Genomic DNA, 102,546 nt, shown 5'->3' with positions numbered 1-102,546 from the left:
TCTGTTTTGCATGCTGGGCTTATGTGTAACAATTTACTTTTTTTAATGGTTTCATAATTAAAACAAATGCTACATCAGGCCTCTGGTTACCACAGTTGTAGTAGTTTATCTTCGTTATTTTTCGCCATGCAAAACAATAAACTTTACGCAAAATTACCTGTGGCCACACAAAACCAACCTATCTTTTTGCATAAAGGGCCTCAACGATTCATAAATTATATCTTTTTAGGCTACATAGCCCACATGACCAATCTTTAAATACACACTGTTCTGTTAGGCTTTCTACAAAGACTTCAGGATTCCATTTTTCAGGCAAGTGGAATTTTAAAATTCAATGAAAACTGCCTATCCTAAATGAATTACTTGTGCAACATAATGTGTTTGCGATTACAGAGTATTTACACCCTACACCTTATTAACCTGCCAATGTCACCTATTTTACCCTACAACTAAAAGGAAAACAACATTTTCCCCGCCCCTTATGCTTCCAAAAGCAAAAAATAGTTACTGTCATGTTGGGTTTTTTTTTTTTTCCTTTCTTCAGCTTCAAATGCAAATTCGTCATTGGGGCTCACCTCTGGTAACTGCAGTATTTCCTGCCTCGGGCTTTGCAATAGAAGCCTGACAAAATAGCGTTTGCTTAGGCAATAATTTAGGGTTTACCTTATTTGTGATTGCTATTGTGACTACTATAGCTAAAAGGTATAATTTTATGGTCTTCTTTAAATTTTATGCATTTGAATGTTTTTTACACTAATTTTTCCCAGTAAAGTCCACTATCAAACAAACAAATAAAAATAGTAGTTACTGAAAGGTCACAAGCAGCCTCAATGTTCTGATTAAGTTCTAACATAGAGCAAGCAACTTTATTTAGGCAATTGCAGGAGATTAATCCACCAAAACCAAACAAAACCCATTTCCCTTCACTATCCAGAACTGAAAAATGAAAGCATCTAACAGATATATGACAAAGGTTGAGATTTAGCTGTTGTTTTGGAAAAAAACACAAAAATGGCTGCTATCATTAATACTTCTCACAGGAAGAGGGGCGGCGCCTGGGGGGCCTCAGCAGGTTTAGCATTAGACTCCATTATTTCAGCCCAGGTCATGACCTCAGTTTGTGAGATCAAACCCCCTCCAGACACTGAGCCTTGTGTTGGGCTCCACGCTGACAGGGCAGAGCCTGCTTGGGATTCTCTCTCCCTCTCCCTCTGCCCCTCCCCAACTCCTGCATGCGCACACCCTCTTTGCTCTCTCAAAGTAAATAAACAAACTTAAAATACTTCTTACAGGAACAAAATTTGAAACTCTTCCTTGTTCATAAGGAAAAAAGTATTGTCCCGTAACTAACTTTGACCCCTATTAGCAAGAGGAAAAATCAAAACCATCCTAAAACATATAGAGGTTTTAATTTATTTAGGAGTGTAAGTAGTGTTTTTTTTTTTTTAACATTTACTTATTCATTTTGAGAGACAGCGACACAGCAAGAGAGTGCACACACGAGTGGGGGCCAGGGGCAGAGAAAGAGAGAGAGGGAGAGAGAATCCGAAGCAGGCTCCGGATCAGCGCAGAGCCCCACGCGGGGCTCGATCTCACAAACTGTGGGATCATGACATGAGCCGAAATCAAGAGCCAGACACTCAACTGACTGAGCCACCCAGGCACCACAGTAGTGATTTAAAGAAAAAGACTTCTGCTGAAAGCAGCTAGCAGGAAGGCCACAGCTACCAAACTAGTTTCTCTCACAGAAAGCAGCTATTTTTTAAGTGTTTGTGAAAATTTCTTAAAGCATTCTTATCATTCTAGAGTCTTTAGTTTTAAGCATATTATTTGTTGTCACATCAAAGTCTTTGGGCAGAAAAACAAAATCACCAATAAAAGGAAGAGGAGAGCTTAAAAAAAAACAGCACTGGTCAGTCCAACAAATACAGTATTCAGAATCAGTACAAAGCAACAAAGTCCTCGTCAATGAGAGTGTAACATCCACAGCACTTAACAGAAATACAGATCTAAGAATTCCATGGTCTCAGAGATCTACCACTCCTTAAGTAGATGACTTATGCATAAATAAGTCTTAGATCAATCTGGTTTTCTTAACTCTCTCGTCATATTAAAAACAGAGTTATCAACTCAAGTGATTGACTCATTTTAATTTTTAATAAAAATGCCAGAAAGTACAAGCTATATTAAAGCAATCTGTGGAGGTTATGGCTCCATTACAATTACCAGACCACTGTATAGACAATTACCGCTTGGGAACATGGGAGTTACTTTTTAAAAAATAACCTCTTTTCACATGCACTTTTATCTGTTAAAAAGCTGCATTTGGTATTTGGGAATGGCCTGAACTCATATGGATCAAAGGTATTGGAATAAAATTGGTAATGAGGCTGGATACTTGGGGTACAAATTCAGGTGTGTTTACTAACAAAGTCTATTTACCTTCTTATGAGACTCAAACAGACTTTAAAACAATTCCAAAAAGATGTCCCAAAACTTTTTGGATGGAAGTAGGGCTGTTATAATACCAAGATAACTTCTCAAGGTGGCTACTCCAAGTAAGAATCCTCTTTTGAGTAATTCTTCGGTCTCACTTCACTGAGTGGAAACTTCAACTACATGGTCGCGGATATCCCGTTCGATGCTTGGTCTTTACAAACATAATCACACCTCATACGTATGAACAAAACAATTCCTGCACACCACACTTTATCAGCAATGGGCATCTTATAACATGGAAACATCACATAATAGAGTACCTTTTCTTCAAAATGATCACATATTAATTTGTTTCACCTAAAGCATACTACCATTAAAAATGCCATAATTGAGCAATGCAGAAGCCAGCTTCTGGATCTTTAAAAATCACTTTAATATTAATGGAGGTGATTAATACTTATATGTCACAGACTTATTAGTGTGCAAAATGTTTCAAGTCAGTATTTATTAAACAATAAGTATACCAAAGGGTACTTCTAAATAACTTCCAAAAAGTTATTACCTTAAAGTTTAAACAAAGCAGTTACCTTCCACATAAATTCCATGATAAAATAATTTAAACACACGATTGATTCAGCAAGTCTTTAAAAATTGCTTTGGAAACTGTACAAGGAAGCATTTTTCTTTGTCCTGTGTCACTTCTTTCTTTTTCCCTTCCTACTTCTGTCCCCCTCAGTTTATAATATTTCGGATGTAAACTCAGGAATTCAAAATGAACGGTGTAATTTTGCTTCACAGAAATTATGACCTACACCTTATAGAGAAACAAGGCAAAAACTGAATAGAACTGTACTTCTTTCCAAAAAAAAAAAAAAAATACAATTAAGATGTATAACAAGATTATCTTTGGAAACTAGTTATTTCCCCTCTACTAAAAACAGCAAAATGTTCCACATTATTTTTTCTTTCCCAAGTACACAGTTAATTAGCATACATTCCAACAGTGTGCATGAAAAAATTTCTAAGCCTAAAATATTTAAATGATTTCTTCGTGTTTTGGCTAATTCAGTGGCCAAGAAAACATGTTTAGTCATGATGTTTAGATGGAGTCAAAAAACGAAAAGCCAGCAAAAATCTGTCATTATGTCAGCTATCAGTCCCCTTCTCCCAAACAGGTAGGGGAAAAAAAAAAAAAAAGTACTGCTTCAAGTGCACAAGATTCCAGTAAACTTCCAACATCTCAGCTGACCTAGGAATGGAGCAAGCCATCTGTAAAGCCTGGAGTGGTCCAAATAGCACAGATAACTTCAGTAACAGCTGGAAACAGATGCTGGCCCCAAATCAGGCAGAAATCCCATCTTCAGTGTCAAGGAATGAAACGGGAGTCCAAGCTTCTAAAACACGTACCGACAAGTCCAGGAACGCGGACGGATATAATCCAGAAATGTGGGCTTTGATGGGGAAAAAACAAGGGAAGAGTGGCTTATTTGCAGGCACTGTGAGCACGAGGTGTCAGGGTAGATAGGGGTGTTAATGCTACACATCGCACAGTTTTACAATGCCTCCCAGCACTTCCACAACCTCTAAGCTGTAAGCAGCTCACTAATTCAAAAGATTTTTATCTGCAACACAGATTATACCAATTTACAAGTTTTACGCAAAGCTTCTGACCAAATTCCAAGCAGGCACTACCTCTTTTCTGTATCTTGCATTTTATCTTAGCACAGGCCTACTTTTTGGTGGTCTAAAATCTAAATGGTGGTAGGGTGAGGATGCTAAAATATATACACAAATTACTATAATATGAGGTTTGAAATGACTAAATGAGAACAGATGAAGCACCGTGAAAGGTCAGAAATGGGAAAAGACTGGAGCAAGAATCTGAAAAAGCTGGAAGATATTGCATCCAAACCGGATTTGAAAAGAAAATCTGACAGGTGGATTTGGAGTGCAGAGAGTACCATAAGCAGAGACAGCCCAAAGCAGCTAGTTCAGATGTAAAAAGGGGGTTAACAGGAAATAAGGAGGGAGCATTGGGGCAGCATAACAAAAACAAGGCCGTAGGAGAAGCTTTGGGAGAGAAGCTGATTAACTGGACTCTAGGCAACTTCAGTCATAGGTCCCCGTGAGAGATACTCAAGTAGATAGATCAAGGAGGCACCATTAAATATTCGGGAGTTCTCCATACGCAACTAGAAGTGAAGGCTCTAAAAATGAGAATCGTACATAATCACAAACAACAACAACAAAATCAAGGGAAAAGGGATCCTAGGCATATGAGTGTAGCCGGACTTTTTCACAAACAGTTCACTATTCTGGGATGACGTGGTGGCCAGAGGGGCACACGTGCCATTGCGAAGACTCTGCAGAACACCACATTTTCAGGACACAGGAAGAAAATCAGAAAACACTACAGAAAAAGCAGTCAAAGGGGGAGAAAAAAAGAGAGAACCGAAAACTAGGAGTGCTCAGTGTAAACAAAACCAGAGAAAAGAAAAATTTCAAAGACTGTGCAGTAAGATCAAATAGTAAGCTAACCCTTTTACCTCCCTCCCCTTAACATTAATCTGGCATCATCTCCACTACTCTTCTCCTTAATATTGCCCACGAACCCTCACAACCAGGGGGTGAAAACATTGCTTTTCCGCTCCAGCCTGAATGAGGACTCACATTTTTCAGAGGACAGTGCTGACGTGCATACCACTCTTGGGAATAAAAGCACAGGATGACTCCGTTGCCCGCGAAAAGGGAAGTCCACACCATAACATTCCAAAATGGCCTTTTCCGACTGTCATTGACAATGAAGTTGAAAGCCACTGAAGTCAGAAAGATGATAAAAAATGTAACAATCTGTCAGGAAATAAGTGGCTTCAGATATATGCTCTGATCATCATCACAATGAGCATCAACTGTGGGTATTCAGGTTTGTTTATTTATTTATACAGGTATACAGGTCTTATAAGTGAAAATGAAACTTCAGAGTTAAAATTTATCAGTGATTAATTGGAAATCAAATAATATTCAGGACAGGTGAAAATATATTTCATGGACTCATTCATATTTAACCTTGTCCCTCCACCCACCCACCCAAAAAAGGGTCCGTGTTTTTTCAGGGAGAGAACACTGAATTGTTTAAAGTTTTCATGACCTCCCAAATTACTGTTGTCATTAGTCTTCAAGGCTCTTTATGTCCATTTCTCTACTTCAAATTTAAGCACCCTGCAACAGCGTGTGTTTAAATTACTCAAAATCAATGTTGTAAGCATCTCACAAACACTGCCTCGAAATGGTATTAACTAACATCTGGTTTTCTAGACTGCCTTATAGATTTTTTGTTTTTTAATTAATTTATTTAAATTTAAGTTAGTTAACATACAGTGTAGTACTGGTTTCAGGAGAAGAGCCCAATGATTTATCACTTACATATAACATGCAGTGCTCATCCCAACAAGTGCTCTCCTTAATGCCCATCACCCATTTAGGCCATCTCTCCACCCAACACCCTCCACAGCAACCCTCTTTCTTCTCTGTAGTTAAGAGTTTCTTACGGTTTGCCTCTCTCTCTGTTTTTATCTTATTTTTCCTTCCCCTCCTCTATGTCCATGTTGTGTTTCTTAAATTCCACAAGTGAAATCAATGACATTATCTTCCTATGACAGACTTTTTGCCTAGAATACACTCTAGTTCCACTCATGTTGTTGCAAATGGCAAGATTTCATTCTTTTTGATCGCTAAGTAATATTCCATTGTATATGTAAACCATGTCTTCTTTATCCATCTATCAGTCAATGGACATTTGGGCTTTTTCCATAATTGGCTACTGTTAATAGCGCTACTATAAACACTGGAGTGTATGTGCCCCCTTTGAATCACCATTTTTGTATCCTTTGGATAAATACATAGTAGCACAATTGCTGGCTGGTAGGGTAGTTCTATTTTTAATTTTTTGAGGAACCTCCATACTGTTTTCCAGAGTAGCTGCACCAGTTTGCATTCCCACCAACACTACAAAAGGGTTCCCCTTTCTCTGCATCCTCACCAACATCTGCTGTTTCCTGAGTTATTAATTTTAGCCATTCTGACAGGTGTAAGGTGGTATCTTACTGTGGTTTTGATTTGTATTTCTCTGATGAGGAGTGATGTTGAACATCTTTTCATGTGTCTGTTAGCCATCTGGATGTCTTCTTTAGAAAAGTGTCTATTCATGTCTTTTGCCCATTTCTTCATCGGATTATTTCTTTTCTAGGTGTTGAGTTTGATAAGCTCTTTATAGATTTTGGATAGTAACCCTTTATCTGACACATCATTTGCAAATATCCTCTCCCATTTCATCAGTTGACTCTGGGGTTGCTGATTGTTTCCTTCACTGTGCAGAAGCTTTTTATCTTGATGAGATCCCAATAGTTCATTTTTGCTTTTGTTTTCTTGCCTCCAGAGAAATGTCTAGTAAGAAGCTGCTGAGGCTGAGGTCAAAGAGGTTACTGCCTGATTTCTCCTCTAGGATTTTGATGGTTTCCTGTCTCACATTTACATCTTTCATCCATTTTGAATTTAATTTTGTATATGGTATAAGAAAGTGATCCAGTTTCATTCTTCTGCATGTCACTGTCCAGTTTTCCCAGCACCATTTGCTGAAGAGACCATCTTTTTTCCATTGGACACTCTTTCCTGCTTTGTCGAACCATAGATTTGTGGGTCCATTTCTGGGTCCCTATTTTATTCCATTGATCTATGTGTTTGTTTCTGTGCTAGTACCATACTGTTTTGATGATCACAGCTTTACAATAAAGCTTGAAGGCCTAAATTTTGATGCCTCCAGCTTTGGTTTTCTTTTACAACATTAGATTATTCAGGGTCTTTTCTGGTTCTGTACAAATTTTACAACTGTTTGTACTAGCTCTGTGAAGAGTGCTGGTGTTACTTTGATAGTGATTACATTGAATGTACATTGCTTTGGGTGGTACAGCCATTTTAACAGTATTTATTCATCCAATCCATGAGCGTGGAATGTTTTTCCATTTCTTTGTGTCTTCCTTAATTTCTTCCATAAGCTTTCTATAGTTTTCAGCATACAGATCATTTATCTCTTGGGTTATTTATCTCTAGGTATCTTATGGTTTTTGGCACAAATGTAAATGGGATAGACTCCTTGATTTCTCTTTCTGCTGCTTTATTATTTGGGTATAGAAATGCAACCAATTTCTCTACGCTTATTTTATATCCGGCAACTTTGCTGAATTCATATATCAGTTCTAACGGTTTTTTGGTGGGGTGTTTCAGGTTTTCCATGTAGAGTATCACGTCATCTGCAAAATGTAAAAGATTGACTTCTTCGTTGCCAATCTGGATGCCTTTTATCTTTTTGTTATCTGATTGCTGACGCTAGGACTTCCAGTACATAACAGTGGTGAGAGTGGACATCGCTGTTGTGTTCCTGATCTTAGGGGAAAGCTCTGTTTTTCCCCATAGAAGATGATATTGGCTGTGGGATCTTCATAAATGGTCTTTAAGATGTTGAGGTAAGTTCCTTCTATCCTTACTTTCTTGGGGGTTTTCATCAAGAAGAGATGCTGTACTTTGTCAAATACTTTTTCTGCATCTATGGAGATGATCATATGGTTCTTATCCTTTCTTCTATTAATGTGGTATATCATATTGATTGATTTGCAAATATGGAACCAGCCTGCAGCCCAGGAATAAATCCCACTTGATCATGGTGAATAATACTTTTAATGTACTGTTGAATTTGATTTGCTTATATCTTGACGAAAATTTTTGCATCCACGTTCATCAGGGATACTGGCCTTTTTATTCCCATTTTTAGTGGGGTCTTTACCTGGCTTTGGAATAAAAGTAATGCTGGCTTCATCGAATGAGTTTGGAAGCTTTCCCTCCATTTCTATTTTTTGAAACAGTGTGAGAAGAATAGTTATTAACTCTGCTTTAAGTTTTATTAAATATATTAACTCTGCTTTAAGAGTTCCCCTGGGAAGCCATCTGGCCAAGGACTCCTATTTGTTGGGAGAGTTTTGATAAATGATTCAATTTCTTTGTTGGTTACAGGCCTGCTCAAATTTTCTATTTCTTCCTGTTTCAGTTTTGGTAGTGTGTGGGTTTCTAGGAATTTGTCCATTTCTTCCAGATTGCCCAGTGTGTTGGTATATAATTTTTCATAGTATTCTTTTATAATTGCTTGTATTCCTGTGCTGTTGGTTGTGATTTTTCCTCTGTCATTCATGATTTTACCTATTTGGGTCCTTTCTCATTCTTTTTGGTAAGTCTGGCTAGGGGGTTATCAATTTTGTTTATTCTTTCAAAGAACCAGCATTTAGTTTCATTGATCTGTTACTCTGTTTTTCTGTATCATTTATTTCTGCTCTAGTCTTTATTATGTCCCCCCTTCTGCTGGCTTTAGGCTTTATTTGCTGCTCCTTTTCCAGCTCCTTTTGGTATAAGGTTAGGTTGTGTACTTGTGACCTTCCCTGCCTCTTGAGATAGGCCTGAATTGCCATGTACTTTCCTCTTCTGACTGCTTTGCTGTAACCCAAAGGGTTTGGACTGCCATGTTTTCATTTTAAACAGCTTCCATGTTTTTTTGTTTTTTTCTTATTTCTTAATTTCCTGGTTAACTCATTCTTTAACTTCCATGTATTTGAAAGTTTTCCAAATTTTTTCTTGTGGTTTACTTGCATGGTATGATATAGATTCTTTTCTACCTGTTGAGAGCTGATTTGTGACCCAGTATGTGATCTATTCCAGAAAATGTTCCATGTGCACTCAAGAAGAATGTATGTTCTGCTGCTTTAGGATGAAATGTTCTGAATATATCTGTTAAGTCCAACCCATCCAGTGAGTCACTCAAAGCCACTGTTGATTTTCTGTCCATTGTTAGATCATCTGTCCACTGCTATTAGTGGGATATTAATGTCCCCTACTATAATGGCATTATTATCAATGAGTTTATGTTGTTATTAATTGATTTATATATTTGGGTGCTCCCACATTGTAAGTGTTGCTACAGTTGTTAGATTTTCTTGATGGATAGACCCACTATGATATAATGCCCTTCTTCATCTTGTTACAGTCTATGCTTTAAAACAGTTTGATAGAAGTATGGCTCTTCCGGCTTTCTTTTGGCCTCCATTAGCATAACAGATGGTTTGCCATCCCCTCACTTTCAATCTGCAGGTGTCTTTAGGTCTAAAATGCTCTCTTGTAGGCAGAATACAGATGGATCTTGTTTTTTAATTCATTCTGATACCCTATGTCTTTTGGTTGGAGCATTTAGTCCATTTACATTCCAAGTAATTATTGAAAGATAGGAGTTCAGTGCTATTGTGTTATGTGTACAGTCCGGTGTTTCTGGTGACATTCTCTGGTCCTTTGTAGTCTTTGTTGCTTTGGTCTTTTTTTCCTCCACTCAGACCCCCTTTAAATTTCTTGCAGGGTGGTTTAGTGGTCATGAACTCCTTAGTTTTTGTCTGGGAAAGCTTTTCTTTTTAAGTTTACTTATTTTATTTTTTTAATTTTTTTTTCCAACGTTTTTTTAATTTATTTTGGGACAGAGAGAGACAGAGCATGAACGGGGGAGGGGCAGAGAGAGAGGGAGACACAGAATCGGAAACAGGCTCCAGGCTCCGAGCCATCAGCCCAGAGCCTGACGCGGGGCTCGAACTCACAGACCGCGAGATCGTGACCTGGCTGAAGTCGGACGCTTAACCGACTGCGCCACCCAGGTGCCCCTAAGTTTACTTATTTTTAATGAGAGAGGGGTAGGGAGGGGCAGAGAGTGAGAGACAGTCCCAGTCAGGATCCGTACCGTCAACACAGAGCCCAATGCATGGCTTGAAGTCGGACGCTTAACTGAGCCAGCCACCCAGGTGTCCTGGTCTGGGAAACTCTTCATCTCTCCTATTCTGAATGACAGTCTTGCTGGATAAAGCATTCCTGGCTGCGTATTTTTCCCATTCAGCACATTGAATATTTCCTGCGAATCACTTCTGGTCTGCCAAGTTTCAGTGAACAGGTCTACTACTAACCTTAGGTGCCTAGCCTTGTAGGTTAAGGACCTTTTGTCCCTAGCTGCTTTCAGAATTCTCTCTTTATCTTTGTATTATGCAAGTTTTGCTATATGTCATGGTGTTGGCCTGTTTGTGTTGACTTTGGTGGGAGTTCTCTTGCCTCTTGGACTTGGATGCCTGTTTCCTTCCCCAGATCAGGGAAGTTCTCAGCTATAATTTGTTCAAATAAACCTTCTGTCCCTCTTTCCCACTCTTCTTCTGGGACTTTATGATACAGATATTGTTTCGTTTCATGGGATCATTGGGTTTTCTAAGTCTTCCCTTGTGATCTAACACTTTCCTTTCCCTTTTCCAGCTTCCTTATTTTCTACAATTTTACCTTCTATATCACCTATTCTCTCCTCTGCTTCTTCAATCCTCGTTTTCACTGTATCCAGTTTGTTTTGCATCTTAGTTATAGGATCTTTTATTTCAGCCTGACTAGTTCTTAGGTCTTTGATCTCTGCAGCAAGAGTTCTCTGGTGTCTTCCAGGCTTTTTTCAAGACTAGCTAGTAGTCTTACGACTCTTGTTTTCAATTCTTGTTCAGATATATTGTTTTTGTCTATTTTGAGTAAGTCCCTACCCATGATCTCTTCTTGACCTTTCCTTTGGGGAGAATTCCTCTGTCTTGTCACTTTGGCTAAGTTTCTGTCTTCTGCGTGTTTTAAAATCTTGTTACATTTCCTAGACCTGAGAGTAATGCTGTTAAAAAGGGGCTGTACACTGTCTGGGGCCTGGCACTCGAGGAAGTGTTTCTGGTATATGCTGTGTGCACTCTGCTGTTGCATTCTGGCTGCTCTTTCCCACTGGTCAGTCCTCTGCAGAGCTCCTCCTTGTCTGCAGTGAGGGAGTGTTTGGACCTTTAACTAGCTGTGTTTTGATTTGTTTGTTGGAGTAACCCTGGAAAACAGGAGGAGAGAGGGAAAGCCTGATCCTCCCACCACCACCAAAATGAAAAAAAGAAAAGGAAACAAAAGGGAACAATAACAACAAAAAAACTCTCAAACAGAGAATCAAAAAACTATACGGCTGATTCCAAACAAAAAGGAAAAAAAAAAAGAAAAAGAAGAAAAAATAAAAAAGCCCCTTCCAAAAAAAAGAGAAAAGAAAATGAAAACAAACAAACAAGAAACTATAAACCTGGTTCCAAAAGAAAAAAAGAAAAAAGAATTGCAGGTGTCATTGTCAAGCACTCAATTTTCAGTGCACTTGGTGCATGCTGGGTGCTGGCTGTGCTGGTGTGGAGGAGAGGCCAGTTGCGGTTGAGTTGGGTCAGCCAGTCTTGCTCCAGTAAATAAGCAGTTGCCAGGCAACAGGTGTAAGGAAGTCCTGCCTCCACTGGGGGCAGCTGTGTTGTTCTCTGAAGTCCCACAGTGTTGATGTTGGGGGGGGAAATGGTGCCATCCCAATCTCTCAACCCCGGACCGGGGATCTCATACCTCCTGGTATTCAGGCAGTCCTCACTCAATAGCGAGGGCAGTCAGCTTGCCCTGTGCTACAACTATCCTGCACCTTCTCCTGGCAGACAGCTGGGATCCAAAACCCAGCATCTAAAAGGACCCAGCATCATACAGATCCGCTCCCCTCCTCTAGGGTAGAGCCTCTCTACCTTCATGATGAAAGGCCTTTGGCTGGCACCTACTGGGTCTTTTGTCCTTGGGGAGGCAAGAAACCCTCTTCCAAGAGTACTCCAGGAAGGAGAATGTTCCCTCCCAATGCGCCCCAGAGATCTCCACACCACTCTATACACTCCAGGACCAACTCCCTCCTCCCCAGGAGCGCACGCCAACAGCTCCAATCCAGAGAAGGTTGCGCACTTCCAAAACCTCAAGAGTTTGAGCTCGGAATGCAGTTTGCAAACAAACAAACACACAAACAGAACTAGACACTCGGTGCTTCTCGCTCCCCAGTCCATGGTCCAGAGAAGTTTTCCTCTTGTGCTAACTCAGTGCCACACTTTCTAAAACCCTCTCTCTTTCTCTCTCTCCCTTTTGTCTCTTCACAGAAAGGGTTCCCTCCCTTCCATGGCATTGCCATTTTCCTCTCCCCTAATTCACTTCCACTCGCCTAGTATCTGCCAAGCTCTCTTCCTCCAACTGTGGAGATTCTTCCGCCACTCCGCAGATCAATTTCCTGGGTGTTTCAAGTGATCCGACCTCAATACTAGCTATGTTTGAGGGATGAGGAAAGCCTAGGGATCCCCCTACTTCTCCACCATCTTAACTCCTTGCCTCTATGCTGCCTTGTATTTTCTCAATTTCTCTTTTACCTTGATACTCGGTACTCACAGCGTGCCAAGATACTTACTTCCAAAGAACATGAAGAGCACGAAAAGCACTGGATAGAAAAAGTTCAAGCAAACAGCCAAGGCATATTCATGCACTACAGCAGACACAGCAAAGACAGCTAACATGGCAGCCCATTTGAATCTCTTCGTGAAAAACTAGGATAAAAGGAGAATAGGAAAAAGTCATTTTTTAAAAAGTAATAAGCATGAACTATATACAGCTGACCCTTGATTTTCTTATAACATTTTCTTTTCTCTAGCCTACTTTATTGTAAGAATATAGTATGTAATAATACGTGTAACATGCAAAACATGTGTTAACCAACTATTTGTTATCAGTAAGGCTTCCAGCCAATAGTAGGTGATTAGTAGTTAAGTTTTGGGGGACTCAAAAAATTATATGCGAATTTTTGACTGTGTGGGAGGGTCTGCACTCTTAACCCTTGTGTTGTTCAAGAGTTAACTGTATATAAGACTTAAAATTATCACATGCTAAAGGCACCTATTTAATTATGTTTGTATTTGATTTTTCCAATCTACTCTTTGGATTAAATGAAATGTAGTGAAATAATTACAAAAAATATCTAATGCTTAAGAATCCTTATTTTAGTAAAATGAGGCATTGTCAAAGCCATTAATGTCAAAGGATCTGGGCATATTTTCAAAAACTTATTTGTAACTTCTATTTGTAATTCACTACCACAGACCACAGTTTTCATATATAGATGGACACATCACATCCAATCTCAACCTTTAGAGTAACACTGTACGACAGATAGGACAGGCATCCTCCCCATTTTCACAGGTAACTAAATTATGATTTATTTGGAAGGAAGCGACATGCCTTGTCCATATGTGAAACTATATTTACAAATGAAAGAACACTCGACTATAGCGCTATTTGCACATCATGCTATTGCTTAACCCAACAGTCACTTACTTAACAACTAAAATCTGCAATCCAGAGATACCAGCATTAATCAATCACGAGATTCAAGATTACACTTCATCAGTCTAAATAGATTCCATTCTAAAGAAGGTCTCAAAGACACATATCACCAACTGGAGATACACCAAACATAAATGTTTCCCTTTTTTCACAAAGAAACAAAAACAAAACCAAAAACCAAGAAGCTAGATTATTTGTTGGCAATCAGATTCAAAGAAATGATCCATTACTGGTAGATGATTTCAACGTCTCCAAATGCCTCCATGCGTTCTTACTGTAACCATGTAAAGTAAAACCCAAAGCAAAACCATGGTATTAGATCTAGTAATTGTACATACTAGTCTCTAAGGAGTAGTGTTCAAAGCATAAGGTTTCTTGGACATATAGACCTAAATGGCCCACAGCAAACTGAAGGCAACTAAGTATAACTTCTTCCAGCGGCACAATACTAATACCTTCTGGAAAAGAATCTCCATTTTTTGAACATCAACTAACTCTTGCTGCTTACCCAAAGAAAGTCCTTGTAAGCATAGTAATATAGCCAGTCATGAACTACCACATTCCAGGTCCTGTAATAGTTAGAGTATGATGTAGAGTTCCACCAATCCTGAGGGAAAAAAAAGCAAAGGTTCAGAACTACATACACACACACACACACACATACACAGAGAACCAAAGTAAAACACCCTGAACGTTCCTAAAGAGCACACGCACACAACATAATATCCAGTGTGTTATAATTTGTTAGTCCATACGCTGATGTCAGAAAAAACTTAAAAGGCATTTTGGTTATTAGTGTTCAATAAGACATGAATTCTGGTTCTGAAGTCCCTAAGCTCATTTTGTCTCATTATGAAAGAAGTTACGATGGAAGATACAGAATATACAGAATTATTAAATCTAAGGTTCATCTAAACAGCAAATCCCCTTACCTTGCTAAAACACAAGGAGAGAATTCTAAGGTCATGTAGACTTAGTGTGCAAACCTGAAGAAACGTCCACTGGTACCACAAGTGACAAAATTTACGTTGCACAAGGGAGTGAGACAATGGTTACCTGCAAGTCCCGGTGCGCCTTCATACATATCTTGCTCCCTACTTTCAGATCAAACCAATGGAATCAGAAAGCTACAATTTACAACCCACACTCCCAGTTTCTTTCAGAAAGGAGTGCAAGGCTTTGGGTGTTGCCAGATGAACCACGAAGAAACGAAACTCCAGAGGGCTTTAGGCAGGGTCACAGAACACTGTGAGCAACCCCGCTCCTGTGTGAAGCTTAATTCCAACTTTGCAAGTATAAGAATACTATCTTAAGCATAATTGAGGCCTTTCAAAATAAAGGAGGGAAAAGTGATTTCCTTTATGAACTATGACACAATCCTACACAATTTGCTAAGAAGATCGCTCCTCCGGCACCAGAGAGCCAATTTCGGATGAAGGGATCAGCAAAGTCTCATGATACCCTCTGGACACTTGCTTTCCCACTTCATCACCCACACAGGTACCAGCAGAAACTTTACACTTTATTAAGGGAGCAGATATTAGAGGTAGAAGATGTGGCTGTGAGGCTGTGCTAACTGCATCAGTATCAGAATTTCGGACTTAATGTTGGTAAAACTTATGGAAAAAAAATTGCACAACGTTTATGTTAGAAAGCTAGTAGCCAACAATGTTCAAATACTTAACAATGAAGATGGAAGTACTTAAGAAAAATGGGAAAAGAAAGAGAAGTGCAAGTATACATTACCCTATAAAACATCCTGTCACCGAAGCATAACATCTCAGCAAAGGCATTGAGCCAGCAGTGCAAAAAGGCAAAAAACATAAGGAACAGTATCAGCACACCTAAAAATAAGATGAACAATATTAAGAGTCTTTCCAAATAGTTCATATACCTAGCAGTTAATTTTTTTAATGTTTATTTATTTTTGAAAGAGTGCATGCACAAATGAGAGAGGGGCAGAGAGAGGGGGGGACAGAGGATCTGAAGCAGACTCCGCGTTCACAGCAGAGTCCAACGTGGGGCTCAAACTCACGAACCACAGGATCATGACCTGAGCCAAAGTCGGACGCTTAATGGACTGACCCACCGTGGCACCCCCCAGCAATTAATTTTATGTCACCATTTGATTAGTCGTAATTTTTCTGTAAAATAAAAGTTACTGTTCCAGCTTACCCATTCAAGTGATGACAGAATGTTCTTTTGAAAGTGATTTTAATTTTAGAGAGCAATAACTACCTTCCAAATGGGTTTCAAGATAAAAAGAAAAAAAAACAGGCTAGGTCATTTGTTAAGTTTATCTGATTTGAGAGAGAAGGAATGCTAGTTGGGGAGGGGAGGGGGAGGGCGGGGAGAGACAGAGAATCCCAAGCAGGCTCCACACTGTCAGTGCAGAGCCTGATGCGGGGCTCAAACTCACACAAACCAAGAGATCGTGACATGAGCCAATGTCAGACGCTTCACCAACTGAGCGACCCAGGTACCCCATGACCCAGCCTGTTTTTAACAGAAATGCCTAGATGAAACCTGCTTTAGACTCTGTGTCTCCCTCTCTCTCTGCCCCTCTCCTGCTCACACTCTCTCTCTCTCTCTCTCTCAAAAATAAAAATTAAAAAAATTTTAAAAGAAAAAAAGAAATGCCTAGATGTACGGCTTAACTTGGTACCCAAGGCCTTTTAAAATCTGGCCCTCATGCATTCCTCTAAACCAACTGCTTAAAACTGTGGGAGATTTGGGGGCACCTGGGTAGCTCAGTGGGTTGAGCATCCGACTTCAGCTCAGGTCATGATCTCACGGTTCACGAGTTCGAGCCCTGCATCGGGCTCTGTGCTGACAGCTCAGAGCCTGGAGCGTTCTTTGGTTCTGTATCTCCCTCTCTTTCTACTCCTCCCCTGCTCACACTCTGTCTCTCTCAAAAATAAATAAAGATAAAACAAAAACAAAAACAAAAACGGAGGGAGATTTTGCTCCTCAGAGAACATCTGACAATTCTGGACACATGTCATTGTCACGACTCAAGGGATACGGGCTGTACTACTGGTATCCAATTAGAGAGGTGGGGATGCTGCTAAATATCCTACAATACACAAGATAGCCTCCCCAAACGGAGTTATCCAGCAAAATGTCCATAGTGACCAAGTTAACCGATCTGACTCTACTCGCACTGCTGTAAACATTGCCCATGACTGGACTCCTGCCGTCCTAAAATCCTCCATATGCCTCTGCTTCCATCCCACCACCTAAAAGCACATTTCCACCAGTTCTGCCAAACATCTAGCTGTTTTTCAAAACTCAGCATCAAATGTCATGTCCGACGTGATGCGAAGTTCATCAGCGCCTTGTTCATCCCAGTTAATGTATATTACGTTGTAACATATATTATACATTACATTGTAAAATATCCGTTTATATGCCTACCCTTTCATTCACCTGTTTATTAAAAAAATATCAAAACATATTTATGGAGCATCTATTATGTATTAGACAATATCGGAAAGACTGTGATTGGCTGACGGGCTGTAAGACACAATCCTTGATCTCAAGGAATTTGCAGCCTAGTGAGGAAGATATGCATTTAATACATATTCTATTAGAGGGACAGATAAAATAATTTATCGGAGTAAATCTCGGGGGACAATCATAAAGGATTACCTAGGAGCATGGGAGAGGGAAAGGAAGAAGGAAGGTAATAAAAGACATAACCAACATTTAAGAGGTAGAGAAAAAAGAAAGTAAAGGAAACTGTAAATATAATTAAAATGCAAGCTTCCAGAGAGTAGAGTATGTGTGTCCAGTTCACTACTAGGTCCACAGCACCTGGCACATAATAGGTACTCCTACATCTCTAAAAAAAGAACTAAGTGGAATGAATGAAGTCAGGAGATAGAGGTATGGCCAGAAAGACAGGAGAGTAAGAACAGGCGGCGAGAGGTTTCCAAACGTGGTCGACAGCATCCAACAAATGCTTCCTGGAGAGGAAACAGGATAAAGGCTAAACCATCTACCGGATTTAGAATCAGGAGGTTACCAGTGATTTCAATAAAGGCCATGTCTGCGGCCTGGATGGAGTCGGAGGAAGATTACAGTGAAGTGGACAGTGAACGGGAAGATCAGGTATAAATATGGACTATCCACAGTCACAGAAAGCAAAACTTGAGTGGAAGTCAGAAGACAAATGGGAAGACTGGGCTGAAACTGGAAGTATACTTACTTAGGAGACAGAAAGAGGGTGACATGGGTACAGATGTACAGATGAGTTCATAGCAAAAAGCAGGTAAATCAAAAAAGTGCATATTCAATAGCCCTCTTTTTCCTGCATCAATAGCCACATTAACTAGTACCCATGTTACCTGGCAAGATGGAATTAAATACACATAGGACCAGAACGCGAGCGCTGAAGGGCTCCTGTTTGATATTCCGAAACAAGGGGGTGCAGAGCCTTTCAAAGATGTAGTACATATAAAAAAGGCAACCAAAAACCTGGAAAATAAAAGGACATACTAATCATGGCTTGATAAGGAAAGACGGGGATTTTTTTCCTTCAAGAGAAGAGAAATGTGACCCTCAGACTGATGTTTCCATCTATGTTCCATTTAGTGCTACTACATAAAGTTGCCAACCTACAATCCTTCACAGATATTACTCAAGCCTAGTTTCTATCACACCTTCTCTCAAGCCTTTACCAAATTACATACCAAACCCTTGGAACCTGCTTATCCTGCTACATAAAACCCAGAACAGAAGAACTTACTTCATAAATGGGTATTTGGTTGAGACAAGATTTTAAAATGGAAACTTCTGGGATTTATGATTCTCATCATTCAAACTATACCCACACATATATTTCCCAAAATAAAAAACCATAAGGGGAGGGAGAAATAAATGTAAAGGCTTACTAAAGTTACCAAATGAAATGACTTAATTAAAATAAATTCTTTTACTGAAAGAAATGACTTTTGATGTTGACAAAACAAATACCATTTACTGTACTGGTAACATTTTAAAAGACTTCAAAAAGCGTTCTAGAGTCCCCAGATGACAAGAATTTACCAACAGCTTCAACAGAGTAAATTAGTATTATAAATTTGCATCCCCATCTCCCACCAATCAACAAACCTCAGGTGGTTAAAGACAAAATTCACCTGTAAAAACTGCATAGCGACATAACCCCATCTTACAGTGGGAGTCCTAAAAAGGAAGAAACAAAGTAAGTTTTCTAAAGAAAGCTAATGAACACAGAACTTCATTTCTGGCATAGGAAATGCCTGTATGATTCTGTCCAGAATTACTGCAATCGAATCGGATTGCCAGAATCACCATTTGGGGCTTTCCCATGCCAGCATGAGAATTAAAACTCATCCTATACTCTTTATAACCCTATATGAACTGGCCCCTGCCTACTATCCCACCTCACTCAGGCTACACTTCTGGTGCTCAACACTCTTCGAACCTCACGCTACCATTACCTGGGATAGTTGTCACGGTAGATGAGGGTAGGAGCAAACAGGAAGTACAGATACTGGTTGACTGTGGGTACTGGAACAATCTCTGGAAAAGGAAAACTGTGGTTAGATCAGACACTCTTCAACTTCTCCTGGCAAAACTAAAAGGGAGAAGAAAGCACACAATAGGGAAGAATAAAATGACTTCTCTTAGCCCACGTCACTTCTTCCTGATCTCCCCAGATGAAGACTTCTTATTCTTATACGGATTCAATATTACCGATCTGTCTAAACTAAGTTATTCCTGTGACTGAGAAATACCTTCTAGAGTTTGAAGCAGCAATTCAAAGGGAAGCACACGTGGGTGTAATGAGTCTATTAACATCCTATAAAAATAAGACCAAGTGTAAGAGGCTGGTGATCAATGTTTTTCAATTGTAGGTACGAAGGCAAAATGGGAACAATCAGGAAACAGTAAGACAGTCTTCCAAATCAGTATGGATCCTACATATCTGAAATCGAACATAACGTCTACAGAATGTAATAAGCCATCCCACTAAATACCAAAGGTTGAAATATTCTATTGAATAATCCTTGACCTAATGAAATTACATACTTGATTTCTCCTTAGCTGAATTTAGTACCCGAGGCACATTCTCTCTGACAAATGAATAGGCCTTCATTATGAAACGAATCTACAAAAGGAGGGGGGGAAAAGATGAATTTTCTACCATCGTCTTGTCTCCATAAGCAACCCCAGAACATCACTAGATTGTAATCATATAAAGAACTTCCTAATTTTGCATACACCAACTCAAGTTCACTTTTATGGAATAAAACAAATGAAAAACAAACTCTAAGGAAGGACATGTTATTACTCAAATTATTTTGCATCTAACAGCATTATCTATTACAACCGTATTACGGTAAGAAACAAAAAACCTATTCAAACAAAGTTTCCTGAAATAGTCCTTCCCATTAGTCACACAGAACATTACAGATAGCCAATGTAAGTCAGAAAATTCTAAAGGGTGTATGAACAAAATAAATCCTTTATTCAGATGGGAACCGTTTATATGACAGAACAATGAATCGGACACCTCAAAGATAGAGTTTTTAATTACAAAAATATTTTATACTTTAAATGATTTCTACACATGTTCAAGAACAAAATTTGAATTCACCCAGCACAGTTCAATATAATTACCAAGAATCAGAGGATGCTGAAACTAGTATGAATTTTAAGATAGGAGATGATCTAGTTTACCACTTTAATTTTATACACAATAGCACAAAGAACCAGATAGAAAGATGTATCCAACTAATACAACTAAAAATAACAGAACATCAGTATTATTTTAACTAAGTTAAAATAACTAAGTTGCACTGCACTGGGCAACATTCAAAACCTTACCTGTTCAAGTATGACAATGCTCCGGGAAGCTGGTGGGAGCGTGTAAGCTAATGCAACATATGTTGGTCCCAAACCTAGAACTCCTATCAGGAAGACCATGAAAAGGAAGCCATGGATGAGACAATGGACCACTGGATGAGAACTCCGGCTGTAGCCTCTGGCCCAGTGTTGAAAGAGGAAATAGGGAATTGAAAGTGTACTCAAGAACATGGTGCACCACGTCCACATGGCAATAGGAAATTTGCCAAAAGCGTAAGACATGAGATTGAACTCGAGCACCAGCCTAGGGAGAAGAAGCACAGAGAAAGAACACAAATTTTTAATGTGCGTTGACTCACAGAATCCCAAACTTTCAGACCTAAAACTCTGAACCTTAGGAAACACGACAACATTAATCTACTCTAGTTGTGGAGGTAAGGGCTGTGCTAGAGACAGAACTGCTCCAAAGCCTCTGCTTCACAATGTATCCCAACAACAAATTTTCTAAAAGCCCTAACATAATATAGTTTTTGAACATAAGGTACCCAAGATAACCTAAAAGAATAAAACTTTAAACTTCTTGTGATTAGATTCTAACATTCATAAATTTTCAGTTCTAAGATATTATAAAGTTAATATCTAAAGTATTGAAATAGCAATCACTGTTACGTCCAAAAGATGATTTTTAAGAATAGGAATAACTCAAAACTCTACTAATATACTATTAAACCATTATGTCAAAATGTGACTTTCTGATAATGCACATAATTCAATGTATGATTACCACCCTATCATTTTTAAAGTTACAATTTCATTCTTACATTAAAAAGAAATGTTTTTCAAGCATAATTCCAATAAGCTACTTATTTTTAGTAACAACCTGAAATGCATACCATCGTAGAAAATTGATAAACTGTATATACAAAATTTTCCCATTTAGGAAAATTATTTAGAAACTGCTAAAATGTACTAAAAAAGACCATTTGAAAAATAAAACTAATGAAACTTCCAATATTCCATTTAGTTGTGCTCTTGAGAGAGAGGAATCTCATCCTCCAGTGAGCTGCTCTGGGATTTCCTGAAGCAAACTTAACCAAATCACCAAAATTTACCAAAATTTAAACGTCACAAAAGCTCCCAACACCCCATGCAGGAACTAGCCAAACATTCGTTTTCTTGCCTTACCTTCCTTCATCAATGTAATCTACTACGAGTGTGCTGAGGATAAAGAGAATGAGCAGGGCAATAAACATGTGATATATTGTTCTGATGTGGTCCACCTCAAACAGCTCGCTGTAAATGCAGTTCAAACCAATAAATTAATTATCTATATTTAATTTTAAAACACCACATATTAAACACTTAAGGCAGTTCGGCAGGGGTTTAATCTACCCTTGACTAGTAATCATGAGCAAACATCTCCAGTAGTAATCACAGAATATTAAATCTGAAGCAGAGATAGGTAAAAACTTAATGTAAAAGCTTAGCATAAAGTTCTTTCTAATAAAATGATACTGCCTTCTAGAAATAGCATGGATGTCAAACATTTAAAACAAATGATGGGCATTCTTGAAAACCTGCCAGAAGTGGCTGTTTTGTAAGTAGGCAAAAGGCAATGAAAACAGGAAAACACAAAAACTATTCCAAAGATTACAAGGTTTTTTTTTTTTTAAATCTTATTCTTACATTCCACTCCCTACACTTAACTTACATTAGGTGATATCTATTTCCAACATGTTAAGATTCACATACATGTGGGGAGCCTGGGTGGCTCAGTCTGTTGAGCGTCCAACTTTGGCTCAGGTTGTGATCTCACCATTTGTGAGTTCGAGCCCCACATGTGGCTCGCTGCTGTCATGCAGAGACTGCTTTGGATCCTCTGTCCCCCTCTCTCACTGCCCCTTCCCTGCTTGTACTCTCTCTCTCTCTCAAACATTTTTAAAAAACATTAAAAAAATTCATATGTATGCATTTCTATAACGATGATAATCAACCACTACCCTACATATCTATAAACTTAACCATTTACAAATGCTTTTATTTTCTATCCTCATTGATCTTTTCATTTAAGATAGGGCTACTTTTAAAATACAGCAATGACTTTCTAGATGACACCTTCTTAAATAGGTATTTTTTATATTTGACTAAAACAAGTTTGTTTAGCTTTGTTTTTGCAAAGATGTGTGCTCATCATCTAAATAACTTTTCGATGATATTTTAGATTGCCCTGGATTAGGAATCTTCAAATTCTAATAAAAACCCACCTGAGCCATAAAATATTTATTTCTTTGGTTACAAAAATGTTTTATAAGGGCACCTGGGTGGCTCAGTCGGTTGGGCGTCAGACCTCGGCTCAGGTCATGATCTCACAGTCTGTGAGTTTGAGCCCCGCGTCAGGCTCTGTGCTGACAGCTCAGAGCCTGGAGCCTGCTTCAGATTCTGTGTCTCCCTCTCTCTCTGCCCCTCCCCAACTCGCACTCTGTCTCTCTCTCAAAAATAAATAAACTTAAAGAAAAATGTTTTATAATTATCGGATACTTGAATTTTATTTTTTTATATAGCACAATTCTATCATTAAAACCTTCATTACAATGTTCAAAATCATTTATTTTCCCTTTTATGTGAAAAGCCTGCATTTCCCCCCAGACACAGATTTTAAAAGATAAATTTCTTCAAACAACAGTGTGGCAAATACTGAAACTGTATTCTATATAACATAACAGGTCCAGAAAACTGGCCTTCTTGGGGTGCCTAGATGGCTCAGTTGGTTAAGCGTCCGACTTCGGCTCAGCTCATGACGTCACAGTTCGTGAGCTCAAGCCCTGCATGGGGCTCTCTCTGCTGTTAGCACAGAGCCTGCTTCAGATCCTCTGTACCCCTCTTTTCTTCTCATCAAAATTAAGTAATACAGATCAAGTTGGCTCACAGAAAGCAAATTTTGGTAAGTAGAAGATGGTTATTTTTTTCTGTTTTGAGAGAAAGAGAGAGCGTGCATGGGATGTGGTGTATGTGGGGGGGGCGCAGAGGGAGAGGGAGAGAATCTCACGCAGGCTCCACGCCCAGCTCAGAGGCCAATGCAGGGCTCAATCCCACAACTCCAAGACCATAACCTGAGCTGAAATCAAGAGTCAGATGCTTTAACCAACTGAGCCACAGGCACCCTGAAGATGTATTGGTTTTAAAAAGCACATTAAGACACTCAGGTAATTTTTCACCAGCCCAACTATTTCAGATGACCTGTACTAATGCAGGTGAAATTATAGTAGTCTGTTAATAAATAAATGACTGAGTAAATAAATAAATGATCTACTCAGGAAATACTATAAAAGAAACAATCATTACCTACCCAAAGTACACCTTTAATTTGCAGTTCACAAATGAGGTCGCCATGATTAATATACACTGCTTGATTTTTTTTTTTCCCATAAAATTCACACAATCAGGATTCTAAACTAAGTAAATCTGAGAAAACTATCAAGTCTCTCGGCTGGCCAGCCAAAGACATGAAAAATATACATAATATACCAAGAAGGCAGCAACACCAGAACTCTCATAATGGGGTTTACCTAATCAGAAAACTTTTGTTCTAGCTTTTTCAGTAATAGGTTCTCTGCATCACAACTTCAAGGAATTTATCAGAGGACAGTTAACCATTGTTACCGCTAACTCCTCCTTTAAAACTAGACATAGAACCAGAAGATCACAGAGGAGGAAAAGAGACAGCAAGTATACAAGAAGTATCAAAACCAATGATTTATATCAATACAGAACAAACTCACTAAACATGTGTAGATTAAGCAGTGATTTTAATAATCAGAACACTTTTAATTCAAACTAAGAATTTAATAAAAGCAACTAAAAATACTCACTCTAAGAGAGACCGCCTTACAACAAAAATCTTTCCATGTTCTGGAGGTGCTCTGAGATCTCTGGAAAGAACAAAAAATTAAATTAAAATATAAATACAGCAAGTTATTTTAAGAAATGTAAACCTATAGATAAGAGAAACTATAGCATATAACATTAATAAAGCAGCTTCTCACTATGACCCAGGCACCATGTTAAGGGTTTTATGCATGTTGTATCATTTAATGTTGAACAATGCTGTGAGCTATATACAGGCCTATCTGGTTAGGAAAGAAGAGATGTCACTAGAGCAGGGTTCAAAGGCTCTCCATAGCCCAGCCCCTATGGAAATGCATGCCTGCCATCACACAGACAGCCACTCTCTTCTCCTAACAGGCCTCTAGCCCTGCTCCAGTTCACACGCTGTTACTGGCCTGTCCTCCAAAACTGCACTGAAATTCATGATGCCAGGGCACCTGGGTGGCTTATTGGCTAAGCATCTGACTCTTGATTTCGGCTCCGGTCATGATCTCACATTTTGTGATTTTGAGCCCCACTTTGGGCGACCGCAGGCCCCACTTCAGGTGAGCATGAGCCCCACTTTGGGTAAAAACAAAACAAAAAAACAGAAGCCCCACTTTGGGTGAGCCCAGCTTCTCTCTCTCTGCCCCTTGCTCACTTGCACCCTCTCTCCCTTGAAAAAAAAAAAAAAAGGCATGGTCTTAAATGAGGTACATGTTTGTTATAATCCTCATATTAAGATGAAGAAACCCACCCTTCAAGTGGTTCCTTTGCCCAAGACAACACAGAGCTAATAAAAAGTGGTATTAGCATGTGAATCCAGGCATTTTTCCTGCAGTCCATATTCTGACTACTGAGCATGATCAGAGTACATGTTTGCACTAAAAGAAACTAATATTCATACTTACTTAGCTCTATGGTTTTTATCTCCTTCAAGAACAGAAAAGCTCGTGATGGCACACCCACCACTGTCTAATGATGTTGATTTCTCAATGAGATTGTTCACAAAATCATCAAAGTGACTGCCAACTTCCTTCATAAAAAATGGCTTCAATTCCTAAATTTTAAAACAAATTAAAAAAAAAAAAAAAGAACACATTAGGAACTAGCACATGCTTGCAGGTTATTAACATTTTTCCAAAGGATTCTCTTAAACAGACCTAGATCAAAAGAAATCCATGTTTCCAGACTCATTCTATGAAGCCAGCATTACTCTGATTCCCAAACCAGACAGAGACCCAGCAAAAAAAGACAACTACAGGCCAATATCCCTGATGAACATGGATGCAAAAATTCTCAACAAGATACTAGCAAATCAAATTCAACAACATATAAAAAGAATTATTCACCATGATCAAACAGAATTCATTCCTGGACTACAGGGCTGGTTCAGTATTCACGAATCAATTAATGTGATACATCACATTAATAAAAGAAAGGATAAGAACCACATGATCCTGTCAATAGATGCAGAAAAAACATTTGACAAAATACAGCATCCTGTCTGAATAAGAACCCTCAAGAAAGTCGGGATAGAAGGAACATACTTAAACATCATAAAAACCATACATGAAAAGCCCACAGCTAATACCATCCTCAATGGGGAAAAACTGAGAGCTTTCCCCCTGAGATCACGAACACGACAGGGATGTCCATTCTCACCACTGGTGTTGAACATACTGTTGAAGTTCTAGCATCAGCAATCAGACAACAAAAGGAAATCAAAGGCATCAAAATTGGCAAAGATGAAGTCAAGCTTTCACTTTTTGCAGATGACATACATGATATTATACATGGAAAACCTGACAGACTCCACCAAAAGTCTGCTAGAACTGATACATGAATTCAGCAAAGTTGCAGGATACAAAATTAATGTACAGAAATCAGTTGCTTTTTTATACACCAATAATGAAGCAACAGAAAGACAAAGAAACTGATCCCATTCACAACTGCACCAAGAATCATAAAATACCTAGGAATAAACCTAACCAAAGATGTAAAAGATCTCTATGCTGAAAACTATAGAAAGCTTATGAAGGAAATTAAAGAAGTAAAAGAAATGGGAAAACATTCCGTGCTTATGGATTGGAAAAATAAATATTGTTAAAATGTCAATGCCACCCAAAGCAATCTACACATTCAGGGCAATCCGAATCAAAATCGCACCAGCATTCTTCTCGAAGCTAGAACAAGCAATCCTAAAATTTGTATGGAACTACAAAAGACTCCGAATAGCCAAAGTAACATTGAAGACCAAAGCGGGAGGCATCGCAATCCCAGACTTTAGCCTCTACTACAAAGCTGTAATCATCAAGACAGCATGGTATTGGCACAAAAACACATAGACCAATGGAATAGAACAGAGACTCCAGGATTGGACCCACAAATGTATGGCCAACTAATCTTTCACAAAGCAGGAAAGAATATCCAATGGAAAAAAGACAGCCTCTTTAGCAAATGGTGCTGGGAGAACTGGACAGCAACATGCAGAAGAATGAAACTAGACCACTTTCTTACACCATGCACAAAAATAAACTCAAAATGGATGAAAGACCTGAATGTGAGACAGGAAACCATCAAAACCCTAGAGGAGAAAGCAGGAAAAAACCTCTCTGACCTCAGCCGCAGCAATTTCTTACTTGACACATATCCAAATGCAAGGGAATTAAAAGCAAAAATGAACAATTGGGACCTCATCAAGATAAAAAGCTTCTGCACTGCAAAGGAAATAATCAACAAAACTAAAAGGCAACCGATGGAATGGGAAAAGATATTTGCAAATGACATATCCGATAAAGTGCCAGTATCCAAAATCTATGAAGAGCTCACCAAACTCCACACCTGAAACACAAATAATCCAGGGAAGAAATGGGCAGAAGACATGAATAGACACTTCTCTAAAGAAGACATCCAGATGGCCAACAGGCACATGAAAAGATGCTCAACGTCACTCCTCATCAGGGAAATACAAATCAAAACCACACTGAGATATCACCTCACGCCAGTCAGAGTGGCTAAAACGAACAAATCAGGAGACTACAGATGCTGGAGAGGATGTGGGGAAACGGGAACCCTCTTGCACTGTTGGTGGGAATGCAAACTGGTGCAGCCGCTGTGGAAAACAGTGTGGAGGTTCCTCAAAAAATTAAAAATAGACCTACCCTATGACCCAGCAATAGCACTGCTACAAATTTACCCGAGGGATACTGGAGTGCTGATGCATAGGGGCACTTGCACCCCAATGTTTATAGCAGCATTTTCAACAATAGCCAAATTATGGAAAGAGCCTAAATGTCCATCAACTGACAAATGGATAAAGAAATTGTGGTTTATGTATACAACAGAATACTGTTTGGCAACGAGAAAGAATGAAATCTGGCCCTTTGTAGCAACGTGGATGGAACGGGAGAGTATTATGCTAAGTGAAATAAGTCAGGCAGAGGAAGACAGATACCGTACGTTCTCACTCCTATGAGGATCCTGAGAAACTTAACAGAAGACCGTGGGGGAGGGGAAGGGAGGGGGATAAAAAGTTATAGGGAGGGAAGGAGGCAAACCCTAAGAGACTCTTAAATACTGGAAACAAACTGAGGGTTGATGGGGGGTGGGGGAGAGGGGAAAGTAGGTGATGGGCATTGAGGAGGGCACCTGTTGGGATGAGCAGTGGGTGTTGTATGGAAACCAATTTGACAATAAATTATTAAAAAGAAAAAGAAAAGAAAAGAAATCCATGTTCAGTGAGCTCACAGAAGTAAAAACAGAAAACTGATTTCCACAGCCAAGCTGCAGATGCAGAAATGGCTATTGAAAAAGCAACATGCTAATTATGTCTTTTAAAAATTTAACCCTTTTATGCATCAATCAAAATATCAAAGTAATCCCCTACTAAACGAACTTCTACAAAAGATGTATAAAAACAAAATAACAGAAATGATTAAAATGACAATCTATTTCTCTTCCAATTTTTATGTGGAAAATAACAAAAAGTAAAAAGTCAGTATTATGGCATCATTATATAATTTAAGTCCCTTTTCCTCTCAAGCCACCCCTACACCCACAAAGACCCACTGTTTGTATTTTAGGTCATGTCATTTCCACAGGATATCAACATTTATACGATAATATTTGTTACTACCTCCCCAACTATATATTTACCTAACCGTAACACACACACACTTTCATAACATAAAATTGTTATATATTTTGCTCTCAAACTATTTTTACCATCTTAAAACTTACATATCCACAGTTTTTAAAAAGTATGAACCAAAAACATATTCTTCAGGTTATAACGGGCCACCTATTATAAGTATTCAAATTGTAAATCTGAGCATTTTTAAATTGATAGGACTCATACACATAAAGGAAAAAGTCTTACAATTGTTTCAAGAAATAAATGCTCATTCCCCTAACTAAACTGTTTAGGTTGAGCCTAAAATATCACAAGTAGCATTTGTCTAGGTTGTGTTATACTAAGAGCTTGACTAAGTCTTTAAAAGTAAGCCTAAAAATATCAATGTATCTAATGGAAGCACATGAAGGTCTTTCAAATTGAGACAGGGAAACTAAAGGGATCCCATGAAATACTGCTTTTCTGTTCCTTTTCCTACTTCTATTCTTGCTAGGACTCCTACCCCGGCCTTACATACACCTTACAGATCAGATAATGTAAGTCCTCCCTATAAAGGTCAAGGAGTTAGTGATTTCTTTGGAGTCTTGCAGCACAAGAGATAACACCTAAAAGTGACCAGGTGGGGTGGTCATGACGGATTTTCCAAGACCCCTGGGCTCCAGGGCATAAGTGACTTAGAAAGGACACCTAAATGTGTGTCTTTGTTCCGAATGCCTGAGAAGACATGTCACCAGACCACAATCCTCAATAAAAAACCTGGACTCCAAGGAAAGACAAGTCTCACTCCTCTTTCCAAGTTTCCCAGACACTCCTTTATCTTCACTCTTGGTGTTCAATAAACTCTGTTCTCACTTCCTCTCAGTGGGGGTTGGATTTCCATCTTGCACAAAGCCAAGGACCCTCCTGGCTGGTCCTGTGGGACACCCCCTCTCTCTGGGTCCTCAGACCCAGTCCATCTGCATCAAAACTGCTCCCGCAATTCCCAAATGCCTTTTGGGTCCTGAGCAGTGAGATTACAATAAAATCCCAGCTGCCGCAAGACAGCAGACAGAGATGGAAAATACAAGATATACACATATAAACAATACACAGTGGACCACCTAAGTGTCACCTGAGCAACATACAGGATATCAGCAAAGAAAGCAAGTAGGAGATGACTGGAAGTGTCTTTTTTGAACTGGGAGCTGAGCTGAAACCTCAAAAATAAAATAAAATAAAATAAAAAAAGGAAAAGTGCCAGAAGGAGACGATGTGATGAAATGGAGAGAGATAGGAAAGTATGAGCCAAAACAGCAGAAGTGAACCACACAGGCTGCTTTTAAGAACAAAATATTATTAAGGACCTATGTTCCCTGGAAGAAAGAATAAAAAGCTTTATAGAATTATTTTTTCATATGAAGGTTACCTCCTAGTATTTTATTTTAGTTCTTTTGCCTGTTCCATTTCAATTATATGTCCATCCTCATATTTTGAAATTTTGCAATAGAATGCTTCCCCAACAAACAAAACAAAATAAAAAAAAAGTGGCAAACAAAAAAGGTGCGTTCTCATTTAATCTCTAGAGTTGGACTGATTAATAAAGATTTTTTTTTCCAGCTCGTATGAAAATGTTGTCCCATGCAGTTCCAGGCACTAGAGATACAATGAACAAAACCAAGTCCCTGTCTTCATGGAGCTTAAAATTCCAACGAGGGTAGACAAGACATAACAGAATGCAGGCCAGGTGTTTGGGAAAGAAATAATGCAAAGGTACTGGGGACAGTGGGGGGTGGGGGGGGAGGCAGGGGAAGGTGTTTTTCACAGAGGTCAAGGAAATTTCGCCTCGAAGACAGTAGTACACTGGAGAAGATGTGAAGGAGGTAAGAGGACAAGTTAGTGAGTATCTGTGGGAAAAGTATCAGGAAGAAAAAAGGATCATTGCAAAAAACCCTGAGGCGGGAACACCCTGAGCTAATGTGAGAAATATTAAGGAAGCAGGATGTCACAGCTGAAGAGGAGTGATAAGAGTTGAGGTCAGAAAGGAGGGGTGGGGCTGGCTCAGATGGTCGAGCACGTGACTCTTGATCTCAGGGTCATGAGTTCAAGCCCAACGGAGGACGCAGAGCCTACCTGAAACAAGAAAAGGAGGAGAGGGAGGCAGGACGAGGGGCTACCCAGCATAAGGTCTTAACACTCTGCTCCCTATTCAAATCAGACCACTGACATTTTGCTCAGCATTAAAAAAAGAAACCTGCGGGGCGCCTGGGAGGCTCAGTAGTTACAGTTCCTACAGTTCCGTGCTGGATTCTTGATTTCAGCTCAGGTTCTCAGGGTTCTCGTGGTTCGTGGGAATGAGCCCCAGGCCGGGCTCTGCAAGGACTTTCCTTAGAGAGGCAAACCTGCAGCAGGGTATGCAGACGCCTGCTACAATGTGGCTGTCCACTGAGTCCGCAGGTCATCCTTGCGCAGGGGCCATGCTGATGTCCGCATCGTGCCAATTTTAGTATATGTGCTGCCAAAGCGAGCACACGGGCTGTCCATTTAAATTCAGGATGCTGTGTGGCCCTTGCCAGAACAGCTCCTTTGTTTAAGTAGGCTCTACACCCAATGCGGGGCTTGAACTCACAACCGTTGAGATCGAGAGGTGCATGCTCAAACAAAATAAATAAACTTCGAAAAAAAATAAATAAAGAAACTTAAAAAGTCAGGCGGGGGGCACCTGGGTGCTTCAGTGAGTTAAGCATCCAACTCTTGGGTTTCAGCTCAGGTCATGATCTCACAGTTCATGGATGAGTTCGAGCCTCACTAGTGAGGAGCCTGCTTGGGATTCTCTCTCCCTCAAATATAAATAAATAAACTTTTTTAAAAAATTAAAGAAAAAAAAAAGCCTGGAATCTTGAAATGTGGCAAAGAGAGTCAAGCTGTTCCTTTTAGCTAGGATTCCTCATATTCTGGGACCAGTCCCCTTCCCAATTAAGTATTGGCTTAAGTAGACCGGAAGCAAGAAAAAAAAAATCATAATGTTACATAAATGTCAGTAAGAATCGTTAAAATCAGGTCCTAACCCACCCAACTCAAGGTGAATAGGGTACAGAGCCAGCTTCTTTTGTCACAAGCTCTTGGCCTTACACACTACACCCCCCCAGACAAGCCTTTGCCTTACACTCCAAAGAACTTGCAGCCTCTGGTCCTGTAGTGAGCAAAGTACAATCTCCCAACCCTCACCCTCTTCATCAACTGTACCCTCTTCTTTTCCCCTTCCTTCTATCCCTTTTTTCTCCATACTCCAAAACTCCTACCTTTTCTTCTTTTCCAGTCGCTCCACAAATAAGAGCGTCCCCTTGCTCTCCCAACCCACTATCCAATCCCCAGAACCAAACCCAGTTGGAGGACAAAGAGCACTTTACTCAGCACCTAGGGTGATAAATAAGACAGACACAGCCCTGCTCTCACTGAGCTCACCATCCAAAGAGGAACGACATAAATTATTAATGGTGCAGGGAATACCACAAAGTGGCATTGAGAGTGACGAGAAACAGAGAAGAGACAAGGTAAAAGAATTAAATCAGTCATCCCAATAGCGTGAGGGCCAGTAGAAGATGGTGACAGATGTCAAGACTCCTTGTAACTTGCTTTCACAATCCCCTCCCCCCCACATATGACCTCAACCGCTCATACCCTGGACAGGACAGAACACTTCTTGGGGATGCTGAGCTAAAAAGGTACCTTTTTTTTTTTTAAATGTTTATTTATTTTTGAGAGACAGTGAGCACGCGAGCAGGGGAGGGCAGAGAGAGAGGGAGACACAGAATCCGAAACAGGCTCCAGGCTCTGAGCTGTCAGCACAAAGCCCGGCGCGGGGCTCAAACACGTGAGCCGTGAGATCATGACCTGAGCCGAAGTCGGGTGCTTAACCGACTGAGCCACCCAGGTGCCCCCAAAAGGTACTATTTTAATATGATTAACTTACGTCTCCTTTTCCTGAGGTAGAATTTGTATGCAGGTAGGAAAAAGATATCTTTAGTGTTGAGTAATAAAATAGAAAAATACAAGCTTTCAGCTAGGCAGACCTGGGTTCAAATTCTACCTCTACCATTTGAGTGTGGCCTCAGGCAAGCTATTTCACTTTTACCACAGTTACTCATGTGCAAAACTCAGACAAAAAACATCTAACTTGCTAAACTGTGGTGTGAAAAAAAAAAAAAAGTCCCAAAACAAAAGCCCCTGCAAAAAATGCCCAGCACAGGATCTGACATAGTTATCACCCTACAGACAGACATCTGCTGCTCCAACCCAGTCAGAGCTAACCAGTGAAGGACAAACAAACAGACAAACAAAACCAATGTAAAATAAAAATCGTGCTGTAATGATTTATCATTTTTTATTTAAATTCCAATTAGCTCACATACAGAGTAATATTCGTTTTAGGTATACAATATAGTGTTTCAGCGTTACCCGGTGCTCGGCACATCAAGCGCCCTCCTTAATTCCCCGTGGCCTACTTACACCGAACCCACCCCCCCCTCCCCTCTGGTAACCAACAGTTTGTTCCCTAAGGTTGAGTCCATTTCTTGGTTGGCCTCTCCCTCTCTCTTTTTCTCCCCCTTGGCTCATTTGTTTTGTTTCTAAAATTCCACATGAGTGCAATGTCTCTCTGACTTATTCACTTGGCATCATACCCTCTAGCCGTATCCACGTCATTGCACTGTAACTATTAAAAGGTTCAAATCTACCACATTCCTATACACAGCACCGTATCCACAAGATGCCTAATATTCATTACTTAATGCCCAGATTTGTCCTTTTTCTGAGGTATCAAAGTTAACAGAAGCTGGGGCCACCCAGACACAAGGAAGAACTCTGTTGTGGACACGGAGTTTCCTCAGCCTCCTCATTTCATGGATCCAAATACTGATGAAAATAGTGACTGCTTGTTACTGTCACTCCCCTTATAAGAGCAAATATAGAAAAATACAGTACAAACAGTGCTCCACTTCTGCCTTTGGAGTTCTTCCAGAACATGAGACTGTCACTAATTACAGAACTTCACAATGTGATCACTAGAAATCTGAATAGCTGGTATCAGCAACCTGAAAGGGAGGTTGGGGTGTTACAGGCTTCCTAACTTGCTTATGTTCTCAATTTCATCTCTATTAATATTAATTTCACCTAGCCCATGGCCCATGATTGTCCCAGCACGATGACAGACAGACGGAAGGATGACCAAAGGAAGGAGGCAGGCAGTTAATGAGAAACTAGAAAAGCAGCGTGCTTAATCTATTTAAACAGAATCACTGTATTTTAAGAGCCCCAAGAAACTTCATTTTTTAAAAACGATTTTTGAGTGTAGTTCACACACGATGTTACATTAGTTTCAGGTGGTACAACACAGTGACTCGACAACTCTATACGTGATGCTGTGCCCACAAAGGCAGCTACTATCTGTCACCATACAACACTTTTACAATATACCACTGACTATATTCCCTAACCTGTGCCTTTAATTCCCATGACTTCCTCATTCCATTAACTGAAGCCAGTATCTCCCACTCCCTTTCATCCATTTTGCCCATCCCCCCACCAGACCCCCTCTGAAAGAAACCTCATTTTTAAAAATAAGCAGCTGAACTGGACAACCTCTAAGATTCTAAGAATGGGGAACAACCATCATGAAGCAAAGATCCTATGGTCCAAACACTTAGTGAAGGCGCGCATGCGCGATCAGAGATGAGGCTGAAGAAGCAAAGGGGCCAGACTGTGACAGACCTTCAGGCCATTGTAAGAACTGTTCGTTTTATCATAAAGGCAACAGGAAACCAATGATGTTTTGGTTTTTTTTAATGTCTATATATTTTGAGAGTGCACGTGGGGGGGGGGGGGGCACAGAGAGAAGGGGAGAGAGAAGCCCAAGCAGGATCTGGGCTCAGCACCGAGCTGGACGGGCAGGGCACAATCTCACAACCGTGAGATCATGACCCGAGCAGAAATCAAGCCTTGGGTGCTTAACCAGGTGACCCACAATGAGGTTTTAAACACGTTTTATAAGCATGTTTCGATTTGCATTTTAGAGAGATAATTCTTCTAAAAAGCCTTCCAAGTACAGGTTACCCTGAACTGAGTTTTAAAACGAGACAAGTGCAGGGTCATTTATGGATAGATAAAATCACCCCTTCAAAGGCACAGAGGCATGGAAAAAATAAAAAAGTAAACAGAGAAAGAAATACAAAGTACAAATACATACTGAGGACGGTGTGTAAAAAATTACACCCTGACTCCAAGGTCACATTGCTAGTCCGTGAACTTACGTCTCTGACTCAATGCCCAGTTTTGCACAGAGAACTTTTAACCTCACAGTGGCATGGAACCAGAAACCTGACCTTTCTGAACAAAACAGATAAGACAATAGAATAGGTAATATAATGTTTGGGTCTTAAACTAAATTAACTCCTCAAGAGAGGTTTCTCCTAACAGTTCACACTAAAGCTACTGTACCTTATTCGTTTCCTTCATAGCACTTAATATCATCTAACATTATATACATTTCTATTTTTTGGTGTCTTAATGTCTGCCTCCCCCGCCTGACTTTAAACAGTATGTCTTCTTGTTAACCACTGTACATCTAGCTCTCAGCAAAGCAACTTGCAAGACTGTTTACGTGTTAAGTGTATTTCCAAACAGCTTTGGAAACCAAGCCCTAGCACTGAAACTCCTACTCATACCACTGCTGACTACTCAAGGTCTATTACAAAGCAGAAAGTACTTGTCTAGAAGAATTCCCTCACCCTGATTTCTTACTAAAAGCCAGGAGGGAAAAGGGACTAAAAATCACTACTGTTGCTATTGTTAGTAATGGCTGGGACTTAATGTCTGTGATACTGTGTTAGGGGCCTTTATATATTATTAGTCTTAAAACAATCTTCGTAAAATTGGCAACATAATTCCTACTTTACACAGGAGAGATCTAAGCTCGAACAAATCAAGTAATGTGACTTGGTCACAGACCTTGGTGGTCACAAGTAATGTGACCCAAGGTCACAGACCTTGTAAACTAGAGAACCAGGATTAGAACCCCCAGTCTAGATGACCTTAGACATCATATGACATTATATCAGTTTCTACCATACTGGAGCTAAAATTTTTTCTTTATGATTAGCACCATAAACCAAAAAAGCAAAAACCTAAAAAAAAGGGAACAATGTACATGTAGCCTGAAAATAGTAGGTAATTTAATAAATTAGTCCTATCACAAAATTTCATGAAATTTGCATTTCATTTCAACACACTAACGTAAAAGAGGTTTACAGTCATAGTGTATTATAATAAATTCCTCCTCCATATTTAAAAAGAAACACTTGTTTGCAAGTTAAGTCTTGAGTGTAACTACTGCATAATCCTTAAAACAAGAAGCCAAAGGTTCAAGATAACCCAGTGGCTAATGAAATTAGAGCTCTAAATTATAATCCTTTTTATTTAAAATAAAATTCATCCTGAGCTGTCTCCCAACTTAAGTCAGACCATGATATTCCTGATATCTTATTTTTATCAATCTAAACTGAGGTGAAACACATTTATTTATCTTCATCTGCTTAAGCAGTTCCCTCATCTTATCCAAATGATGTATGTTGCTATTTCTCATCATCTTTACCAACTTCCTAAGCCATTGTTAAACGCTAGAAAACCAGAAAGTGTCATAACCAATGATACATTCATACAAGTGACTATCATGAAATCATTTTATATCACATTGTCAAAGAACATTTTAACACACAAAAAAAACCCACAAAATGTTTAAAAATATATAACTGAACATATAAATTATTGCTTATTTTGCCGATGTATCTATGATGTACACGCCTACATGTGTCTACACTGTCTGCATGGATCTGTGTGTATGATGGAAGAAAGAAAACAAAATATTGGGGGGTAGAGCAGAACCAGAATGTTCGGTGATATGCAGAACATTACCATCTGACTAGTTTCGATGCTTTGGATTCTCACTAATGTAAAATAAGGAGTAACTCCCACCTATAAGGTTTTCAATAAAGCTCTAAAATTATGTAACTTCTTACCACAAGTAGCAACTTACACTGACACCACTTTATAGCTTTCAAAGAGCATTTTTAAAGTATCTGATTGAGGGGCGCCTGGGTGGCGCAGTCGGTTAAGCGTCCAACTTCAGCCAGGTCGCGATCTCGCGGTCCGTGAGTTCGAGCCCCGCGTCCGGCTCTGGGCTGATGGCTCGGAGCCTGGAGCCTGTTTCCGATTCTGTGTCTCCCTCTCTCTCTGCCCCTACCCCGTTCATGCTCTGTCTCTCTCTGTCCCCAAAATAAAATAAAAAACGTTGAAAAAAAAATTAAAAAAAAAAAAGTATCTGATTGAGTTGTTGTTCCTCTGTTAACCTATTCTATACAGAGCGTTCTGAGCCAGCATGAGGACAGAAAACATGACTTCTTCAGAATCCCAGCACCTAACATATTGCCTGACAAAAGAACTGACTAGTTGGTAATTCAAGGAGCTAGATTACTGAACATTCCCTGAGAGGGCAATATAACAGGCACCTATCTGCATTTTATAACCGACGAAATCCTAAGAACAATAAACTGATTTTCCCAAGGTTCATCAAAGGAGACTAGAGACTGACTCATCTACGCATTTAGGCAAAATGAGAAAGGGAAATATCAGAAGGCTACAGTCACACAGCCAAAAGATTTGACCAGAAGGTCAAGGGAAGGAAAGTAGAATGGACAGTTGTAATAGAGGCTGTTAGGTGTCAACCTACTTTTCTTCCTAACTCGATCCTGCTCCGTGAAACTTAGATGAAACGGCTCGAATCACTTGGACAACAAAAAAGAGGATCACAGCCTACAATGGTACAGCACAGAGGTAGAAGGGACCAGGGTCCTGGAGGGCCACAGAGTCACCATAACCGTCCTAGACTTCCCACCTCTACATCATTTACATGAGAGGGCAATACACATCTATCTTGTTTAAGCCACAATTATTTGTGTTTCTCTTGTGTTTATCTTGTGTGAGCACAACCTAACCTCAAAGTATACAATAATCAAAGAATTTCTAGGCCGAAAAGACTCAGACTTACTTATGTCTCCAGCAGTCTTGCCAATATATCAAATGGACTGGCACTCTCCAAAAACTTTTTTGGAAGAGGTTCCTTGGATGAGCAATAAACCATGAAAGGAAGTCCTCATTTGCAGACATGCCATCCCAGCCTTACTCATGACAGTTTGCTCATTTATAATAGTTAGGCAATAGCATAAGGTATTGATGTGTAAAATAGTATTGGAAATGCTACAACAGAAGGAAATGAAATATGTTGCAATATGTGTTTTTAAGAAATAGAAACAGGAAGTAATTTTTCATCCCCTCACATGAGACCTAGCATTCCCTCTACAACGCTGTCTACATTAATAAAAGCTCCACGATAATCAGCGGCATCAAGGCACTCCCTTTTTAACTCTTCTCATCCTCTTTTCTCTGGAAACTGTCCTCAAGGGTAAAGACAGAAACTGAGTGTCTAGGCCAGGGCTGTACCATACGGCCCTGCCCTTCTGGCCAAAATCCCAATTCTCCCTCTCGAAGATCTACAACTCTGAGCTTAAAAAGAGGGACAAGGTTATTAACTGAAAAATTAACTGAATAATAAGGTTATTAACTGAAAAATTCAGAAATATCTGAACTCTTGCTACTAAAGCCCTTTTCCATTTTCAAAAGCTAAAGTGTTCAACTTCTAGGATTCCCAGAGATACATTAATATCTTTCAAATGTATTTTCTTTTCCTTAAATAAGCCAAAGTAGGTTTCTTTTACTTGCAACCAAAGAAATAATTTGATAGTTTCACTAACACAATGTTAAAACGAAGCTAATTTATTAACATAAGTTGGTTGGGACTTCATCACTTGAGTTTCTCTTGGACTAGTCCAAGCGCTTTTAAGTCTGATTACAACACAATTCTGAGCATTTCAAAAGGTCACGACTTGGGGTTACACAATGTTGTATGATCCCACCAGCACCGGATTTTTTTTTTTTTTTTTTTGTAATTAAGTACTTAAAAATTTCTGATGACAGCACTTGGACCTAGATGTGACCTTAAGAGATTCAATCAGTTCAACCACTAGTTTCATCATCTCTTATTCCTCTTCCCTTCAGACTGAAGAGCTTGCTCAGTACTTGACAACCCTTTGCACACCTTTCTTTAACATGAGCTCTTCCATCTTTCAGAGAGCTCTTTGTCGGTCATATTTAGCAAATGAGCATACAGTACACCCAGTTAAATGTGAACCTGACACAAAGGGCTTTTTTGGCCTAATTATGTCTCAAATATTGCATGATGACTAAAAAATTATTTGTTGTTTATCTGGAATAAACAAACAACAAATAAATGTAAGCCTACTGTACTTTATCTGACAACTCCAGTTCTGTGGAGCTGAAAAGAGTCGCCCCATAAAATCTACAGACTACCCATTCCCTTCACACCACAAAAACAGTGAATTAGGAACAAAAGTTTAAGTGAGCGACACAATGACACAGACTATTGGAGCTGAAGGGGGCCCTGGAGGTAGCTAGCCCCATGTCCTCACCTTAAAGATTAGGGGAAGATGGTCCAATGTAGTTGAGTGACCAAATGGGTTAGAGCAGGACTCCAAATTACAAATAACTACAAAGATTCTTGATTTTCGTTTGTTTTAAAAATTATTTCTAAAAACCCAAAAGAGAAAAGAAGTCCATTTTATGGCTCCAAACAATATTCACATACCTGTCACCTCAATGGTCATCTCACATTAGTAAATATGAAGTCACAAAACAAAACAACAAAATATAAGCAGTTAAGAAATCGCTCTTGTATAAAAAAAAAAAAAAAGAAAAGAAATCGCTCTTGTAAGTGGGATAATTTAATGAAATTATGTACGTAAAACGTAAAACACCTAGTACAAGTTGTGGCCCATAACAAGACATCTAAATGTAGTTCCCTTCTCCTCCCTGCCTGTTTACTCAGTAATACTAAAGTATCACAATAGCTTCCTATCTTTTGTCTCCAAACTCTATACATCATCTTCAACTTCAGATCAGCACTGCATTCCTAATACATCTCCCTCAAAAGCATTCCAATTAATAAACAATGTCTATCTCTTTAGATATCAAATTGCCAATAAAAACATTCCTAAGTCAAATCACCAAAAGTTCACCAAAAGAATTTTAGTGATTTCATTTAGAAAGCACTGTGTAATAAAGGCAGAGTACAGACTCAGGGTACACACTAGGTGTAAAGTATAAAGTATAAAGGAGGGAGGACATCGGTTCAAGCTGGTACTTAGAAAACTGTGGAAGCGGGAACAGGAACTACAACTTCAAGGACAGACAGTATTCTGACTGGTGAAACAGGAAGTTAAAGAAAGTTTCAAGTGGAAGGAGCTTTCCGAACAGGGCATGAAGGCAGAGAAGCAAATGCTTTACAATCTAGCTTTACAATTTTGCAACTGTATTTTTCTTTCTATCGTGCCCCAACAGGGGCGCAGATGCTGATCAAGTGTCATTTCTGATAGACGGCGTGAGCCTCTTACCTCCACGCTTGTGCTCGAGCTACGTCCTCCCCAACAACAGGGAGCGAATCTTGCTCCACTATGTCACCAGCACTGGTACAACACAGAGTAATAAATACTAGATTAACCAATATCCACCTTCCCTTTCCCCTCAGTTTCTTTTCCATTCTTTCACTCATTTCTTTCTCTCCTTCAGATCCTCCTAACTGACCAAACTAAAAACGTAATACTTTTATTCACTGATTAATATGTAAAGCGGATAAGTAGGATATTCTCTTCATAACAAAACTTGCAACTTAAATCCTTGAAACCTCCCCCCTCTGCCCACCATGTGGCTTTCCCCTGACCTCTGCTTCCCACTCCATACTCCCTCCCTTTACTCTTTGGATTTGAGATTCTGCATTCAAAAAGAATTCCTCTCCCACTTCAGATTTTTTTTTTAAATAAACAGTAAGACAGCCGGTTCACTTATTTGAAAATTTCCCTCACAAACAGAACAGATAAGGGCTTTGTGTTCTTGCTGGGCGGTGGAGAAGGAACAAGAGGAACAGAAGGGGAATTAGAAAAGTAACAGAACATAAACCCAGGTGTGTCCAGCCAGTCTAGAGGAATAAGGGTCAGAAATACTCTAGTCTGCCACAAAAACAAAATTTCTTTTATCACTATATTTGCAAGAATAAGCCCTTAAAAACAGCACATGCGCCCTTAAAGATTTTTCTTTTGCTAGCCAAAATTATAAGTTATCCCTTAGATAAGTGAAGGTTACCTAATAATCAACTCTTTAAACAGTCACTCACAACGGAACAAATTATTAAATGGAAAAGACATGCACCAGAAATGATCTTGATCACTGCAGTCATGAAGGCTTATACAGGTAACCCAATAAAATCAGAAAAAAATAAATAAAAACTTAACACACTGTTAGCTCGAAGTCTAGACTCACGGTTTCAAGCATAGTAAATACACCACTGAATACTACTTTATAAAAAATACAATGAGTCAGGGCCGCCTGGGTGGCTTGAGTTAGTTAAGTGCCCGACTTAGGCTCAGGTCATGATCTCACAGATCGTGAATTTGAGCCCTGTGTTGGGCTGTGCCAACAGCTGAGAGCCTAAACCCTGCTTTGGATTCTCCCTCTCTCTCTCTGCACCCCCACTCGCTCGCTCGCTCTCTCAAAAAATGAGTAAACAGGGGCGCCTGGGTGGCGCAGTCGGTTAAGCGTCTGACTTCAGCCAGGTCACGATCTCGCGGTCCGGGAGTTCGAGCCCCGCGTCAGGCTCTGGGCTGATGGCTCAGAGCCTGGAGCCTGTTTCCGATTCTGTGTCTCCCTCTCTCTCTGCCCCTCCCCCGTTCATGCTCTGTCTCTCTCTGTCCCAAAAATAAATAAACATTGAAAAAAAAAATTAAAAAAAATGAGTAAACAAACAAAAAATACAGTGAGTCATTACACTGTAGAAATCACAAACACACTGAACGGATGAGTGGGGGTAGAGAGAGGTCTGTTAATGTTAAGCAAATAGGTACTTGTACTAAAACTTCCAGTGCCAGCCAGCATCATCCCTGGACTGAAAAAATGCTGTACTTCCAAAAGATTAGACAAAAGGAAAAGCTTTCTGTCCCGGACTAGAGAACAACTGGAAAACGAGCACTTATAATTACAAGACACTAATACCAAAGCGGATGTAAACAATCTTGCACATAGTGTTTCATGAAATATGATTACAAAAATATCTAAATTTAAATTATCCTATATAAAGGCACATATGCACACTAAATTAATAAATAAAAACAGGCCTATTTCATCATTAATGGATGTGTACACACTCAAGGTGACCCAATAAGGTTTGTAAGTGATCTTCTCATTGGAAAAAAGACTGCCTTGGATTTGAAGTCACATTACATTTAGGCACATACAGTATTAGTTCAGAGTAAAAAAAAAAAAAAAAATCTTCTTTGTCTTCTAGCATTTCCTGAGGGCACCTCTGAATTCTGAACTGTAGAACAGTCTGCCTCACTTGAAATGGCTCCATGTTGTTTTTGACTTGGTATTTCTTCTTTATCCCTAACAAGGAATCTTACTGGAGACTTAATCCTTACTATGAACCACAATAGATCCTTTCATAAAATACCTCCACAGATATTCACACATTCAACTATATCGTGGTTCACAAAAATCAAGTTCTGCTGGCAAAAGCCCCGAAGTGAGAGTGATGGACAGGATGGAAGAGAAAAAAGCAATCTGGTTTTTAAATGTAGGATGCAAAGTGGCAGACCTTATCTTCCTGTTCCACAGCAGGATAGTGTCAACTGATAAGAAAGGTAAATTAATCCTTAAGCAAGTGAGCATTAAAAACTTTAGGAAACAGAGCTCCCTACCCTAACTCTACATGGTTTCTAAACCATGGAGCTACTTACCTCTGCCTCTGCTGTCAACCGTAGCTTCTTTGCCATCAACTGTTTTATGTCAATCCTACCTAAAGAAAGAAAAAAAGGTAACTTTTAAGTTGATGGATACAGCTAACCAGCACAATTTCTTTTCTTTTTTTTAAAGTTTATTTATTCATTTTGGGGAGGGGAGGTAGGGAGAGGGAGAACCCCAAGCAGACTCCATACTGTCAGTGCAGAGCCCAACACAGGGCTCAAACTCTCGAACCATGAAATCATGATCTGGGCCAAAGTGAGACTCTTAACTGACTGAGCCTCCCAGGTGCCCCTAACCAGCACTATTTAAATCATGAAGTTGAAAATCAAGCAGAAGAGGATGACTATGTAAATTACGGTAAAACCACAAAACATGACACCTCTTAAAAAATGAAGCATGGGGGCGCCTGGGTGGCACAGTCGGTTAAGCGTCCGACTTCAGCCGGGTCACGATCTCTCGGTCCGTGAGTTCGAGCCCCGCGTCGGGCTCTGGGCTGATGGCTCAGAGCCTGGAGCCTGTTTCCGATTCTGTGTCTCCCTCTCTCTCTGCCCCTCCCCCGTTCATGCTCTGTCTCTCTCTGTCTCAAAAATTAAAAAAAAAAAAAAAAAGTTAAAAAAAAAAATGAAGCATGGGCACTATCAGCAGAAGGAAATTTATACATAATTTATACAGAAGAAGACAGGTGCCTGAGTGGCTTAGTCAGTTGAGCATCCAACTCTTGATTTCAGCTCAGGTCATGATCCCAGGGTCATGGGATCGAGCCCTGCATCAGGATCTGCGCTGACAGCGGAGCCTGCTTAAGAGTCTCCCTCTCTCCCTCTCCCTCTCTGGACCTGGGTGACTTAGTCAGTTAAGTGTCCGACTTCAGCTGAGGTCATGATCTTTCAGTTTGAGTTCTAGCCCCGCATCAGGCTGTGTGCTGACAGCTCAGAGCCTGGAGCCTGCTTCGGATTCTGTGTCTCCCTCTCTCTCTCTGCCCCTCCCCCACTCATGCTCTGTCTCTTTCTTTCTCTCTCTCTCTCTCTCTCTCTCTCTCTCTCAAAAATAAACATTAAGGGGCACCTGGGTGGCTCAGTCGGTTAAGCGTCCGACTTCGACTCAGGTCACGATCTCGCGGTCCGTGAGTTCGAGCCCCGCATCGGGCTCTGGGCTGACGGCTCAGAGCCTGGAGCCTGCTTCCGATTCTGTGTCTCCCTCTCTCTCTGCCCCTCCCCCGTTCATGCTCTGTCTCTCTCTGTCTCAAAAATAAATAAACGTTAAAAAAAATTTTTTTAAGTAAAAAAAAATAAACATTAAAAAAATTTTTTTTAAAGGTTCTCTCTCTCCCTCTGCCCCTCCCTCGTGTTTCTCAAAAAAAAAAAAAAAAGGTTAAAGGAAAAAAAACAACTACTGTATGTACATACAACGTTCACAACATTAATCATATGATGCTATAAGAGCCAATACTGACAGTATGAGAAATTAGACTCTGTGAATGGATCTTGCAACTGTAACTACTAAAATGCACATGCAACCATAGAAAAATTAGATACATTGGACTTCATCAAAAATTTTTAAAATTTTTTTTGCTGCAAAGGACAACATGAGAAAAGCAGAAAGACAACACACAAAATAAGACAAAAAAAATCTGCCAATCTGATCAGGAACTCGTATGTATAGAGCACTCTAAAGTATATATATTGGAGCACCTGGCTGGCTCATTCGGTTAAGTGCCGACTCGTTATTTCAGCTTAGGCCATGATCTCATGGGTTCGTGAGACTGAGCCCCACGTCAGACTGTGCTGACAGTGCAAAGCCTGCTTCAGATTCTCTCTCGCCCTCTCTCTCTGCCCTCTCCTACTTGCTCGCTCTCTCTCAAAAATAAACATTTAAAAAAATAAAATATATAAAGAACTCTTACAACTCAATAATAAAAAGACAAGTGATCCAATTTAAACATGGGCAAAGTATCTGAACAAACATTGCTCCCTGAAAGATACACAAATAGCCAACATCACATGAAAAGATGCTCCACATCACTGGCCACCAAGGAAATGCAAATCAAAACATGAAGAAATACCACTTCATACCCACCAGGGGGCTATAATCAAAAATAGCAAGTGCTGGCCATTGTATACCATAAGCTTACACAATGTTAATGCGTCAGTTTTATCTCAATAATGCTGGTGGGGAGAAAAGAGCTGTACATGTAGGAAATTCTGAGAACAGTATTACTTAAGGACTGGATGTGACAGCTCTTCTAGGATACAATTAGAGAAGTGTCTACAAACACCTGTAACAGGGCGCCTGGGTGGCTCGGTAGGTTAAACGTCCAAACTCTTGGTCTCAGCTCAGGTCACAATCTGATGCCCAGCCAAAAACTGGTATATGAATGTTTACAGAAGCATTATTTATATTAACAGAAAGTGAAACAACTCAAATATCCATTAACTGATTAACAGAATGTGGTCGAGCCACAGAATGGGATATCACCCAGCAATAACAGGAGAAACACTCATACACACTTCAATATGGATGAAACTTGAAAACATGCTGAATGAAAGTCAGTCACAAAAGATTTACACGTTGTAGGACTCCATTAGATGAAATCCAACATAGACAATTCTACAGAGACAGAAGGTTTGTGGTTGTCCAGGGGTCAGGGGCAGGAGGGTGAGGAATAGGGAATGCCTGCATAACGCGCACACGGTTGTTTTGGGGTTTCTTTTTTGGGGGGGGGGCGGGGAGAAAATAATCTAAAATTCATTTCATTCTAATCTCCTTATTCTGAAAGATTCCTTTCTGTATATTAAGTCGCATTAATGTAGCTCCCTAATGTTTAATTTAACTGAGGTTATCAGTCTATTATTAATCTAACCTGAGCACCTTCTTCATGATTTTCAAGAAAAGTTGATTTTCAAGGTCTTAAAATATTTGTTTTTTATGAGAACCTGTTGTTCTTTATGACTCCCATACCCACCGTACATTGTGATTTATGACTGTCATGGACTCAAAGACAGTTCCTTAACTTCACAGTGAATCACAGTACTACTATAATTTAAGCAAGCAGGCGGACTGTCTGCTCTTTTATTCTTTCTATTTTATTTTAAAGTTCATTTATTTGAGAAAGAGACATTGTGAGCAGGGGAGGGGCAGAGAGAGAGGGAGAGAATGAGAATCCCAAGCAGGCTCTGTGCTACTAGCTACAGAGTCCAACGTGGGGCTCAAACTCACAACCTCATGAGATCGTGACCTGAGACGAAAACCAAGACTCACTCACTTAACCGCCTGAGCCACCCAGGCACCTGTCTGCCCTTTTAATAAAATAAGGGTAGAGTTCATTTTGAATGAAATTTGCCTCCATTCATGAGTCTGTCTTTACACACAGTATCTTGCATAATAGCTTAGCCAAGTTTTAGCTTTTGATATCTTTATTAAACATTTAAGTTTTCTTGGTAAAATTTCTAACTTGTATCCTTCCTATCTACAGAAAGAAAATAAAATTACTTAAATAAAAAAATTTTTTAAAGTTTTTCTTTGGCAAAAGATTCACAGCTTAAAGCAACACTTTTAACATAACTTGAAAAATTAAATGTCAATGCAGAAGCTAATGTCTACTCTACTGAACTTGGTGCCCATTAACAGTTGCATATACTGCTCATTTTGCTTACTAAAATAATGTTATTGGAACCTCTTGTTAACGTTAGATTTTCCTTTGAATGAGAGTTTTACTGAAATTCACTTAAGTTCAACATAGACTTAGTGATCTTGAAATGGTACCTTTTTCATTTTTGTATTTTTTTCAAAGCATACCTTCAGATATTATAGTATCTTCTTCCAGAAAAGGAATTTTGTAATCTGATACTAAATGCTATTTCATCTTTTTAAAAATTTTTTAATGTTTATTAATATTTTTTGAGAGAGACAGAAAGAGACAGAGCGAGACAGACCATGAGTGGGGAGACGCAGAGAAAGAAGAAGACACAGAATCCGAACCAGGCTCCAGGCTCCGAGCTATCAGCACAGAGCCTGATACGGGGCTCAAACTCACAAACCATGAGATCATGACCTGAGCCAAAGTCGGACACTCAACAGACAGAGCCACCCAGGCGCTCCTATTTTATCTTTTTAATTGAAATGTCAAGGTGTCTACTCTACCATAGGAACCAATAATATCAGACATCATCATGTGTAGAGAGATTTTCCACACAAATAAATGGATAGAACAGAACAGAATGTGAGCTGAAACATATGAAGACCACCACTTCTCTTTGCTGTCTTTGTAAAAACCTATAATGTAACTTTGTATCATTTTAGTAGTATCTTTTAATGAGAATTTACATTTTCTTATCTATTTTCCTTGGCAAAATTTACCTGAGTATTTTTGTTTCAGAATCAACAATTGCTACAGTATATTCTACTTAAAAGAAGGAGTGAAGGGCATTCTAAGTTATAAGTAATTTCCTAGAAATACTTTGCAGGTTAAAAAAGAAAACCACAGGCCAAAAATGGGAGTCACATATGCCAGGCCAAGTCATTAGGTTAGGAACCTAACCTAATTAAAGTTTCTACCACTTCCTGAAATGCAGTTTTACCCAATCAGGAATTCTCTGGTCAGTATCAGTGAGGTCATCAGTCACATGGGCTTCTACATCCCACCCCCTCCCAAAGGAAGAGAAGGTAATCCACCCAATAAGACTCCTGCCCTTTCTTTTACTAATCGTCCTGCCCAGTTTCTGCCTATAAAATCTTTCCAGTTTGTACAGCTCCTCTGAGCTCCCCCCTACTTGCCTGACGGGTTGATGTCCGATTCATGAATCAATTAATAAAGCCAATTAGATCCTCAAATTCACCCAGTTGAATTTTTGTTCTTTAACACCAGAATGAATGTTGGGGGCAAATTTGGGCTAATTTTTTTTTCTTTAATGTTTATTTTTGAGAGAGAGCGTGCATGGGGCTGAGAGAGAGAGGGAGACACAAAATCTGAAGCAGGCTCCAGACTCCGAGCTGTCAGCACAGAGCCCAAAACAGGGCTTGAACCCACGAACCATGAGAATGTGACCTGAGCCGATGCTTAACTGACTGAGCCACCCAGGCACCCCATATTTGGGCTAATTTAAATTTAATAGCTCTCTCTCCCTATTCTAAAAGTAATCTTCATTACAGGAAATTAAAATCCCAAATGCTCTCTCCCAAAAGAGCTCTAACAAAACTACCCTATGTCCTATAGTGTTCAAGTAACTAATATTAGGACTTTGGTAGATACCATTTGTCCTTCTACTTTGGCAAATATACATACTATAAAAGTGGAAGCATGCATAGTTTTAGAACTTGCTTTTTTCACTTAATATATTGTGAATATCTTTCCATGTCACTACATATGCCTCTGTATCATTTTTATTTGCCTATTATTCTGTTTTTATGGCTGAAACTTACTATATTTAATCCCCCATTGGAAATTTAGATTATTTATACCCTTTCACAATACTTCACTTGGAAAAAAGGCATGGAGAATGAGAAGGTCCAAAATGCACCCCATCAAAGGTCTATAATGGGAGACAAAAAAGTAATGGCTGAGAACTTTCCAGAATTGTGGAAGGAGACCAATCCTCAAATGAAATAAGGTCAAAGAATCCCAAGCAGGATAAATAAAAATCTACACTTACATAGAGACTCCAGAATTGGACCCACAAACGCATGGCCAACTAATCTTTGACAAAGCAGGAAAAGAATATCCAATGGAAAAAAGACAGTCTCTTTAGCAAATGGTGCTGGGAGAACTGGACAGCAACATGCAGAAGAATGAAACTAGACCACTTTCTTACACCATGCACAAAAATAAACTCAAAATGGATGAAAGACCTGAATGTGAGACAGGAAACCATCAAAACCCTAGAGGAGAAAGCAGGAAAAGACCTCTCTGACCTCAGCCGTAGCAATTTCTTACTTGACACATCCCCAAAGGCAAGGGAATTAAAAGCAAAAATGAGCTATTGGGATTTCATCAAGATAAAAAGCTTCTGCACTGCAAAGGAAATAATCAACAAAACTAAAAGGCAACCGATGGAATGGGAAAAGATATTTGCAAATGACATATCCGATAAAGTGCCAGTATCCAAAATCTATGAAGAGCTCACCAAACTCCACACCTGAAACACAAATAATCCAGGGAAGAAATGGGCAGAAGACATGAATAGACACTTCCCCAAAGAAGACATCCAGATGGCCAACAGGCACATGAAAAGATGCTCAACATCACTCCTCATCAGGGAAATACAAATCAAAACCACACTGAGATATCACCTCACGCCAGTCAGAGTGGCTAAAATGAACAAATCAGGAGATTACAGATGCTGGAGAGGATGTGGGGAAACGGGAACCCTCTTGCACTGTTGGTAGGAATGCAAACTGGTGCAGCCGCTGTGGAAAACAGTGTGGAGGTTCCTCAAAAAATTAAAAATAGATCTACCCTATGACCCAACAATAGCACTGCTAGGAATTTACCCAAGGGACACAGGAGTGCTGATGCATAGGGGCACTTGTACCCCAATGTTTATAGCAGCATTTTCAACAATAGCCAAATTATGGAAAGAGCCTAAATGTCCATCAACTGACGAATGGATAAAGAAATTATGGTTTATATATACAATGGAATACTACGTGGCAATGAGAAAGAATGAAATCTGGCCCTTTGTAGCAACGTGGATGGAACTGGAGAGTATTATGCTAAGTGAAATAAGTCAAGCAGAGAAAGATAGATACCATATGTTTTCACTCTTATGTGGATCCTGAGAAAGTTAACAAAAACCATGGGTGAGAGGAAGCGGAAAAAAAAAGTTAGAGAGGGAAGGAGGCAAACCATAAGAGACTCTTAAAAAATGAAAAAAAGGGGCGCCTGGGTGGCGCAGTCGGTTAAGCGTCCGACTTCAGCCAGGTCACGATCTCGCGGTCCATGAGTTCGAGCCCCGCGTCAGGCTCTGGGCTGATGGCTCGGAGCCTGGTGCCTGTTTCCGATTCTGTGTCTCCCTCTCTCTCTGCCCCTCCCCCGTTCATGCTCTGCCTCTCTCTGTCCCAAAAATAAATAAACGTTGAAAAAAAAAATGAAAAAAAAAAAATGAAAAAAAAAACGAGCATTGATGGGGGGTGGGAGGGAAGGGAAAGTGGGTGATGGGCACTGAGGAGGGCACCTGTTGGGATGAGCACTGGGTGTTGTACGGAAACCAACGTGACAACAAATTTCATATTAAAAAAATAATAAAATAAAATAAAATAAAATAAATTACATGCTCAAAAAAAAAAGATATATCCTAGTGAAACTGTAACACACAGGTTTATTTTAAAAAACACCTCTCGGGGCGCCTGGGTGGCGCAGTCGGTTAAGCGTCCGACTTCAGCCAGGTCACGATCTTGCGGTCCGGGAGTTCGAGCCCCGCGTCAGGCTCTGGGCTGATGGCTCAGAGCCTGGAGCCTGTTTCCGATTCTGTGTCTCCCTCTCTCTCTGCCCCTCGCCCGTTCGTGCTCTGTCTCTCTCTGTCCCAAAAATAAATATTGAAAAAAAAATTAAAAAAAAAAAAAAAAAACACCTCTCAAAAGCAGCCAGAAAGCAAGTACCACCTATGAAAGAATTGCAGTTATGCCTGACTTACCAATGCCAACAACAGAAGCCACCAGACAGTGGATCAGTATCTTCAACCTTTGACAGTGGTGGAGTTTGTAACTGGGAAGGAGGCTAGAGATCATGTCATGAAGAGCCTGGGTGTATTTTAACAAGGGCTATGAGGAAACTAAGAATTTTAAGCAGGAAAATAACTGATTTGATATGGGAAAGTCCACTCTGGCAGAATGAAAAGGACCACAGAAGAGAGAAATGCAATAAATTCAGACAAGAAATGAGGTCATAAACCAAAACAAATGGCAATGAGGGTAGGTAGGAGAAGATAAATTTTGAAGACAGTCACAAACTTTAACTAAATAGGCAAGAAATATGACTAAGACAAATATTAATTTGATTTTTCTGTCAATTATAACACTTTTATTTAGTTCTCTACCATCTACGATCGGACCATGGTGTCATAAATAATCTATTTCATAAATAAATGAATACTGAAGCTTCTTCCCTTCAACTAATTCAATTACCATGGGAGAATGGGGAGAGAATCATTGTAAAAGATTAATTCTCACTACCTGTACATCACTTCCAAAAGGCATCTGTTTATCCATAAATAACATAACCACCATTACAAACTGGTTTTGACTAGTTGGGAACTGGAAAATAGGGAGTATTTTTGCTCACAGCTAGACTAGCCTCTGAAAGCCTCCCTCAATGACATTAAAGCTACACAGTGGAATGGGGTGCCTGGGTGGCGCAGTCGGTTAAGCGTCCGACTTCAGCTAGGTCACGATCTCGTGGTCCGGGAGTTCGAGCCCCGCATCAGGCTCTGGGCTGATGGCTCGGAGCCTGGAGCCTGTTTCCGATTCTGTGTCTCCCTCTCTCTCTGCCCCTCCCCTGTTCATGCTCTGTCTCTCTCTGTCCCAAAAATAAATTTTAAAAAAGTTGAAAAAAAAAAAAAAGCTACACAGTGGAAGAAAAATATATTAAAAAGCCAATTCTACTCATGTTCCTTCACCTTAAAATTAACTTCACACATATTCAGAAGATTTACTTTCTTACTACCAAAAAATTAAAAAATTAAATGTCAAAAAAGCCAGAAGAATAATGCCCTTAAAGCTAACATGCAATGATTTCTTAAAAATTTTTTAACATTTTTTACTTATTTTTGAGAGAGACAAAGTACGAATGGCGGACAGGCAGAGAGAGGGAGTCACAGAATCCACAAGCAGGCTCCAGGCTCTGAGCTGTCAGCACAGAGCCCAACACGGGGGCTCAAACTCACGAACTATGAGAACATGACCGGGGCCAAAGTCAGATGGTTAACTGAGCCACACAGGTGCCCTTCTAACATGCAATGATTTAAAGTACAGACTTCCAACCATATAACTCAACTCAAGGTTTCTAGGTTTCTAAAACATTGATCATGCAATTTCTGTAAGATCTTCCTAGGTCTACTGATATCACTAACTTGTAACATTAATATCCTTGAAAACTGAGCATTAACTGATAACATCTAATTAACAGACCCAAGGATAAATCCCTTAAAAAAAAAAAAAACCAACAAACAAACTACTCTACATTTTGTTTTCTCCTAGCACTCTCATCTCCAACAAATAAACCAGGTTTGCAACATTTACCTTTGTGAACACTACTTAACCCTTGTGAAGTCTATATTTATTTAATGGGAATATTTAAAATTTATTCTCTGAAATATCAAAAATCTTATTTTAACCAGTTGTGATGAAGAACTTTCTAAAATTATCACATGCCACCTTATCATATACCACCTTAAAAAAAAAAACCCAACTGTATCCTACATACTTTTTATGTCCAGTAAAAGCGATCATTTATTGTACTATGCTATCAATACCTACAGTAAAACTGAAATGAGAGCAATCAGGACTACACCAAACAACTCCAAGGAGCTGTGCCTTTCGATGGGGCGGTCTCTTCATGGCTTTGTGTCAAATCCGCTTCCTCTAACAATCCTATGTTTACACTGCTATGCCAAATCCATTGCCAAGGTTACCCAGAAGGAAAAGACACATAACCAAGCTCGTTAAATAGGTAACTCATTTATTCATTCAATTATATATTCAACTCATTAAGTAAAAACCCAGTGAGTACCCAATATATAAAGGGTAGTACACACATATCCTAAACCCTTCCTTTAGAATCTCAGGAGAAATGTGCGAATGTAGGTAATTTCAACATACAGATGACTGTGGGGTGGAGCGAGCTTTTGCAGAGGAAGTCAATATTTGAGCTGAGTCCCAGATGATAAAGAAAAATCATAGTGAACAGGTGCTAGACAGATTATTATAGAGGAAAGAGTGAGCATAAAGACTTATAAAAACTTGGGTTTTTTTGGGACTTGAACCTGGGTCAAATGTCTCTCTGGGTGCCATGCTTGCTTTGCTTTATAAAACTGATTTTAATAAGCTTTTTGCCTAAGGGTAGCTTTTTATCTACTTACTTGCTAAATGACCAACTTTCCAGATGAGTGCTGTCCAACAGAAATATAATGTGAACCACATACGTAACTTTAACTTTTCTAGGAGCCACAACAGGTATAAGTGAGTCCTTGAAATGTGGTATTTCATAATTACAGTGTTATCTCAATTCAGACTAGTCACATTTCCAGTGCTAAACTAGACGATACTGAAATGTAGGTCTACTAGCTCCCATACTGAACAGTATGGTTCTTTTTCAAGTTTATTTGTTTTGAGAGAGACAGAGGAAGAGGGGCAGAAAAAGAGAGAATCTCAAGCAGGCTCTGTGCTGTTCCTACAAGGAACCCCACAAACCGTGAGATCGTGACCTAAGCCAAAATCCAGAGTCAAGACACTTAACCTAATGAGCCACTCAGGTGTCCCATGAACGGTGTAGCTCTAAATGAGGGGTCAGCACATCTTTTTCTGCAATGGGCCAGAGAGCAAGTATTTCAGGCTTTGCGGGCCATATGGTCCATTCACTCCACACACAAACATGGCTGTGTTTGCCAACTCCTGTTCTAGATGGCTAATTTACTGTAAATCTGGCTGACAAAACTGATAGGTATGTACACGACTTTTTGTTAAGTTAACCTAACTATGGCGAATGCTGTTGGCTGCTTCCCCAATAAGGGCATGTGTTTCATTCCCTTTGCCAGACTGATTTAAGACTGGGCATGAGTATCTGTCAGAGCAAGGACAGCATAAAAATGACTCACTCAAGCTAGTTTACTGAGAGGAGTTCAAAGAGGGCCCTTTTATACATGTGCGGGCAGAGTTTAAGAAAAGCAACAAAGGATAGTGTGGAATTCTAGGGCTAGTAACAAATACCAGGGAAGCTATCCTTAGGCTTCAAAGGGCAAAGGAGGGAAATGGTTAAGGAAACCCAAAGAGAATTTCTAAGAGAACTATCAGACAGGAGTGATGGTTACCCAGACGGAGGAAAGTAACTTTAAATAAAGGGAAAACTTTATAACGAAAGTTATAAACACACTCACCTTACTCTCTCTGCCCTTGGATCTGTCAGTTCCCTCCCCATCAGCCGGACCCCAACCCCCATGACCAAACTCTACCAGAAACCATAGGGCATGGGAACCTATGGATACAGTCCAGTAAGGTCAGCCTCCCAGGACACAAAATAGGGTAGAAAAGAGTAGAGAGACAAAAGGAAGATATCCAGCATAACCTGTAATCTAATTATGGCCAATGAGACACAGTCTGCTGGGGAATTTCTAGTTAAGTTTCATTGCTCTAAAGAGAAACCTAGGGAAATTGTTTCTCTTCTTCTGACAGAGACTGTTTTGTTTTTTAGTTTGTTTGCTTTACCAGTTTTCTTACCCACCCTGGAGTTACTAATCAATCCTCTGTCATTATTTCCACTCTTCTCTCCTCAATGCCACCAATTTCCTGGACCCACCACGCCATATTCCAAACCCAGATACTGTCCATCTGCTCTCTCCGATTCCAAATGGTCATGCACTACAGAGAGTATTAAGAAAATGGGCCCGCTCCAAACTGATGCTGTCAAGTCCTAACCAGCCCCGCAAAAGAATAATGAAATCTTTTCTTGACCTCTTGATGAATTTAACAGCCCTCACAACCATAGCTCTCAACATTTTCTACCTTCCTCAAGTCCAGCCGTACCAAGCAACCTCCAGTTGATCCCTTGGGTATAAAGTCCTTAAATGTTTTCTCTTTCTTACTTTTCACAATCTTCAACCCTCTTCTCCATTGTTCCCATGTCAGAGGACGGCAAAGGCCATCTCTTTTTCAATAGTAACTCTTCAAACTATTGCCTTGATCATTCCATATCCTTAGAGAGACTGTTCAAATTACTCTCAACACAGTAAATCATTTATATTGTCCACATTTACATTCAGAGCCAACCTACTCCCTAAAAATTGTTTCTGAAATTATGATATGGATGTCCCCAGTGGTACACAAAATTAAATCTGGGGTTTTACCAACATTCGTCAAGTGTTACATATTTATTTAATGTGTGTGTGTGTGTGTGTGTGTGTAAGTAGGTTCAACACAGGGCTGAGAGCAAGACCTGTGCTGAGATCAAGAGTCAGTTGGTTAACCAACTGAGCCACCCAGACACCACATTAAACAATATATATTCTTTACAGCCCTGTATGATAAGCAAGATGGTTATTTTATTTTTAAAATAAGATTCAAAGCAATTAAATATCTGGCCCACAGTCACATGGCCTGGCCAGTAAGTAACTAAGCCCGAATGAATACCTGTCTTCTAACCCCTAGTCATGCAACAAGCAGCACAAAAAATAAAATTTAAATTAAAAAAAAAAAAAAAAAAGAAAAGAAATCAAGGCCTACTTATAGTGACTACATTAAAAGTAGAGTTCTAAGCAATAAGCAATGACTAAACCATTTTTTCAAATTGTAATTCTTTTAATAAACATTTTCTTTGCCTCCTTGCGGCAAGTGCAGAATTAGCTAACAGACAGGCACTGACTAGCAGGGTTTTACTGCCTAGAGAAATTCAACTCATTTTAAAATCCCAATCATGGGGCTCCTGGCTGATTCAGTCAGAAGAACGTGCCACTCTTGATCTGGGGGTCATGGGTCCAAGCCCCATGTGGGGTGTAGAGATTACTCAAATAAATAAAACTTTAAAAATTAAATTAAATTAGGGGCACCTGGGTGGCTCAGTCAGTTAAGCTTATCTGACTCTTAGTTTTTGCTCAGGTCACGATCTCACGGTTTCCTCGGTTTGAGCCCCATATCAGGTTCCATGCTTGGGATTCTCTCTCCCTCTCTATCTGCCCCTCCCTTGCTCACACTGTCTCTCTCTCTCAAAAATAAAAAAATAAACAAAAAGTAAATAAAAATTAAATTAAAAAATAAAATAAAATCCTGATTATTTTCTAAAAAAAACTCTCACTGACCATGACTTAGAAGATCTTCATCGCAACTTCACTTCCTTCTCCACAGAGACAGAAGTAATCTAAGAGTCACTTTAAGTCCATAGGATGGCTGTGGTGAGCATCCCTTGAGAGAATCAATCATTTATCAATCTTAAAAGCAAAAGGGGAGATAAGATAGTATAATCCACCTATCACCAGCTACTGCTCCATTGACCTCAAAAATCTTCTAGAACTACCAATTATTACAGGTCTGTACTAACTGCACAGAAATGGAATATGAACTAGAAATGAGGATCGGTATATATTCATATAGAAAAGGTGATTTAATAGATAATGTTGAAAAACCTGACTAGCCATTTTGGAAAACTACACAGATCCCTCATTCAAAATAAATTTCAGGTGGATAAAATATTTAAATAAATTATAAAACCTAAAGAGTAATTATTGCAAAAAATTTCATCTGTTTTCCTTTTTCATCTTGGAAAATCCCTAAACATGACAAATCTTAAAGCAATAAAAGAATATTTGACAATATAAAAACTAAGTATGGCAAGGCACACCATAAGCAAAGTCAAAAAACAAACAGCTAGTTTACAAAATATTCACAGTGGGGCATCTGGGTGGCTCAGTCAGTTGAGCATCTGATTTCAGCTCATGATCTCACAGTACGTGAGTTTGAGCCCCACATCAGGCTCTGTGCTGACAGCTCAGAGCCTGCAGCCTGCTTCGGATTCTGCGTCTCCCTCTTTCTCTGCCCCTCCCCCTCACATGTGCACTCTCTCAAAAATGAATAAACATTAAAAAAATTTTTTTTAATATTCACACTACATTCAAAGGCTCAATTTCCACTCATTGAACGTGGCATTAGCTCTCCAGGTAGCTGTCTTCTTTACAAGCCAGGCCGGGCCCACACTGAAGCAACTATGTCTAAGGGACCTGCAGTTGGCACCACCTACTCCTGTGTGGGTGTCTTCCAGCATGGGAAAGTGGAAATAATTGCCAACGATCAGGGAAACCAAACCACCCCAAGTTATGTCACCTTTACTGACACAGAACGATTGATTGGTGATGCTGCAAAGAATCAAGTTGCAATGAACCCCACCGACACAGTTTTTGATGCCAAACGCCTGACTGGACGTACATTTGATGATGCTGTTGTCCAATCTGATATGAAGCATTGGCCCTTCATGGCGGTGAATGATGCTGGCAGGCCCAAGGTCCAAGTAGAATACAAGGGAGAGACCAAAAGTTTCTATTCAGAGGAGGTGTCTTCTATGGTCTTGACAAAGATGAAGGAAATCGCAGAGGCTTACCTTGGGAGGACTGTTACCAATGCTGTAGTCACAGTACCTGCCTATTTTAACGATTCTCAGTGTCAGGCTACCAGAGATGCTGGAACTACTGCTGGTCTTCATGTACTTTGAATCATCACTGAGCCCACTGCTGCTACTTTGCTTATGGCTTAGACAAAAAGATTGGAGCCGAAAGGAATGTGCTGATCTTTGACTTGGGAGGTGGCACTTCTGATGTGTCAATCCTCACTACCGAAGATGGGATCTTTGAGGTCAAATCTACTGCCAGAGACACCTACTTAGGTGGAGAAAACTTTGACACCCGAATGGTAAACCATTTTATTGCAGAGTTCAAGCGCAAACCTAAGAAGGACATCAGCGAGAACCACAGGGCGGTCTGTCACCTCCACACTGCTTGGGAGAGCAACAAGCGCACCCCTTCTTCCAGCACCCAGGCCAGTATGGAGATTGATTCTCTATATGAAGGAATCGACTTCTATACCTCTATTACTCATGCCCGGTTTGAAGAATTAAACGCTGAACTGTTCCGTGGGACCCTGGACCTTGTAGAGAAAGCCCTTCGGGATGCCAAGCTAGACAAGTCTCAGATCCACGCTATTGTCTTGGTGGGTGGTTCTACACGTATCCCCAAGGTTCAGAAACTTCTACAAGACATTTCCAGCGGGAAGGAACTGAATAAGAGCATCAACCCTGATGAGGCTGTCGCTTATGGTGCAGCTGTTCAGGCAGCCATCCTTTCTGGAGACAAATATGAAAATGTTCAAGGTTTGCTGCTGTTGGATGTCACTCGTCTTTCTCTTGGCGTTGAAACTGCCAGTGGAGTCACGACTGTTCTCATCAAGCGCAATACTACCATTCATACCAAACAGACCCGAACCTTCACTTCCTATTCTGACAACCAGCTTGGTGTGCTCACTCGGGTTTATGAACGTGAGCATGCCATGACCAAGAATAACAACCTACTTGGCAAGTTTGAACTCACAGGCATATGTCCTGCCCCCCATGGCGTTCCTCAGATTGAGGTCACCTTTGATATTGATACTAATGGCATGCTCAACGTCTCTGCTGTGGATAAGAGTACCGGAAAAGAGATCAAGATCACCATCACCAACGACAAAGGTCGCCTGAGCAAGGAAGACATTGAGCACAGGGTCCAGGAAGCTGAGAAGTACAAAGCTGAGGATGAGAAGTGGCAAGACAAGGTGTCCTCCAAGAATTCCCTTGAATCTTACGCATTCAACATGAAAGCAACTGCTGAAGATGAAAAGCTTCAGGGTAAAATCAACAACGAGGACAAACAGAAGATTCTGGACAAGTGTAATGAAATCATCAACTGGCTGGATAAGAACCAGACCACAGAAAAAGAAGAATTTGAACATCAGCAGAAAGAGCTGGAGAAGGTCTGCCATCCCATCATCACAAAGCTGTACCAGAGTGCAGGAGGTATGCCTGAAGGCCTCCCTGGTGGTGGAGCTCCTCCCTCTGGTGGTGCCTCCTCTGGGCCCACCACTGAAGAGGTTAAGCCAACCCGAGAATAGGTCTAGCACTGTTCCACACAAAACATCTGAAGGACCCGAATTGGTAGCAAATTCCATGACAGTTTTAAAGTTGAGCTGCTGCAGTTAATCAACTGAGGATTCTTGATACTTGAATATGGAATATGTGCACAAGGAAAGGAAATACAACACTACACTTTATAAGCGCTGTATTGTTAAGTGGAAAACGCAATGTCTTAAACTATTTAAAATTGGCACCAAAAAAAAAAAAAAAAAAGATTTCCTTAATACAGAAAGAATTCTTGGGGTGCCTGGATGGCGCAGTCGGTTAAGCGTCCGACTTCAGCCAGGTCACGATCTCGCGGTCCGTGAGTTCGAGCCCCGCATCAGGCTCTGGGCTGATGGCTCGGAGCCTGGAGCCTGTTTCCGATTCTGTGTCTCCCTCTCTCTCTGCCCCTCCCCCGTTCATGCTCTGTCTCTCTCTGTCCCAAAAATTAAAAAAAAAAAAAAAAAAAAAAAAAAGTTGAAAAAAAAAATACAGAAAGAATTCTTTAAAAGAAGAAAAATATAGCCACTATGTAGGCAACAAAAATGGGCAGAGAATATGAATAGGGTTTTTAAGGAAAAAATAAAAAGTCAACAAATGTATGAAAAAAGCTCCCTACCTCACTTATAATTTATGAGAACAAATTCACGCTTATCCCATTTTTCACCCATCAAGCTAGCAAAATTTATTTTTTTAAATATAAGTTATTGTCAAATTGGTTTCCATACAGCACCCAGTGAACATCCCAACAAGCAAACTAGCAAAATTTAAAAGATTGGTAAGACTTACTGGTAACTGTATGGGGAAACAATGTATGTGGGAGTGTAAACTGATGTAACATTTTTAAAAGAAAACTCAGTAATACCTAAATTTTGAATAAAAAACTCTTTGATCTAGTAATTTCACTTTTAAATATCCTATAAGCATACTAGCACAAGTAAGCAATGACACTGTTTTAAGAATGCTCTCTGCAGCACTGTTTACAATACTGAAATGCTGGATACAACTTAAATGCCAGTCAATAAAGGATAAGTTAAATAAATTACCAAGCATTTGTACAACAGAAATACTCACATAAATACTTTTAGAAGTATTTATTACACTTAAGTAAAAGTATTACATATTCTGAATAAAAAACATCTAATATTTACTAACTTTAGAAAAGGCAAATTACAGGAGAGATCCCAAATGTGATCCTACATGTAGGGAAATGAAAACGATTACCTAGGGGAAAGAGAGTTATTACTTTATAACCATCTCCAGTGTTTGATTTTTTCCCATGAGAACACACTACTTTAAATTTAAATATTTATAAGCATATTCCAGCAATTTGTTTTTTAATGAAACCAGACTATCTTGTATTTAAATTTTTTTAAATGTTTATTTATTTTTGAAAGAGCGCCTGAACAGGGGAGGGACAGAGAGAGAGGGAAACACAGAATCCAAATCAGGCTCCAGGTTCTGAGCTGTCAGCACAGAGCCTGACGGAGGGCTTGAACTCATGAACCAGGAGATCGTGACTTGAGCTGAAGTCGGACGCTTAACCGACTGAGCCACCCAGGTGCCCCTAGACTATCTTGTATTTCTAATGAAAGACTAATAGCCCCAAATTATTTAGCATGAGGACAGAAGATTGAGATTTTCAAGGTGTATTATGGGTGATCTACAAAAGCAATAAATGGACATACCAATCACAACTGGTCTATAATTTTTTTTAAAGTTATAAACGGGTTTTTTTTTTTTTTAATGTTTATTTAGTTTTGAGATACAGCGAACAGGGGAGGGGCAGAGAGAGGGAGACAGAGGATCTGAAGCCGGTTCCATGCTGACAGCAGTGAGCCCAATGCCAGGCTCAACCTCACAAACCATCAGATCATGACCTGAACTAAAATCAGACATTTATTTTTATTTTTATTTTTTTGTTCATAATTCACTTTTTTAAAATTTTTTTTCAATATATGAAATTTATTGTCAAATTGGTTTCCATACAACACCCAGTGCTCATCCCAACAGGTGCCCTCCTCAATACCCATCACCCACCCTCCCCTCCCTCCCACCCCCCCCATCAACCCTCAGTTTGTTCTCAGTTTTTAAGAGTCTCCTATGCTTTGGCTCTCTCCCACTCTAACTTCTTTTTTTTTTTTTCCTTCTGCTCCCCCATGGGTTTCTGTTAAGTTTCTCAGGATCCACATAAAAGTGAAACCATATGGTATCTGTCTTTCTCTGTATTGCTTATTTCACTTAGCATCACACTCTCCAGCAGTTCCATCCACGTTGCTACAAAGGGCCGTATTTCATTCTTTCTCATTGCCACGTAGTCCTCCATTGTGTATATAAACCACAATTTCTTTATCCATTCATCAGTTGATGGACATTTAGGCTCTTTCCATACTTTGGCTATTGTTGAGAGTGCTGCTATAAACATTGGGGTACAAGTGCCCCTATGCATCAGTACCCCTGTATCCCTTGGGTAAATTCCTAGCAGTGCTATTGCTGGGTCATAGGGTAGGTCTATTTTTAATTTTCTGAGGAACCTCCACACTGTTTTCCAGAGTGGCTGCACCAATTTGCATTCCCACCAACAGTGCAAGAGGGTTCCCGTTTCTCCACATCCTCTCCAGCATCTATAGTCTCCTGATTTGTTCATTTTGGCCACTCTGACTGGCGTGAGGTGATATCTGAGTGTGGTTTTATAAAATCAGACGTTTAACCAACTGAGCCACCTGGCGCCTCTATAGTTATAAACAGGCTTCTATTCTATAATCAAAATAACCTAAAAACTGATTACTCAACTAGAGTTAACTTTGGTTTATTTTTCTTTTATCACCACACCTGTTATCAATTGTGTGGGTGGACTGCCACACCCAGTAAAAGAATTAGCCTGTTTATCATTAAATTTTCACAACTCCATATGACCTTATTTTAAAATCAGTAGATACTTTCCGGTAAAAAAAAAAAAAAAAAAAAAAATACAAGATTTCATCCAGATTACAATTCTCAGTTTATATATTACATCACGGGGAATTACCAAGTTTCCTTAGTATCTGGGACCGAAGAGTCCACAGCATCAATGAGAAGATAAAATACCTTAACAAACCTAGTGCTATTTGCTCTCCTTGGTTTTGCAGTAAGGGGAAATCTAAGTACTGACAGGCTAGAAATCATCCACATAGGTAGTCAGTCAATGACTACACAGCAAGACTTCAAGCCACATTTTCTTACTTCCTCCTGCCTTTCCATTTGGCTTCCTATCCATGAAAACAAACCACAAATCCATCTATACTACCTCCCCACCTTGCCCAACCAATCCAAACAGCAAGCACCTAACACTGTACGGTCTTCAACCCCATGCCTTTGCAAACTCACACCTTTCTTCTGGCTTGGAAGCCCTCCTCCAGTCTCTTCTTCAAAGACCAAACTCAAATTCTACTTCTGTGAGACACTTCCCTCCATTCTAAACCAAGCCTCGTCCCCAACTCCGTCAGTCTCCTACACCACTTAGTTACTACTAATTTACTTATTATTTACAACACAGGACTGTTTTCTGTTTTAGTATCTTATTCACCCAAACTCCCCTAATTAGCAAACCTGGTATAACGCCTTATTTATAGATCAAAGGTACTTTGAAATCAAAACCAACATTTGATTAACCTGTTGACTGAAAGGTAGTAAACCAGACTTTAATCTGAGATGTATGTTACATAGGAGGGCATAATCAAATGACTGCTGGGGCGACTGGCTGGCTCAGTGGGAAGAGCATGTGACTCTTGATCTCGGGGCTATGAGTTCAAGCCCCACGTTGGATTAGAGGCTACTAAAAATTTTAATTAAAAAAATAAAAATAAATAAATGACTGCTAAGAGCAATTCTTATTCTAAGAACCTAGAATTTCAAGACTGAAACTTTTAATAATATTATTAAAACAATCTAGATACCAGAATGTTCTTCGTAGAACAAAGATTTGAAAACGCAAGCTCTTCCCACAAACTTTTCAACTTTACACATCTCTAGCAACCACACCCTAAAAAACCTGTTGATTGTAGGGGCACCTGGGTGGCTCAGTCGGTTAAGTGTCCGACTTTGGCTCAGGTCATGATCTCTCAGCCTGTGAGTTCAAGCCCCCGTGTCGGGTTCTGTGCTGACAGTTCAGAGGCTGGAGCCGGCTTCAGATTCTGTGTCTCCCTCTCTCTCTACCCCTCCCCCCTCACTCTCTCTCTCTCTCTCTCTCTCTCTCTCTCCCCTTCAAAACTAAACATTAAAAAAAATTAAAAAAAAACAAAACTGTTGACTGTATATTTTCCCCATCAGTACACTGTTACAATTTGCAATTCTATTCCAGTTTCAGGGTTGGCAACATATAGAGGTAGAACCAGGAAGACTACCTCATTAGAAGCGAAAGACAATTATTGACCGCCTTTTCTTTCAAAATAGTCAAGTTATACTTCATATCCTGTTATTTAAAAATGTATGTACTATCATACCCAAGCAAAACTGTAATTCAAATGATTTTTAGCAGTTCTTCTCAAACACAAATTTGCCTCAAATACATTATAATTCAGAAAAGAATAATCACTAACAATATTTTGTTTGCCCTCTTAGAATTTGAAACCTTTTCAGGACTATGTTTAGCATGATTTTTTTTTTTTTTTTTAAGTTAAAAAGCTGTCAGAGAAAGTCTCAGCTAGTATTTTCCATTTCTTTTGCCTAATCTTCATGTAATGAATTAAGGCCTTCAAACTTACTCCTTTGACCTTAAAAGCTATTTAAAAAAGTACTAATTAAGATTCAATAAACTTATTGCTGATGGCAACTGTTATGTCTCATCAAAGCATTTTTCAAGTGGAATTTTTCATCTCTCAAAATCCATATAATTTATTCCAAAGTTCGTATCATCTATGACTGAAAAAAGTTGCTAACAGGCACTCACAGATTGCTACTAGGAGTACATTATTTTCAGGGAACAATTTTGCAATACCTACCACACGAACCTCAGAAAAATGTATTCCTTTGACCTGAAACAATTTCTAGGAACGCACCCAAGGAAAAATCGCACACACTTGAACTTTTGCTTATCTGCACTTTCTAAAGTAAACATGTTTTGCTTTTATCTTAACAGCAACAACAAAATGTGCTCTCAACCTACTCAGCTGATCAAAGCTCTGTGTGGACTGGCCAGTTTTATGATTAGATGCATCTACTGGACAAAGGGGAATGATTACAGAATAAGAATATTTAAAACTTTTTTTCATATATTTTTGCCAAAGGATTCTCAAAACTTGTTTGAAAGGCATGCTCTCCAATGTTCAGACATATATCAAAAATATTGAAACTGAGTAGAACTAAAATGTATCCACTGAGCTGTTATTGGTAAAACACTTAAAACAGTGCCTGGCACGTGATAAAACCAATGCTAGTGGCTCGTAGTAGTAGATTAACTAGTTATAAAAGGGAACAAAACAGCAAAATCAAAGGTAGTGAAGAATAAGCACTATCTGTAAATTAGAAGAAAGGTAGAGAACTTCCTCAACCTGATTTAAAGTAGCCCACAGCTATCATAATTAATGGAAAGACTGAAAGCTTACTCCCTAACATCAGAACCAGGACAAGTTTGTTCACTCTTGCCAATTCTTTTTATTCACTACTGTACTGGAATTCTAGCAAGTACAATTAGGCAACAAAATGAAAAGGTATGCAGACTGGAAATAAGGAAGTAAAACTAACTCTTGGCAGATAGCATCATCTTGTACATTAAAAAATACTACAAAAACCACGCAGGCAAAAACTATTAGAGGCAATAAAGGAATTCAGCAAGGCTGCAGGATGCAGCATCAATATACAAAACCAGCGACATTTGTCTACAGCAGCAACACTCAGAAAATGAATTCCATTTACTTTCAGAAAACAAAAACAAAAACAACTCCATTTACAACAGCATCAAAAAGAACAATATACTTAGGAATAAACGTAACAAAAAAGTGCAAAACTTGTACTCTGAAAAATATAAAACACTGTTGAAAGAAATTAAAGACAATCTAAATAAACAAAAAGACATCTAGTAGTCAAATTCACAAAAACAGAAAAGGGAGAATGGTGGCAGGAATGGAGGGAAATGAGGAGTTCTTTAATGGATATAGTTTCAGTTTTACAAGATGAAGAACTTCTGGAGATCTGTTGCACAACAATGTGAATATACTGAATGCTACCAAACTGTGCACTTAAAAATGATTAAAATGATAAATATTGTTAGACATATTCTTACCACAATTAGAAATTTAAAATGTAATAAATAATTCTTTTTTTTCAATTTGTTTTAATGTTTGTTTATTTTTGAGACAGAGAGAGACAGAGCATGAACAGGGAAGGGTCAGAGACAGGGAGACACAGAATCCAACGCAGGCTCCAGGCTCTGAGCTGTCAGCACAGAGCCCGACGCGGGGCTCGAACTCCCGGACCGTGAGATCACGACCTGAGCCGGAGTTGGATGCTTAACCGACTGAGCCACCCAGGTGCCCCAAGAAATAATTCTTAAATGAGCAAAGGACTTAACAGACATTTTTCCAAATAAGATATATAAATGGCCAACAGATATGAAAAGATGCCTAACGTTCACTAATCATAAGGGAAATGCAAATCAAACCACAATGAGATATCACCTCACACCTGACAGGAAGGCTACTATCAAGCACAGAAAATAACAAGGGTTTGTGAGGATGCAAAGAGACAGAACCCTCAGGAGAACCCTTATGAGAACAAGTGAGAACGTAAAATGTTGTAGCTGCTATGGAAAACACTATAGCTGTTCCTCAGAAAATTAAAAACAGAATTCAAGGGAGGCCTGAGTGGCACAGTAGTTCAAGCGTCCGACTTCGGCTCAGGTCATGATCTTATGGTTCGTGGGTTGGAGCCCCACGTGGGCTCCCAGCACAGAATCCCAGCACAGAGCCCCACAGAGCCCTTGGGATTCTCTGTCTCCCTCTCTCTCTGCCTTTCCCCCACTCAAGCTTTCCCCCTTTCAAAATAAATAAACTGCTTAAAAAAGTTTTAAAAAAATAGTAAATAAAAACAGAATTGCCATATGACCCAACAATTCTACTTCTGGATATATACCCGTAAGAAACAAAAGCAGGGTCTCAAAGAAATATTTGTACTCTCATGTTCACAACAACCAAAAAGTCCGAAGGAACCCAAGTGTCCATCAATGGATGAATAAATAAGGCCTTAAAATGGAAATTCTTACTGTGATAAAAACACTTTACAGGAGAGTCCCCTTAAATTTTAAGTGTATGGTACAGTACTGTTGACTAAGCACAATGCCATACATCAGATCTCTACACCTTATTCATCTTTCATAACTGAAACTTCACACCCTTTCAACAAGAACTCCCCGTTTCCTCTAGACTCTAGTAACCATCATTCAGTTTTGTTTCTACAAGTTTGACTACTTCAGATACTTCCCGTGAGTAGAATCATACAGTATTTGTTCTTCTGTAACTGGCTTACTGTACTTAGTACAATGTCCTCTAGGTCGGGGCACCAGGGTGGCTCAGTCAGTTGAGCATGTGACTTTGGCTCAGGTCATGATTTTGCAGTTCATGAGTTCAAGCCCCACACTGGGCTCGCTGCTGTCAGTACAGGGTCCGCTTAGGATCCTGTCTCTCTCTCTCTTTCTGCCCCTCCCCTGCTTGTGCGCCCGAGCTCCCTCCTCTCTCTTAAAAATAAACATTAAAAAAAAAAAAAAGAAATCCTGAAAAAAAAAAAAAGAATTATGCAAACTGAGTGTAAGGAAAAAATCCTTAGGGCTATGTCAAAATGATCAGATCACAAGACAGTTAGATGTCAGCTCTTGATAGCAGTGGGTCTCAATCAGCAATGCCAGTCAGCATTATCCAGCAAACTTTTTCAAACTTAACATTCCTGGACCTTCCCCTGAGATTCTAACTAGTAGGTCTATAATGGGATCCAATAAGCTGTTTTTGTTTGTTGAGTGATTTCTTTTCATTCTACATGTTAATTTTAAGTGTCGGCTTGACTGGGCTAAGGAATGTCCAGATAGCTAATAAAACATTACTTCTAGGTACGAGGGTGTTTCCTGAAGAGATAAGCATTTGAATCAGACTGAGTAAAGAAGATCACCCTCCCCAGTGCACGAGGGCCTGAGGAGAACAAAAGGCAGAGGAAGGACAAATTTGCACTCTTGATTGGGCTGGGACATCCATCTTCTCCTTCCCTGGTTCTCAGGCCTTTGCAGACTTCGGGTTTGGACTGGAGCTACACCACTGGCTTCCTGGGGACTCCTGCTTGTAGATGGAAGATTGTGTGACTTCTCAGTCCCCATCTGAGCCAACACCTCATAATAAACCTTTCTGTGTATCTCTAAGTACCCGACTGGTTCCATTTGTCTGTAGGACCCCAACGCACACACCAACTGAATGCTGCCACTCTAAGAACGCTGTCTCAAACCTGAACCTACATATCACCTGATAATCTTATTATAGTAAGATCTTAAAAAATAAAAATTAAAAATTAAAAAAATCTTATTCAGTAAAGATGAGGCGAGGCATTTCTAACAAGCTCTCAGATGCGGCAGATGACCCTAGTCCTGCTTGGGAGGCCACACTGATTGGCATGGATTGCTACTCAGAGGCCACATTTTACCCATCTGCTTATTCCTCAAAGTGAACAATTGTTAAAACAAGTGCAGAAACACATTCTATTTTCAGATCAGCATCATAACCAAGGAGGACGTCATACTTCCTGTTTTAAGTTAAACGACTCCATTTTTAGTATCTGAACCCAGAATTTTATTTTTTTATTTTTTTTCATTTATTATTTTTTTATTTATTTACTTTTGAGAGACAGAGAGAGACAGAGTATAAGCAGGGGAGGGGCAGAGAGGGAGACACAGAATCTGAAGCAGGCTCCAGGCTCTGAGCTGTCAGCACAGGGCCCGACGTGGCTGTGAGATCTGTGAGATCATGACCTGAGCTGAAGTCAGCTGCTCAACTGACTGAGCCACCCAAGCGCCCCTAGAACCCAGAATTTTAAACCTTAATGAACTGACAATGGAGAATACTGGAAACATGCAGAAATTAGAGTCATTTAAAAGCTTTTTACAAATTGGGACATAAAGAGAAAATTTTATCTGGTGACAGAATGTTGCAATAAAAAGTGATTTTTCTGTCTCTAAGACAGACAACACGCATTATCTGAAATTCCGAAATCACAGAAGGGGAACGTTTCTACTCCATGTTGGCTCATCCCTGTGTACAAACTTCACATTTTATATCACACTAAAAGTAGCCATATGTAATAGAGATATTTCATAAATGGCTAATTAAGAGCCTAACAATCAGTAAATGTCATTATGCAAACTTAAGCAGCAACATTTATATTCCCGGTGAAATCCACTTGCTGTATTTACAATTAAATTTAAGGAGGAAAAGCCAAAGAACGTTCTTTTATGAAAGAAGTCTCACGATGCCCAAGACAACTGTCTCAGAAAGTTCCATCCCTATCTGTTAACCAAACAAGGCTCAAATTTCATATCCTTATTGAAGTCAAACCCATACAAATGTCACTGTGAAACTAAATACGCTGATGCAACAGATGACATCAGCTGGAGTTGTGTTTACAGGTCTATCCATCTAAAGCATAAGCCTTGCCCTTAACAACAAGCCCAGCATCATACTCTTTGTATTTGTGTGTTAAGCAAACTTGGAGAGAAGAAGTAAAAGAACTCCCTAATCTCTCTCTCCCCCAAGCGTTATAGCCCTGTGCTGAATTAGGTTAGGTACTCTGCTAATTACTCTATGCTCATTACATCTGTTAAGAGCAATGAGTAGCACTTACTTGCGGTAATCTAATTATGCAACTGGGGGAGGAGTTCTCATTCACTTAATGTGGAGCTCCAAGAGGGCAAACACATGTACTGATGATCACTGCTGTAGGCCCAGCACCTCACGAGGCACCACTAATTACTGATGGGTTAGGGCTGAAGGAAGGAATAAATGGATGAATGGTGTCTAAAACACGGTAGATGCCCAAAAAATGTTCACTGAAGTAATTAACAAGGGCTGATTTTCTAATTTTTTGTTCCCAGATATAGAAAACTCCATGTAATATAAATCCTAAATTAGACACACCAAACTCCACTTACATCAATAAGGCTCACCTGTATGACATATGCAGCAATTTGCACACCAGTGTCACCAGTACAGGTGGCTGTGACTGGCACTTAAATCAAGCGTTCCTTTCTATTCTCTTTATCAATTTATTTTTCACTTGTGTATCTTCACACTGCCTACCAGCACACCCACTTAGAAAGAGAGCTAAAAAGACCGCAATCCCAGGGTGCCCAGGGGGCTCAGTAGGAAGAGCATGTGACTCTTGATCTCAAGGTTGTGGGTTCAAGCCCTGTGTTGGGTGTAGAGGTTACTAAAAATGATAAAAACTTAAAAAGAGAGAGAGACAGAGAGAGAGAGAGAGAGAGAGAGAGAGAGAGAGAGAGAGAGAGAGAGAGAGAGATGGCAATCTCTATTCTAAAACGCTGAATTTGTTCTTATTTCATTAAATCACCTCAAAAAAATTAAAAGCCTCTCTCAAGGCTGCTGTAGCTCTTGATCTCCGGATCAGGTTTGCTTCTTTTTCTTTAGAGCAGCAACTAATGAACCCACTGCCATGGGCCAAAGAGAAGACCCTCATCAAGATCATCGGCATGGGCCATGTGGACTCCAGCAAGCCCACCAATGCCACGCATCTCATCTACAAGGGGGGGGGGGCACTAACAGGAGAATCATCAAGAAGTGGAGGCAGCAGATAAGCAAGGGCTCCTTCAAATATGCCCAGGTGCTACACAAGCCTAAGGTGGAGGGAGAGTATGGCATCACCACTCCCATCCCTATGGAAGTCTGATACATCACCATCATCAATGTCCCAGGCCATAGGGACTTCATCAAGAATGTGATCACTGGACATCTGAAGCCAATGCGCCGTGTTCATCATGGCAGTGTCATGCAGGAATTTGAAGTGGGCATCTCCAATAAGGGCAGACCTTCGAGCGCATGCTGTGGCCTACGTGCTGGGCCTGAAGCAGCCCGTGGCTCGGGATGGCCACTAATAAGAGGGACTCCACCAGGCCTACCTATAGCACTGTGCGCTTCCAGGTCACTTTAGAAGTGAGCACCTACCTCAAGAAGATCAGCTACAATCCGGCTGCATGGCCTTTGTGCCCATCTCGGGCTGGCACAGCGACAACATGCTCTGGCTGGAAGGTCAGTAGGACAGATGAAAACACCACCCGGTGACAGCTAGAAGTCTCCGGATTCTACCCTCCCACCCACTAACCCACTCAATAAGTCCTAAGGCTGCCTCTGCAAGACATGTACAAGATCAGAGGCACTACAGGTGCCTAGGGGGCTCAGTCAGTTAAGGGTCTGACTCTTCATTTCAGCTCAGGTAATGATCTCATGGTTCATGGGTTCAAGTCTCACATCAGGCTCCACACTGACAGCATGGAGCCTGCTTGGGATTCTCTCTCCCTCTCTTTGCCTCTCCCTAACTGGCTCATGTGTACTCTCTCATATTAAATAAATAAACTTAAAAAAAAAAAAAAAAAGAAAGAAAGAAAAAGATCAGGCATTGTGCCAAGGGGCCAGTGGAGACTGGCTTCCTGAAATCTGGGACGGTGGTCACCCTCGTCTCCACCAACCCTCACCAGAGGTCTGTGGAGAAGCACCACGAGGACTGTCTAAGGCCCTGCCTGGTGACAACGTGGGTTTCAACAAGAAGAATGTGTCTGTGAAAGACATTCCTCATAGAAAAGTAGGTGGAGACAGCAGGAACGACTTCCCCCACGGCAGGTGGCAATGTTGTGGCACAGGTGATTGTCTTAAACCACCCTAGGCAGATCCGTGCTGGCCAAACCCCAGTGCTGGACAGCCATACAGCTCACATCTCCTGAACTGAGGGAAAAGACTGACCAACACTTGGGCAAGAAGACAGAAGACAACTGAAAGCCCTGAAGCCTGGTGACGCAGCCACTGTACAAACAGTCCCCAGCAAGGCCTTGAGTGTGGAAACCTTCTCTGAGTACCCACCACTAGGCCATTAGGGACATGAGACAAATGGTGGCCCTTGAAGTTATCAAGGCAATAGATAAGAAGTCATCCCCTGCCAGCAAGGTCCCGGAACCAATGGTAATGAAGAATGTCCTCTTCAGTGTCCTAAGCAATCTTCACTATAAAAATTACTTAACAAGACTCTTAAAAACTGAGAACTGAGGGTTGATGGGGGGTGGGAGGGAGGGGAGGGTGGGTGATGGGTATTGAGGAGGGCACCTTTTGGGATGAGCACTGGGTGTTGTATGGAAACCAATTTGACAATAAACTTCATATATTGAAAAAAAAAGTGTATAAAGGACTGATACAACTCAACATCCAAAAAACAAATAATCTGATTGAAAAATGGGCAGAAGACCTGAATAGACATTAATCCAAAGAAGACATACAAATGGCCAACAAACATATGAAAAAATGGTCAACATCAATAATCATCAGGAAAATGCAAATCAAAATCACAATGAGATATCCTATACCTATCAGAATGGCTAAAATTAAACAGATAAGAAATGACAAGGATTGGTAAGGAAGCAAAAAAAAAAAGGAACCTTCATGTGCTATTGGTGGGAATGTAAATTGGTACAACCACTGGGGAAAACAGTATGGAATTTCCTCAAAACAGTAAAAACAGAACTACCATATGATCCAATAATTCCACTACTAGGTATTTACCCAAAGAAAATAAAAACACCAATTCAAGAAGATATACACACCCCTATGTTTATTGCAGCATTATTTACAATAGCCAAGATATAAAATCAACCTAAGTGTCCATGATGGACAGACAAGAAAGGTGTAATACATATCTATAATGGAATATTATACAGCCATAAAAAGACAAACTGTGACAACATGGACGGACCCAGAAGGTATTATGTTAAGTGAAATAAGTCAGACAGAGAAAGACAAACACACATGAGGTCACTCGTGTGGAATCCCTAAAAAAATGAATAAACAGAAAGCAGAATCAGAAAAAAAATAAAATAAAAAAATAAAAATTACTTAACAGTCTATGTATTTACTGAGGAAGATTAATAAAACTTAAGTAGCCGAGAAAAAACAAAACAAAACAAAAGTAAAGGCCTTACCATTACTAGATACCCCTAGGGACTCTTCTGAAGGCTTTCTCTCGTCTTCCTTTTCTTCAAAATTTTCCCCGGACCTTGACGGCCGTTTTCTGAGAGATGTTGTCTCTTCACCCACCATTGTAATGTCTAGGAAGGAAGACATGAAAAGCTTTTGTAGGGGAGGAAAACTTCCTTTCTTCCCTTCCAGGTTTCTGGGGTGGTCTGATAATTAAATTGACATAAGACAGATTAACAGGAGAAAAACAAATTTAAATCTGTATGTACGGGAGCCCATAAAAATTGGGGACAAAAGAAGTGAACAAAGCAGGCAACCCTGTACCTTTTTAGACAAAGAAACAATGTGTGAAGAACTGACAAGACAAAAGGGCTTGGACTTGAGGTAGTAAATTAGTGAAGTAACAAGTTTTGTTAAACAGCCTTCTCAGTTTGATCGAAAAGAAAAAGGAAAGGACCCAAATAAATAAAATCAAGAATGAAAGAGGAGAGATCACAACACAGCAGAAATAAAAACAATAATAAGAGAATATTATGAGCAGTTATATGCCAATAAAATGGGCAATATGGAAGAAATGAACAAATTTCTAGAAACATACACACTACCAAAACTGAAACAGGAAGAAATAGAAAATTTGAACAGACCCATAACCAGTAAGGAAATCGAGTTAGTAATCAAAAATCTCCCAAAAAACAAGAGTCTAGGACCAGGTGGCTTTCCAGGGGAATTCTACCAAACATTTAAGGAAGAGTTAACACCTATTCTCTTGAAACGGTTCCAAAAAATAAAAAGGAAGGAAAACTTCCAAACTCTTTCTATGAAGCCCGCATTACCTTCATTCCAAAACGAGACAGAGACCCCACTAAAAAGGAGAACTATAGACCAATTTCCATGATGAACATGGGTGCAAAAATCCTCAACAAGATATTAGCCAACCAGCTCCAACAATTATTCACCACGACCAAGTGGGATTTATACCTGGGATGCAGGGATGGTTCAGTATCTGCAAAACAACGTGATTCATCACATCAATTAAACAAAGGACAAGAACCATATGATCCTCTCAATAGATGCAGAGAAAGCATGTGACAAAATACAGCATCCTTTCTTGAAAAAACCCCTCAAGAAAGTGGGGATAGAATCATACCTCGAGATTACAAAAGCCACATATTAACGACTCAAAGCTAATATCATCCTCAATGGGGAAAAACTGGGAGCTTTCCCCCTAAGGGCAGGAACAAGACAGGGATGTCCACTCTCACCACTGTTATTCAACACTGTACTGGAAGTCTTAGCCTCTGCAATCAGACAACACAAAGAAATAAAAGGCATGCATCCAAATTGGCCAGGAGGAGGTCAAACTTTCACTCTTCACAGATGACATGATACTCTACGTGGAAAACCCTAAAGATTCCACCAAAAAATTGCTAGAATTGATTCATGAATTCAGCAAAGTTGCAGGATATAAAATCAACGCACAGAAATCGGTTGCATTCCTATACACCAACAATGAAGCAACAACAGAAAGAGAAATCAAGAAATCGATCCCATTTACAGTTGCACCAAAAACCATAAAATACCTAGGAATAAATAGAACCGAAGAGGTGAAAAATCTATCCACTGAAAACTATAGAAAGCTGATGAAAGAAATTGAAGACACAAAAAAATGGAAAAAGATTCCATGCTCCGGGATAGAAAGAACAAATATTGTTAAAATGTCAATACTACCCAAAGCAATCTACATATTCAATGCAATCCCTACCAAAATAACACCAGCATTCTTCACAGAACTAGAACAAACAATCCTAAAATTTGTATAGAACCAGAAAAGACCCTGAATAGCCAAAGCAATCTTGAATAAGAAAACCAAAGCAGGTGGCATCACAATCCCAGACTCCAAGCTATACTACAAAGCTATAATCAAGACATTATGGTACTGGCACGAGAAGAGACACTCAGATCAATGGAACAGAACAGAGAACCCAGAAATGGACCCACAAACCTATGGCCAACTAATCTTTGACAAAGCAGGAAAGAATATCCAATGGAATAAGGACAGTCTCTTCAGCAAGTGGTGCTGGGAAAACTGGACAGCAACACGCAGAAGAATGAAATCTGGACCACTTTCTTACACCCTACACAAAAATAAACTCAAAATGGATGAAAGACCTAAATGTAAGACAGAAAGCCATCAATATCCTCGAGGAGAAAGCAGGCAAAAACCTCTTTCATCTTGGCCACAGCAACTTCTTACTCTCCAGAGGCAAGGGAAACTTCTTACGTCTCCAGAGGCAAGGGAAACAAAAGCAAAAATGAACTACTGGGACCTCATCAACATAAAAAGCTTCTGCACAGCGAAGGAAACAATCAGCAACACTAAAAGGCAACCGACAGAATGGGAGAGGATATTTGCAAACAACATATCAGATAAAGGGTTAGTATCCAAAATCTATAAAGAACTTATCAAACTCAAAAAACAAATAGTCCAGTGAAGAAATGGGCAAAAGACATGAATAGACACTTCTCCAAAAAAGACATCCAGATGGCCAACCGACACATGAAAAAAATGCTCCACATCACTCATCATCAAGGAAATACAAATCAAAACCACAATGAGATACCACCTCACCCCTGTCAGAATGGCTAACATTAACAACTCAGGCAACAACACATGTTGGTGAGGATGCAGAGAAAGAGGATCTCTTTTGCACTGTTGGTGGGAATGCAAGCTGGTGCAGCCACTTTGAGAATAGCACGGAGGTTCCTCAAAAAATTAAAAACAGAACTACCCTACGACCAGCAATTGCACTACTAGGTATTTATCCAAGGGATACAGATATGCTGTTTTGAAGGGACACATGCACCCCTATGTTTATAGCAGCACTATCAACAATAGCCAAAGTATGGAAAGAGCCCAAATGTCCATCGATGGATCAATGCATAAAGATGTAATATATATATACAACGGTGGATTACTCGGCAATCAAAAAGAATGAAATCTTGCCATTTGCAACTACATGGATGAACTGGAGGGTATTATGCTAAGTGAAATTAGTCAGAGAAAGATAAATATCCTATGACTTCACTCATATGAGGACTTTAAGAGAGAAAACAGACGAACATAAGGGAAGGGAAGCAAAAATAATATAAAAACAGGGAGGGAGACAAAACAGAAGAGACTCATAAATATGGAGAACAAACAGAGGGTTACTGGAGGGGGTGTGGGAGGGGGGATGGGCTAAATGGGTAAGGAGCGTTAAGGAATCTACTCCTGAAATCATTGTTGCACTATATGCTAACTAATTTGGATGTAAACTAAAAAAAAATAAAATTAATAAAAAAATTAAATTAAATTAAAAAATAAACTTAAAAAAAAACAGCCTTCTCAGCCCTAAATTCCTTGGTGATAGGGATGCCTTCTACCCTCCTAGTACAGGGAGGATACCTTTCACATGGTATCCTCTGTTTTCAGAGGTCTGTTTTCAGGCAGACAAAAGAGGGTTGGAGTGTCTTCCTTGCACTGGATGTTAAGTAACTTTAATTCAAAATAATCAATATGCCAAAGTGGCACATTCTGGGATGGCATATTTGCTCCCCTTCACTTTAAAGTATCTGGCTTAAGCAAATGTCACAGTATCACCATATTTAGGAGAGGTGGAAAATGACATTCTCTTCCTTTGGTTTTACCTTCATCATGGGTAAGCATTTTCTGAGTACAACATACTATAAAAAATTTAAAGAAATTAGTCCTTAAAAAAATAATAGGTTTCAAAGGCCCTTATTTATTTATTTATTTATTTTTAATTTTTTTTTTTTCAACGTTTATTTATTTTTGGGACAGAGAGAGACAGAGCATGAACGGGGGAGGGGCAGGGAGAGAGGGAGACACAGAATCGGAAACAGGCTCCAGGCTCTGAGCCATCAGCCCAGAGCCTGACGCGGGGCTCGAACTCATGGACCGTGAGATCGTGACCTGGCTGAAGTCGGACGCTTAATCGACTGCACCACCCAGGCGCCCCTCAAAGGCCCTTATTTAAACAAAGCCCCATTTTTTTTTTTTTTTTTTTTTGGAGAGAGAGAGAGAGAGAGAGTGCGCGCACGCGCGAGCGGGGGAGGGGCAGAGAGCAAGGGAGACACAGAATCTAAAGCAGGCTCCAGGCTCTGAGCTGTCAGCACAGGGCCTGACTCAGGGCTTGAAGCCACAAACCACAAGATCATGACATAGGCCAAAATCAAGAGATGGATGCTAAACCAGCTGAGCCAGCCAGGTGCCCCACAAAAACCCCATCTGTAAAGAACAATTTAGTTGAACAAGGCAGATGCATATGAAAAATTAAGAATAACAGAAGGTAAGTACACAGACACCACAAAGTAGGGTACACTTAACATCAAGGGGCGCCTGGGTGGCTTAGTAGGTTAGGCGTCTGATTCTTGATTTCAGCTCAGGTCACGATCTCATGATTCATGAGATTGAGCCCTGCATCGGGCTCTGTGCTGAACAGCGTGTAGTCTGTTTAGGACACTCTCTCTCTCTCTCTCAGTCCCTCCCCTGCTCTTTCTCAAAAATAAATAAACATAAAAAAAAAAGTCAACTCAATGGTAAAAACAATACCTGAAATTCAGAGACAGAAGAGATCATTAAGAGATACAAAGTTTTCATAGAAAAGGTATTTGAACGGAGTCCTAAAGGATGAGAACAGAGCACTCTATGGATGGGAAAGGATTAAAACAAGGTCCTTAGAAGATGTATTAGAGATCATAAATTGATCAGACTACTTTACTAGAGGACAGGAAACAAGCTCTTGTTGAGTATCTAAAAGTTCAAGGGCTCTGCTGGGTGCTTTAAGTTTTTTCATCCAATCTTCATAGCTCTGCAAAAAAGATATTATTAATCGCAGTTCACATAAGAAAAAATAAGGCTCAGAGTAGTACCGTCAACGCCCTCTGTGCATACACCAGAAACATACCTATAGTAGAACGAGTTGAGTTTATTAAGAATGTGCACGAAGGGAAACTGTGGGGAATCTCAGAATACCAGAAATGACTTAAGATTTGGGACTTGGCTAGATAATTTTTGGAAAAGTCCAAAGAAGCAGGGGTTGACTCTGGCTTGGGTGCAGTCAGAAAGCAGAACAATGTTATGATCAGTAGATCAATAAATCTTCTCCACAGAAAGGCTAAAGCTATAACCAGTAGAGCAGCAACAATCATTCACATTAGACTGGAGAGGGAGGTGGTAGAAATTTTATGACTTGGACGATGTTCACATTTTGTCTAGGTTAAGACATGATTATAGCATGTTGTTTCTGTCTTGATCCACCACGATCACAGAGTAGCCTTGTCTGATGCTGACATTCAGTGAAATTGTTTGTGGTCGACAGAAGGACACCAAGAAGACCCAGATGGTAAATGCCAGGCTTGCCCACAACATCGTGGCCTTGTTGACAGTATCAGCACAGCTCTGGGATGCCAAGGCTTTCCTTCTCTTCCCAGTAACTTGCCCAGGACCACACAGGGCCAGATTTTAACCTGGGTCAGATCCAAACCACAAACATCATTAACTATCTGCATGGTTTTTTTAAGTCGGTAACAGAGAAATGTGATGAGGGAAAAGACTAGAAAGGAGAGCTAAACTATAAAGGCCTAAGAAACGAGCACTTATTTTTCAGTTAGGCAGTGGTAAGCCCATTCTAAACACTGAAAAATATGATCAAAGTCAAATTTTAGGCAGATCAACACAGTACAAGGTTAACTCCAAAGCAGTATTTTACTGTGTTTTCCTTAATGTGAAGCAAAAAGAAAAACAAAGTACTTATTTTTAGGGGCACCTGGGTGGCACAGTCAGTTAAGCGTCCGGCTTCAGCCAGGTCACGATCTCGCGGTCCGTGAGTTCGAGCCCCGCATCGGGCTCTGGGCTGATGGCTCAGAGCCTGGAGCCTGTTTCAGATTCTGTGTCTCCCTCTTTCTCTGCCCCTCCCCCGTTCATGCTCTGTCTCTCTCTGTCCCAAAAATTAAAAAAAAAAAAAAAAAAAAAAAGAAAAAAAACAAAGTACTTATTTTTAAAGCTTTATATTTTTAAATTCTAGTATTACGGCCTTTCTAAACTTTTATGTTACAATGTCCTTTCCCGTACAAAATGCAGTACATGGAGAGTTTGATTGTTTTCTTAAATATCACTGCTCAGCAACATAAAAATCTGGCTAATCTAGATCAATTTCCTTCTAATTTTTTCAGAAATCAAATAAATGAAACAAAATTATGGAACAGCAGATGAATACATGAAGTAGAAATTTTAGGAGACCCATAAGAGCCAATTCAGAGGAACCTAGGAAAGAGGTCAGGGCAACTGATGAATTTAATTAAAAGTGCTTTGTGTTAACAGTGACAGAGGAAGCCAGAGGGCATCCAACTCTCCAACAGAGAGATCAGAGAAGAACTGACCACTGGGGGATGCCCTCAGAGTGAGACATCAGGAAGTAGAAAAGAAATCAGTGGGCATTTGGGTGGCTCAGTCAGTTAAGCATCCGACTCTTGGCTTCAGTTCAGGTCATCTCATGGTTTCGTGGGTTTGAGCCCCATATCTGTGATGACAGTGCAGAGTCTGCTCGGGATTCTCCCTCTTTCTCTGCCCTCCCCTGCTCATGCTGTCTCTGTCTCTCTCAAAATAAATAAATAACCTTACAAAAGGGGGGGGGGGGCAGGGAGAAAAGAAATCAGGGAAGAAAACAACATAGATAAAGATCCAAGGGGCACCTGGGTGGCTCAGTCAGTTAAGGGTCTAATTCTTGGTTTCAGCTCAGGTCATGATCTCATGGTTCGTGAGTTTGAGTCCCACATCAGGTTCTGTACTGACAGTGCAGTGCCTGTTTGGGATTCTCTCTTCTCTCTCTCTGCCCCTCCTTCGCTTGCTCTCTCTTAAAATAAATAAACTTAAAAAAAATTAAAGAAAATAAACACCTTTATGTATCCTACTCAGCAAGATCTATGACAATTGTTCTTAATCGAGACTAGGGAGGAGTGCCCTAGATTTCTAGGGTATGCAAAAACTTCAATTATTTCAATAACTGAAATAAATAATTACACATTTTATTACATAAAGCAAGCTGTACAGGATGGCTAAAACAATGCTACTTTGCTTTTGGCCGAGACTATCAATTCACTGAGAAATCAATTCTCAAGCTGATTAAAAGCACTAAATAAGAGGTGAAAAAAATACTAAAACAAGTTGACAAATGCTGCTTAAAAAGCCAAAACAAAAAACAAAAAACTTAAGCCTGGATACCCTACAGAATAATGAAAACATTACTAAAAGAGTTCTTGGTGAGGAGACCAGGGGCCAACAACCATTAGGTTGTTCTTCCGGGTTACTAGAGAAGAAAGCTTTACTTCAAAAGCAAAAGCACAGGTACAAAGTCTGTACAATTATTCTGCCACAATTTAAATCTTATTGAAATATTAATACTTATTAAAGTATTAAAATAAATACTTATTTTAGAAGTGAGCCCAAGAAGAAAAGTGTTTACATAACAAAATCTTTGTATCCTAATCCACACGAACTTCTTTGGCCTTGATTTCCCCTACTTAGCAGAAGTGAGAACTACGAAGGCACAGGATTTGACATCTGTACCCCAAGAAGTAGTTTACACGCCTGCTCCGTCATATCACGGTATCCTCGCTAAATCCTCCAACCTCTCTGGAACCTGTTTCTTCATCTAGAAAATGAAGATAAATACTACTGCACAGAGCGATAACAAAAGAAGATAATACACACTAAAGTGCCATCATTATTCACAACCACGTTTGAAAAATTAACTAAGTAATCTGATACGCACATATCTACCTCCTGTATGCTAAATGGCAGTCAAACATTAAGCCACATCATCCCTCAAATTCTAGTGTTTGCTTTTATGATGTACCGGATGAGGGTAAACAAAGGGCCATATTTATCTACCTTCTCAAATGCAGCTCAAATACCGTGTGGCTTCTAAGAAAACATTAACAAATTGTATTACTGTCATACATACAGATGTTAGGAAAGATAAATCACTTAAAATGGCTCACCTCAATGTTGATCAAATCCTCAGATCATGTAAATCATAAGATTATGAGGGGATATCTGAATCTCACTCACTCCCGCCATCTCTCCCGACCGCTAATTTTTCCACACTTCTTTAACTTCAACATCCACGTACACAGATCCATCCAATACCCTGGGCCGCCAGCTCCCTGACTTCCTCCCGTCTCCAACAAGCTGTTCTCGTGTTCCAGTCATACCTTCCCCTTGACCTCACTGTTAACCAACAACTGTACCATGTCCATAATTCTGATTTCCAGCAGGTGAACTACTGATGTTCCCTCCAATGCCATTCTTCTCACGGCCTTACCTATCTCAGTTAATGGTTAATGGTCTTCCCCATTTTAGTCTTTACCCAGATTTTAAACAAAGCCGAGGAGCCATCCTCAATTCTTTACTTTCCCTTTCCCAATCCAGCAGCATGTCCATTTTAGGCTGCCCTCAAAATAAATACCCAACTCCGATGTCTTCTCACCACATCCTCCACCTCTACCAGAGTCGAAGTCACTGTCTCATCTCACTGTAGCCTCCTAACTGGTCTTTCTCCATTTTCTCCTTTCTGGTCTACTTTTTTTTTTAACATAGTACCCAGATCAATCCTTTTAAGGTTAAGTCAGAGCAAGTCACTCCCCTGATCAAAACCCTTCAAACACTGAATTTTGTTCCAACTCCTCACCATTGTCTAATAACTCTTCCATGATCTGCCACTCACTCCCTGCCCCTCCCCTGCACCCTCAACTTCCCACAACCCTTTCACTTGCTCTGTTCTAGTGACTCTGGCCTTTTGCTGTTCCCGGAATAAGCCACAGCATTCCTACTCACAGGCCTCTGCTATTTCCTTTGCCTGGACTATCTCCCTCAAATACAAGGCTTTCTCCTTCACTTCATTTAAGTTCTCTGCTCAAACATCCCCTCCTTGGGGTCTCCCCTGTCTACCTTAACTAAACGCTCTTGCACCGTATTACTCTCTTATCCCTTACCTTCCTTTACTTTCCTTCAGAGCACTTACTGCCCAACACATTATAGTGTTTATTGTCTATCAACCCACAAGACGACAATCCCCATGAAAAGAATTTTGTCTTGTTCACTATTTTATCCAAGTATCTAGAACCATGCCTGGCACATACACTGCACTTAATACACATTTTTTAAGTGAATAAAGTGTTACCAAGTATTTTCACATGTGTTAAGGAAATGAAATAACTGGTGCACCTGGCTGGATCAGTCAGTAGAGCACGTGACTCTTAATGTCAGGGTCGTGAGTTTAAGCTCCACACTGGGCATGGAGCCTACTTAAAAAAACAAAAAAAAGTGCTGAATAAATAAATACTACTTAAAAAAATAAAGAGGAAATGAAGGAACTGAAACAAACGTCCACTTCCTATGTCCTGAAGTGATCATTAAACAAACAGCAAGAAAGCTGAAATGGTGTTCACTTTTATCTCTAACTTTACCTATTAACACCAAAAGATAAATATAAAAGTTAATGAGGGCATTTACCTAGCTTGGGATTTAAATTATATATTTATATATAAATATACATAAAAATGGGGCACCTGGGTGGCTCAGTCGGTTAAGCATCCGACTTCGGCTCGGGTCATGATCTCACAGTTTGTGGGTTCGAGCCCCACATCAGGCTCTGTGCTGACAGCTGAGAGCCTGGAGCCTGCTTTGGATTCTGTGTCCCTCTCTCTTTCCTCCCCACCCCTGCTTGTGCTCTGTCTCTCTCTTTCAAAAACGAATAAACATTTAAAAAAATTTTTTTAATTAAATAAATAAAAATAAACATACATAAAAATGATCTGTTCTAGAGCTCAGGATTCTTCATCAGCAACTGCTATTCAGGACCCAATTCTACACTCAGGTTGTCTAAGAAACAATTTGCTGACAAATGCCATGCCCTTTGCTCCACTGGAAAATCTCTTTTTTTTTTTTTTTTTAATTTTTTTTTCAACATTTACTTATTTTTGGGACAGAGAGAGACAGAGCATGAACGGGGGAGGGGCAGAGAGAGAGGGAGACACAGAATCGGAAACAGGCTCCAGGCTCCGAGCCATCAGCCCACAGCCCGACGCGGGGCTCGACCTTGTGGACCGCAAGATCGTGACCTGGCTGAAGTCGGACGCTTAACCGACTGCGCCACCCAGGCGCCCCCACTGGAAAATCTCTTAAACTTGAGATTATCCTCCTGAAGTGATTCAAATAATTAGAAAAATATTATTAATAATGGTAAGTTTCCTTTAGTGGATAGTTACTATCTGCTATGCTCTCTGATAAGACTTTTTGTACATTACCTCCTTTAATCCTAACAATAACCCTAGGAAATAGGTAATCCTGGCGGCATCCTCAACCAGAAAAGGGCAGTGACTGCCGGAAGCATAACTATAGATGACAGTAAAGAAAAAAAAAAAAACTTTTAAAAGTTTTTAAGGAATCAACATTAAAAATGAGAGCAAGAACAGGTCTTTCAGTGTAGGATCAAACGGGTTAGGTTTCTAATAAGTCCCATAAATCATCACTGTGTCAAAGCAGACCTTCAAGTTCATGCTCTAATGACCCTGGTGCACCTTAAAAAGGCTATGTTAGTTTAAACACAGAAGGCAAGAAGAAAGCTTTTTAATTTGCATTGAAAAAAATGTGTTAAAAAAGATAGAAAAAGGAAAAAAATGTGTTTCTGACACTTGAAAGTATACACCAACTATGTGAAAATTCATGTAGATAGATTAAGTATCTCTTTCTACAGTGATGGTAGATAAATGTGTTGTAATAATACAGAGCTCTACCCCATTACCCTGTGTATGTACACACACACACACACACACACACACACACACACACGAGAAGGTATAACAAACCATTTAGGGAAGTCAAACAAATCCTCACAGAGGAAATGATATTAAAGCCAGAGTTGAAAGAAAAAACAGAAGTTCCAATGTATCAAAACAGGATGGGAAGAAGAGAGCATTCTACGATAAGCATGGACAAGTAGAGACCTTGGTGACAGATTCACTATTTCAAGTATTTTATTGAGGTCTACTGCAGTACCAAGCCCTGGGATACAAAGATGACTCTAACAGCCTGTGCCCTCAAGGACTAAAAATCTAGCGATTTTTAAATTATAACATAATATAATTATAACATAATTATAACACCCAGTGATATTATAGAACAGTAGTAGCTGAGATGCACAGAGTATTAAGGAAATACAGGCCTTGGCGCCCAACAGGACTTAGGGGCCATCAGGAAAGGTCTCCTGAAAAAAGTAAAATCTAGGTTAAATCTTAAAGGAAGAGAAGGAATAATGCTGGAGCATGAAAGGACAAGAACAAAAGGTCAAGGGCCCTTAGGGCTGATTAGAAAGAGTTTCCAACTTACAAAAACAAGGAGCTGCAGGGGTTTTTAAACAACAGGGTGGGGAGGCTGGCAGGCTCAGCGAGCGAAGCATGTCACTCTTGACCTCGGGATTGTGAGTTCAAGCCCCTGGTTGCATGCAGAGATTACTTTTTAAAAAATATTTAAAATATATACATAAAAAAGAAACAGGAAGGTGACTTCATATTTGTCCTTCAGTAAGATAATTCAGACACCAACGTAGAAGATGAGAGACTGGCAGAGAGAACAATTAGTACACACACACACACACAAAAAAAGATAAAGGCCTGAAATAAGGCTCAAACGGCAGGTGATGATTAAATGAACAAATGATTTTAAGAAATTAGAGATAAGGGAGATAAATCTACAAACATTAAGCTGAGGCATTGATGATATCCAGGTGGCTACATCCAGAAGGCATCCAGAAATGTAGATCCAGAGTTTTGTAATTCGGCTAAGGTTATGGGTGTACCATTGAGATACGTGACTACAGAAGAGAAAGGAGAGGGTAAGTTCAGCATGATGTGCCTGTGGGTCAGCCCAGTGACAATGAAAAGCAGGCAGGTGAACATACAAGTCGAGACTGGAGACAGAGATCTGGATTCATCGGTGGCAGCAGCTATGGCCAAAGCACAGGAAGGAAATCACCCAGGGAGAGACGATAAATCAAGTTACCTGGGAGGAGACACCTGGCAGGCTCAGTCAGAAGAGCGTGCAACTCTTGATCTCCAGGTCGTGGGTTCAAACTCCACGCTGGGTGCAGAGATTCTTAAAATCAAACAAACAAACAAAAAAATAGTAATAAACTAAAAAAAAAAAAGAAAAGAAATTACCCAGGAAACATCAAAGCTAACATTTACCTAACACTTACTATGGTTCCTTTAATCCTCACAACAATCTATGCAGTAGATACTATTATCCCATTTTAGAGGTGATTAAGCCATTTCCCCAATATTATAAGGTACCTAAAGAACAGTGAAAAGGCCTAGGAGAGATTAGAGAACCAGAAGCAAGTAATATTAGAAACCCAGTTAGAAGATTCAAGAAGTAATCTGATCAATATCATGGAAAATTCAAGTAAGACCCAAAAAAAAGAAAAAAAAAAAAAAAAAGAAGAAGGAAATAAAAAAAGGAGGGTTGGACACAGGAAATTTCACAATTTGGGGACATTAATAGCTACAATTTACTTGTATGGCTCATTTCAAGGACAAAGAAATCTATTGGGTTGGGCTGCAAAATGAGTTGAGGAAGTAAAGGCAGTGATCACAAGACTAGTCTCTCAAGAGGTCTAGCCATAAAGGAACCAGGAACTAATGTTTACTAAGCCAGTAACATTTAGTGCTGGGTAGCAGGGCAGGTGCGATGAACCTCATCTCATCTCACTGAACACTTGCATTTTAAAAGATACAAAAGATTCAGAAACCCTATGAAACTTGTTCAAAGTCACACCAACAGTAAGTGTCAATGGAAACATTTACACTAAGGTGACAAAGAGCTGACCAGATAGCTATTTCAAAATACCACACAGAGACTAGACACTATTTCTTAAGAATCCAATCTGTGCATTGATTTCATAATGTTCAGTGTCATCATATCTAATTTGCCTTAAGAAAGGAAAACTGAAAAAAATTGATTTAAGAAACAAACGAACCATGTTGGAAAGAATGTCAACTTTAGCCTGCCTGCAGTGTTCCTATTATAAAGCTTTCAGGGGCACCTGGGTGGCTCAGTGGGTTAAGTGTCTGACTCTTGATTTCTCCTCAGGTCATGATCTCATGGTTCCTGAGGTCGAACCCCCGCATCCAGCTCTGCACTGACAGTACAGAGCCTGCTTGGGATTCTCTCTCCCTCTCTGTCCCTCCCATGCTCACTCTTTGTCCCTCTTAAATAAATAAACATTATTTTTTTTTAATAAATAAGGCTTTCAAAAGAACCTATAAATCTATAAAACAAATAGAACGTGACCAACTTTGCTATGTCACTCTCACATTCAGTGGAGGAAAAGAGAACAATTGCAGATAAATTTACAATTCAAAACTTAAAGTTTCTCCCCCTTCCCTCCAAGCAAAGGTTTACCCAAGTACAATCTTACAACACTTCTATAGCAAAGAACTACGTCATTAAGCCAGTTGGCTACACTAAGGAACCCACATAAATTCTCATTCACACTTGTATGGTCAATATAATCATTTATCCTATGTTGATAAATTTCAGAGGAAAAAAAAGTTGTTAACTGGCCTTTATTAAAAAAACTTGTCCTATTTCCTTCCCTAAGGAAACAAGCACTTTTATGTAGTTAATATTTCCCATTGAAAACTTCCTTCCTCTGTTCTCCAGCTCATTTGTGCTTTCATTGTGCCACAGGTGCTAGACCAGACTCTGATAATTCAGACATAAACAAGATACACTAGCCCAGGCTTCATGAAATGTACATGCTAGCAGAGGAAACAATTAAAGTATCTAAGTAACAAACATATTACAATTGATGATTAACTGCTAAGGAAAACAGAGTAGTATGACAGCTTAACAGAGATAGGTTTTCTGAAATGACACTTGAGAAATGTGTTGGATTTGGGGAAAGGAGAGAATGGCACATTAGAGGTGAAGAAAACCCCTATAAGACTAGAAGACCGTAAAGAGAAAGAGGCTTTCTTGGAACAAAAATAAAACTCATGTGGCTGGAGCCTAGAGAACCAGGAGGGAACTGGCCAAAAAGAAATGGAGATGGATGGAAAGAATGGCAGCAGTATTTTGGTCTTTATCCTAAGAGAATGTGAAAGGTTTGAGAGTTCCAATCACGTGATGCACTGGGACAGGAGCATTTTTAAAGAATTACTCTTGAATACATCAGAGCTCCTAACAAATGCCACTCTTCAAGCCTAGACAACACACAAATTTCCCTAACAAGTCATTCATGGATATTACACACATAAGGGGGTGGGGGTGGATTCAAGCTGAATTCTATGTCAAAGGGAGGTTCTCTGAAAAAATAGTTTAAACGATGGCAGCGACCTAGAAAGTGACCAATGAACTTAATCTCTACATAAATATGAAAAATAGCATTTATACTTGTTCCTCGGTTACAAATGACTTCTAAATATAACCGAATGGCTGTTAACATTTCAGTGACAGAAAACTACACCTTAATATTTGAAAATAAAATACGAGCTTGATGAAAAGCTTTGGTGCCCAGATTTCGAATCTTGAAGTGCCCGCCATCTACTTTTATCCTAAATCAATGAAAAGCTAACTTCCTGAGCTCATTTTTGGTTTCGCTTCTTACAGAATAAAATGTCTTCTAATTCATAACTTTCTTTACTACCAGCTCGAGGGATGCCACGGGATCCGGGAGGCATGCAACAAACCTCCGAGGTTCAAAGGGCTGCCAGCCACGCGGGCGCCCACCGTAACTTTCGCGCCCTCCCCACCCTCCCAAACTCGCCAGGACTCGCGGAGGCTCCCCCTCCCTCGGCTCCGGGCCGCCTTCTCCGTCCTCTGGCCCAGGGCAAGGCCAGGCCCGTCCGGCCGAGGTGCAGCCGCCACCTCTTTCCCCTTCCTCTCCGGCTGACGCGGGTGGACCCGGGCGGGAAGTGAGGAGGGGATGGGGAAGCATCTGCATTACCTGGGGCCGGAGCCCGACAGCGGGCGAGAACGCCAAAGCCGGGAAGCCCTCGCAGCGAGGCTGGCGGGAAGGTGGGCTACGGGCAGCTCTCCCGGGGTCCAAGACCGGCAGCGCAATCCGCCCCGCCGCAAGCGAAGATAAAGCTCCCCACTCCCCGGCCCCTCCGCCCCCAGCCTAGCGGCCCGCTACGCAGCGTCACGCGCACGGCCCGCGCCGGCTCGGGAGCTCATTGGCGGCACGGGCCGCCGTCAGGCTCCTCCCACCGCCCACGGCCGCCCCGCCCCTTCCCGGGCCCCCGGGCGCCCACCTGGCCCGGGCTCACCCGAAAGCAGCTAAGCGCGAGCCGCTAGTGTACCCGCTACGGCAGCTTGCTTTGCGTTTTGCTCCAGCGAACCGAGATAACTTCCTACAACTCCGAAACGGCACCCGGCGTGGTAGGTCGGGACCGGGGAGTCTAGTTGCCGCCTCCAGAGACTCGCAGAAGCCGCCTCTAGAACTGTGGATCTTTGCAGTTTGAGTCGACCCTCTCTCTAGGAGCAAATTAGAAGCACTAGCCAGAAGCGTTTATCATGGGATACTTTAATGCTTTGTAAACTATACTAGGTAAGGAGACAGTGAGATATGTGAAATGATGGGACAATTAAGAAATTTAAAAGGGAACTTCAGGGGCACCTGGATGGCTTAGTTAAGCGTCAGACTTCGGATCAGGTCATAATCTCACGGTTGGTGGGTTTGTGACAGGGGCACCTGGGTGGCTTAGTCAGTTAAGCGTCAGACCAGATCAGGTTATGATCTCACGGTTGGTGGGTGCGTGGGTTCGAGCTCCGTGTTGGGCTCTGTGCTAACAGCTCAGAGCCTGGAACCTGCTTTGGATTCTGTGTCTCCCTCTCTCTACCCCTTCCCTGCTCACACTGTGTCTCTCTCGGAAACAAACATTAAAAAAAATTTTTTAAAGGGAACTGCATAATCAAAAGAAAGCTAATGGTGCAGAGAGATTTAGGACGTGGATTAGATGCAAAGGTTAATCAGACTGTTTTGCAAAGGCAAAGGAATTTAGAGTAAAGGTAGGTGACAAGGGAATACTGAGAGCATTAGACACCAGGGCCACGCTCAGAGCCTGCAAACCAATAGGAGCCAACCCAGCCTGCCTAATGACTTTGACCCACTCCAAACAAGTTGAGAGGGCCACCCATGACCCTGTCAAGCTACTCTGATCAAATGGATAGGGCTTCCTGGAAGTGACAACTCTGTGAACGTTTAAACCAAGAGGACTTGTACAAGTCGCCCTTGCCACCAATGCAGGGCTTGTGTTAACTGTGAGATCATGACCTGACCCGAAGTCTGACACTTAACAAACTGAGCCACCAGGCACCCCAATAAATGATAATCTTAATGATAATTATTTCTAATAATTAATGGTTTTGTTCAAATAATAGCAAGATAAATGTTACAGAATAAATACATAATGGAATATGAATTATGTGTGTTTTAATTTTACCCTTATCCAAACATCATTAGATCACCAGTCAAAAATCTAGACAAATGGAATGTTTAAATTGTCATTTTTTACTGTTTATTTATTATTGAGAGAGAGAGAGAGAGAGAGAGAGAGAGAGAGAGTGTGTGTGTGTGTGTGTGTGTGAGAGAGAGAGAGAGAGAGAGAGAGAGAGAGCGAGCAGGGGAAGGACAGAGAGACAGAGAGAGAGAGACAGAGACAGAATTTGAAGCAAGCTCCAGGCTCTGAGCCATCAGTGCAGAGACTGACACAAGGCTCAAACTCACAAACTGCAAGATCATGACCTGAGGCAAAGTGGGACGCTTACCTGACTGAGCCACCTAGGCGCCCCTTAAATTTTCATTTTTGACCTTTCACTTCATTATAAAAACAATAGCATTGCTGGTATTTTCCCATTTGATTCTTATAAATATTTATTGAAGTAGAAGGATATGTTTTATTTGATAGTCTGTGTAAACTTGATTCATAACTTTTATTTTATTTAAAGATTTCATTTTTAAGTAATCTCTACACCTATCATGGGGCTCTAACTCACAACCTTGAGATCAAGAATCACATATTTCACAGACTAAGCCAGTCAGGTGCCCCTGATTTATAACTTTTAAAGGATTAAACTTAAGGCATGTGAGCTTTAATTTGTTCTTTGGTCCTCAACCCCACAAATGTTACCAGTGATCCTATACAGCATATGTCTTCTGCCTTGTTTACAGTATATAGATAACTGTAAACCACCTTCTCCAACTTCCCACATATACTGCACACACGCACAAATACACACATAAAATTCTGTATTGCTTCTGAAGAACAGAGATGGTCTTACTGATTCTTGATTCCCCTATATAGTATCCATCACAGTGATTGTAGGCACCAATAAATAGGTTTGGAATTTAACTGAATCACATGTATAGGAAGTAGGAGGTATACTTCAAGAGGTTTTCTTTAGATATGGTAGATTTAAGAAATCCAGGGGCGCCTGGGTGGCGCAGTCAGTTAAGCGTCCGACTTCAGCCAGGTCACCATCTCGCGGTCCGTGAGTTCGAGCCCCGCGTCAGGCTCTGGGCTGATGGCTCAGAGCCTGGAGCCTGTTTCCGATTCTGTGTCTCCCTCTCTCTCTGCCCCTCCCCTGTTCATGCTCTGTCTCTCTCTGTCCCAAAAATAAATAAACGTTGAAAAAAAAATTTTTTTTAAAGAAATCCAAAAGCAGGGATAGTTATGAAGAGTCAAGTCTTTTGTCCTCAAGACATGTAAAGCATAAGCAATAGAGAACAAGTTTACTCAGTCTGCATCACTAATATGCATCCTTTGGCGCAGTGAATAACTTCTATAGGTGAAAGTTTCACTGACTCGGAGTTGGGCTGGCCAGTGAGTGGTAATGAGACTTATGCCTTCTTGGTATGTTACTTAGAAAGAGGGGCAGGAAAACGTTAAACCTCATGCTCAGGGATAAAATCAACTCTCTAAAACTATATAAGATCCTCTATATAATATTCTAACTGTCCAGCTTTTATTTTCACTGGGAATCTAACTTTATAGAAATTATCAGTCAAAATTCAAGTAATAACTGTGGTGATTTTAGCCATCCACTAGGAATTTGACTCAGATTTCCTAATAGGTCTTGGGGCTGAATTAATTTTAAATAATAAAAATAATATGAAACAACAACAAATTTCACTGATCAGCTATCAGTCCATGCTGTTACAGGATCAATATGAAACAATGGACGCAGGTCTTTAAATTTCATGTCAGAAGGCAGACTTGCACAAACAGAGGATTATCTCCCTTCTGCGGGAACAGAGAATGTAAATTAACATTGTGCTGGGTCTGGGCAAGAACAAATTGGCTTGTCATCTCCTCCATCTTACCAAGTCAATTTTTGGACTTGAAAGGTTTATATTGGAGATAATGGCAGGAGCAAAAGCATAGAATTCTGAAAACACACTATGCGTTGAAATAATGAGTAATCAAATAATGAGTAATCAAGATTCAGGGCTTCTCAAACTTTTCTGCCAAAAAATCTCTTGACAGAGAAAGAATAAACTTGTATGCCCCACTCACCAAGAAATCTAGGCGTTTGTCCCCATATCCTCACCCAATGTCTTTGATGTCTCATGTGTCATCTTTAAAATTAATGAGAATTTTGCATTGCATACCAGTCTATCATACCAGTGGTTTCCTATAAAATAATGTTTTAAAGATCTGTTGTCAGAGGAGAAAACAGGTTTCCTTTCTATCCTTGGCCAATAGACTTTCTTGGAAAAATAGGTTCCTACTGGTTTTACTCTGCCTTACACAATGACAAAGGCTTTTATATAAATGCATATCTTTCTAATTTTGTGAGAATTATCATAATTACAAAAGTACCTATTCAATATAGGCATATGTTTTAAAGATTAATAATAAACTAAACACTAAGTAACTATCACTCAACGTAAGACATCCCAGAATCTTAAAGCTTCCAATATGCCCCTTCCAATATGCCTCTTTCTGCTTATTCTCCATTCCTGAAGCCACTATCTTGACTTTTATATTAGTAATTTCTTTGTTTTTCTCTGTAATTTGCTGGTTTACCACAAATATAGATATTCCTAAGCCATATAACAAAGTAGCACAAACAGCTTTGTTTATTTGTGACTTTAATATAATATCAATAACATATGTATTCTAGAATTTGCTTTTTCAGTTCCACATTGTTTTTGTGATTAGTCCATGTCAATGGTGTGGCTAAAGTTCATTCATTTTCTTTTTTTATGTATCTATTCCAGTGTTATTTTCAGTTTTATGTAATTACAAAGTGATGTGTCTCCAGATGCTCCGGGGAAAGAATTTCCCTAGGGTAAATATCCAGAGGCGAAATTTTGAGTCACAAGGTATACACATCTTCTATCTTAGTAAATAGTGCCTAGGGCAGATAGTATTTTCTAAAGGTGGCCACAAAAATATCTTCCGTCTGGGGCTCAGTTGGTGGAGTGTGCAACTCTTGATGTCAGGGTTGTGAGTTTGAGCCCCACGTTGGGTGTAGAGATGACTTAAAAAGAAAATCTTTAGGAATCTGGGGTCTCAGTGGGTTGAGTGTCTGACTTTGGCTCAGGTCACGATCTCACAGTTGTTGAGCTGGAGCCCCGCATCAGACTCACTGCTGACAGTGTGGAGCCTGCTTGGGATTCTTGCCTGCTTGGGATTCTCCCTCTCGCTCACTCTCTCTCTCTCTGCCCCTCCCCTGTTCACGCTCACTCCCTTTCTCTCTCAAAAATAAATAAACATTTAAAAAAAATTTTTTAGGGGCACCTGGGTGGCTCAGTCGGTTAAGTGTCAGACTTCGGCTCAGGTCATGATCTCACGGGTCATGGTTCGAACCCCACATCAGGCTCTGTGCTGACAGCTCAGAGCCTGGGGCCTGCTTTGGAGTCCGTGTCTCCCTCTCTCTCTGCCCCTGCCCCGCTCTCACTCCATCTCTCTCTCCCAACAACAAATAAACATTAAATTTTTAAAAATTTTAATAAAATAAAAATTTTTTTAAATCTTCCATGCTTTTTTTATAATGTGACCTTGACACACTTCCCATTAAGAAGTGGAGCCCATGTTCCCTTCCTGTGATAGTGGGTAAGCTTTTTAGCTGTTTCAACCAATAGAATATGGCAGAAGTAACAAGTCTAGTTCATAAAAGGCCACGCATCTTCTACATTGTTAACTCAGATACTTGCTCTTAAAAGACTTTAGCTTCTTGGGATGCCTAGGTGGCTCAGTCAGTTAAGCTTCCAACTATTGGTTTCAGCTCAGGTCATGATCTCACATTTGGCGGGTTAAAGCCCTGCATCAGGCTCTGCGTGACAATGCATAGCCTGTTTAGGATTCTGTCTCTCCCTCTCTCTCTGCCCCTCTCTGTCCAAATAAATAAATTTAAAAAAATAATAAAGAAGCTAAATTCTTTTTGTTTGTTTGTTTGTTTATTTTGAGAGAGACAGAGATGGGGAGCGGGGGAGGGGCAGAAAGAGACAGAGAGAGACAGAATCCCAAGCAGGCTCTGCACTGCCAGCACAGAGCCCGATGTGGGGCTTAAACGCAAGAAATCGTGAGATAATGACCTGAACCAAAATTGAGAGTCAAGAGTCGGACGCTTAACTAAGCCACCCAGGCACCTTGAATGTAGCTTCTTTACAAGCACTGTAGCCACCCTGAGGCCGGAGGCCACTATGCTCTGAGCTCAACCTAGCTACCCAGGAGTAGAGATCACAAGGAGGGGCCCTGTGACACCATGAAGAGAGATCCTAGCCAGCTCCCAGGGGCCCCACCCCCCAGATGTCCCACTGTAACTAAAAGAATGATTCCAGAGCTGTCCAGCCAAGACTTCCAATTTGCTGACCTATAGAACCTTTGGAATGTTATTGTCAGTCCCTAACTTTGGGGTGGTTGCATGCAGCAACAGAATACCAGAAAAACAACAAATTATCTTCCAAAGTGGTTCTATCAATTTACGATAGTAGTCAATGAGAGCACCTGTTCTGTGTCTTCACTACCCTTTAGTTTTTGCATGTCTGATGCATGTGATATGAAATATGATTAGGGTTTAGTTTAAATTTCTCTGATTACTAGTGAATTTGAGCGTTTTCATATACTTAGTGGCCATCTGTGTTTTTTCTATAATAATATCAAGGCTTTTGCTTATATTTCTGTTAGATTTTCTTTGTAAGAGTTAAAAATATTATGAGTACTAGAAACAATCAACAAGACTAAGGCAATCTACTGAATGGTAGATATTTGCAAATTACATATCCACTAAAAGATTAGTATCCAAAATATACAAAGAGTTTCTACAACTCAACACCCAAAAAATAAATAATCTAATTAAAATGGGCAGAAGACATGAACAGACATCTCTCCAAAGAAGATATGTAGATGGCCAACAGGCACATGAAAAGATGCTCAACATCACTCATCATCAGGGAAATGCAAATCGAAACCACAATGAGGTATCACCTCAAACCTGTCAGAATGACCCAGATCAAAAATACAAGCAACAACAAATGTTGATGAGGATGTGGAGAAAAAGGAACCCTTGTGCACTGTTGGTGGTAATGCAAACTAGTGCAATCTCTATAGAAGACAGTATGAAGATTCCTCAAAAAGCTAGAAATAGAACTACCCTAAGATCCAATAATTGCACTACTGGGTATTTACCCCCAAATACAAAACACTAATTCAAAGGGATACATGCACCCTTATGTTTATTGCAGCAATATTTACAATAACCAAATATGGAAGCAGCCCAAGTATCCATCAACTGATGAAAGGATAAAGAAGATGTTGTGTGTGTGTGTATATACATATGTATATACATACATACATACACACACACACACACACACACACACACACACACACACTGGAATATTATTCAGCCATGAAAAAGGAATGAAATCTTGTCATTTGCAATGACACGGATGGAGCTAGAGACTATAATGCTAAGGGAAATAACTCAGAGATTTCACTTATATGTGGAATTTAAGAAACAAAACATTCAAACAAAGGAAAAAAGAGAAAGAGAGAGATTGACAAACCCAGGAATAGACTCATAACTAGAGAGAACAAATTGATGCTTTCCAGAGAGGAAGTAGGTAGGGTGATGGGTGAAATAGGTGATGGGAATTAAAGAGGACACTTATCATGGTGTTCATTGAGTAAAGTATAGAATTGCTGAATCACTAAATTATATACCTGAAACTAATATAACACTGTATGTTAACTATATTAGAATTAAAATAAAAAACTTAACAAAAAATATTATGACTACTAATACTTTGTCAGTTATATACATTACAAATATCACTTCCGGTTGTTTCTTGCCTTTTGTGCTCTTCTTATAGTGTATTTTGATGAACAGAAGCAAGTAATATTTTCCTTAATGGTTTGAGTATTTTGTCTTAAATTCTTCCATCATGACATCACAGAGAACTTCTGTAACTTATTTTAGGAGTTTTACAAGTTTTGTTTTTCACATTTAAGTGTTAAATCATCCATTCGGAATTTATTTTTGTTTGTTCAATATGAGGTATATATTTTATTTTTTTATTTTAAGTAAACTCTATGCCACCCATGGGGCTCAAACTCACAACCCCAAGATCAAGAGTCACATGCTCTACTGACTAACCAGCCAGGTGTCCCAACATGAGGTAAATTTTTAAAAATAAGTCCCATTGAGCATCTTTTCTCAACCAAAAGCCCTGTTGTACATCAAGTTGCCATAAAATGATCTGTTTCTGTGCTTACTTCTTTTTTTTTTAATATACTCTTTTTTTTTCTAGGTCATCTCCACACCCAGTGTGGGGCTGGAACTCATGACCCCAAGATGAAGACTCACATGCTCCACCGACTGAACCTGCCAGGAGTCCCTGTTTCTGGACTCTCTTGGCAGTTCCATTAAGTTTATTTCTTAATCCTTTTGTCAATACCACACTATTTCAACTATTATAACTGAATAATAAGATTTTTCTTAATCTAGTAGGGCATGACTCTATCGCCTGATTTTTCTTATTTGTTTTTTGTTTTTTTATGTTCACTGATTTTCAGAGAGACAGACAGAGCATGAGCAGGGGAGGGGCAGAGAGAGGGAGACACAGAATTCAAAGCAGACTCCAAGCTCTGAGCTATCAGCACAGAGCCTGATGTGGGGTTCGAACCCATCAACTGTGAGATCATGACCTGAGCCGAAGTTGGACGTTTAACCGAATGAGCCACCCAGGTGCCCCTGATTTTTCTTGTTCATGATAGGCTATATCTCCCTATTTATTTAGTTTTTCTTAATGTCTTTCAATAAACTTCTATAAATTTCTCTACCAAGATCTTGTACATTTTTGCCATATTTATTCCTGAATGTTTTACACTTTTTTGTTGCTACAATAAGGCTATCATTTTAAAATAAACGTTCTTATTTGTGGCTGGTATCATCTTATATCTGAGATCTTAATAATTGCTCTTATTAAGTTATCCATGGATTCTTTTCCAGTTTTTCACGTAGAAAATCATATTATCTCCAAAGAATTTCAGTCATGGCTTCCTTTCAAATTGTTACATATTTTATTTTTTATTTCTTGCCTTAACTTATTACACTGGCTAGAGCCTATAATACATTGGGGAGAAGAATGGGCATAGAGGGCATTTCTGCCTTGTTCCTGGATTTAAAGGGAACACTTTTTTTTTAAGTTTTTTAAATTTATTTTGAGAGACAGAGCCCAAGAAGGCGAGAGGCAGAGAGAATCCCAAGTGGGCTCCAACTGTCAACTCAGAGCCCAACAGGGGGCTCAAACCCATAAACCATGAGATCATGACTTGAGCTGAAATCAAGAGTCAGATGCTTAACCACCTGAGCTACCCAGGTTCCCCTAAAGGGAACACTTTTATAATGACATTTCTTTTACTTCTTTGAAAGACAGAGAGAGTGTGCATCATGTACAAAGGAGGGGCAGAAGAGAGGGGGAGAATTCCAAGCAGGCTCTGCCCTGTCAGGGCAGAGCCCTATGAGGGACTTGATCTCACAACTGTGAGATCATGACCTGAGCCAAAATCAAGAGTCAGACGTTTAACTGACTAAGCCACCCAGGCTTCATTAAAGGAAACACTTTTAATGTTTCACCATTAAACATGATGTTGAGGGTATTCTGAAAGTAACCTTTATCATATTTTGAACTCCTTTTGTATTATTAAATTACTAAGAGCATATTTTTATGTACATTATATGGTTATTATTTTGTGGTATTTAGCCTCCAAAATGGCTCCAAATCATTCTTGCCTCCTACTTTTCACACCCTTAGGTAGTTTTTCCTGTATTGCACCAGGGATGACCCACGTAATCAATAGAACATGACAGAAGTGATAATACGCCACTAGGTTGCGTTATTAAAAATATTATGACATAAATTTGGAATAAAATTGAGAGTCCATAAAAAAAACGCTTGGAGAAGGGTGCCAATCATTTAAATGAGAAAGGAATACTCTCTTTCTTTTCTTTTTTTAAAAAATTTATCATGGGGCGCCTGGGTGGCGCAGTCGGCTAAACGTCCGACTTCAGCCAGGTCACGATCTCGCGGTCCGGGAGTTCGAGCCCCGCATCAGGCTCTGGGCTGATGGCTCAGAGCCTGGAGCCTGTTTCTGATTCTGTGTCTCCCTCTCTCTCTGCCCCTCCCCGGTTCATGCTCTGTCTCTCTCTGTCCCAAAAATAAATAAACGTTAAATATATATAAAAAAAAAATTTATCATTAAACATTCTTTTTTAAATTTATTTTATTTCATTATTATTTTTTAACTTGTTTTATTTTTTATTTTTTAAATTTACATTCAAATTAGTTAGCAGATAGTGAAACAATGATTTCAGGAGTAAGTTCCTTAGTGCCCCTTACCCATTTAGCCCATCCCCCCTCCCACACCCCCTCCCGTAACCCTCAGTTTGTTCTCCATATTTATGAGTCTCTTCTGTTTTGTCCCCTTCCCTGTTTTTATATTATTTTTGTTTCCCTTCCCTTATGTTCATCTGTTTTGTCTCTTAAAGTCCTCATATGAGTGAAGTCATATGATTTTTGTCTTTCTCTGACTAATTTCACTTAGCATAATACCCTCCAGTTCCATTGATACAGTTGCAAATGGCAAGATTTCATTCTTTTTGATTGCTGAGTAATACTCCATTGTATATACATACACATCTTTATCCATTCATCCATCGATGGACATTTGGGCTCTTTCTATACTTTGGCTATTGTCGATAGTGCTGCTATAAACATTGGGGTGCATGTGTCCCTTCAGAACAGCACACCTATATCCCTTGGGTCAATACCTAGTAGTGCAATTGCTGGGTCGTAGGGTAGTTCTATTTTTAGTTTTTTGAAGAACCTCCATACTGTTTTCCAGAGTGGCTGCACCAGCTTGCCTTCCCATATTATTGTTTTTTTTTTATTAAGCAATCTCTACACCCCACACAGGGCTCAAACTCATGACTCTGAGATCAAGAGCTGGATGCTCTACCAACTGAGCCAGACAGGCACCCAAAGGAATGATGTTTTTCAACAAATGATGCTGAGACAACTGGACATCCACATGCAGAAGAATGAACTTGAACATCTACCCCACATCACATACAAAAACTCAATATAGATTAACTCAGTATAGACCAAAACCTAAACATAAGAGCTGAAACTATAAAACTCTTAGAAATAAACACAGGCCTAAATCTCTGTGAACTTCAGGGCTCCTGGCTGGCTCATTTAGAAGAGCATGTAACTCCAGGCACCTGGGTGGCTCAGTCGGTTAAGCGTCCGACTTTGGCTCAGGTCATGATCTCACAGTTCTTGAGTTTAAGCCCTGTATCAGGCTCTGTGCTGGTAGCTCAGAGCCTGCAGCCTGCTTCAGATTCTGTGTCTCCCTCTTTCTCTGTCCCTCCCCACCTCACGCTCTATCTGTGTGTGGGTCTCTCTCTCTCTCTCTCTCAAAAATAAATAAACATTAAAAAAAATTTTTTTTTAAAGAAGAGCATGTGACTCTTGATCTTGGGAGTCGGGAGCTCAAGCCCCATGTCGGGTGCAGAGATTACTTAAATAAACAAAAGTTAAAAAAGTAAATCTCTGTGACTTTACATCCAGCAATGGTTTCTTAGGGAGCCAAAGCACAAGCAGCAATAGAAAAAAGTAGATAAATTGTGCTTTTTCAGAAAGTAATAGTATTTAGAATATATAAAGAACCTTCAATGCAACAATAAAAAGAAAAATAACCCAATAAAAATGGGCTAAGGATTTGAATAGACATTTCCCCGAAGCCAAATAAATAGCAGGTAACACATGAAAAGATGCTCAACATCATTAGTCATTATGGAAATGCAAATCACAACCACCAAGCAATACTATTTCACACTGACTAGGATGTCTACAATAGAAAAGACAAATAATAAATATTGGCAAAGATGTAGAGAAATTGACGTCCTCCTACCTTATTGGTAGCAATGTAAAATGGAGTAGCCCCTTTGGAAAAGAGCTTGGAAGTTCCTCAAAAACTTAAAGTTACCATACGTACGCTCATATTCTTTGGGAAGTCTCCCAGACCGAGGTTTAAAGTGCATCCTTCCTGAGCGTATTTCAATTTGTTCTGTCCAGGGTTGCTCCCAGGTGGAGCCGGAAGAGTTCAAGACCACTTTATTTTCTTTCCTTTTTTTTCAAGACCACCTCAAACTCCACGATTAGCTAGAGCTTTTTGTTAATTTTGTTTTTTGAATCGTTGGGAAATTCACAAGAGTCATTTTCCTCCGACAAAGCTTGGGTTGAGTCAGACAAAAGTCACTGGCAAATCCTGTGGAGTATTTCTTTTCCTAGTTTATATGCTGAAGAAAAGTACCTTTTGGGGGATTTCCAGAGTTACGTAGGAGTTTCTGTCCAGTGTTCCACTATAACAGGACAAGTCTTCATTTTCTCCCCTGCTCACTACACCTTTTAGAACTCAAGCACTAGGCCACCCATGTAGACAGATGCCTCCAGTTGCTCTCTGTATTTAAGAGACTCTTGTGGTTTGCCTCCCTCTCTGTTTTTTTTATTGTTTTCCCTTCCCTTCCCCTATGTTCATCTGTTGTGTTTCTCAAATTTCACATATGAGTGAAATCATATATTTCTCTTTCTCCGACTGACTTATTTCACTTAGCATAATATATGCTAGTTCTATCCATGTTGCTGCAAATGGCAACATTTCATTCTTTTTTTTTTTTTTAATTTTTTTTTCAACGTTTATTTATTTTTGGGACAGAGAGAGACAGAGCATGAACGGGGGAAGGGCAGAGAGAGAGGGAGACACAGAATCGGAAACAGGCTCCAGGCTCTGAGCCATCAGCCCAGAGCCCGATGCGGGGCTCGAACTCACGGACCGCAAGATCGTGACCTGGCTGAAGTCGGACGCTTAACCGACTGCGCCACCCAGGCGCCCCACACCACATCTTCTTTATCCATTCACCAGTGAATGGACATTTGGGTTCTTTCCATACTTTGGCTATTATTGATAGCACTGCTATAAACTTTGTGGTGCATGTGTCCCTTAGAAGAAGCATTTTTGGGGGCGCCTGGGTGGCGCAGTCGGTTAAGCGTCCGACTTCAGCCAGGTCACGATCTCGCGGTCCGGGAGTTCGAGCCCCGCGTCGGGCTCTGGGCTGATGGCTCAGAGCCTGGAGCCTGTTTCCGATTCTGTGTCTCCCTCTCTCTCTGCCCCTCCCCCGTTCATGCTCTGTCTCTCTCTGTCCCAAAAATAAATAAACGTTGAAAAAAAAAATTTTTTTTAAAAAGAAGCATTTTTGTATCCTTTGGTTAAATACCTAATAATACGATTGCTGAGTTGTAGGGTAGTTCTATTTTTAATTTTTTGAGGAACCTCCATACTGTTTTCCAGAGAGGCGGCACCAGTTTGCATTCCCGCCAACAGTGCAAATGTGTTCCTTGCCAACATCTGCATGCATCCTCACCAATATCTGTTGTTTCCTGAGGTATTAATTTTAGCCATTCTGACAGGTGTGAGGTAGTATCTCATTGTAGGTTTGATTTGTATTTCTCTGATGATGAGGGATGTTGAGCATTTTTTAATGTGTCTGTTAGCCATCTAGATACCTTCTTTCGAAAAGTGTCTGTTCATATCTTTTGGCCAATTCTTCACTGGATTATTCGTTCTCTAGGTATGACACATTCTCGATACATTTAGGATATTAACCCTTTATCCCATATATCACTTGCAAATATCTTCTCCCATTCCATCAGTTGCTTTTTACTTTTGTTGATGTTTCCTTTGTTGTGCAAAAGCTTTTTATCTTGATGAGGTCCCAATAGTTCATTTTTGCTTCTGTTTCCCTTGCCTCCAGAGATGTGCTTGGTAAGAAGTTGCTGCAGCCGAGGTCAATGCTGCCTGTTTTTTCCTGTAGGATTTTGATGGTTTCCTGTCTCCCATTTAGGTCTTTCATCCATTTTGAATTTATGATTATGTATGGTGTAAGAAAGTGGTCCAGGTTCATTCTTGTGCATGTTGCTATCCAGTTTTAGCAACACCATTTGCTAAAAGGGACTGTCTTTTTTCCATCGGATATTCTTTCCTCCTTTGTCGAAGATTAGTTGGTCATACATCTGTGGGTCCATTTCTGGGTTCTCTATTCTGTTCCATTGATCTATGTGTCTGTTTTTGTGCCAATACCATACTGTCTTCATGATTACAGCTTTGTAATGCAGGTTAAAGTCTGGGATTATGATGCCTCCGGCTTTGATTTTCTTGTTGAACATTACGTTGGCTATTCGGAGTCTTTTCTGGTTCCATAAAACTTTTAAAATTCTTTGTTCCAGCTCTGTGAAGAATGCTGGTGTTATTTTGTTAGGCATTGCATTGAATGTGTAGATTACTTTAGTAGTATACACATTTTAACAATATTTGTTCTTCTAATCCATGAGAATGGAATGTTTTTCTCTTTCTTTGTGTCTTCTTCAATTACTTGCATAAGCTTTCTATATTTTTAAGTGTACAGATCTTTTACCTCTTTGGTTAGGTTTATTCCTAGATATCTTATGGGTTTTGGTACAATTATAAATGGAATCAATTCCTTGATTTCTCTTTCTGCTGCTTCATTATTGGTGTATAGAAACGCCATAGATTTCTGTACATTGATTTTATATCCTATGACTTTGCTGAATTCATGTATCAGTTCTAGAACTTTTTTGGTGGAGTCTTTCAGGTTTCCCACATAGAGTATCATGTTGTCTGTGAAGAGTGAAAATTTTACTTCTTCCATGCCAATTTGTATGCCTTTTATCTCTCTCTCTCTCTCTCTCTCTCTCTCTCTCTCTCCTTTTATCTCTTTTTGTTGTCTGATTGCTTAGGCTAGTACTTCCAGTACTCTATTGAACAACAGCAGTGAAAGTGGACATCTCTGTCATTTCCTGACCTTAGGGGGAAAGGTCTCAGTTTTTCCTTACTGAGGATGATATTAGCTATGGGTCTTCTGTATATGGCCTTTGTGGTGTTGAGGTAGGTTCCTTCTATCCCCACTTTCATGAGGATTTTTATCAAGAAAGGATGCTGTATTTTGTCAAATGCTTTTTCTTCATCTATGTGGAGGATCATATGGTTCTTATCCTCTCTTCTTTCAATGTGGTGTATCACATTGATTGATTTGCGAATATTGAACCAGTGCTGCAGCCCAGGAATAAATCACACTTGATCATGGTGAATAATTCTTTTTTTTAAGGTTATTTATTTATTTCGAGAGAGAGAGAGAGCATGAGTAGGGAGGGGAAGAAAGAGAGGGAGAGAGAGAGAACTCACGAACTGTGAGATCATTATCTGAACTGAAAACAAGAGTGGGACGCTTAACCAACTGAGCCACCTAGGTGACCTGTGAATAATTCTTTTAATATACTGTTGAATTCAATTTGCTAGTATCTTGTTGAGAATTTTCGCATCCAATTTCATCAGGGACATTGGCCTGTAATTCTTCTTTTTAGTGGAGTCTCTGTCTGGTTTTGAAATCACGGTAATACTGGCTTCATAGAATGAGTCTGGCTTCATAGAATGAAATCACGGTAATACTGGCTTCATAATACTGGCTTCCATTTCTATTTTTTGGGACAGTTTGAGAAGAATAGGTATTAACTCTTCTTTAAATGTCTGGTAGAATTCCCCTGGGAAGCCATCTGGCCAAGGACTCTTGTTTGTTGGGAGATTTTTGATAAGTAATTCAATTTCTTTGCTGGTTATGGGCCTGCTCAAATTTTCTATTTCTTCCTGTTTCAGTTTCGGTAGTGTGTGAGTTTCTAGGAATTTGTCCATTTCCTCCAGATTGCCCGGTGTGTTGGAATATGATTTTTCATAGTATTCTCTTATAATTGCTTGTACTTCCGTGCTGTTGGTTGTGAGTTTTCCTCTTTCATTCATGATTTTATCTATTTGGGTCCTTTGCCTTTTCTTTTTGATAAGTCTGGCTCGGGGTTTATCAATTTTGTTAATTCTTTCAAAGAACCAGCATTTAGTTTCATTGATCTGTTCTTTTTGTTTGTTTCTACAGAATTTATTTCTGCTCTAATCTTTATTGTGTCCCTTCTTCTGCTGGCTTTAGTCTTTATTTGCTGCCTGCTTTTCCAGCTCCTTTAGGTCTAAGAATAGATTGTGTATTTGTGACCTTTCTTACCTCTTGAGAAAGGCCTGAATTGCCATTTTCCTCTTAGGACTGCCTTTGCTGCATCTGAAAGGATTTGGACTGTCGTGTTTTCACTTTCATATGCTTCCATGTATTTTTTTTTATTTCCTCTGTAATTTTCTGGTCAACCCATTCAGTCTTAAGTAGGATGTTCTTTAACCTCCAGGTATTTGAGGGCTTTCCAAAATTTTTCTTCTGACCATTGCACTGTGGCCTGAAAATA

General features: G+C 39.9%; 2 protein-coding genes and 1 non-coding gene across 4 annotated transcripts; 1 reads left to right on the top strand and 2 right to left on the bottom strand.

Moving 5' to 3' along the window:
• Positions 1-2,138: 2,138 nt before the first annotated feature.
• Positions 2,139-86,853, bottom strand: SOAT1 (sterol O-acyltransferase 1). Of its 2 annotated transcripts, XM_043568908.1 has the most exons (17): positions 86,623-86,837; positions 83,676-83,768; positions 71,560-71,685; positions 42,520-42,578; positions 25,347-25,495; positions 24,441-24,500; positions 21,757-21,864; positions 20,593-20,875; positions 19,795-19,873; positions 19,203-19,284; positions 18,879-18,924; positions 18,087-18,216; positions 15,484-15,581; positions 14,246-14,344; positions 12,809-12,944; positions 5,110-5,255; positions 2,139-3,890 (listed from the first exon to the last, which is right to left on the bottom strand). In XM_043568908.1, exons 3-17 carry the CDS (start codon positions 71,675-71,677, stop codon positions 3,834-3,836), a joined length of 1,650 nt encoding a protein of 549 aa, XP_043424843.1. In that variant the 5' UTR covers positions 71,678-71,685; positions 83,676-83,768; positions 86,623-86,837; the 3' UTR covers positions 2,139-3,833. The 2 variants fall into 2 exon arrangements, with proteins under 2 accessions (XP_043424843.1, XP_043424842.1); XM_043568907.1 differs by lacking the exon at positions 83,676-83,768 and having other exon boundaries at positions 86,623-86,853.
• On the bottom strand, positions 30,975-31,077 carry LOC122476687. Its single transcript, XR_006295597.1, has one exon. It is a non-coding gene; the product is annotated as a U6 spliceosomal RNA (small nuclear RNA).
• On the top strand, positions 56,274-58,356 carry LOC122476339 (heat shock cognate 71 kDa protein-like). Its single transcript, XM_043568906.1, is given in 2 exon segments — positions 56,274-56,946; positions 56,949-58,356. Coding segments are annotated over 2 exon segments (1,926 nt in total). The 5' UTR covers positions 56,274-56,423; the 3' UTR covers positions 58,352-58,356.
• Positions 86,854-102,546: the final 15,693 nt, after the last annotated feature.

This window comes from Prionailurus bengalensis, chromosome E4, assembly GCF_016509475.1.
Source record: "Prionailurus bengalensis isolate Pbe53 chromosome E4, Fcat_Pben_1.1_paternal_pri, whole genome shotgun sequence".
In the NCBI taxonomy this organism is placed as follows: Eukaryota; Metazoa; Chordata; class Mammalia; order Carnivora; family Felidae; genus Prionailurus; species Prionailurus bengalensis.
This window is presented reverse-complemented; position numbering and strand designations above follow the sequence as displayed.

What these genes read in the sequence shown, in the direction of transcription:
- SOAT1 (XM_043568907.1), bottom strand. Translation starts at nt 71,677, where the DNA reads ATGGTGGGTGAAGAGACAACATCTCTCAGAAAACGGCCGTCAAGGTCC. An exon ending in TACCGTGACAACTATCCCAG is followed by an intron (nt 18,925 to 19,202) that starts GTAATGGTAGCG and finishes CTTCCTTTTTAG; the next exon opens with GACTCCCACTGTAAGATGGG. An exon ending in CTTACAAGGACTTTCTTTGG is followed by an intron (nt 12,945 to 14,245) that starts GTAAGCAGCAAG and finishes CTTTTATCCTAG; the next exon opens with TTTTTCACGAAGAGATTCAA.